Source organism: Schistocerca americana, chromosome 3 (genome assembly GCF_021461395.2).
Source record: "Schistocerca americana isolate TAMUIC-IGC-003095 chromosome 3, iqSchAmer2.1, whole genome shotgun sequence".
NCBI lineage: Eukaryota > Metazoa > Arthropoda > Insecta > Orthoptera > Acrididae > Schistocerca > Schistocerca americana.
In genome coordinates this window covers 307,183,684-307,327,862 of record NC_060121.1, presented here as the reverse complement: position 1 = coordinate 307,327,862, position 144,179 = coordinate 307,183,684, and the positions used below count along the sequence as shown (strand labels likewise).

Genomic DNA, 144,179 nt, shown 5'->3' with positions numbered 1-144,179 from the left:
GACAGAATATTTTAAGATTTCTTATAAATTACCTTCCACTGTATTGTTAAATGCTTATATTTTATGTATTTATGGTTTCGGAATTATTTACTTTACCTCACAAATGATTACATTCTGGGAATTAATATGACTAAAACAAAACACTCATAAATAAATTAAACATGATACTTGAAAATGAAATGTACTTGGGGCCTGACATGTATAGAGATTGATACAAACATAAGTCTGTAACTAAAACTTAATATTCTAGTTTTAGTGAATAATTTCAAAATATCTGATAAGTAATGAAAATAAAAAGTTTACATCAAAAAGTTGTAAAACAGTGAATAAGAAAAGTTTGACATTCTGAAGATCCTAAATCCTCTCTAGTCCTCTCTGAGACATTTTCTAATAAGCATCATTGCCAATTAGGGTAAGTGCTTACATTATCTGCAGTGCATTAAAAGAATGTAGATGTCTGTAAAAAAAATGGTCATAATTCACAGTCTAGTTATGACAGCAGTGAATAGAAAGTTTTGAAGCACCTTTGTCTCAAAGGTCACCCTTCAATCAGATATTAAAGTTTCTGCTGTCTATCCATATTTTCATACAATAGTGTGATGATTTGTTTTGATGATTTAGAATAATAACATTTTGTACAACATTATCTCTTTGTTTGTATGTGCATGCATTTGGGCTGGGGAGATTACAAATGCATGTCAGGCCACTGAATATGGTGTGGAAAGATACTGTGTGAAATACTATGGAATGGGTGAAGATAACACCTCATCATTGGCAGTGAGTTGTAGATAAGGATGTAAATAAAAACTGTAACATGGTTGTTCAACTTATGAACTTTCATTCTTATTTGCTGCTCCCCACTCGAGCCTGATGAAGCTGATGAACGCGCAAAAGGATAGAGAAAGGTGCGCCAATGAATAAGAGAGAAATAGACAAAAATTAATGGTGTACTTAGGGACGTGCAGCCAAGTAGTGTCTTCATTTTTATGCATAATATTCCACAGTCAATTCAGTCATTTTTCTTAAGTCCTGCAGGCCATGTTGTTGCTGCCAGGATTCCAACAAGACCCTAAAGTGTGTTTGTTGTTGCAACACTGTTTATAGCCAAGTTAAATCCATGTACCTGCTATGCCCTTTGGAGCCCTGTTATTCCAGGAAATGCACATTCTTTCAGATTTTTCCAGCTGCAGTGGATCAGATGATCAATGAGACATTAATAAATTTTGTACTGGTTCTCTAGTCTTGCTTAAATTGAAATCTCCATTCCAGTCTATTAATTTTTCTGGCATATTTATGTTGAGGGACTCTTTAGTTATGTTATCCTAGAAACTTGGTGTTTGCACCACAATACTGTTCTGATCATATATCATTTCATGATTATGTTTGAGGCTGTACGCAACAACCACTGATTTGCTTGGTTGTTTTAGTCTGCTGATGTTCCTTTCACCACTCTGATAGTCTAACCCATGTAATAGATGCCACATTCACATGGAATGAAGTACACTCCCAGTTTTTGGAGATCTATATTAACTTTAACATTAGAAAAAAAACTTTTTATCTATATCAACTTTAAGTTTAGAAAAAAAACTTTTTATATTTGTTAAAGGGAGTGAAAATATATGGATGCCATGTTTCTGTAAGAAACTACTGATCTTTCCACAATTTGGAGTAGCATAAGCCAGATAAGAAATTCTTGGCTTTTCTTTCTCTTTCTCTAAAAATTTTTTCATTCATGCAAACAGATCAGAAATGTGTCATGCATGTGTCAGTATGAGTATGACATGTTCATAGTGTGGCTATGTAGAATGAATAAAACCTTGAAGAGTTCCTAGGACATTTAAATTACCCACCCTAATACAAAACCTGATAGATTACTTCATGATGGAGCATTTCATTTACATGATAGTTAAAATAAAAGCAGATTGATCTTTGGGTCACAGTGAATGCAGAAACCCATGCACATTGACTTCCATCTATGTACCTCAAGCCAACACCATCCCTCACAAAGAAATTCCATTCTAAAGACTATTATCAGTAGAACTACAGTGCTGGCAGACAAAGAGAACTGCAACAAAGAATTACAACATCTGCAGATAGTGTTCTGAAGGAATGAGTAATCAGATCAACAAACTGAGTGTGTGTTTCAGCCAAAAGCTAGAGCACATGAGGAAGATGTCGAGACTGAAAAACAAAAGGAAAACCAAGAATCAAATATCTGCCTTACATTGGCCTAATTTGCAGATAGGTAGGCTCCTACACAATCATGGCATCCAAAGTATTGCACTCCTGTCAACAAAGATAAAAAATTTTCTTTGTAATGCTGAAGATGATCTAGGTTTCCAAACACTGGATGTGTATCTCATTCCATGCAAATGTGACATGTTTAACATGGGACAGACTTTTAGAATACCAATAAGACAAATTTTAGCAACAGATCAGACTACAACAACCTAGCAAAACAGCTGTTGCTGAGCACTGCCTTGAGTATAATCATTAAATGAAATTAGAAAGACCGGTATCATGGCGCGGATATCAGGTTAGTGGGACAGTGGAAATAAAGAGTTTATTGAAATAAATAAATCAGAAAATCTAATAAACTGAGACAAAGGTTTTAATTTAAGCAAAGCTTGGGATCCAGCACTCACTTTACTACAATGTCACAGGGCATTCATCCAGCAGATCTGGAAAAGGGAGGGAAAATGTGCCTTTCATGGAATGAGTGTGTGTGTGCTATGGGAAAAAAGCTTCAAAGGGCATAGCAGGTGCTGGTAATCAACTTGGCTACAAATAATGGCATGACATCTATAATACTTCACAGTCTGGTTGGAGTTTAGGCAGTAAGTACACACAGTAACATAGCTCATAGCACCTTAAAGAGGTGAATGGGCTGGTCATTCAAGTATCATGCATAAAAAACTCTTAGTTTGCCTTGGTTACTTGTGCTCTGAATAGCAACAGCAGCATCTTGAGTGAAGTAGCGTGTGGTTGGTATAGTAATAATAAAGAAATGATAATGAAATGAAACCCTCAGCTGCCAACAGGTGTTGTTGATATACCTCAATGGGAACAGCTGAAAATGTGTGCCTCGACTGGGACTTGAAACCGGGACCTCCTGCTTACATGGCAGACACTCTATCCATCTGAGCCACCGAGGGCATAGAGGATAGCGCGACTGTGGGGACTTATGCCTTGCATACTTCCCGTGAAACCCACATTCTCAACTGTCACAACCTACATTTGTAATGTTCCTAAAGAATATTTGCCCATTCACTCATTACTCGTGCCAACTCAGGTGACGATTCCCTTAAGAGTTTGGGCAAAGTGTGCGCATTCACATGGAAGAAGGTCAATGGCCGGGTAGCCTTTAACTATATGAAGATAGTACCTGTTCTGAAAGAGCAGATACCAATGATGACCATGCGGCTTCTCTAGAAAGAAATGATAATGGGCAAATATCCTTTAGGAACATTATGAATGTAGGTTGTGGACAGTTGGGAATGTGGGTCTCACAGGAAGCATGCAAGGGATAAGTCCCTGCAGTCGCACTATCCCCTGTGCCCTCGGTAGCTTCAATGGATAGAGCGTCTGCCATGTAAGCAGGAGATCCCGGTTTTGAGTCCCGGTCGGGGCACACATTTTCAGCTGTCCCCATTGAGGTATATCAACAACACCTGTTGGCAGCTGAGGGTGTCGTTTCATTATCATTTCTTTCTAGAGAAGCTGCATGGTCATCATTGGTATCTGTTCTTTTGGAACAGTTACTATCTTCATATAGTAATAATAATTTATTCAGCACTGGGTGAAATCATACAATCCATAATATGTTACACTTTTAATGGCTCATAAATATTATTCTGAATCCATCAAGTAATAATATTATATAATAGAAACATAATTTACAAACATACTTTGGCATATACAGTATAGAATTGATGTTAGAATATATTATACATTTGTTGTATTGATAAAATAGATGTTGGAGAAAACTTATTTAAAACTAGAAATAGGTATCCTTGTAGTATTTATAAGCTACAGGGTGTCCAGTGAAGGAGTCCCTAATTTCAAATTTAAATATCTCAAAGACTAAGATTGATAAGTGAGTGCAACAAAAGATATACTTATTGTGAAAGCAGTAAGAATTTTATACAGAAGTTATATAGAATTTTCGACTTAGTTCGAAAAGCTGCTAGTGGATAGCACTGTACTCTGTGTAGCCCGTACAGTATCAATGCACATAATTAAACACATCCTGTGTAAGCAGTCTTTCCAGTCTCATTACAGTCTTTTTGAAATGTCCTCCACTCACAATATGGAGGCTGCACAAGCAAACAAATTTTCCATCACATGGAAACGGACTCATATGTGACACAGATTGTGCCAGTTCAAGCTTGTCTAGCCTCCTGGGATTGCTCCAGTACTCAGTGTCTTTGTCCCACAAAAAGTAGCCATAAGGAGCCAGATCAGATGAATATGGAGACCAGTCCCTCTTTGCACCAGTAAATTTGCAGTAGTCCAGTGCAAACACTCGATTTCCAAATTATTCATCAAGAATACTTCCGTCACTTCCATGTTGTGCTTTTGAGGCGGGCATCATAGCTCCTGGTCCTTCCCACGTATTTCTTTGACATGGGTGTGAGCCCCATTGACTGACTGGCTCTACCACCACAAATTTATGTTTCCATTATTATTTGATGGCCTTAGACTTCAAAATCAGTCATGCAATAAATATGAAATTACTGGGAACCGAAGCAGATTTTTTATTCTGTTTCTATTAATTCACCAAGAAAGCAAAGCACCAGTTTGGTGCCCTGTACTCTGGCCCAGTCTTCTGTGAATGACTCAGTGCCTGGTCAGCCCCTTCACTAGCTGTGTAGCAACAAATTCTTTCAAAATTACGGTGTAACATTCACTAGTGACTGCTTCTCACATAAGAAAAGGGCCAATAACGTCTCTGCTGCATACTGCAGCCCAAACAGTTACTTTGGGAGAACACAGTGGTGTTGCTTCACACAAAAATGGGGGATTTTTGAAACCTCGAGATACCAGATTTTTTTATATTTATGACTCTGTTCAGGTGGAAGTGTGCTTCATCTGTGAACCAGATGCAGCCATCATCAAATCCTTTATTATCAATCGTTGTGATAATCTGCTTCTTAAAGTCAGCCCTCTGTCACACAACTCATACAGGTATAGCCTCATGGCTTGGTACTTGAATGGAAATGTGTAGGCTTTGTCTCACATTTTTCTACATACTGGAATGCCTCAAACCAATCTCTGCTGCAATCCTTCAGATGGGTTTCCTTGGATTTTTCTGAAAAACTGCTGTCTGTTGGACCTTGGTGAAGGGCTTGTGAATAGTTTTCACATCAGTACCTTTTGGAATATTAAATCATATTTGAAAACTGTGACTTGTTGCTGTAGGACAGTGTCCTAAGTTTTGGTATTCCAGAACCAGAAAAACATATTGTTCAGTGGAATACACGATTTCAGCCTCTGCCTTTGGCACTCTAACCTCCTTTCATGTTTCAATGCTCGAAGTGATAGTTCTGAGTTACAGCACATTGTTTATAGACACTACATATTGCAATTACAGCACCATCTGTTAGGAGCTTTTTGCACTGTTTTGAATTTTCTCTATAACTTTCATGATAAATTTACTGTTTGTTGCATCTGTCTTTTGATCTTAGTTTTTGAGATATTTAATTTTGAAATCAGGGACTTCTTCACTGGACACCGTGCATATCGAGCAGGTATGTCTTTAGACAGCTCAGAAGCTAAGGAATTCATATGTATGTATTACATATAGTCCTGGACTGTCATTGCCAAGAATTGTATTCATTTTATATTATTAAAATAAATAAATGAAAAAAAAACAACTGAGGTTATAATATAGAGTCTTGACTTGGTCAATATTTATCATCAGTATTTTGGTTTTTTTGACCCTGTGATAGTTTTAAGATATTAACTATTTTCTGCTGTTCAGATACAATTTTGTTTAAATGTTTCAGGAATTTGTTTGATTTTAAAAGATTTTGAATATAGTAATGGAAAATCCTAGAATACAAAAAATGATCTGCTTGCATTATGAATTGCCCACACTTTTATTTATTGTGTCCCTGCCTCCTACTTAATACTTGGACTTACTCACATTTCAACTTTATTCAGTACACCAATGTATAACTTCATTACAATGTTGATCTGATACATTTAGTTACTTGAAATAACTTGCAAGATGTACCATAGCGCTTTAAAAAATTTTGGAATATGCTCAAATTCTCAAATTATGCATTATATTTTTTGCTTATTACCTTGTAATTCACTGTGACAACCCTGTGATCTTTTTCTTGTTTATTTTTCGCAAAGACAGATTAGATAAACCAGTGGATCCCATTAGCACCGGTGATACAATTACACTATATTATGTTGTCTTTTTTTTTGTTTTGTTGTAGCAATACAATTGGGTACACTGTGTTTCAATGATTAATTCCATGTTAATTATGTGTTTCCTGTTATTGAGATACTGTCTTTCGGGACACACTCTTGAAAATATTGACTGGGTGTGTTTTGAACTAATACTTGACTGTAATGAGTAAGAGGAAACTGAGTTACTCAGAAAGGACTAAATATTGTGACTCTTCAGTTCCTTGTGCTGAAATTGATGTGAAAATAGTTCACAAGTGTAAAATTTCACACACACACACACACACACACACACACACACACACACACACACACACATGCAAATGCAACTCATACACACAACTGCAGCCGTGTGTGTGTGTGTGTGTGTGTGTGTGCGTCTATTGTTGACAAAGGTCTTAATGGCCGAAAGCTTTAAATGAGAGAGTCTTTTTGTTGTGGCTATCTGTGACCCAGCATCTCCACTATACAGTGAGTAGCAACTTTCCTTCTCATAGTACTGTCACAAGTGTACGGTTGGATCTTGGTGTTCAACAGGCAGCATACTTTGACAACCAATCACATTGCCATCATCTGGCACTGAAGAATTTGCTGCTGATGGTTGAGTGCATGAGTTTCCTCTCTTTCTCCCTGTTCTTTCTGCTTGCCATTCCATCAAAGATTTGTGCCCAGAAATAAAAGCCATGTGGTTTCCCACAGACAGCTAGTTCATCAGGCACCTGATGATAGCAATGTGGTCAGTTACCGAAATAGTGTGCACATTGGGCACCAAGAGCTAGCTGGCCATACACTTGTACACTTTTTGTCACTGAATGTGTTGTTTTGTCAGCAGGACTACATGTGCTACAATTAATGATGGTAATTTTCTGAATTAATTAGCAATGTATAACTATAGTAATCTGATAAACTTTGTAGGCAGAATTGCTTTATTTGATCTTTCAGTGCCTTCAACATATTCATCCACATTTACTTTTAGTATCTTAGATACTGTGGGTAAATATACTTGTTTAATATTTCTGCATCATATTTTAGGTGGAAAGTGCAATGATTATTACCTAAAAGGCTGTTGCCGGAAGGACTGTGCACTTTGTGACATCATTACAGTGGAGTATAATTTCTGTAAGTATTTGTTCAAATTTTTGTTTACAGATAGTCAAATTCAAATTTCCTGTTCATCATTCTAGACCCTTGAAAAATCCATTCTTTCATTCACATGTCATGTTCTGCGAGTCTAGTCATGAAGGAGAGCCTTCAGTCTCACTGAAAGAATCTAATTGTACATTGAAAGGCAGAAGCACACATTACAAACTGGTCCTGGGAACTATACTAACAACATTTTAACAACTAATGATAGTCTCCTCACATTGTAATTACAGATTACTTTTTAATGTACTGTAAACTAGTACATAAAAAGAAAAGCAGCTGCTCTGAAATAAAAAAAGGCTGGCCGCTATTCTTCCTTTTACATTCCTGGGTCCAAAATATTCATAGAAAAGTAAAAAAAAGGAGTTGTTAATAAAGTATTCTTTTACTTTATTTATGAATATCTGGGGATTTACAGTTATCTGTTTGATGTCTGCTAGAAACCTGTCAGACTTTTGCACCAGAATATAACATTCCATTCTGAGTTCTAAACAGTAGATGCTAATACATTTTTGTCACCTTGTCCATAGCTGATTGTTTTCGCCAAAGCTAAGCCAGTGCTACATTCTTCATCATACTGATGAGGGCTTAAACCCTCAGGAAATGGAGGTGACACTTAGGGGAAAGCCATATTCAGTGAGAAGAAGAGATTGTAACAATAAAATGATGGAAAAAAGAAATTGCAACACCAAAAAGTAATTAACATAGAATAAATTTGCAAAGGTAACATATTTAGTTATTAATATTGCAAGATCACCAGTTAATGTAAATGCGAGACAAGCCACAGAAAATGTCAAATTCTGGTAGATTAATGTGATGTGCATACTGTAAGACCTTCAGTACACACACCATCAGATTATTTGACTTGTCGCTCTAACGAAGTAGGTGAGTGTCAGCAGTATGTCTCGTGGTCTTATTGTGGCATGTTTATCTTCTGCTGTTAGGTCAGATGATAGAAATGCCACTTGCACACTTAGAGTTGCAGATTGACGGTGACCAACTTTAAACAGAACTTGATTAATTTTCACACACATTTATTAAAATAATAAAAAGAGTAGACATTACATAACTTGACAATTGACAATCTGAAGTTCCTTTGGTCTTGGTATGTGAATCTTATTCTCACATATCTCTGATGCTTTACAAAGTGTCTATTCATTTATCGTCATGGCTCTGTACAGGAATATGGTAATCTTATTAGGCGCAGACTGAAACTTGACTATAGACTAATGCAGACTGACTAATCGGAGGTCTGCACACTCGTTATAATACCTCGCACGTTCAGGTATCACTGTACGAGTGTGATCCGCGAAGAGAAAAGGTCCTACATTAGCAGCAATCTCATTGGCTGCGTTACATATTAATATGCGGATCGGCAGAAGCAGAATTTGGTCCGTCTCTAAGACAGCGCCACCTCGTAGTGTGGAGACAGACGAGCGATGCGCCTGCGCTGTTGTGCTTAGCGGGGCGCGCTCTAGTGGGAAAGTTGTGTACGCGCTGACTATGCGGAACTATGTACACAACAATGAATAAATACTGTAACTGCTGGAATGTTGAATGCAAGCACGCAAAAATGCATGGATTTTGTTGTACAAGAGCTGGATGTCATTTTGTGGGATGGAGTTCTATGACTGTTGCACTTGGTCAGTCAGTGCAGGGGCATTTATGCTGTTTGTGGATTAACCTGGAGTTGTCATTCAATAATGTGCCATATGTGCTTGATTGGAGACAGATCTAATGATCAAGCTGGCCAAGGCAACATGTCACACCCTGTAGAGCGTATTGTGTTACAACAGCAGTATGGGGGCAAGTGTCATCCTGTTGGAAAACACTTCTGGAATGCTGTTCATGAATGGCAGCACAGCTGGTCAAATTACCAGATTGACATATAAATTTGCAGCCATGGTGCGTGGGATAACCATGAGAGTACTCCTCTTGTCATATGAAACCGCACCCCTTAACTCCAAGTATAGACCCAATGTGTCTAGCATGCAGACAGGTTGGCTGCAGGCCTTCAGCTGGCCTCCTCGTAACACAACACATGGGCATCACTGACACTGAGGCAGAATGAGCTTTAATAAGAAAACACAACAGACCTCCACCCTCCTCTCCAACGAGCTCTCACTTGACACCACTGAAGTCACAATTGGTGGTGGTTTGGGTTCAGTGCAATAAACACTACAGGGTGTCTGGCTCAGTGCTGTCCCTGTGTCCAAATAGTCACAGAAAAGTATAAAAAGAGTGGTCAGTAAAGCATACTTTTACTTTATTTATGAATATCTGGAGATATTCAATCAATTTGATATCTGCAAATAATCTTCAAAGACTTTTGCACAATAATATAAAACTCCGTTCAGAGCTCTAGACAGTAGATGCTAACATGATCTCCCACCTTGTCAAAAGCTGATAGTTTTCATCAAAGCTAAGCCAGTGCTACATTCTTCATCATACTGATGGAGGATTAAACTCTCAGGAAATGAAGATGACACTGAGGGGAAGTCCATATTCAATGAGAAGAAGGGATGGAAATAATATACTGCCCATTGCTTCCACAAGACTAACAAAAAGCATTTGTAAGGAATGGGAAATGTCTGGATGCCTGGATGACTTTTCTCTATCATCAGTCTTTTGACGGATTTGGTGGTGCCTGCCATGCCTTCTTCTCCTATGCCAACCTCTTCATCTCACAGTAGCACTTGCACCCAATGTATTCAATTATTTGTTGTATATATTCCAATCTCCATCTTCCCCTATAGTTTATAATCTCTACAGCATAGATATTCTCAGATGTCTTTACACACTTCCTTTTATTTTATTTATTTATTTAGTATCCATGTCATCTTACAAACAATATTGGACTTGTCATACACAGAAATTAGCAATATAGAATATACAAAATGAAATTGTTAGTAATTGGATTTGTCATAAACAGAAATTAAAATATAGAATGTACAAAATGAAATTGTCTATAATAAATGACAGCAAACTTACAGTTTCTTTCCATATAAATGGTTTATAGTAATTTGTTTCTCAGTAACAATATATAACTAGTAGTGTAGATGGTAAAGTATAATAAAAGCTGGTTGTTGTTTTACACATGTTCCATTCCTCTCTGATTCTGCAGAGAACATCCTCATTTTTCATCCTCAGACCACTTGATTTTCAACATCCATCTTTAATAACACATCTCAGACTCTTTGATTATCTTCTTTTTCAGTTTCCCCACATTTCATGATTAAATACCTGCCAATGCTGTGCTCAAGGCATATATTCTTACGCTTCTCTTCCTCAAGTGAAGGCTTGTGTTGTATCAGAATTTTTTTAGCAAATAATACTCTATATGTGGTAGTCTACCTCTTTCATATACCAGATATAATATTGGTTAATATAGAGTGATCATGGAAGACCTCAAGCTCTTAACCACTTTTGGTTTGATCACTAAAAGGCAAAATCAATGTCCAACTGTGCCTAAAGATTTAAAAAAAGAGATGGAATTTTGCATTACCTACTTAATAGTGGTAATTCATGTCACAAATACAAATCACTATGAGTAATAATAAACATTCACCATATTGCAGTATAATGGACTGAATAGTATATAGGAACTTAAAAAAGAATTGAAAGAAGGCATCTCAGCTATGAATGTGAATTATTTATCAGTTGACACATTAAGAGGTTGTCAGGAACATAGATACAATTGAAATTGTTACTAAACTTTCGGAAAATGTCCTTCCTCTGAACTGACTGACTGTCGAATAGACGCACACGCACACGCACACGCACACACACACACACACACACACACACACACCACACACACACACACACACACACACACACAGAGCTACAGTACCATTTTCAGCTACACTCTCCTGATAGTACTGTGTACGGTGGCATGGGGTGTAAGGAACAAGGAGAGGGGAAATGTGGAGGAAAACCAAGGTGATGGCTAGAAATGTGTGGCAGCAAGAGTATGGAATAGGAACTAATGAGCCCTCCATGGCGCAGTAGTTAGGGAAGTTATCTGTGGATTGCAGTGTAGGGGAAGAGTGGGTTGGGAAGGGGGAGAGTAGGAAACAGGACAGAAGAAGAGAAATACCATAAAGAAAACAGGACTGCAGGGTTAAAGGATGTGTTGTAATGATAATTCTCATTTAAGTATTTCAGAGAAGTAACTTTCAAGGGGGAGAATCCAGATGGTATGGGCTGTGAAGCATGTATTACAGCAGACCATGTTTTTTACTCAGAGCCATGTACTACCACTAGATGGCCAACCCCTTCTCTGGTTCATGTTTGTCTTGTAATCTTCATGATCTGTGCTCAGGAACAAGGCACACTATACTCTTTCCACTGCAGTCTCAATATCTTCTCTCATAGCCATTTCAATTGCCTTCTTCACCTAAATATGCCCCATTACTGAACATTGACCTCCACCTTTTTGCTAGCTGAACGAAACTTCCTTCCAAATAAATCACCATCTGCCAAAAATATTACCTCTCCTCTTCAGTTGCTGTCTTCCCTTCTGTACTGTAAGACCTCTGCCATATAGACTATACTTTGTTCATCATAAGTTAAACCCTTAGTGTAAACGAATGTACACTCAGCGATTAGTTCTTAGCCATGGTGCGCATCCACTGGGTTTCATAATGTCACTGGAAATAAATCTTACTTATGTGGTAGACGTTTTGTTGTTATTATAGCATGAATGATACATTCAGGCATATTAAAGCATTGAGATTCTTCAGTGTTTTTGCTATTCACCATGCTACCTGTAGACAACACATATGCAGTGACAAGAGTTCCCTTGTCCAGTATGCTGAAGTTCTTTCTAAGGCCTATACAGACAGGCACTATCCTTCAGATCTTGTCCACAAACAGATCTCCAGTGTCATATTCACACATGCACCTAATTCTTTAACTACTCACATTAACCAGCTGGAAAGGAACACCTCTTCATTAATAAATATAACCCTGGACTGGAATGACTGTACTACATCCTTTACCACGGCTTTGACTAACTATTATTGCTCCTGGAAATGAGAAACATCCTATCTATAATCCTCCCCACCTCTCACAAAATGATATTCCACCACTTATCCAATCTCCAAACTATCCTCATCCATTTTATGCCATAATTCCTCCCACTCCCAAGACATGTGGTTTATAGCCCTGTGGAAAATCTAAGTACAAGAGTTATCTTATGCATCCATGCAGCAAATCCCATTCCAGCCCCATGACAGTCACAACCTATTCTGTCAGAGACAGGGGCACTTGTGAAAGCAATCATGTAGTATACCAATTGGAACTTCAACACCTACATATACTGTGTTAGAACATAATGAAATATCGTAAAGAAAATAGCCTATTGACACATAACAGCATGGAATCAGAAAATATCATTCTTGTGCAATATAACTGGCTCTTTATTTACACAAAGTAACAAGCTCTATTGACAGGGGTCTCAAGTTGATTCCATGTTTATAAATTTCCAGAAGGCTTTTGATACTGTTCCTCACAAGCAGCTTCTAATCAAATTGCATTCCTATAGAGTATCATCACAGTTGTGTGACTGGATTCATAATTTCCTGTCAAAGAGGTCATAGCTCATAGTAATTATTAGGAACTCATCCAGTGAAACAGAAGTGATATCTGGAATTCCCCAAGTGAGTTCTATAGGTCCTTTGCTGTTCTTAATCCATATAAATAATTTAGGAAACAATCTGAGCAGCTCTCATACATTGTTTACAGAAGTTGTTGTCATTACTGTCTAGATGTGTTGGGGCTTATGGGCGCTCAACATCGAGGTCATCAGCGCCTTACTGTCTAGAAAAGTTATCAGAAGATCAAAATGAGTTGCAAAATGATTTATACTAGATATCTGTATAGTGCAAAAGTGACAATTGGTCCAAGTAATAAAAAGTGAGAAGTCCTCCATATGAGCACTAACAAAAGATCCATTAAATTTCAGTTAACAATAAACCACATTAATTTAAAGGTTGTCAATTCAACAAAATAGGTAGGGATTACAATTATGAGCAATGTAAATTGGAAACCTTATGTAGAATGCAGTGGAGAAGATGAACCAAAAACTGTGTTTTGTTGGCAGAATACTTATAAGACACAAGAAACCTACTAAGACAATGTCTACACTATACTTGTCCATCCTCTTCAAGAGTATTTATGTTTGGTGCTTACCAGAGAGGATTAACAGAGGACATCGAAAAAGTTGACATCTTTTGTTTTATTGCGAAACAGGGGAGAGAGTGTCACAGATATGATATGTGAGTTGGGTTGGCAATTATTAAAACAAAGGTACTTTTTTGCTGTGAGATTTTTTTACGTTGTTTCAATCATCAATTTTCTCTTTCAAATGCACAAATATTTGGTTGACTCATACCAAAATATAGAGAAATGACCATCGTAATAAAATAAGAGAAATCAGAGCTCAAACAGAATGATTTACATGTTCATTTTTCCCACATCCTATTTGACAACAGAGTCGTTAAGAAATAGTGTGAAATTGTCTCTATGAACATCTTCCCAGTACTTAAGTGTGAACTCCAGAGTAGTCCTATAAATGTAGATGCAGATACTGTAGCAAAGAACAAAGCTGACCACCTGGTGGTGGCAGAAAAACATACTCTGAATACAATAGGTTGACTTAAGTTGCTGCTTCACAAACCTTTCCATCTGGATCCTTCCACCCATTCCCCCCCTCCCCCTCCCAAAACTTCCCTACACGCCCTCCTCCACACCCAACATCTGCTTCCCTGAATTACATAGATGGTGCCGGACAGTGTTTGAAAAGAAAGCTCAACAAAAATTTAAATTTGTTCAATATCTCAGTTATAAGATAGTGGTTACCTTTGTCTTCCGTTATTTGTAATCTACCTAAGACTTTTAAATATCAAATTAGTTCTTTTTATGGGCTTACCTATAGCTTAGCATATCCACCATGCAGTAGTTGTAAAGTTACACTGTATACCACACAGGATTTTCCAATATATTTAATTCACACCATACAGCTCAATGTGTAATATTGTGGCTCATGATTTTCAGCCAAGCAAACAAGATGCTGATGCTGATCTTGGTCAAAAATACTGTGGATTAACTGAAGTGTTTGATTCTGCTTTGCTATCTGACATTGCAACTATCACCTTCCTACCTAATCTAGACATCAGGCATGCTACAGATCAGTATTTCACCACATCTAAGATTTTGTATTCACAACCAAACTGTTGCCTTCCAATGTAATTCAGACCTTGGGCTGAGCTACATATCAGTCATGTCACCGTGATCTGTATTCCAGAAAATAATACAGACATAAAAAAATTGCTGGCAAATTAGTAAATTTTTAGCATAGGTATCATATACATTATAAATACTACCTTGTTAACCTGTAGTTTCGTGTAACTGCTAACATAAGAATTCAGTGTTACACACACAAACAAAGATCAATGTTATTTAAAAATTAATTTTGAAGACACATGGATTTGTGAACATGTTTAATTAATACAAAAGGCTTTGGAGAATGGAGTCACTTTGCATAAATTATTTTCAGTTCTGAATTTCCATTCTCCTGTCATGCTCTAATCAAAGTTATGCATTACTGGGAGTGTAGGTAATAAAGGGTTATTTATAGATGTAATTAGCTGAACAGGTATTGCTGAAACAGTGTGAGCAGTGTTCTTGAAATTGTGTAATAAAGCTGCCTCTTTTCATGATCTTGATTACAGCTTGCCTATGATCCATCATCCTATACTAATTTCTCAAGTGAACCAGTTTACTAGTTAAGTCTTAGTATCTGTTCTGTGAATAATATTCTAAATTTCACTTTGGCCACAGCCCAATGGTTTTTATCTCGTCTGTTGTCTTGTCAGTACCATGTCTTTTTCCCTTTTTGCATATGTTAAATGGCAATACCTATTTCCTATGACTCTTTCAGGAATATATTTATTTTTAGACACCATTACCTTCACTTCCATTACATTTGGTGTATTTGTAGAAATCCTCGTTATTACTTCACTATTCATCTTTATGGTGCCATCCAACTTCTTTACTGATCAGATACCATGCTTTCAATCATCACTGTTTCACTAGTTTAATGATGTTCTCTGTTGCTTCCTATTTTTTTCTTATAGCATACATTTGGAAACATATAACTGGGACAAGGTATGAAGTTAAAATAATGTAGAACTACTTTGTTGATCCATCTTAATTTGTAGAACAGTATAAAACAAGTTGTGTGTAATAGTTACCTCATGCCTTCATTGAATTCTGTGCCTCAGGTGTGCACTCTCAGGAACTTTTTCTTAAACTCCGTATCAATGTTTGACACCAGTAGGTCTATTTTATTAACAAATCCTTTCTTAAGCTGTGGCATATTACTTGTGCTGTCTTCTTTACATCAACAATTTGTTAAAACCTACTGTGGCTGATGCATGCTTTAGTTGATGATGATTGCCAGAGTGAACTTAAGAACACTTTATTCATAGGACAAGTTCATGCTAAATTTGGTTCAACAAACAACTTAAAGATTTCGTTCAGCAAACAACTGAAAGATCATTCATGATCACATAAGAAAACAGAAACAAAGCCCACTGGTTTGATACAAATTCCATAGTGAACCATCATCCCATGTGGCTGTAGGAGCGATGTCTGTAGTGTCACACTGTGTGGCATACTGTGAAGCAGTGCGGAGAAGGTATACTGTAGGACAGGGCATCAGGGTTGGTCTCGGCAGGTTCCATTTGATGGGTCACAAGTTGTGGCCGGCTCTTGATCCGGAACTGAGTGAGCAATTGAATGCTGCTGCTGGAAGTTGTGCTCCACCTTAAGTATCCAGCAGGCAGAAGTATGTTTACATCCACATGATGTGCAGATAGAACTATCAGTTCCACAACATGCGATGTCCTTGTGGTATTTGTAACGAAGGAGACGCCTGCGAGCCAAGGATAGGCAACCCGCAAGGTGAAGACAATGTGATGGAAGTGTGACATAGTTGGTGTACAGCTGATATTCAGTACCAGCCTGTATAATCTTACTCCCTAGCTAGGTGAGTTACTACTGCATCATTTTCCATTTTGATGTTATGCAAGTTGTTCCTCTCCTTTCTTCTATCCCGCATCACATACATATCTTTCGTTTACCTTCAATTCACATTCTGCTAAAAGTATGCTGTTCATTCCATTCAGCAGGGCTCCTAAGTTTTTCTTACTGTTGGACAAAATGGCTATGTCAGTTTCGAATGTTAGTATCAATATCTTTCCTCATTGCACTTTTATTTCTACTTTTTTCCCCAAATCCTACTTTGCTCCTCTAATGTGCAAGTTAGGCAACAGTAATGATAAGTTGCAAGCTTCACTCACCATTCTTAACACATAGATCATCTCTCGTGTACTTTGGTAGTTGATATTTATCTGTCATCAGTGGCATGTTATGCTCTTTGGCTTTCATTCCTGTTAATAAAGCAGCTTCATTTGTTTATTTTGAATATGCATATCCATATGCATAATGTACTTGTTGATTGGATTATTAGAATATCAGAAGAATGGGATTGGTTATCGGTGCCCTTTGTTGTTCTTATAGAATTTATAGTGAGGAACTTGGTCAGCCAGATTCTCCACTTCAATTAATATCAGTGATTCCCAAATTAACAGCAGATAAAATATACATATTTAAAGCCATGGTGTGTGTCCTGTCACAGAGTAACTGAACTGCTGCTCAGCTTTTTACATGGATATAATGAGTACTTATTTTCCTGTTGTGTGGATGATCAGAGCATAGTAATTGTAACTACAGTGTTTCATAGCATATATACTAATGTAATAAAGTTAATGGCAGTCGCTTGCATTTCTGGAGTATTATAGAGCAGACACTTTCTGAAAGAGTGCTATGCGATTTGCAGAACAGTTTGTTAGCATTATATATGGACTTTCAGCCATATATATTCTACAAAGTAGGTGTTTTCTTTTTCTTTGTAGCTCAAACATTATTTGTATTAATTGTTTTATTTCAGACTTCATCATTGATACCTTCCTCCAGGCAGCCCTGTAGTTTCAACCTGGTGAATGTTGTAGAAGATGAGTGAGGTTAAATTTAAAGATCAGATTCTGGAAGCTATTGGAACACTTAGGCGCCGTAAAGCTCGTCCAGACAAGGATAGAATTAGGAGGTACTTGTTTCGTCACTTTGGCATTGCTGGTAGAGAGACAGATGCAGCATTAGAACAACTTGTGGAACAACACCTGGTAATTCCAGTGGAATACAAAGGTGCAACTAGTTATAGAGATCCACAGCGTTGGTCAAAATTTCAGTGGTACAGGAGTGCTGCTGTGCTAAAAGGAGTAGAGGACAGAAACGTTTTTATTACAAAAGTACATCATGCTATTCTAGATGTTTTTGATGAGCTCTTATTAAATCGTCCTGAATATTTTGATTATGGTATTCCGGAGGAGGAGTTTAGGAAATACGTAAATAATTTTAAAGATGTTAGAAAAATGTTTGGGGTAGATACCTTGTTAAGAAATGGTATTGAATCAGGATTATTAATGAAGCTTCAAAGCGGTAACTACTCTTTAGCACTTGATCATGTGTCTGCTATTACAGATCCTCCTGTGGCATCTGAAAAAGAAGATAAGACACCTGAAAAACATAGTGAATCTGTGTCCCAAGATATTTTTAAGCCAAGTTGCAGCAATTACAAAGAAAATGCACCAAGACCTACTACAGTGTTAGAACCAAGAATTATTGTAGAAGAAAAGAACACATCACATGCAAAAACATCTTCAGGAAATAAAGAACAAAAGTTATTTTCTGATCTAGACATAAGTGTAGCATCAAGGCGTGAGCCCAGGAAAAGAAAAATTAAGAAGGTATTTGATCCTTCCGTTATAAGTTCACCAGCCACTAAAAATACTCGTTTGTCCGCAGGTAACATCTCCAGTGCAGGTAATACAGTAGTAAAATTGTTGTGTGTCTTATGTAGTTGTGATACATTGGAAAAACTTATAAAATGCCGTGTCTGTTCAAAGTATTTTCACCGTTCTTGTGTTTTGGCAAAGTATGGTTTGAATGTCATGCTGTCTTATTGGACATGTTTATTCTGCAGAAGTTGTGCAGTTTGTTTTGAGGCAGTTGATAGTGCAAAAATGCTAATCTGTACAAAATGTAATAAAGTGTTCCATAATACTTGTCAGATTCCAAAGCTAACAGAGAAACTATCTAACAAAACTTGGGTATGTTCATGTTGTCGGGATGAAGGAGGACCTCAGCCATTAAGTTCCACAACCCCAAAAAAGAATACAGTAGGTTTTGCATCAGAGGGGACTCTTGTTAACAGTATTAATAATTTTTCAGAACAAAAATCTCCTTTTGTGAATACCTTAAAACAAAATGCACCTTCAGACATGTCCTCCGAACAAAACACACCATCCAAACAGGGTTGTACTCAAAAATCATCTTTTAAAAGGGTGCCAACTCAGAAGATACTTCCCAGAACACCTTCAGGTCAGAAAACCTCTAAATTATCTGTAGATCAAAAAGTAGCACTGGAGAAAAGTCTAGAACAGAAAACAACTGTTATTAAGGCATCTGATCAAAAGAGACCTTTGAAGAAAGTATCTGAGCAGCATACTGCTCCAGATTCTACTGGTGTTTCTGTTTTTCAAAATGAAATGTGTAAAATTATGATTCATGAGAATATACCAGATGTTTCAAGGTGGACAGTAAGACGTATTTACAATTACTTTGTTAAAAAAGGATTTGCAGCTCAGGCTTGTGTTTTTAGGGAGAATGGAATTGATGGCCCTACAGTGTTGATGCTAACACGTACTGATGTCTTATACAATTTACAAATGAAATTAGGCCCAGCCTTGAAAATATATCACCAAGTTCGTATATTACAGGCCAAAGCTGCTGGCAAATCATTCATATATTATGAATAATAAATTTGTATACGTGATGTTACTTGCAGAAAGTAACCACCTCTGTAAAATAAAAGTGGTGTTATTTACATTTGTGCATTAGGATTCTTTTGTAAACCTTGCATCCATATCCTATACTTTTATTTTCCCTAGAAGCACTATTGCAATCGTTTTCCACTTTTTTTAAATTGGGTGACTTTAGTTACAACAACTCAAGTCATTTTATGTGAAAAGTGCTACTGATACATGCAAGCAAAGGCCTATTATGTTTTTGTTTCAGATTATAAAGGGAATTGCTTGGGCAGTTATTACTGTGTCATTTCAGGTGATGTTTACAGTGCTGTAAGGGGAGGTGTATTTTATTTGCTTGTATGTACATCTATGTATTTACTATAATGAATGCCTTGAGATACTGTTGTAAGACAGGCTATGAAGATAAAAGCAACAGCCTCTCCTCACTACATATATAAGATTAATAGAAGACAGTATGAAATACAGTACGATGGCTTACTTATATATAAAATTGACCAAGGAAACTAAGGTATTAATTCGAAAAGCATGTTAAAAATCTTTTGTATATGGCATTAATACTGGTGTCATTTTGAAGGTTAGTGTACAGAGATGTCAGGAGTAATTTAAATAGTGACATCCACATTAACTTGGAAGTGGATTAACTACCAAATGATTTCATCATAATGTTCATTGCTTCAATGTTATTTTTTTTATGTCATCTATGAACCAGTCGTAGCAGAAGTCAAGAAAGCCTCAACTTCATCAGATGTAAAAAGTGGGGTTCATATTAATACAGTTGTTAAGTAATTAAACTGAGATGATGATTTCAAAGCATTTGTGTGCCATTAAAATAAACTTCAGTCATGATGTATATAAACTAATAACAGTGCCATGATGCTGTGCACTGAATCTACAAGATTAGAAAATATTTTAAGGGGTTTGTACATGATATTTCAACTCAAGGTTATGATACTGTGTAGAAAATTAAACTTACTGTGGATGTGGGAGGGAGTGGTAGCAGATGCATGGATTAGGGATGTGGTACATGATGAAAGTGACATAGAGGCATTGATTAGGAGAAAGTGAACAAGACTGAGGAAGGAGAAACTGTTGGGTAGATGGTGCGGGTACAGTGGGTTAATGGAGGTTGAAGTCAGGAGGAAGGTTACAGGGGTGAAGGATGTGTTGTAAGAATAACTCCCATCAGTGTAGTTCAGAACAGCTGGTGGTGGAGGGAAGGATCTAGATTGTCTGAGTTGTGAAGTAGCCTTTGGATTCAAGGATATTGTGCTCAGGTGCATATTGTGCCACTGGATGGTCAATTTTGTTCTTTGCCAAAGCTTGGTGGTGGACATCCATTGTAGTGGACAGCTGATTGGTTGTCATATTTACATGAAAAGCTGTGCAGTGATCACAACAGGGTTGGTGTATAAATGGAATGGGATGAGCTAAGCCTTTGACAGGACTGTAATAGGAAGTGCTGGGTGAGAGGATGCGGCAAGTCTTCCTCCTGGATCTTCGATGGCAGTATGGCCCCTGTGGCAAGGGCTTGGGAGTGGGAGTGGCATAGAGGTGGATCAGAATGTTATGTAGGTTTGGTAGATGATTGAATGCCACTTTAGGAGGAATGGGATCATGGGTAGTCATCTCTCATTTCTGGGCATGATCTTAGATAAGCAAAGCCCTGGCGAAGAATATGATTCGGTTGTTCCAGTCCATAGTGACACTGGGTGGTGGGGGTGCACTCATTTTTACCTGATTGTTGGGGATGGTGGGAGGGTTGGGGGTGTGTGTGAGGATGTGGCAGGGGAAATATGTTTGTGGACTACATTTAGGGGTAATGCCTGTCTGTGAAATTCTTGTCACAGCAGACAACCCATCCACGGGTGACTAGGATGTATGGGAGCAAGCTTTTGGTGTGGAAGGGATGACAGATGTCAAAAAGGAGGTACTGTTGGTTTTTAGAGGGTTTAGTTTGGTCAGAGGTGTGGACGGAGCCATCAGAGGTCAATGTCCAGGAAAGTGGTACTTTGGGTTCAGTGGGACCTGGTAAAGTGGCTTGGAGGGAAGGCGTTGGGGTTGTGGAGGAATGAGGTTAGGGTGTCTAGGCCCTGAGTCCATATCATCATGACTGAACCTGAACCAGACAAGAGATTTGGGGTTTGGAAGGCTAGTAGGAAGGTTTCCTCTAGATGCATCATAAAAAGGTTGACATAGGAGGGTGCCATGCAGGTGTTCATGGCTGTGCTGCAGATTTGTTTAAATATCTTCCCACAAAGGAGAAATAATTGCATATGAGGATATATTCGATAAGGTGTATGAGGAATAAGTTAGTGCATTTGGAATCTGAAGGCTGTTGGTAGAGGTAGTGTTCGATTGTGTCAAGGCCATGAGCATGAGGGATGTTGGTGTAAAGGAGGTGCCATCAACATTGATGAGTAGGGATCCAGGAGGCAAGGGGATATGCTCGGTGAAGGAAGTGATTAGTATCTTTGATGTGAGAGGCCAGGCTCTGGGCAGTTTGTTTGAGGTGTTGATCAATTAGAGCATAAATTCTTTCAGTAGGAGCACAATAAGCAGCTATGCTGGGGTGTCCAGATTTTTTGGATTGAGTAGGGAGATGTGCTCAGCGAAGAGGTTTTGGAATGGGCTATGGAATTGATGTTATTTTGGACTTCTGGCATGTGATGACTATGGCAGAGTTTGTAGGTGCACGAGTCAGACATGTGGCAGAAGCCTTCAGCCAGGATCTATTTTGCGATTGTGAATGACTGTCCTTTCTTTCTTTGAGAGGTTAATGTTCTTAGGAAGGACTCAGGATCTATTGGTGAGGCCAAGTTGGAGATGAGGAATTCCTGGAGGTAGTTAGGTGGGAGGGGGAAGCATCACAGTTGGATGGGGTGGTATGGGCTGGTAGAGGCAAAGTTCATTGTTGGGATTAGGTTGGTGGGATTGGGAGGAAAGATGTGTTTCCACTGCAGGGATCTGAAGATGAAGGGTAGGTCTTTGATGAGTTCAGCATACCTGGGAGGCGAGATAGAACTGAAATTCCTATAGGATTGATGGTTCTGGTCAGAAGGATAACAACTGTATTTTGGGCTGGTTTGAATTCTGGATTTCATTGAATGTTGGAAGGGCATTTTGGAGGATGTGGAAAATTTAAAAACGTGAGCTATACAGGCTTTGATGAGGGGTTGATGAGGATATTCACTATCGATAGGACAGGTGTTCAGGGGTGGTGATGTTTCAAGGTGGCAGTAGGATGTCAACAGGTTGGACAATTTATGGATGCTCTTCCAGGTGTTGGAGGGCATTCTGGAGCTATGGTGTATACAGTCAGAACTGTACAGTAAGCAGAGGGCCTTCACAGACAGGAACTACTCCCCAAACCTAGTCCGCAAACAGATTTCCCTTGTCATATCATCGCACAATCCTCCAACCACCCCGAGAATCAGCTGCAATGGAGAATCCTTCTTCATCACTCAGTATGACCCTTGACTGGAACAACTGAACCATATTCTTTTCCAGGGCTTTGATTATCTATTACCATGCCTGTAAATGAGGGACATTGTACCCAAGATCCTTCCAAGTAATCCTAAAGTGATGGCCCACAGCTCCCCCCCCCCCCCCTCCAACCTATATAAATCCTATTTAATTCCTAGGCCACTCCCATTCGCATGAACTTTCCCCAGAGGTCATATCCCTGTGGAAGATCCAATGTAAGACCTGTCCAGTCCACCCACCCAACACTTCACACTCCAGTTCTCTCACAGGCAGAGGCAGGTGCAGTATCATCAATGACCATGCTATGGCACATTTTGCAGTCAACATTCAGCTCACACCCAATAGGTGGCGGTACCACCACTGCTTAACAGTGCATGACCACCTCTAAGCCGCTTCCATTGTAACCCCAACAACGCTGGCCACTGTACATATGGAAAACAACAACCTACGGACTATGGATGAGTCACATCATGCCACACCACCACGGGATTCCTGGGAACCTGTTTACTCCTACATACCCAGACTAGTTGACAAGTGCATGCCCTGCGACGGGCTTCAGTGCAAAGTCAGGCTGCAGTCTATCGAAGTGCTGGACTCACCGCTTGTAACTATGGACATATACAGACTTGAAGTGACAGTGTTGTATGGTTGTGATTGGTACTCAGTGTACAGTTCTGTCTGACAGTCTTTATATTCAGATCTTTTGTGAAATTGAGTTGAAAGATTAACTTTGTTTTTCCTCTCATGCCTCAGTCTTTGTTGTTCTGCACTTTCTGGATACAGCAGCAGAGCTATCTGTGAAAGCAGCCATTTCACAAACTTAATCCACTGCAGTCACAGCACAGCTTTTTGTCGTTATGACAACCAACTAGTTGTTCGCCAGAACGAGTGACCACTACCAAACTGTGGCGAAGAATAGTGTTGACCACTCAATAGCACAATATGCAGCTGAGCACAACATATTCAAGTTCAATGGCTGCATTGCAACTCAGGCCATCTGGATACTTCCATCCACCACCTGCTTTTATGAACTACACAGATGGGAGTTATCCCTGCAACATATCCTTCACTCCCATGTTTCTCATGGTCTCAGTCTCTGTTAATCCACTGTCCCCACATCCTCTACCCAACAGTTGCCTCTTCCTCTGTCCTGTCATCTTCTCCCTATCCACACCCTCCACATCACCTTCACTGTGCATCCCATCGGCTCGTGTACCCCTGTATCACATGCCTAGCCCATGTATCTACCTCCTCCTAGCCAGCAAATCTGCTGGCTCCCTCCAAGCCACTAGGTACCCTTTCCAAACCCTCTTCCTACCTCAATCTCCCTCTACCCACCATATCCAACACAACCCCCACCCACCACCCACCCTAGTCCACCTGTTGAAATGCAGTCCTGGTCCTGGCACAGAGAGAGAGAGAGAGAGAGAGAGAGAGAGAGAGAGAGAGAGAGAGAGAGTCCTCTAGCTCGACAAAGGATTCCTTCCAAAAGCTAGCAAATTTCCTTTCTCTTTTCTATCTTCTTGACAATGACTCAACACCTCTGTTATTCAGTGAGTGGTCTCCTTTACTCCTAAATGAATCGTATTTACATTTTTCCTGATATTAAAGCTATAACATTCCCTCTTTCTTGGGAATGAAGATGAATGTGGCTAGTGGGATACAGTAGAGTCTTAGGACATTTGGAATATGGTGTGGGGAGGATAGTTGTCCAGTTAAGTTCAGGATACACTCAGAAATTGTACGGTGAGCAATAGTGCTTGTGTTGTCTCTGACCATGCTGATGCAGAAATTTTAGCGGCAGTCATCTATTGCTCCATTGTGGTTCAGAATTAATGGATGTAAATGGTTTCAAATTTAGGAGTTTTCAGTTCATTATTTGCCTCACCCTCTCACTCTACCTCCCCTTATGACCTGTGTCCTATTACTCTGTATTATTTTATTCTGTTTAATCAGTATGCATAGATTAAAAGATTAAAATAATAAAACAATCATTATTTCATGTAAACCATTAATTTGCCAATTTATTATGCAAAATAAATTCTGAACAAGCATCTAAATCCTGCAAAACATCAATAAAATGCATATAGAAGATTTTATCATTGATGCTGACAGCAAATAATGTGTGACTAAATGAAGGTAAGTATTCACATTTAAAATTACTTTTACATTAAATTTCCTCCAACATACTATTATTTTAGTTTAAACAGCCTTCATGTATCCTTTTTGGATAGGTGAAAAACACTCAAAACCTCAATTGGTCTTCAAAAGATGAGATCATGTTAGACTTCCATAGAAAAGTAAATTATTTTGACTAAGAATGGTATGTAATTGAAAACTTTTTGATTTTCTACAAGAGATCATTTACTGTGAAATTAACATGTCCAAGTGCTTTCATGCATTGATCTTTTGGAGTTGCAGTCATACCCATGCCAAAAGACAAAATTACTGTTTAACAATCTTATACACTACAGTGATCAGCCAGAACATCATGACCATCTACCTAATAGCTGGTGTGTCCACCTTTGACATTGATAACAGCAGCAACGCATCACGGCTTGGAAGAAGTGAGGCCTTGGTAGGTTGCTGGAGGGAGTTAGCACCATACCTACACACACAGGTCACCTAATTCCTGTAAATTAAGGGAGGGGGGGGGGGGGGGGGGTTGAGCTCTGATGCCATGTTCAGTCACATTCCAGAAGTGTTCAATCAGGTTCAGATCTGGCGAGTTGGTGGGAGGGGGGGGGGGGGCAGCACATCAATTGGAACTCAACACTGTGTTCCTTGATCCACTCCATCTCATGCATGGCCTTGTGACACGAACATTATCTTGTAGAAAAATGTCACTGCCGTCCAGAAACATGATCATCATGAAGGAGTGTATATGGTTCACAACCAGTGCATGATACTCCTTGGCCATCCTGGTGCCTTCCATGAGCTTCACTGGACCCATGGATGTCTACGTAAATGATCCCCAGAACATAATGGAGACACTGCCAGATTGTCTCCATCTTGCAGCACAGGTGTCAAGGAGCTGTCCCCCTAGAAGGCAATCGATTTGCACCCTCCCATTGGCTTGATGAAGAGGGTATCAGGATTAATCAGACCGTGCAATGCACTGTCACTGCACTAATGTCTAGTGTTGAAGGTCACTTGCCCATTTCAGTCATTGTTGCCAATGTTGCCACACACATGGGTTGTCAGCTGCGGAGGCCCGTCATTAGGAATGTTTGGTGCACTGTGCGTCCAGACATACTTGTACACTGCCCATCATTAAAGTCTGATGTTAGTTCTACCACAGTTCACCACCTGTCCTGTTTTGCCAGTCTGCCCAGCCTATGACATCTGAAATCTGTAAAGAGAGGTGGCCACCCAACCCCAAGATGTATGGACTTGGTTTCGTGATGTGTTGAAGACACTCATCCCGCACTCCTCAAACACCCAACAAGTTGCGCAGTTTCTGAAATGCGTGTGCTGAGCCTCCAGGCCATTACAATCTGCACTCTGTCAAACTCAGATTGATTGTGCACTTTCCCCATTCTACACATGGACAGCAGACTCATTGATACTACTTGCACCATGTGTGTGTGTCTTACTATTTCCTGGATGGGTTTATATCGGTAAGAGGTCAGTAGTCATAATGTTCTGGCTGATCAGCTTAGTTACTTTTGTTAAAAATGTGGTGCTGTGATTTTAAAAATAATTGGAAGAAGTTACAGAATCTCAAACATAGTTGCAAAATCTTCCAAATTATCATCTGCCAGTTACAGTCTCCACCAGAAACCTCTACCTTGTGAAGTTATCGAAGAGAAATTGCAACTAATGCTACATCAATGCAAGGGATGCTCAGAAAATTTATCTGTGTAAATTTTGTACTTTATGCTGCAGTCTGGAGTGAATGAACCTGTATCACCATTATGCAAAAAGTTTCAAGAGTGGTTCATTTTATTGCCTTATGCTAGTGCTTTAGGTAGCAGGAAATACTGAAAAAACTGCACTACTTTTTTCTCTTTGTATGGACAGGCTCCAGTTTATGAAGGGCAACATTAGTATCTTTTATTGTTCTGCTAAATTTTTGCTTGCTGTTATATATATTGTGCTTAAAAAAAGTGCCTCATATTCTTACAGAAAACCAGGAAAAAGTCCTAACAACAATATTTTCAGAAACAAAATACTTTTTGAGGTGTGGACCATTCTGTCCTGTGAAAACCATCTGTCTTTCAACACAATTGGAGGGGCTCAATGAAGCTACAACTCATTCAGCTCTTCTCCTTAAAGAATGACAGACTCGTGCAAACATACCTTGATAGCTTTGGATTTGTTCACATGCATAATACAGATGCTCCTGTAACATGAGCACATTGTCAATGGGCAAGGAACACACCAGTGCCTTTAAATGGCCCTATAATCAGAGAAACCCTAATCCCCTTCCCATAGACACATTTTCAGGTGCATGTTGTCAGCATATAAAACAGTTCTGGCATTGTACAGCTTGGAGCATGGAATCTTATTAGCTATGTATGTTAGAAAACTTGAAAAGGAAAACAGATAGTTTGAATTTGACTATAATGTGAATTAGTGAAGTGCGGTGGCAGCAAAAAGAGGATTTATGGTCAGATGAGCACCTAGTTATCAATATAAAATTGAATTGTGGTAGTGCAAAAATATATCTAATAAGAAAACAAAATAGGAATGTGGGTAAACTGCTATGAAAAGAATCATCATAACAAGATAGGTACAAAGCCTCGTCCTATCGCTGTAGTACAGTTATATGTGCCTAGATCACAAACATATTGGAAAAAATGTATCACAAAATAAAATAAATTAGCTAGTAAATTAAAAGACTAACAGAGCTTTTGACCAAGCAGGCCTTCATCAGAATTAAACAACACATGCACACTCACGCAAAGGCAACCTGTCCTTGGCAGCCAGTGACTGTGGTCATGTGTGTGTGAGTTGCGTGTGTGTGTGTGTGTGGGGGGGGGGGGGGGGGGTTCCTGCTGAAGGCCCGTTTGGCTGAAAGTTTTGTTTGACAGTGTGTTTTTTGTGCCTTATCTGTGACTCGGTATCTCTGCTATATGGTGAGTAGCTACTATTCTTTTCATAATATTTCATTATTCCATCTTGGAGTTTCCATTGTTTGCTCCAGTAAATTAAGGGAGATGAAAATTTATTTGTGATGTGAGACTGGAATTTGATAGTATTAAAAGGAAAAACAGTAGAACACAGATTGTGGAAAGAAATCAAAAGCATAGCCACCTGGTAGAATTTTGCACATAGAACAATTTAACCATCACAACACTTGGTTTGCAGTTGTTGTGGCTCACAGTCTGAAGACTGGTTTAATCCAGCTCTCCATGGTAGTCTGCCCTGCACAATTCTCTTCATCTTTACATAACTACTGCAGCTTGTGTCCATTTGAACCTGTTTACAGTAGTCAAGCCTTTGCCTCGCTCTAAAATTTTTAACACCCCACATTTATTTGCATTACCAAATTATGGAGAGTTTCAAAGGGGTATTAGGCAGCAACTGACTGAAATAGGAAACAAATTTAGTGGGGGCAATATAAAAATGAAGCAGGCAAATGGGAACACAGGTGTGAGAGCAGCAGAAAGTACAAAGTGACAAACTGGGAATGGATAGAGGACAAATGAAAAGTTATTGAAGCATGTGTGAATATAGGGAAGGTAGATGCTACATAAGAAAAAATTCCAGAGAGCTTTGGAGGGAAGAGCAGCTGCCACAAGGACATCAAGAGCTCAAATGGCAATCAAGTGCTAAGAAAGGAAAGCAAGTATGAAAGTTGTAAGGAATATATGGAAGGGTTATATAATGTGAAAAAACTTGAAGATGATATTATGGAAGGGGAAGAGGAAGTGGATGGAGATGAAATGGGGACGCAATTCTATAAGAAGAATTAGACAAAGAATCGTTAAGAGGTAAGTCAAATTAAAGCATCTGGAGTAGATGACACTCCCTTAGAAACATTAAGGGCCTTGTGAGAATCAACAATGATGAAATGGTTCCAAATGATTTGCAAGATGTATGATACAATCAAAATACTTTCAGACTTTAAGAAACAATCAATCTCAATACTGGAGAAGGTAGATGTGGGCAATACCTAAACCTCATAAACCATGGTTACAAAATCCTTACATAAGGTTTCTACGGAAGGACAGCATCTGTTAATCAGTCTGGAATAGTGTATGACCTTACGAGTGTGTCACCCTCAATGTCTGCTCATACATTGATCCTAAAGTGTATCTGATGCTTTGCTTTCATTACCAACAGAAGATTTACAGTTGCCCAAACGTGATTATTATGGTGACCTGTTATTCCACCTTACATCTACAACTACACCTACAACAACATCTATACTCCACATGCCACCATATGATGTGTGGCGGAGAGTACTTTATGTACCAGTGTCAATTCACCATTTTCCTGTTTCAGTCACATATAGTTTGCAGGAAGAACACTTGCTGGTAACCCTCTGTGTGGACTAGAACCCCTCTAATTTTACCCTGATGGCGTTTTTGTGAGATATATGTAGGAGGAAGTAATATATTGGTTGACTCTTCTAGGAACTTACTGTCTTGGAACTTTAACAGTAGACCATACCGTGATGCAGAACACTTCTTCTGCATTGTCTGCCACTGGACTTGGCTAAGCATCTCCATGATGCTTTTGTGCTTACTAAATGAAACTGTAATGAAACATGCTGCTCTTGTTTGGATCTTCTCAATTTCCTCTATCAGTTACAGATCCTATAGTGATGAGCAACTTTTGAGTATTGGACGAATGAGTGTTTTGTGAGCTACCTCATTTGCTGATGGATTACATTTGTTGAGGATTCTTCTGTGAATCTCAGTCTGGCATTTGCCTTATTCACAATTAATTTTATGTGGTCATTCCATATCAAATAGCTCTGTAGGCATACTTCTTTATATCTTATGGAAGTAACTGCTTCCAGTGATTGTTATGCAATTTTGTAATCATACAGTTAAGGAACTATCTGTCAACATATTTGCAATATATTACATTTTGTTATGTTGTGGGTCAATTTCCACTCCCTGCACCAAGTGTAAATCTCTGTATGTCTCCCTGCATTTTACTACAATTATCTAGTGTCATTACATCTCCGTAGACAACAGCATCATCCGTGAAAGCTTCATTGAACTTTCAGTGTTATCTACTATGGCATTTTTATATTTATTGTGAAAAGTAATGGTCCTAAAACACTTCCTGGGGCACACCCAAAGTTACTTTTTCCTCTCAAGACTTCTCTTCATTGAAAGTGGCATGCTGTATTTTGTTTGCCAGAAACTCTTCAATCTAATCACACTTTGTTCATTAGGTGGCAGTGCCTAACAGTATCAAATGCCTTCCAGAAGTCAAGGTATGTGGCAAACTACTTGGGCACCTGTATTTAGTGCTTTCTGGGTCTTGTGTATAAACTGAGTGAATTGGATTTCACACAATCATTTTTTTAGGAACCCATGTCCATTCCTACAGAGGAGAGTTTCAGTCTCCAGAAACATCATAATATACGGGCATAAAATATGCTCCAGAAGTCAACAACAGATCGACATTAGAGATATAGACCTTTAGTTTTATGTGTCTTTTTGATGCCCCTTATTGAAAATGAGAATGACCTGCACTTTTTACCAATCATTAGGAACACTTCACTCCTTTAGAGATCTATGGCGCACTTTTGCTAGAAGATGGACTTGTGTTTAGAATCGAAATGGTACCCCGTTAGGTCTGCTGTAATTTTCTCTATTGAGGAGTTTGAGTTACTTTTCTATCCATCGGTCATTTATTTCAATATCTGTCATTTTGTCATTCATGTGATGATTTAAATGAGAAACAAAAGTGTGACCTTCCTCTGTGAAACAGATTTGGAAAAAGATGTTCAGTATTTTGGCCTTTTCCGTGTCATTCTCTGTTTCAATGCCATTATGGTCATAGAGTGCCTGGTCAGGTGGCTTTGATCTTCTTGTTGATTTAAAATAAGACCAGAACTTCTCCAGACTTTTCTGACAAGTTGATACCTATAGTTTTACTTTCATATTCATTGTACACTTCATGCATAACCATTCTTATGCTAATTTTGGCTTTGTAACACTTTTGTTTGTCTGCAAGACTTTGGCTATGTTTAAATTTGCAGTGAAACTTCCTAACACTTTGTTTGAATCCTGACTCATTCATAAATAAAATATAAGCTGTGAACTGTGATCTTCAAGTCCCTCTCTCTAGAATCCATTGGCAGAACTGTAAAGTTGCACGGTGGTCTGGTGTTTGAGAGTTTCGTCACATTATAAAACATATGAATAAAGTAGCTGCTTATGCAGAACTGACTATGCAAGAAGGTGGTTTATGCCTTCAGCTGCTTCAGTTCTTCAACACTTGTTTCAAGATCATCTTTTATTTGTTCCAACTCTAAAAATGTTACCAACTTGCAGTTTCTTAAAGCTCTTTGCTGAAAATATCTCCACCTGTAAGAAAGTCATAGGCTATCCATAATGTCAGGATAGACACATCTTGGTTAGTCAGTTCTACTAAATGATGTGGCTGAAACGAAAATGTGCTTACTAATGTGTTCATTCACACTACAGAGATGACATAACATTGACTCTGTGGAAGCTGAGACAATACTGGCCATGCAAAGTCTATTGCCACTGGTCCTTATATATGTTTTAATCCAAATATACACATTGTTTAGAAACAGTAATTTTGAAGTTTACAATTAAAAGTCGAATAGTTTTCCAAAACAAGTTACAGAAATTATTTTTATAATTTGTTGCAAACATTCCAGAATATTAAATATACTGAAATATTACATTCATCATTACCAAGATATGTGAAACACCTTGATTTATAAATGTTAACAACTTTTTAGATACAGGTTTGATTTTTATACTAATACGAATTCTGGATCCAGCCCTCATCTTTGGGTAGTATGGGCATGATTAGCAGGAATGCAACATGCAGAATTGAAGCTCCTTCGCAGCCAGATGGCTGCGGACTTGTAGCAGTAGACTTCAAGCTGGTGGCAGCTGGTAGCTCTACGTCATATTCAATGGACCATCCTGCAACTAGTAGAGCTGGCCTTCCAGTGGTATCAGTGACACAGATGGAGTGACCTGACTCAGTCAGTGAGTGGAAGGAAGGCAAGGGTTTTATAATAGATGACGTGACGTCCCTGTACTAGTGACCAAATGTGCTCCCATTTTCTGAGCTTGTCAACATTCTTGGCTGACCTAATATTTAGTTTCGGAACGTTCTTTTATGCAAAGTTTGCAGCCTGAAAAATGTTCTTGTGTTGTCCCTAGGTGTAGTTACTACACATAGCCCTGTTGACAGATTAGTGTTGTGTCTGCCATGCACTGTTGCCAAGGTGCTGAATCTGGTGTTCCTAATGCTCTCTCTCTCCTACAGTCTAAGGCAATGAGCTACCTGCTTGTTTGTGCTTTGGGTATTCCAGGGGTTGATGTTGGTTACCCCACTGCTGCATACACAATGGGTGTGCTCTGCTCAGCATCATTACAATCAGTTTCAACAAAATTTTGTTCCTCACTTAATTCCTTTTCTGCTGTGCAACATCCTTTATAAAATGTATCCCAATTTTTTGCACTTTATTAACTAGTATACATGTTCTATTAATTCACCTTTCATGGGTTATTTCTGTTTTTAAATTGCACGTAGTGTCAGAAGTCGTAATCCTCTTAAACTATTGCACTAATTTCTAATTAGCTCTTTGTTCTTACTTCCTAGTGCTTAGATTTATGATTTGATTCTATTACTCTGCAGTACTTCCTGTCATACCACTAAACCAGGTAACTGATGCATAGGTCATTCTGGGAGTTGTACAGTTCTTTGCTTGCAATAAATGTAAATTACACAAATGACAACCAGAATCATTACAGTACTGGTAGCTGAAATGCTTATGTTCATAACCTGCTTACACTGCTTCTTCTAGTACTGTTGAATGTGTTGCAACATCTATTTTGTAGAAATCCACCCCTTCTGTGACACTTATTTTGTCTATTGGAAGAAGGATATCCAGGTTTAAGGTATGGTTTAGAAATGATGAGTTTTGGACTGGCAGTATCTCTAACAGCTTCTCTGGCAAAAACAGTGTCAGTGTTGTACCTGTAATTATGCCTGTTTGGTGAATTGTTGCCCCAGCTGTGTCACAAATCATATCATTTATTAGGATTCTACCGCTTCTTAGCTCTATTTTGGCCACACCTTTTGGTTACCTGGTAAGTGAGGCCACACTCAGTTTCTGGATGTCATGAATTCTTACCTCAAGTGGCTTCTTCAAAGGCTTGACTGCAACTCACAGCATGGGTGGTATAGAAGATGGATTCCTGTAACATTGTTTCCAATGTTGCATTACTGATACTTTCTGTTGAAATTCATAACAGTATATCTACAGCTATTGCTCATCTATTGTATTCAGTTGGTTTTGTGCCCTTTCAAGATCATTATTTATGGTTCACTTAGTGCTTTGTGTATATTGCATTAATTCCATTGCCAATTTCTGTACCATCCAAGTGCTATGCATTATAGCCTCCAAGTTATCAGTTGAGCAATATGCTGCTCTACCTTGGTCTTAGTAGCACCTGATACTGCTTTTACCAGGTCTAGTGTGTTGTTTAAATTCTGAATATCTTCATTGTCTGCTGTCCCAAACACTGTCTTCAACAGTTTCGCACCTGCCCTGTTTCAGAGGATGATTCTCAGCCTTCAAGGCCCGGGCAATCGCAGAGGCTGGGCTTATTGGTAGTTAGGGGCTCCAAGGTTAGACACGTAATGGGGCCCCTTAGGGATATGGCGGCTAAGGAAGGGAAGAAATCCAGTGTGCACTCTGTGTGCATTCCGGGTGGAGTCATTCCTGATGTGGAAAGGGTCCTTCTGGATGCCATGAAGAGCACACGGTGCAGCCAGCTGCAGATGGTGGCACATGTCGGCACTAATGACATGTGTCACTTTGGATCTGAGGAAATTCCCTCTGGATTCCAGCGGCTATCTGATTTGGTGAGGGCTGCTGGTCTTGCTTACGAGATGAAGGCAGAGCTCACCATCTGCAGCATCGTTGACAGAACCGACTGTGGACCTTTGGTGCAGAGTCGGGTGGAGGGTCTGAATCAGAGGCTCAGACGGTTTTGCAACCGTGTTGGCTGCAGATTTCTTGACTTGCACTGTCGGGTTGTGGGGTTTCGGGTTCCACTGAATAGATCAGGAGTTCACTACACTCAGTTGGCGGTTACACGGGTAGCAGAGGCTGTGTGGCGTGGACTGGGCGGTTTTTTAGGTTAGAAGGCCTCGGGAAAGTATGGGGTGGGCTGCAATCTCAAAGGGTGCATGGCAAATACAGGAGGTGCTTGGATCAAGGAACAGTCAGAATTGTAGTTGTAAATTGTTGTAGTTGTGCTGGGAAAGACCCTGAGCTTCAAGCGCTAATAGAAATCACAGAAGCTGAAATCGTTATAGGTACAGAAAGCTGGCTAAAGCCTGAAATAAGTTCTGCAGAAATTCTTATGAAGTCTCAGACGGTGTTCAGGAAAGATAGATTAGGCAGAATTGGTGGTGGAGTGTTTGTGTCTGTCAGTAGTGGTTTATCTTGTAGTGAAGTCGAAGTAGATACTCCGTGCGAATTGGTATGGGTGGAGGTTATACTTAACAGCCGAACTAAGTTAATAATTGGCTCCTTCTACCGACCCCCAGACTCCGATGATATAGTTGCTGAACAGGTTTATCTTGTAGTGAAGTTGAAGTATATACTCCGTGCGAATTGGTATGGGTGGAGGTTATACTTAACAGCCAAACTAAGTTAATAATTGGCTCCTTCTACCGACCCCCAGACTCCGATGATATAGTTGCTGAACAGTTCAGAGAAAATTTGAGTCTCGTAACAAATAAATACCCCACTCATATGGTTATAGTTGGTGGGGACTTCAACCTTCCCTCGATATGTTGGCAAAAATACTTGTTCAAAACCGGTGGTAGGCAGAAAACATCTTCCGAGATTGTCCTAAATGCTTTCTCCAAAAATTTTTTTGAGCAGTTAGTCCACGAACCCACGCGAATTGTAAATGGTTGCGAAAACACACTTGACCTCTTAGCCACAAACAATCCGGAGCTAATAGAGAGCATCATGACTGATACAGGGATTAGTGATCACAAGGTCATTGTAGCTAGGCTCAATACCGTTTCTTCCAAATCCACCAGAAAGAAACGCAAAATAATTTTATTTAAAAAAGCGGATAAAGTGTCACTAGAAGCCTTCCTAAGAGACAATCTTCATTCCTTCCGAACTGACTATGCAAATGTAGACGAGATGTGGCTTAAATTCATAGATATAATAGCAACATCAATTGAGAGATTCATACCTCATAAATTCGTAAGAGATGGAACTGATCCCCCATGGTACACAAAACAGGTCCGAACGCTGTTGCAGAGGCAACGGAAAAAGCATGCGAAGTTCAGAAGAATGCGAAATCCCGAAGATTGGCTAAAATTTACAGACGCACGAAATTTGGCATGGACTTCAATGCGAGATGCCTTTAATAGGTTCCACAACGAAACACTGTCTCGAAATTTGGCAGAAAATCCAAAGAAATTCTGGTCGTATGTAAAGTACACAAGCGGCAAGACACAGTCAATACCTTCGCTGCGCAGTGCCGATGGTACTGTTACCGACGACTGTGCTGCTAAAGCGGAGTTATTGAACGCAGTTTTCCGAAATTCATTCACCAGGGAAGACGAATGGAATATTCCAGAATTTGAAACACGAACAGCTGCTAGCATGAGTTTCTTAGAAGTAGATACCTTAGGGGTTGCGAAGCAACTCAAATCGCTTGATACGGGCAAGTCTTCAGGTCCAGATTGTATACCGATTAGGTTCCTTTCAGATTATGCTGATACAATAGCTCCCTATTTAGCAATCATATACAACCACTTGCTCACCGATAAATCTGTACCTACAGATTGGAAAATTGCGCAGGTCGCACCAGTGTTTAAGAAGGGTAGTAGGAGTAATCCATCGAACTACACACCTATACCATTGACGTTGATTTGCAATAGGGTTTTGGAGCATATATTGTATTCAAACATTATGAATCACCTCGAAGGGAATGATCTATTGATACGTAATCAGCATGGTTTCAGAAAACATCGTTCTTGTGCAACACAGCTAGCTCTTTATTTGCACGAAGTAATGGCCGCTATCGACAGGGGATCTCAAGTTGATTCCGCATTTCTAGATTTCCGGAAAGCTTTTGACATCATTCCTCACAAGCAACTTCTAATTAAGCTGAGGGCCTATGGGGGTTCGTCTCAGTTGTGCGACTGGATTCGTGATTTCCTGTCAGGAAGGTCGCAATTCGTAGTAATAGACGGCAAATCATCGAGTAAAACTGAAATGATATCAGGTGTTTCCCAGGGAAGCGTCCTGGGACCTCTGCTGTTCCTGATCTATATAAATGACCTGGGTGACAATCTGAGCAGTTCTCTTAGGTTGTTCGCAGATGAAGCTGTAATTTACCATCTAGTAAGGTCATCCGAAGACCAGTATCAGTTGCAAAGTGATTTAGAAAAGTTTGCTGCATGGTGTGGCAGGTGGCAGTTGACGCTAAATAATGAAAAGTGTGAGGTGATCCACATGAGTTCCAAAAGAAATCCATTGGAATTCGATTACTCGATAAATAGTACAATTCTCAAGGCTGTCAATTCAACTAAGTACCTGGGTGTTAAAATTACAAACAACTTCAGTTGGAAGGACCACATAGATAATATTGTGGGGAAGGCAAGCCAAAGGTTGCGTTTCATTGGCAGGACACTTAGAAGATGCAACAAGTCCACTAAAGAGACAGCTTACACTACACTCGTTCCTCCTCTGTTAGAATATTGCTGTGCGGTGTGGGATCCTTACCATTGCTGTGCGGTGTGGGATCCTTACCAGGTGGGATTGACGGAGGACATCGAAAGGATGCAAAAAAGGGCAGCTCGTTTTGTATTATCACATAATAGGGGAGAGAGTGTGGCAGATATGATACGCGAGTTGGGATGGAAGTCATTAAACAAAGACATTTTCGTCATGGCGAGATCTATTTACGAAATTTCAGTCACCAACTTTCTCTTCCGAATGCAAAAATATTTTGTTGAGCCCAACCTACATAGGTAGGAATGATCATCAAAATAAAATAAGATAAATCAGAGCTCGAACAGAAAGGTTTAGGTGTTCATTTTTCCTGCCCGCTGTTCGGGAGTGGAATGGTAGAGAGACAGTATGATTGTGGTTCGATGAACCCTCTGCCAAGCACTTAAATGTGAATTGCAGAGTAATCATGTAGATGTAGATGTAGATCCTCTCTTTCTCTGAATCAGTGTTCGTGGCTCTATATTGATCATCTGTTTCAACAGCTCCCTCAGTGTCCTACAGGAGCAGTGGTGGCTTGTAGGTATACATTCTGGGTGTTCACAAATTTTTAAATTCAGATAAATATGAGAGTGCAAAATTAATAGCATCTGCTGTATAACAGTGACACTTATCAACATATTTATACAACTTCAGCCACTGTCAATAATAATAATAATAATAATAATGATAATAATAACAGTAATAATAATGATGATAATAATAATATAACTTGTCTGAAAAAGGAAGAATTGTTTTTGTGGAATTTTGTTGTTTTGTACATAATTAAGTACAGTTTATGGCATGAGTGAAATAATGTTTAAGCTTTCGCTACTCTCCGTAAGAGAGTGTAAGTGGGAGTTTTCATGCTTTTTTATTTTTTTGGAAAAATTGTACAAGATACCTAATTCATGTACTAGTTAATGAATTAACTTCTGGGCTGAAAATCAGTCATTCTTGCAGCCACACGGCAACTTACACTTGCCATACTCCTCTTTGTTAAACTTTTGCTTGTAATCATGCTTATTTGATTTCCTCACTGTCTCAAATGGATCTGGTCTGGGAGGACCTATTCCCTTTGCACTTTTCCTAGTAATTTTCTTTTCTGTCAGCACTTAAAACAAGTTCAGAAAAGTGTTTCCTATAAGGGCCAAAAGCACGCCATCTTCAACCCCCACCCCTCCATGGTTATGTGAATATCAGAGAAACTGGTGAGACAGGTGTCTGTGAATGTTCAGATATATGTAGAGTGAGGACATACAGTGCAGATAAACCTGATCCTCCATAAGATCAACAGATGTCAGAAGCAAGAATAAATGCTACAGTCTCACAATCGTCGATGATGTGCTTTATGGTTCTCTGTGATCCAAATGGATTACAGTGTGATAAAATCCAAAACTTAATGTACTGTACCACATTCAGAATATCATAAAATAGGTTTGTCTATCACTATAACTATATCATATACCTATGTCTGATCTAATTTTACTATATAGTGAAGTATCCTACTTCCTAGGGGGATCTATGCTTAGCTAGCAGTGCATGCAGTTAACCATGCACATTGTTTATCATATCTTTATGTATTTGACCCATAAGGCAATTATCTCACACCAGTTGCACATGCGCAGAAGCTCCTTTAAACGTGCTCAAGTGAAGGTGTGCTCTCGGCCCTGATGCCAAAGTTTCACCGAGTCCAGAGGAGCAATGTAGCACAGTGCGTAGATTTAGTGTGATGAATTTCAGATTACCGTATCTACATTATGTTTAACAGCATTAAAAAAAAACCACAAGTGCCATAACTCAGGGTGTTCATGTGCTCCTACACAACAGCTGCCACTGTATAGGAGAGTTGTAATCTGTGGTAATTCTCTTGAACTACCACCAGAATTTCTTCTCTCTCTGCTTCCTCTTGCAATTGCCTAAATGTGTCTTCTAAAATATGCATCTCATTTTTTGCCCTCGACACGGCCAGAGTCAATCCAAGCATCCACCGACGATTTGTTAACAGGACATGAGACTGCCTTAAGAACACCACTCTAGATTCAAGAGACTGTTTCTGAAATTCATCCCCTACTCTCTTTTGGCCAACATGTGGGAATAGGAATATTATCATATACTTCCTAGCTACCTGTGCTGGCACACCACCTGAGAGAAAGGAATTTCTCGTCATTTCCGGTCCCTCCTTCAACATGCATTGGTGCATATCAAAATATTACTATAACATGAACAGCTTAACCTACCTTGTTAAAACAAGAAACAAATTCTCAAAACAAAACAACACGAACCCCAGTGATTCAGAAATAACAAGCCAAAAATGTACACAGTGAACAAAAGAAAATTAAACACATGGTCGTTATGTACACAGTATGCTGTGCGAATGCTGATCATTTTGAACTACCGTATTTGTTTCTTTGCCTTATTCAGTGTTTTATACCATACCACTGAATAGTCTGACTCAGCTTATATGAATAACAGCTGTATTCACTGTAAGCTGCATCTTCACTTTTTCTGGTGATGTCATCTCTGTCACTTGATATAGACACATATACTTGTTAAAAACATTTTACTCTTCCTTTCAGTGTATAAAGGTTTGTTATACTTTGTTCATCATGAGTATAAATCTGATGTAAACATTACACCATCTATTCCTCCACATTTGATAGAATCTCATTGGGTTTCGTTTCATGTGAAGTGGAAGCCAAGCTGTGACCAGTAGAGTCAAGTACGATCATAAGGTTACATTTTTTGCTGTATTACATGCACATAGGTTGAGAGATAATGGGGGAAAACTTTATCGGTGCATTTAGCTTGGGCAGCACTGGCCAGCCAGCTGCAGTCATGTGAGCAATTGCAGTTCAGACGTAAAAAGAGATGACCTGAGAAACCACATAGCTTGAATGTCATTTAATTTTTAGAGAGAATGAAATAATATTCAGCAAAGCTCCAGCACTGCCACACACTTCTTAGATAATCAGACAGAAAGCATAAAATGCTCTGTTTCTCACCTAAATAGTATTCTAATTACAAACAAGAGTGATGAAAATTCTTAACTAAACACAGGATAATTTTTCGGAGCAAGCTATGTGTGATGCAAAAGCATACTGCAGGGATTTTACTGTATTGTTGAATGCTGAAACCACTGAAAGTATTAATTACAGTCAGTTGTCAGGAAATCTCTTAGCTCGTTTCTTATCCAAACCCAAGAAATACATTTCAGTTCTGGAACTGTCATTTGCTACGTTGATAACAAGTCGATCAACAACAGAATCCACAAAGCCACCCAAGTACCACATTTTCTTCTCTTTATGTATGACGTGTAGCTCTATATCCCTCCAGTGTTTGGCAGTGACATAAACAGTCTTATTTCTCATGGCAAATCCGTTAACTTGGTTCCAGATCAGTTCTGTTGGGCACATATTGTAATGGTACTGTGGCAAATGTAAAAATTCAGTATTTGTATGGTGTACTCAGTGCTGTGAAAATTATTATTCTTCATGTTTCTATGACACTTATATTTGGTTTTTCATTGGTGTCCTAAAAAATAAATTGTTATGTTTTCTTAATTTGTACAACCTTTAGCAACAGTCTTCCATAAAATAAAGACAATTAAGACTTTATATTTGAAATAAAAACAGAGATTTCGTGTGCAAGATGTAATTAGAGACAAGAAATTGTGCATTATTCATATAAAAAAATGATGATGAATCTTACAATTAAGAGATATACATATTTCAAATTGAATTTAAGAAAAGAGGATGACCATATCGAGACTTGAAGCGGCAATACAGGAACTGCACCAGATTATCAGTCTACTACGCTATCAATTCCACTGTACATCTGCTGTGTACTTATATCTCAACTATATCAAATACAGCCCCTCAGAAAACTTCAAAGCTAATTTGTTCTGTAAATTTATGAAAAACTAAGAACAACCTATTTGTCAGCACTTTTTAACCATGTTCCACAAGCGTGTTTCACTACGGAGCAGGAAGCAGGCTCAGCAACTTTCATACTGCATATTAACAGCATTATAATCAGAACACAACAGTACAGAGACTGTGCCTGTACATGATTTTTCAAATAAAAACTACACAGCTAAATTGCAATTAGGAAAAACATTGCTGGCTATTAATACATTAGAAGATCTTATAGTGTCATTTAATGTAACATAGTAGTAAGACAACTAACATATAAGTAGGACCTACTTCCACAGCACTAGTGTACATGTGCTACGACTTTTGACGAAAGGCTTTCGCAACAAATGGTTGCTTCATCGGGAAAGATGGAAGGAGAGGGAAAGATGAAAGGATGTGGGTTTTAAGGGAGAGGGTAAGGAGTCATTCCAATCCCGGAAACGGAAAGACTTACCTTAGGGGGAAAAAGGACAGTTATACACTCGCACACACACACACATATATCCATCCACATATTTTTCCCATGTGGAATGTTTCCCAATGAAAAAAACTGATTTTGAATTGGGAACCATATTTTTTTATCAAATTTAATACAGGGTGGCCCAAAAAGGATGGTCACATTTTAAATAACTATAACTCCATCAGTTTTACAAATTAATTTTATTCAATTACGTAACTAAATGCTCCCAGGCACCCAATTACAAGAACTAACCACAAAAAATCATGTACAGAAAATGACTTCCGGAAGATGGTGTCCTTCCTCGGTGATGCATTCCACAAGTCTTTCCTTGAAATTTTCCATCACTTTCACTACTGTTTCTTCTTGAATTGCCATAATTTCCGCACTGATTGCCTCCTTCAGATCAATTAAGTTTCGGGGCTTCTTTACGTAGACTTTTGACTTTAGGTATCCCCAAAGAAAAAAATCACAGGCTGAGAGGTCAGGTGATCTCGCGGGCCAGTGGACATCTCCAAAACGCGAGATGATGTGGTGGGGGAACATCCGCCTTAAAACACACATGGAGTCATTGGCTGTGTGGGCCGTGGCCCCGTCCTGTTGAAACCAAATTTGATCTCGATTTACATGTAACTCTCGCAGTTTCGGCACCAAAAAGCTACGTAGCATGTTAACGTAACGTTTCGAGTTCACTGTGACTGTAGCGTTGTTCTCCTCAAAAAAATAAGGACCAACAATCCCCAATCTTGAAATTCCACACCAGACTGTTACCTTAGCACTATGAAGAGGCTTTTGGTGCAATTCTCTGGGATTATCTGCTGCCCAATACCTGCAGTTTTGTTTATTGACATAGCCGTCTAAATGGAAATGGGCTTCATCTGACATAAGAAGCACAACATCATTATTAGAGTACAAAATGTCAAGCATTGATTCACAAAATCGTCTTCGCTGCTCAAAATCATGATCATACAGCTTTTGCGTGATCATAATTTTGTATGGGTGAAACTGTAACTCACGGCTTAAAATACGCTGCAACGAACTACGGCTGAGGCCTAAAGTTTGAGCACGACGCCTAGTGGAACAACGCGGGCTTTGCAGCACTGACGCTCTAACATCATCAATGTTCTGTGGAGTAACTGCCGTACGTGTACGCCCTGTAGATTTACCACTTTTGACAGACCCTGTTGTCCGGAATGCAGTCACCCAACGTGATATGGATCTGCGATCTGGAATGGGTCCATCATGCGCTACACCAAAACGTTGTCGAAACAATCGTTGCACAGTAATAAACGATTCATCATTTCTGAAAAACTGTTCCACAGCAAAAACACGATGCTCGACCGTCCACTGCGCCATCTCGTGGCAAACTGGGTGTAATGGCCGACTTGCAGACGGCCGGCAGTGGTCCCCCCTCCTCACCTTTCAATGGTACTACGCAGTTCAAATCCGACCATCCTTTTTGGGCCACCCAGTATAAATCTAAGCAAGGAGCCTACATTTAGCAAACTCTTTGATGAGATTAGCAAAATCTAGGTTTTCTGCAGTTTCATTTTCAGTGGACAGTGAGACCAAACTGATCGTGTTACTTGAGACATTGTAGACCACAGGTGCTTTTTTCTCAATTTTAGTTTGGAAAAACTGCATTCGCCACTTGCACAATCACTGGTTTTGTTAACAGAATACACAACGTTATTCAGTTGCTGGGATATAACTCTTGAAGATGATGCTTTTTTTATATAAAGTTTAAGGCTTCAGTAGGTGTTGCCTTACTGTCTTCAAGATAATGTTCAGGCCTATACTTTTGTCATACAACAGATTGTCATTAATATCCAGTTTCTAGTTGACAGTTAACTTTTCTTGTAAATTATAACAATGTTGTATTAGTTCTTCTTTATTCCGATTTTTTATGTTAAACAAGCCTTCATGCTGCAGAAAAATCTTGCATCTGTTCACATCTTTCTTTCATAGATACAGTGTATGAGCATGGTGTCCAAAAGAGCATTAAAAAACTCTACTTCAAATTCCTATTTTGGGTCAATTATTTGATCATCAACAGCTTCTTCATCTGGTCTGTGTTTAACATGTCTTAGTCACATTTGTGGCTGTGTATCAAGATCCGACAATAATTCAGTTGCTGATACAATAGCTTGTTCGAAATCTGTTTGCCTATAGGTTTGCAGATAAGATCAACATTTAGCAAGGATTTCAATAAACTTGGCAAAGTTCACTGTAGGGACTTACTTGCTTTGCTCACAATGTTAATTTGAAACAGAACATCATACCATGTCACAAGACAAACAATGAAGCTGAAGTCTTTTAATTGTCCTTCGAGTAATGTCGCTTCCTGTGAAGTTGCAGCATTGCATTGTTCACTAACATTGACCAAGGAAAGCAAAGCATCGTGCATTTCACATAATTGATAACGAACTGCTTTGATGCTTTCAATTCGCACTACCCAGTGTTTTCCCTTAAATTTTTCACCGTGTATATTTTCAAATGGTTGGTCAAATTTTCCATCTATTTACCGATCCTGCAAATAAATTAAACATTTTTTGTAACATTCTGAACATGGTCACACATTTTTACTGACAATTTGGCCACATCACATAATACCAGATTATTACTAAGGCATCTGTTCTGAATTCCTTTATTTTCCCCTTCATGTTCACGCCATTATTGTGACCATGACCACTGCAGTCATGTTAAGGCCTAGACCATTCAGTGTTTTAAAATGCTTTCTGTGAAACCTGCACTGGTTATATCATCTATTTCCAGAAATGAAGTAAAATATTCTTTTACACTTATACCATCCTCTGTTATGTTGGTGCATCTTAAAAAGTTATTGAAATTTGCTCTTTATGGCTTATATTGGGAGTACAGTCAGCTATGCCTGTGTAATACATTCAACCCTTTATTCGGAATACTATTGTAAACATAACTTTTTATGCCAATAGTTCTATTAATTCATTTTGCATATTTCTGCCACAATAATGGTCAGCAAAATCACCATTCACTGCCAATCTGACATGCTCTTCCATGATGGGATCAGATTCCGCAAATAATTGTACAAGTCTAAGAATTTTCCATAATTTGGAATAAATAATTTACCTGATAACCCTCTGAATGCCGTATCACTTTCGGTGAAATACAAAGTTATTTTCCATCATAAACTTTCTTTAGAAATTAACTTTAATTCTTCCTTGTCAATAGTTAATCCAGCTTTAAATCTGATTTCATATTCAGACCATTGAGAGTAAATGCCTTTTTATGGTAAGGACTATTTTAATGTATGTTCAAAACTTCACATAAATGTTTCCAGTTTTTGAAACCCTCAGTGGTAGTCAAATTAGCAGCTGACTTTGTGGCAACAGCAGAGATTGTGTGTTCTATCAGTTGATTGCCAAGTTACATCAAAGAAGTTTGCGTACTTGCCACCTGGAGCACTGACATGCACGTTTCTTCCAAGCCTAAGAAGAGACACTATTGAACTCTGTGGATTTAGTTTTAAAATATTAGTATTCCATTGTTATCTGTCATAGCAATGAGTTTACTTATCCTTTCCGTTTCTGATAAATGTTCCTGTTCTCAACTTATATGACTTTCCTATATGTAGTTGAGAATGGGGAGTTTTTTAAACACAGAAGAAAGAATAACGCTTGCATTTGCAACATGCTGTACACCCATGTACAACACACAATTTAGAGGCTGTCTTATAGCCCCATAAGATAAGCTTCAGTGGTGACCCCGATGTGATAGTGGCTCCGTGATGCTGTTCATTTTTGGAACACAACCTACTACCAGCTTAGAGACAGAAGTGATGACACTTTCTGCATGACCTGACCACCATTTCGCAGGACAATGCTCAAGCACGAACAGTGCAAGCTGTTACTGATTTGTGTGATTGATAGGGCTGTTAAGTGCTACACCACCTATTGCGCTCCCGACTTAAGCCCTTGTGAGTACAACTCGATTTCTAAACTGAAGGAAACACTTCACGGCATTCACTTCAGAACTGCTACAAATTCGTTGGGCAGTGGTTGTGCTGCTCGAACTGTCAACACAACTGGCACTGCTAAGAGTATCCTACGACTTCCATATAGCTGACAATGGGTTATACACAATGCTGGTGACTGCTTTGAAGGTCAGTAAAACTTTGAAACATGTATCTATTTCGTATGAGCTGTAAATAAATACTTGCCACTATTGAAGTTCCAACCCTCATATGCCCACCTTATATGGCCAGCCACTGTCTTCCCTGCCTTCTATGATCAAACCACTGTCTGGTGAACCGCTGGTGCCCCAGCTTCCACCCCAAACGTGGTTGGGCTGGCACATCCATTTTCCATCAAGATTTCTCAACAGCATCATGGCTGATGGAAGGAAATGACACTCCGCTTCTCCTTGGGTGGCTGATGTGGCGATGGCAGAGATTGCGCGTTCCACAGTATGATCAGCTGATCACCAAGTTACAACAAATAAGTTTGCATGTTCACTGCCTGGGGCACTAATATGCACGTTTCTTCCACACCTAAAGAGAGACACTACTGAACTCTGTGTTTTAGTTTTTAATGTTATTAATCCGCTATTGTCTGTGATAGTGACAACTTTACTTATCCTTTTAATTTCCAATAAATGTTCCTTTACGTAGTAGTGTGTGGAGAGTTTTTTAAAAATGGAACAAAGAATAATGTTCACATTTGTTGCATGCTGTATGCCCATGAATCACATGCAGTTTAGTGGTGGTCTTGCAGCCTTATAAGATAAGCTTCAGCTTTAAGTCCCAGCCATAGCACAAATTTTAATTCATTTCTTCAGCTTCCATCATCAAGTCAAACAGTCAACAACAAAAGCAAAAGACATTGTAATTTGATAGTGAATAAACTAACCACCACTGTCTGATGTTTATTCATTTTATAGTTTTCTTGTGTAATGTGTTGAAGAGAAATAATGCCTATGTTCATCTTTTGGAAAATAATTTGGATATACTCATGAGGGTCCACACAGTGAAATGTGACCTATATCTCTTGCATTAAGTACTTTTGGCCATGTACCTACATCAAAAACATTTAGTTCATTTATTCCATGCAGGTTGATACTTTTATCAGCCACAGAAGTCATCTGTTGACTCTGACTTGGAGAAATCTCAGTGGGTTCATGCAAGGATTTACTGGGCTTGTCAATTTGATCACCTTCGATAGATGATTGTTTCTTTTTTTTTTTTTTTTTTAATGTGCAATTGTTCAGAATCTAAAGAAATATTGACTGATACATGGACTTATGACTCAATATCTGAAGTACTTGCCTTAGAATTTCCTTTAAGGTAAAACCAAACAATGGAAAATCCAGGATGGAATGTAACAATATTATGAGAAGGAAAGTTGCTATTCACCATATAGCGGAGATGCTGAGTCGCAGATAGGCACAACAAAAAGACATTCACACTTAAAGCTTTTGACCAATGGCCTTTGTCAACAATAGACACACATACGTGCACACACACACTCATGCAAACGCAACTCCCATACACGACTGCAGTCTCAGACAGCTGAAAACACACTTTAAGGTATTTAAGGCATTTATGAATATTCATATTTTTTTAGTTTCTTCAGAAACTTCTTTTTTTTTCAGTTTTTCTTTACCAATTTTCTGAATGAGAAAGCTTTTTTTAATTATTTCCCCTCTTCTGACATGATTTAATACTCTGGCAAATTATTGTGTAGGCAGTGCTATATTTTGTGATTGCAATATTACATCTATAATAAATAAATCTATCAGTAGACATAACTAGAAAAAAATGAACTAAAAGTAAAAAATGTTGTTTGGGTTTACTAAAAATTAAAATATTGTCACAGTCACAGTAAGAGTTTGTCATTGTTACTCAGCCACGATAACAAGACCCCTGCCTCTGACACTTACGGACAATTACTGAGTGTAAATTGTAGCACTGACATCATACGCACTCCAACAATGTGTGGTGCTTTATTATTCCAGTACGTATTCTTTCATTTGACTTATGGTACGTGAGTGAACATGAGCAAAATTCTTGGTAACTTCTCAAATGCCATGTAGTAGCCCCATGATATACAGTGAGGCACAAAAAATAATTCTGCAAAGAAGAAAAAAAATTATACTGTCCTTTGGAGCAATCTGTGAAGCGTAATGCAACACACACACAGAATTTGGCAATTTGGGTGAAATAATCCTGGAGGGCTCCCCAGTACTCCTGGGATGTAAAGATGGCAATTTATTTAGTGTATTCATTTGACAGCCCACTGTGACTCATAGCCTCCTCCATAGTACAAATTACATATTAAAGTTCATTATATTGAGACCAAACTAGGCAGGCAATGTGTTATCATAGCTGCACTTCTGAATTATTTAACTTAATGAAAAGAGTATTGTAAAACTACCATTGTTGTAATCATTAGCATGAGTAATATTTGCTTTCTCTTTGAAAATGAGTTGCTATTACTGACAATAGCCAGCCTCACCACACCTCTGTGCTCGCATGGTTGCTCAAGCTCTGACTTGACTGTTCCATGCATGCTTCGTGCCAAGGGGTCAGGTTTGCAGGGCTGAGTAGTACATGTTATCATTTTCTGAAAAGTAACAAAATACCCTATTTAGTTTAGTGTTGAACCGTTCCAGCCAATGATAAGAAACAAGTATAATGAAATTTACTATTATTTTGTTTTAGCCATTCATTAATAACTTCAGAACTACTTACTTCAAAAAATACTTGTTGGGACTTCCCTGCAAATCATTCCGTAGTTAGACAGGGCTATGTAGTGCTGTGTATAGCTGCACTTCCAAGGAGCTCCACCAGATAACCGTGGCATCATTTTTACAGTTTGTTGGGATTTAATCCATCATTAATATATAAACAGAGAGAGAAATACCACATACCATCCCCACCCCCTCCCTCCACACTTTGCCCCCCCCCCCTCGCAAAAAAACTATTGTATGGACGCCCTTGGTTACAAGATGGAGAATTGTTTCATTCATTCTTTTTCAGTACCCATTCCTTTCATGACTGATTGCACCTGCTTATTTTTACTGATTTTATCTGTGGCCAATGCCAAATAAGTTCTGTAAATGTCATCGCACTACTGGCATCTACTAATTCAGAGATTTTTCAATAACACTTTTAGGCATCTTCAAGAATCCAAAAGTTGTATAAATATAATGTTGATGTTTGTTTAAGTACTACAAACACTTAAGTATTGTGGTTAATTTTAGACCCAACATCGGTCATCACCTTATGTTTTTTAGAAATGCTTTGATGTGTGTGACAGCCCTGGGCACCAGCCCCCTCTGCCCCCCAAAGCTGGCACTGGACCCACTCCATATTGCAGCAACTTCCCTGTATGTTACCCTGTCTGTTCATGATATTTGAGTGCACTGGTATTTGCTTGTTTGAGCTTCTGCCAAACTTGTCTTTTCGTTTCGTGAATTTTTCACTCACTCCTTATTAGCACCCGATTGATGTTTTAGAGTCTTGAAAGGAGACGGCATCTTTCTACTGTATACCACTCATATAGTGAAAGACCTGTACTTGTGCATACTTCAGAATTATACACCGAGAAGACATATTGAAGATACATGCTCCAACTGTCTTGCTGACTGTTTACATAATAGCTCAACATTTTCAAAACTTTGTGATGAACCCTCTTGTTATGTCCATTCATTTTTGGGTGGAAACATTTAATGCAAAGATTTTGGATACAAAGTAGCCAGCACAACTGCTTTAAAAGGTCTGAAATAAAATTTGTACCCTTATCCATAATTATGCACTGCTGGAAAAAAATTGCAACACCAAAAAGGAATTGTGTGAGATGAAAAAGTTGGTAGGCGTGTTTACACATCTGAAAGACGATTTCTATTCATATTTCATGCCAGTTGCATAAGAGTGGTGCTAGCACACTAATGTGAGGATGCAAATCAGGTTTGCTTTAAATACATGCTGTAATAGTTGTGAATGTTAGTTACCTTTAAGAGTGGATGGGTGGGTTGATGTTAGTCAAGAAGGCCTTTAAGGCAACAGTGATGCCTTTATCAACACCTCACTGAGTTTGAATGAGGACATGTAATGGGGCTATGAGAAGCTGAATCTTGCTTCTGCTATATTGTAGAAACACTTGGCTGGAATATAGTCCCTATACATGACTGCTGGAAGCAGTGGTGAGAAGAATGTACAGTTGTGAGAAGACCAGGCTCCAGATGACCATGTGAGCCAGTGGAGAGGAAAGACCATCATGTTTGGCGCACGGCTTTGTTGCATTGTACTGCATCTGCAGTGGCAACTTCAGCAGCAGTTGGCATCACAGTGACAAAACAAACTGGTACAATCCAGTTACTTAAAGGATGGTTCCGATATAGACGTCCCGTAGAGAGCATTCCATTGACCCCAAACAACCACCATTTGCAACTTCATTGGAGGGCAGGGTGCACCTCTGTTGTGTTTTCTGATGAAAGCTCATTCCATCTTGGTTGCAATGATGGCCACATGTTGGTTAGAAGGAGGGCAGTTGAGGCCCTGCACCCAACTTGTCTGCGTGCTAGACACATACTGGATCTGCACCTGACGTTATGGTCATATGATATCAGGAGAACTCTTGTGGTTATGCCATGCAGCCTGACTGCAAATTTTTAAGTCAGTCTGGTGATTCGACGCTGTTGTGCTGCATTTCATGCACAGCATTCCAGAGGGTATTTTCCAACAGGATAATGCTCACCCACATACTGCTCTTATAACACAGGATATTCTACAGAGTGTTGAAATGTTGCCTTGGCCTTCTTGATCACCAAATGTCTCTCCAATGAAACACTTATGGGGCATCATTGGACAACAGCTCCAGCATCATCCACAAAGAGCATTAACCATCCGTTTATTTACTGACCAAAAGCAACAGGCATGGAACACCTTTCCATAAACTGACATCTGACACCTATACAGCACAATGCATGTATGTTTACATGCTTGCATTCAACATTCTGGTGGTTACATCAGATATTAATGTACCACCATTTCACACTTGCAGTGGCTTATCTTGCACTTACTTTTACATCTGAACTTGCAATGTTAACCACTTAAATGTGTTACCTAGACAAATGTATTCCAGACATTTTATTGCTCTACATTGTTTATTTTTGGTATAACAATTTTTTTTCATCAGTGTAGTATCAGGGATGCCAAATGTTAGTATCCAATATTATTAACCATTCTGCTTGCAACTGGGCTCACTTGCTGGCCCAGTATCGCTCTCATAGCTACAAACTGGGAAAAAGTGGTGTATTATTGTCAGAATATGCTTATTTCCAGCTGCTATCCTATCAAATGGTCCAAGAATATCCAGGCTGAGCATTTCAAAGCATTTTGTCATTTCTTTTGATCTTTGTAATGTCATACCAGTGTCTGAGATCTGCTCTTTGTACGCATGGCACACAGCCTTTCACATAATTTTCAACATCGTGCTATCTGGTTCTCCACTAAACCATTTTGGCTATGCATCTACATCCCCAATGACCCACTAACAGGTGGTTAAGTGCCTGTCACAATACTTCGTATCCCAACAATGTGGGAACCACCACGCGTGGTCCACAGTTCGTACTTTTACACAGCAGGCCACCATGTGTCATAGACTATAGGCTGTGGAGCTCCAATTTTCTTGCTTTTCTGTGTTAATGTAAATTTGCCCAGATTCATGCACCACTTCACAATTAAACTTGCTTAGCTTCAATGCTCACTGTGTTAATCTACTGGAAGGGTCTTGCAATCCCAATAGTCACTTATGGTTAGCATGATCAGTAGCTGCCTTAAATGTTTGCCCATACAAATAACAGCAAAAGTAGGTAATATCATAAATAACAGCTACCATTTCTTTTTCTGTTGTTGAATAGCTGAATTCTGTCTTATTCCATTGTCTTGATGCATAAGCCACTCGATGTTCCCTATTATCCACAGCTTGGCTCGAAACACAACCAATTGTCATATTGTTCACATCACACATCACTTGACAGGAGGAACTCTTGTTTGAAGTTAGGAAATACTAACACAGGACTTGGTACCAAAGCATGTTTTAATTTCTTGAATGTGGCTTGACACACTGCTGACCATTTTAGTTTCACTCCTTTTCTTAATAGACGATTCAAGAGCTCATCAATTTGCAAAAAATCCCTCCCAAACATTCTGTAATAACTATAGAGGCCTAAAAATGACTTGTACTACTTTGTAGTCTGCAGCAGTACAAAATCAAGAACCATTGAGATCAGCCATGGATCAGTTTTTACTCTTTCCTGGCTAATTACATGCCCTAGATAGTTTATGTCTGTTTTAGTGAAATGGCATGTACCAACACTGAGTGTTATGCATGCTGCTTGTAGTCATTTAAAAACTTTCTCCATCCTCTCACATGTTTGTCCATATCCTTTGAAGGTAAACCATCATTCTTTTGGTTTCAGTCCCCGAAGCATTCCATCCAAAGTCTCTGAAATGTAGCTAGTGTATTTTTCAGTCCAAATGGCATCATACAGTACTGGTAATATTGTCATGGTGTGGTAAACGTGGTCTTAGGCCAGTCTTTGGGAACTACTTCGTGATCAAGAAGTATTTATATTGACCCGGCATGTCGAGTGTTTTTTAATTTTCAGGATGGAATACGCTCAGCGATAGTCCTAGTGTTCAGGTAGTGATAACTGCAACAGAACCTGTATTTATTGGTACCTCCTGATGATCTTGTGGGCATGATGACAACGCTTGCATTCCAGGGGTAACACTATTACTAATGATTCCATCAGCCAGCTGCTGGTCAATGATTTCCACCATCAAAGGTTGTAAATGCTTTGGGATCCTGTATGGCTTCCTATACACTGGAGCATTGCCTTCTATTGGGACCCTACAGTGTTATAACCATTGCCGGTAACAAACCCACTGAACTGAACTAACCTGAGAATATAAACAATAAATCTTCTTCTCTCCCCTACATTTTCCTTGCTGGTGTTAGACTTTATCATTTATTGTGGAATTGCTAACAGTATGCTTGTGGCTATGATCATTACCTAAGACACTCAAACTGGCAGTCATTAGGCACTTTGGTAGACTAACCTTGTCCATGCCAAAGTTATCCAAACTCATGGGAACCATAAATTCTCCATCTGTAATGTGTACTGTGCTCCTGTGTACCATCCACTGCAGCTTACCTAATTCTTCGTTAAATGTCAATGGTTCTACCATGTACAACAATTCCATTGCTAAGTCCATACCCACACTAACCCTAATCAGTTTTCCTGTACCTGCCAGTACATTATTGCACATATTAACTTAAAGTGTATGTGTACACAGTTTAGCTGGTAACAACAACATGATAGGTGCACCTTGTGACATTGTTTCAGTAGCAGCTCTTTCCTCTAGTGGAAAAAAAGTTCCACCCAGTTTGATCATACATTGTGAAAGTTCAATTATGGCATGATCTTCATCTAAAGAATCAAGACCAAGAATTGCACCGTACCCCTCACCAGCATGTGGCAACACTTCCATATTCTCCTTAAACCTTTTCAGCCCAATGCTGAAAGTGAGCAGTGCTGTCCCCAATGATTCCACCTCACTGTTACCCATTCCATGTAGCCTATACCATGGAGACTGAAGTCACTCCCTGCCCACGAGATCCAGACCAGCAACTGATACATGCATCTGTGTCTAACAATTTGTGTTTTTTATTATATACTGCACCAGTTGAGCAACAGTTGCAGTCTACTGGTTTATTGGGAATGACCTTGAATGATCAAGGCCCCTCCATTAGTGTTTAATGAATGTCTCTGTTGATTGCACTTATCCTGCTTTCTGTTTTTGCTGTCATGCATCTTATGCCCAATCTCATTACATTCAAAGCACTGTAGTTGGTGACATTGCTTCTTCACATGGCCCCCTCAGCCATATCTGTAGTGTTTGATGTCAGAAGAGAAGAAACCAAGGTCACTCCATTCCGGAATCACAATATCTATCTCTTCCAGCTGCAAGGCAATCCTCATAGCTGAGGACAAGTTACTCAGATTTTCCAACCTCACCTGTTATGACATATTCACTGAAAAATGTCCAAGACCCTATTCTCTGCTTCCCTCAAGGGGATATTATTCATCTCTGCACTGTACGTCAATTTCTAAGTCTGTGAGTTCACCTTATGAATTCTGTCAGAGAATGCCTCTACCTATTCATTGTACTTCTGTGTTAATCCCATGAGCTTTTCCCTGAAAAATCTGGCACTATTTTGCTTATGATGGCATTGGGCAATCCCTTAGATCAGCTGGTCAAATGTATGTGTTTTATGAAGGGTTTTGTGGCATTTGACAAAGGTTATAACATCAACCATTAACTGTGATTTAGCCATAGACAGACATGGCACCTCAGACCAATTCTCTAACCCAAAAAAAGGCATAATGAGACTACCTGCTGCAGGATCAGTGGATGAGACAGGTCTTGGTATTCCCTCCCTGGGACTGCATCAGCCCAGTTGCAGCACATATTACTTCTTGTTCCTTTTGTGTCCCTTCATTAATCTGGCTTTGTTCTGTTTTTCCTGGAGTATTGCAGCTATGTGACCTTTCAAAAATTCAGTAGCCTCACTTAAAGTTGCTGCACACATTTCTAGTCGCTGTATAACCTCCATTTTGAGTTATACTACAGAACAAGTAGAACCTAGTGTACCAACACAATATCGGTAAGCACAAACAACTACATTAATCATTCCTAAGTACCATTGCAGTGCTGTGCTTCATGACCAAACTTTCTACAAGTTTCACACATTACTGACACAGCCTTAGTATACTGTAATTCATACCCTGATAAATTACAGTACTTGCGTTGTGTACAATTTTGTACACAGTCATAAGGAGGGGTGTGCTAGAGAGTGGTGTGGTAACTGTCATCATAGGAAGGCTGGAAAGGAGCAGAAATGATTAGCAAATTAGTTAATATGGGGCAATCATTTAACTTGTATTTTTCCTTGTATATGGAGACTCATTTCAAATAATGCAACAACAATCAGATTCCAGCTCATACAAAAGCAGCTAGGATGAGGCTCGCTGTATTAAGCATGAATGATGGTGTTGTAGTGACGAGGCTCCAAGTGCAAGTGGACTGAGTGGCTGCCACAGGCCATCCTATGTTGCACCAACAGAGGGCACTCGTGGTATGGAGTTGCTGGAGGTGTGGTTCAGCAGGTGTGCACCATTTGGTTTGCCAGATCCCACATGACAGCTATTAATGTCAGGCAGAAACTTGCAATTCCCTTGTCAACTGCCATGCCTGTGTGGCGGTATCAATATGTGATACGTTATCTGCCAGCTAATCAGGCACAAACACTTTTCCGTACTGTCACCCAGGAACTGTGATATGTCTGCAGGTTCTTGTGGTCTAAGCAAAATCACTTTCAAGTTCCTATGCAGATCTATCTGACTCAGTATAGTCTCAAAATAAAAAAATAAAAAGAAAACAGCCCTACAAAAATGGTTACTCACTGCACTGCATAATGACAGATGTCAGTGACTGCTGATATGCAGGTGTGGCCCCTAAATGCCAGTGACAGCTGATGTCAGCATTTCTGATGCCAAATTTGTTGCAGCCACTAGGTGCGGCCTCCTACATGGCAGTGGGATAGTCAAGCTGAGGGGTGGAGGTGAGGTCCTGTAGTGTGCCAAGGCACCAAAAGTTCTACAATCACTCTGTCTTCTTCCCAGTGCGCCATAACTGTGCCAGCATTGCACTGAGTGCAGGGTAGTGCATCAGCACCCAAAGAGGAATCTGCTGTTGCAACCCCTGGCATAGTCTGAGGTTTGCTCCCAGAAATCTGCATGCCCCTGTTGCTGGTTGTCACGATGATGCGTAGGCAGAAGACCCAACAGCGACATGGAGGACAGCCCGAGGGGCTGTCCCAGCATATGCTGATAGTACTTGTACTGCCCAGAAGTGGTGGCACTTGTGTCCTGTTTTCAAAGTGAACAGCTTGCAGCCTGGTCCTCTTCTTTGGGTAGTCACGGGCGTCACCAGCAGAAAAACAGCTCATGGAGTTAAAGTTCTGTCTGGCTGTGGACACATAGCTGTAGACTCCAAGCTGTTGGCTGGTAATACTTCATTGTATTCACCAGGTCATCCTGCAAGTAATAGAGCTGGCCTTCCACCATCATCAGTGATGGAGATGGAATGGCCAGACTTGGAGAATGAGTGGAAGGAAGGTGAAGGTTCTATAGCAATCAATGACATGATGCCTCACCGTACTGGTGACAAAATGTGCTCTCGTTTCCCTAATCTGTTAGCATTCTTGGCTGGTCTAATGTTTAGTTTCAGAGCTTTAGAGCGTTCTTTTAAGCAAAGTTTGCAGCCTGAAAGGCATTCTTGCGTCATCCTTAGATGTAGTTACTACACGTAGCCCTAGTGACAGGAAAGTGTCCTTTTGAAAGGTGCTGCACCACAATACTACTGTCACATGAGATGTGACACACTAGGATTCAGGATATCTGTGACATGCCATTGTGCTATCAAAGTTCTCGCAACTGCTACCAGTCATGACTTGAAGTCATACCCAACAGTTCCCCACACTGTGACACCAGGAGTAACAATGCTGTCTCTCTCCAAAACATTGGGAAGTGGGACATCTCCACAGGTCGCTACCATTTTGCCAACAGTACAGTGCAGAACTACAGTTTGTCACTAAACTCAGTGTGACACCATTTCATCAGCTATTTGTGTTGTGGTGTAATGGCAGCCTACAGTGCAGAACTACAGTTTGTCACTGAACTGAGTGTGACACCATTTCATCAGCTATTTGTGTTGCAGTGTAATGGCAGCCTACATGCGGAACATTAATTCCAAAGTCTGGCTGGTGCTAGTCTGTGACCAGTAATGCAGGATGACACAGAATGTTGCAGGGAGTCCATTACTTGTTGACAGATGGCATGTGTAGACGTGAAGTGATTGCAATGTGCTCGATGCACAATTTGATGATACTCCATCGTGCTGGTCAGGCATGTTTGACCAGTATCTTGACGATGACTATGCCTGCTCTCACACTTTCGTGCAGTCCAGCATTGGGCCACTACGACATCCAAATGCACCACACATCTGGATATTGAACAATTTGACCAGTTCACCAAAAGGGGACTCCTTCAGGTACTGATAACAGTCTCACACCAGTATGTGGCACCTCCATTGCCCATCGCAGTCATCACTCATCTGACACTGTTCATGCCTCTCATATTCCCTACCAGACCTGGTAACAACACTATACTTAAACAACACTACTGCACTCTGTTGGCCATTCTGCTTGTCACAGAGAATTGTAACTCTAATCATTTACAGACCCTCTGACATAACTGCCAAAGACGTGTACATAGAAGGGAAAGGAAAAGAAGAGGAATGAAGAAGGAAAAGTGGAGAGAGAATGGATGGGGAATGAAGGAAAAGGATTGATGTTGTTTAGGAAATGGGAAGAGTTACAGAAAGTTGTTCAGAAATTATTGGATGGGATGAGAAGGGAAGACTGATAGTTGATACTAGCACTGGACAAAATTTAAAAAGCAGAGAACTTAAATGTGGAAGATAGGGTAAAAGGTGAGACAGAGAATTCTGGAGAAAAAAAAGAGTCATAGGAGCAGATAGCTAAATCCATTATACGTGATAGAGGGGAGCAAATAAAAGCAATATTTACTGTGAAGAAATACTGAGACCACTGAAATTACTGTAAGTTTAGACTAGTTGGGTGCTGTGAACCAAGCACATGTTGTAAAGTTAGTTCCCACCTGTGACGTTCTGAGAAACTGAAGTTAAGAGGGAGAATCCAGATGGCATGTGTGGTGAAACAGGCAGAGAGGTGACAGCTCATGTTGTAGATCATTTTTTGCAACAGGATATTGTATGTTGCCAGTGCACACACTGTCTATGCCCATTCATTCTTACTGATAGCATTGTGGCAGTCATACCAATGTAGAAGGCTGAACATTGTTTACTTAACTGCTGGTACACGGTGTGTGTTGCTTCACACATGATTCTCCCTTTGATAGTATATACATTGTATTATGCCAGATATAGGTGTGGTGTCAGTTGCTGTTGGAGGGTGGGTCAGGTACGTCTTATTGCAGTGGAGACAGTCACAGTGGTAGGAGCCATACGGTATGGCAACGGGCACAGAAGGAGCATAGGGTCTGACCAGGATATTGCAGAGATTGAGGGAAAGGTGGGAGGGCTAACAAAAAGCTATTGTAGGTAGTATTGGCAAAACATCAGACAGAATTGACCTCATTTCAGGGCATGATTTGAAGAAGTGATTAATACATCCAAGATCAAGGCCAGGATAGTAATAGTAGCAAGAGGTATAATCCTAAGTTGTTTTTTGGAGGGATCAGCAGTGTGATGGCCTGAGGAAGTCTGCTTTTGAACTAGGCACATGGGATAATTTTGTACAGTAAAGGCTGTGGTAATGTCTTGCTGTAGCCTGCGTTTAAATGAATATGATTGTCTCAAATGCCAAAGCTGTGCTGGGGTGAACATTTGAAACAAACAAACAAACACACACACACACACACACACAATTAATGAATGTTTTCATTTTTGAGGACATATTGTTGTATATTCTTAATAAGTTGGCTTGATTTAGATAATTCTGAAATCTACATGCTAATACCACCACTAGGTAGATTAAACGAAAATATAATTGGTGTTTTCCACTATGCACAAAACTTAAGAAGAAATCATTTTCTCATGTGCCTACTTGATATAAATGTGGATGCTAGTGAGGAGTCAGTTTTGGTAGTTCAGTGACACCAAGGACAGCATTGTATGCACTGTGGTTTAACATTGCTATGCCCACCCTTGACACTGAAATTTACTCAAATGACCTTAGATACAGGTTCAGTTTCTGTCTTGGTGAATTTGAGATTTTTACCTTTTGGAACAAATGCACCTCCTCCATTTCCCTTTACCTTATCCTTTTGACAGACATATAGAATTACCCAAAAACTCTCTGTTCATCAGTTTCAGATTCTAACCAGCTTCCTGTGCATAGTGTTATGAGAGCTCCAGTGCTTTTTAGGATTGATTCAAGTTCAGGGACTTCATTGCAAATTCTTTGGTGACTGATCACTAGTAATATAATAATTTCATCTGTGAAGGTACTTCCTTTGGTCTTAAACTTATAGTTTGGGGCCTTGTACAGCTTTTATTATCTGGAGTACATAGAGTGTAGGAGTCCTGTAATCTAACGTTATGTGTACCCACACACAGTCAGCTACATGGCTAGCATCTTCTAATGTATCATGCACACCTGATGCATTTAGTGGGCCCCACAGTTCTCAATCCTAGGGGATTAGGCTAAGAAGTCACTGTCTAGTTTATCACAGAACCTTTTAAGTACTTGCTCCAAACCTTCCAGTCAACAAAGAACCATGAGGCCATGCTCAGTTCTGGGTGCAACACTGCAGACTGCAAGCTTTGTTGAAGTTATGTGAGAAAGACTTGTCATCTTCACCTTCTTATACAGTTGCTGGATTGGTCTAGGAATAATCTTGGAGCTCAGACAACACACAGTGTTACTTCCAATGTGCATCAAAATCTGCAGTTGATTGCATTCCATTCTGCTAATGGCTGCCAGAATAGTCTCTTCAGCTAGTTATAAGAAGCCACCAAAGCTTTCACACTGGCACAGGACAAACAGGCTTCCCAAAAAAGTGTGTTGCATTGGTTCAGTTTCAGTGGGAAACAGCACCTCCAACCATTTAGTAATAAGTATATTGCAGTTCGCTAAGCTCATCCTGCCCATGCCTTTCCTTTATGGGGTCCCAAGATAAACCACTGAGTTGCTGATGTACACCTCTTTGTGTTGTAGAAAGTGCCAATGGTAATTTTAAACCTTTTAACTTGTCACCATCAATGTAATGAATATCTGAAACTGCTCATGCCTGATGAGCAAAAACAGTAATAAATGAAATAATATGCAACTGTGGCAGTTTATCATTACATTAATTCTAATAATTGCTGTGTCCCATGCAGGTGATACCCTCATCTGCTAAACTCATGGCCAAGTTGACAACTATTAATAGCTTATTTGTTACCAGATGACACATAAGCTATTACTAGTTGTCAAGTTGAGTAATACAAGAGGGGGAGTCGTATTGTAGGTATCTTTGGTATGTGATTGTTAGTAATTCAGCCAACACACCAATTCCAGCAGCTTCCATTAACAGCAGTCAGGGGGATTTCCTGCTGGTTACAAACAGCAACTAAACCATCCTATACCTGTAAACACTATGTCTGTGTCAGGATTGCAATTTCCCTTAAAGAACTGAAGCTAAAATACATAAGAAAGTGGTCTGTAATACCTAAGAAAGTGATTTGTACTATAACAAGAGAAAAATCCTAGGATAATTTTTACTGGTTCCCTGAAGGCAACTATGTATCTATGTTTTGTCAAGGCTATGCTCACTAAGAGATTCACACAACAAACTTGAAAATAGCAGTAATTTGTGACAAACAAAGACAATATAGATTGCTGTTGAAGGGGGAAAATAATGGAACATGATATAAGCGTTATAACATTCCCAAAACCCAACATCGTGCCACAACAGCTGACTTCATAAGAGCTGCGTTTACATCATAATTTAAACTTTCCAGCAGTGACTTAGAGCAAACAGGTTAATGAGTGGCAAAAAATGGAAATATTGCACCAATCTTGTAAATTATTACACTGCAATTAAGGGGAAATGATTTTACAAACTAGATACTGTATTTATTGCCGCCAAAATTTGTAGAAGACACAGCTTAAGCTCACAACCATTGATTTATTATCAGATATATAATGCAATACACTGGTAAACTCCTGAAAAATTCTCAAAAATATACCTTAAGTCACATACACTTACAAAAACATTAGAGGGAAATGATGGCCTGAATTAGGACACAAGTGCCAAAATTTTCGGGAAGCACAAATGTGATCTGCAACTAAAAAAAATAATACAGATCTTGCATAACACTCACAGGCATTCAAAAATACACAATATCTCATGAGAAACAACATGTTTGTATGTAAAATATTACTGTCTAGGATTAAAAAATGTATCCATCTGAAATAGGCAGTCTCAGACAAAAGAAAAAACCTTAAGTTGGGTTACATTTGTAAATAAATATGTAAAATCACCTAACGTAAGCATATTTAGTAGTTGTAATGTGTTTCAGAGACAGAATGTGTGCAAAATTTACTTCCTAACTTATTTGAAGCAGCTGAGAACAGGAAAGATAAAAACAAACTCCTCAATTTAATTGACATTGATTGTTTTTATGTCTCATTGGATTTATGCTTTCATAATCATTTTGATTTATTTATTTATTCATTTGTAGAACAATATACATTGCATGGATGTTATCAAATGTTTGTACAATATTTCTTATAAAATAAACATGTCTCTTTACAGTATATACAGCTCCTATGCTTAGTTCTACTTTTCTAATCATGTCAAGTTAGATTTGTTACGCAGTACAATGCTCTTGAACATTAGTTTATAGTTATTTTAAATATTCATCTGCAGTGTAATAGCTATTATCTAGTAAATTTTTTTTAGCCTTTGACTAAAGGTGTGGGGATCATTTACATCTTTTATTTCTAGTGGTAATCTGTACAATTTAATACCATGATATAATACACTATTTTGAGTTTTTGACTTGTTTCTTCTGTTTAGATGTAAACAGTGTCTGGATTTGGTTCCATGGTCATGAATTGTGCTGTTTGTTGTGTACAGATTAATGTTTTTCCTTATATGCATTATGTTTTGATAAATATATTCACACAAAACTGTCAGAATTTCGAACGTTTTGAACAGCATTTTACAGTGTGCCCTGTTACTGACATTTGTTACTATTCGAACAGCTCTTTTCTGTATCTTGAAAATAGTTTGTATGTTTCCAGCACTTACCCCCCAAAACATTATCCCATAACTGAAGACTGAATGCATATCCCCAAAGTAGGCTACTTTGAGGGCTGTAACGTGCTGAAGATAGCGTCTTTGCTAAAATTCTCACATGCCCTGTCCATTTTAGCTGACAGTCTACATTCATCCCCAATAACTTGCTGTAAGTAAGGTAAGGGGTTGGGTTGGGTTGTTTGGGAAGAACTTGCTGCCTCTTACACAATCAAGTACCTCATTGTTCGCTTTCAGTGTAATGTCAGTGGGTTTTTTATTTACTCGGAAGTTTATACAGTTTGTCTTTTTGACATTTAGAGTTACTTTACTCTTTAATGGCCAGTTGTGGATATCTCTGAGAGCTTCATTGGATTTTCCTATTAACAGTGTTGAGCTTTTGTCTGTAAACACTACAGTGCTGTCATCAGTAAACCATATTTTTCCCCATGCCTGACACTCTGTGGGAAATCATTTATATATGTGAGGAAGAGGATTGGGCCCAGTACACTTCCCTGGTGGACATCTATATTAATATATATTGGATCAGATAAGTGTTTTACTACCAATCTTTTGCAAATATGTGAGATTTCAACTCTTTGGACCCTGTTTTCGCGGTACGATTTAAACCATTGCTTTGCTGTACCCTTTATTCCTAACAGTTCTGTTTTGTGTAAAAAAACTTCTGTAGTCAACTGTGTCAAAAGCCTTTGATAAATCCAACAAAATGCCTGTTGCATTCTCGCCCTTGTCTAATGTTTCTAGTACGACGACTTTGGTAAACTGTGCTACAGCTATCTGTGTACTTTTTGTGGGCCTGAAACCAAACTGTTCATTGCACAAAAGGTTAAATTTTTCTAGGTAGTTCATTAGTCTATTTTTCATTATGGTTTCTATTATTTTGGAAATACAAGATAACAAGGAAATTGGTCTGTGGTTTTCCACATTTTTTGCATCACTATTTTTTAGTACTGGTATTACTTTTGCTTGTTTCAGGTATTCAGGAAAGCAGCCAGATCTGAAAGATTCATTAATTATTATTGTTAATGGAGCTTTTATGTTGTGTATACATATCTTTAGCACGCTGACTGGTATCTCCTCTAACCCTGTGGATTTTTTATTCTTTAGATGGTGTATCATCTGTGCCACCTCTTGCTATGCTGTTGGAAAGAGCACCATTGAGTGTGGTGGCTGGTCCTGTTGGTGTAGAACATATGTGTCTGGAAATTTCTCTTGTAATTTCTTAGAAATCCCATCAAAGTATTTATTCACAAAGGTTGCTAGATCCTTTGGGTTGCTAGTTTCAACATCTTTGCTTTTAATCTGTGTTTCCAGATTTTTTGTGCATCATTTGCTGTCTGCTGTTTAATTATTTTCCAGATTGCTTTACTTTTCTTATCTGCCTTCAGCAATGTTTTGCCATTTGTAAGTTTTTTTGCAGCTAGCAATACTTTTCTATAAGTTCGCCTGTAATTTTTGTAGAAATCTAAAAAAAAGCTGGGTCAGTCTGGCTATTTTTGATGAATGCGAGATACCTTAGGGTTTAAGAGGATTTTTTGATACCTCTGGTCACCCATTTATTTTTGTTTGTTGCTCCAATTGAATGCAGTGTTTTGGGGAATGCTTCCTCAAATCTTAGTTTTAATATAGTCATGAAATTATTAAAACATTTGTTTACATTTGTTTCTGTATACACTTCCTCCCACCCTTCATGTTGTAATTGAGATGAGAAATGACATAGGTTTGAATCTGAGAAGACCCTCTTGCATGCATTCAATTTAGCACACTTTTCTATACAAATATTTGCTTTTCCTATCTGACAGAGATGATCTGATAGGCCTAGATTTTGAACAAGTAAGTGGCAATGCTCTCTTTCTACATCTGTTGCTACGTGGTCTATTACTGAGGAAGATTGTTTGGTCACTCTAGTTGGACAGTTAACAAATGATGTTATGCCATAGCTGCAGAGAATGTTCAAGTAGGTACTACTAAGGTCATCTGAATTCATTGTGTTGATGTTTAAATCCCCACATATGAGAATGTTCCTTTTTGGACAAGTTACCTTTTCTGAGCTCTGAGTTTTAAGAAAAAAATGTCCATATTACCGCTGGCGGATCTATATCTACAAAATACAATTAATTTTTTTGGCAAGCTGTTTTCTGTTATTTCAACTGCTGACAGTTCAAAATGTTTATCTTCACTTAATGCTATAAGATATTTTCTAATTTTAAATATTATGCCTTTTTTCACATAAATACATGAACCCCCACCTTTTATGGAAATTCTGTTATAGGAACAGGCCAGGTCATAAGATGTCAATGAAAAATATATAATTTCATTTTTCTTTCACCAATGTTCAGTAATACACAAAGGTACTGTCTAGTTTTTGCAATTCTAATTCTGGTTGTTGAACTTTATTCTTTATGGACTGTATATTTTTCTGAAATACAGTTAAAAATTTGGTTCTACTTATTGTGGTGGTTTCCTCATCTTTGTGCCTGATGTTAAAAAATCTTTTAGGTGGGATGGAGGCACTATTTTTCACCTGATTGTTTCACTACACATTTCACCTGCAGCTGCTTCCTCTTCTTCTATTGGTGGTGTTTCTGTCTTCTACTGCTGCTGCTGTTGTTTGTGAGTACAGGTGGGCATGTAGTTGTTTCCTCTTCTTCTGTTGTTGGTGTTTCTATTTCTACTACTGTTGTTATGGTTCTGTGGGTGCAGGTGGGCATGTAGTGACAGCTTCCATGTCTTCTGGATTATCTGGCACATAAGAATTTTGCAGTCCTACAATTGTCTTAGCTATGGAAGGTTCTTAGCATGCTTTTTCTTCTGATGGCAGTGCAGTAGTGTTACAGCTCTCATCTATATGATTAACACTTTCTAGAAACAATTTAATTCCCTGGCTGAGTAATGTTTTGCCCTTTTAACTCAGATGCATGCCATGTGCTGTGAAATGCTTTCTTTCCAGATCATTTATGCTGAGGAAAGAAGGATTTGGATTGGACTGGCAGATCTGCCTGTAAACCATGTTGGCCTTTTGGATCTCTTTGTTTACAATAGAGGATGCCTCTGTGGTAGGCCTGCCACAATCACCTTTTGATCATCTATTTTAGTTTAGTTTAGTTTAGTTTCTCTTAGAACAGTGGTTGCAGTTTTGAGTTCATTCTTGTACACATCATTGGCACCACCTAGTATCACAAGACACTGATTTCTTAACACACTATTTTTCTTTTTGCAGTCCTTCAAAATTTCCTGTAAACCAGCACCAGGTTTCACAATGCTGGTGATATTTACGTCTTGCTGGTAGCTAAGCATTCCTGCAATCCCTCTACCTATAGCAAGAAAAACTGGGTTAATGTTATTTTTTGTCTTTTTAGTGTCATTGTTAAATGGTTTGTTTACATTTCTTATAACACATTCAGATTCTACTAATGTACTGTGACCTAGCTGTTGCTTTGAGCACTTTGTTATTAGCAATCTATATTGGTGTACCTTATCTGGTTTGCAAGCCTCAACAGTTTTAGGTTCGTTGACTACATCTAAATTAATTCTGGTCTCTGTCTCTTGAAGGAAGCTTGAGTGCTTCTGGAGCAGGTTTATATTTCATATGTTTTGGTTTACTGTATGTCTGGTTATGTCTTCGATCTTGAGGTAGTGATTTGCGTAAGTATTTTACCATGTTTTCAAGCAACAGGTCGTGTTCTTTTGATGCTTTCAAGTCTTCTTGAGTTCTTCTATCACTTGCTTAGAACCACTGTGTAGTTAGTGAAGAATGAGACAATATGCCAACATGCTGTTTCAGGGAGAAACATATTGCTTTTCAGTAATGCCATATTGCCATTATTTGAGTACTGGAATACAATACCACCATACTGGAACTACAAAAGCTATGTTCTCTGTGGCAGTCAGAAAATAGTTCCGTGACCCCCACAGTCAACTGCAAATAGTACCCTGGCAAATGTTTTATTGCATCAGGAACAATTGTGAACTAGAAGTGGTTTCACCAGGAGCTGCAAGGTATATCTAACATTAGTATTTGTGGTTGTCAGGCCCTCAAAGAAGTATGGCAATAGATGTTGGCTTCATTGCCTCAGAGATTGAAGGACATGTGGCATTGAGCAGGGTGTCTGAAATAAAATTTGTCAGAAATTTTTATGCTGCAGGTAATGGAGTGGACAGAGTGATGCAATGCAGTGTATACTGGGCAGCAAGGACTGTAAGTACTGAGTAGGGGAAACTATAGACAGATGACAAGTCTTGTCTGTATTATGTAAAAAAGTGATAGTTGAATGTGGTATGGCAAGTTCTGGCAGAATGTAAATAATTTGGAGTGAAGGTAACAGTTCACCAAACAGTACAAGTGTTGAATTGTCCACAGAAAAGGATGAAATCTTCTCTAGCATTCAGATGAATCCTTGTTTGAGCTCTCTCTCTCTATCTCTCACTCACACACACACACACACACACACACACACACACACACACACACACACACCAGTAGAGTTGGCAGAAGGTGACATAGGAATGCAAGTCGGCATCAGACCTGCAAGCTCATGCAGCACACAGTGATGATGCTGGGGAGTACCACACCCATATTCAAACACCTACTCTCTTTTTCTCCCAATCCACAGAGTGGAAATACGTCTTTGCTACCAGTTCCTTCAACCAAAGCCCACCTAATCCCAAAACTAAATCTTCTCTCTCCCAGTTCATACCATCATCCTACCATGACCCTCTCCCACCATAACACCCCTGTTATCTTCCAGAAATTCCTTACCTCCAGCTTAGCCTTATCATCTTCCCCTAGTTGCCTTTCCAAGAATGCAAATATCTCGCCATAGGAAAGAACAGCCATCCAACTTCAAACAGACCTTTTTAAACATCCTCCATGTAGGCAAAAGCTCCACCAGTATTATGATGAATCAAATCAGTAGGCATCTGACAACTTTTGGACTCCTCCATCTAGAAGCCCTGCTATAGTCACCCCATCTCTGCTCAGATTCTTAGCATACGTCTGTAAGTCTTTCAGATTGAAGATATAAACCACTTCCTTCCTTGAATCTCAACCATCCCCAGATCATTATGACCTGGATCCCTACTTGTCACTGTTGATGCCACCTCCCTGTTCACCACCAGCTCCCATACCTATGACCTTACTGCTATCAAACACTAACACTGTCAGCACCCCTCTCACTCAATATTCACTACCTTATTCCCCATGTAACTTATCAACTACATCCTAACTCACAACTGCCTCTCTTTTGAGTGGTGCAATATCAAAAGTCAGTGCTGGAATCAGTCAACTCATACAAATGCCTGGGTGTAACGACAACAGTTGTGAAACGAAATGATCACCTAGGCTCAGTCAAAGGTAAGGCATGTGGTAGTGCTTCATTGGTGGAATACTGGGAAAATTCAGTTACTCTACAAAAAAGATCACTTACAAAAGACTTGTGCAACCCATCATAGAATATTGCTGCAAGCTGGGAAGCAAGCAGTGTGTCACAGCAGTTAGCGTCATTGGCTGGTGTGCAGTTGGTTGCCAGTGAAACCTGACTACCCTCAATTATTTATTATTTAGTATTTATCATTTTTAGAAGATTCTTGAAATTTCTTATGTTTGTATATTCTGGAATATTCAATGTATGTACAAACAGCAGCACTCTCTACTCACAAGTTGAGTTCTGCTCTGGCTGTATGTTGGTGTCCATAATAAACATACTTTCAGTTCTAAGTGTTGTATATCACTGACGACCCTGCTTTTGCATTTGGACCCAAGTGTGGTTACGATGTGTGACTCTTTGCTGGAGACAATACGTATTTCAAAACATCTGCATCACAGCGGCTCCAATTAGGTGGTGTAAAAGCCATCACTTATACTGACAGGAGCTGCAATATAAGCATATGTCATTCCAAAGGTACACATATTCAGAGTAACAATGGATTCTAAAACAGCAACAAATCAGCTGCACATAAGGATATGCCGGGCAGGATCTGGAGAAATGGATGAAAGGATTCAACCAAATCACCAAATACAACAGGTGGCATTACAGAATGTGTTTGGCAAATGTGTACTTTTTCTTTCCTGACACAGCCCAGGGATGGTTCGAGAATAATGAAGAGAGGCTCAATATTTGGGACAAATTCCAGACCAAACCAAAGAAAACAGTTCACTACAGTCAATAGCAAGTGAACTTAATGAAACAACAGTCACAGAACAGGGTCCAATATCATGGAGAAATGACACAGTGCTACATATATGTCTTGGCCATATGTCTTAGTGTGAATCCAAATACGACACACATTTGATGAAAAAATGGCAGAAAATACTTGCAAAGCTCTTTTGATAAAGGATGTCACAACAATAAAGAGATTTGTCATATAGTGCCAACACATTGAGGAAACATAACAGAAAAGAGTTGGATAAAAGAATTATGACTGAATCTTGAATCTGGTCTCTATGGCAGTTGTGGAATGCCACCATGATCTTGCCTCTCTCATGCACCAATTATTGAGAGAGGAGATACAGCTGTTTATGAGAACTGCAACTGTCAGATTGCATAAGCAAGAGATAACAGCCATGATGTTAACCCCATACATCAGGTGGCAACAGAAAATGTCAAAGAAGAGGTATATCGATCCTTATTCCAATCTCCATGACCAGTTGAACATGCCAGGAAGAATGAGCCAATGTGGACCTTATGCTCCACCCATAAAAAAAATAACACAGCTCCTGACTAACACAGGTACAACAAAATCCTCCACCAACTATGATGGCAAGCATAAGAACAGACATTGGGATTAAAGAGGAGAACAAGTGGATGTGTTTTCACTGTGCATGCCATGAATGCATTGTATGTTTCTGCAGAAAAAGAAGGCGAGCTTTTGATGACTACTACACCCCAGACCTCAACCATCACAACAGTTCTATTCACACCAGCCAGCTGCAGATGAGTGTAATCAACCTGTGTGGTGAAGCTCTTTGCTGTGCCATGGACATAGTCACTTCCCAATACACTGTAGCTGTTCCCCATTACCGTACAGGGTTATACCAGCCACTTGCTTAGCCACTGAATTCAGGAAAACTAATAAAGGCAAAAATCTGTGGAGGTGATGCCACCACAGATGAAAATCTTCCATGGATGACAGTCACCAAGATGTCAGGAAATCTCACTGACGACATCATTTATGGCCAACCTGTCTGGGCATTAGCTGACTCAGAAGCTTCCTTTTCTGTAATGTTGAATGCTTATTGTCATCAGCTAAAAAAGACTATGTTTCTGATATTAAAGTGATTGTGCTGAAAGAGCCAAATAGGAAATACATTCAGCCAACAGGAATATATGTTGCAAGAATTACTATGAATGACAGAATGCAGACCTTTGAATTTGTCATTTTAGCAGAATGTAATCATAATGTTACTCTCGTATGTGACTTCTTGCAGGCATTGCAAGCAGTCATCTTGTGTGGAAGATCAGGGCTTGAAACTGATGAAGCTATTCCAACAACCACACTTATAAAGATTGGTCTAGGCAGTTATTTGTCACTGAAGACATTGTCATCCCATCTTAACTAACAACACGAGTTCCAGTCATTATTTGAGATACTCTGTTAAACTGTGAAACTTTTTTCAGTTTCAAAAAGCTTCTCAGGCTCACAAAAGAAATCTGCATGCCATGATAATCATAAGCATTGTAGGTGGTCAAGGAGAACAGTCACAAGCAGCCACAGAACTTAATTGTCCCTAAAGATATTTGCATAAGGGTAGCTTAACCAGTCAAGGATGGACAGCTTACTGGTACTGACCAAGTACCAAGCTCCACTACCACTACAGACAATGCAAGGGAGGAATTTGATATCATACTGCCATAGACTCTGGTCTGACAGAGGAATAACATCAGCGAGTATTGGCTATTGTGTGCCAATTTTTGGATGCTTTCAAAGTCTGGAACAGAGAAATGACAGGCCATGTGCCCCGTAGTAAATCATCATCTCAATACTGGGCATCACTAGCTGAATGACAGATCACTGCGGAGGAAGTATAGATGATGTAGGAAGGTGGTATCATTGAAACTTGGAGAGTTCTTGATGCTCTCCTGTGGTCCTTTAGAAGAATTAGGATGGTATGTAGGGTTTCTGTGTCAATTACCAGTGACTGAAAAAATCATGGGAAAAGATGTGTACCTGCTGCCATGCATTGATGACACCCTAGATTGTTTGAAAGAAGCAGAGTATTTCTAAAACATGGACATGTAGACTGGCAATTGGCAAACTGAGGTTGATGAGGCTAACAACTCTATGCTGGCTGACTGGCCTGTAGGATCTGTCACACTGACTGCGGACATGGTCACTGAGGCTTCAGGAGAACGGCATCACAGTGTTGAACAAAAGCACCTGCAAACATAAGGAATGCTGACAACCTTTCAAGGAATTCCTTGGGAGAACACAGCAGCATGGATGAAATCTCAGTCTTTGCTGCACTAAATGACATTGCCGCTGAGCAGAGGAAACATCAAGCACTGTTGAGAACCACAGAAACCTTGATGAAGAAGTAACCAACCATAGGAGGAATCCAATTAATAAACAGAACACCGTACACGAGGAACTATGATCTAATGGTGCAGAAATGATTGCCCATCATACCAACTCATCTATGGCCAGCTGTGTGAGCCGCTGTAAGGTATACCATTGATAGAAGCACATAGCACAGTTACCTCCTGGGCATCTGGTGCCAATTTCACCTGCAGCAGTGCCATTCCATCGAACTGGAATCGACCTCTTGCAAAAGTTCCTAAAGTCAACAAATGGGAATTGATGGGTAACAATCTAGACTGACTGTCTTACCTGCTATGATATCATCAAAGCTGTGTCAACTTCCAAACCATTGGAAATTGCAAAGTTCCTAGTGGAACACACAGTTTGAAGCATGAATCACCCTCTGTGATGATCTCTGATTGTGGAAAAGTTTTCCAATTGAGACTAGTATCAAGAGGTAATTTCATCTCCAGTATGAAAACTGAATGGTCTGACAGAATGCTTTAATAAGACATTGACAGACAGGCTCTTCATGTATTTTGATGTCAAACCAACATGGTAGAATACAATACTGCTCATCATGACATTCACATACAACACAGTGAAGCAAAACACTACTGGCTTCACACCGTTCTTTCTGCTTCATGGTCAAGAGGCTGAATCAACATTGTTTACACTGTTCCTGTCCCAACCAGATCATACTTAGGAGGGCCACATGAAACACCTCAACGCGGAACTGAAGAAGCAAGATAGGTGGCTCACATGTGGATTCTGGACGCCCAGGAGAAAGATCAAGAATACTATAACGCCAAGTACTGACCGGTCCTTGGAGACTGGGGATGGGTTTTGGCACTTATGTAGTAAGTAGGATGGTCAGAAAAGTTACTGAAGTGCTACTTCGGGCAGTATCATATACTTCACCAGCTGTCAAATGTCACATATGAAGTCAAGGATTATGACCCTTCATCAGGAAGGACAAAAGCATAGAGACATTGTCTAGGCCCTCTGTACGAAGCTCTACTGCAGTCCTGAGCTGCATATTGACAATGATGGCTTCTCGTTCAAGGAAACTTTTGACCTACTATATCAAAAATTTTCAATATGAGTTACCTCCAGTGTTCACCGTAGAGTAGAGGGCACGACAACACAACCAGTACACAAGGATCAACCAGTGTTACTGAACAGACAACCATCGACAAGATCTAGTTCCAGAGTGCTGCAGTCAACTCCGATGAGAGCTTTGAAACAGGTATTCATGTGGTGGTAGACTCTTTTAGCAAGTGCCCATTTGCGGTGCCTATGGCTTCTACCACATCACATAGCACCATTAAAGCATTGTCCTCCATATTTTGCATAGAAGGTTTGCCAGAAGTACTTGTGTTGGACAAAGGACCACAGTTTGCTTCGTGTGATTCTGAACAGTTTTGTGAATGAAAAGACATTCATCATCTAACAAGTGCTCTGTTTCACCCCTAATTCACTGGAGAAGTAGAACACTTCATAAGCACTTTTAAACAACAGATGGCCTAGCTTTGCACCACCCACACACGAGAACAGGCATTGTAATGCTTTCTCACCTCCTATCGCTCCCACCCACAAGATGGACCATCATCCGTGGATCATCTGCATGGCTGGAGCCATCAGACAGACACTTCTACACCTGCTACACCCACTGCGTCTTCTGGTGCAACCGATGGTCCACAAGTATTGGTCTGCACTGAGCGATCTTGTTCTTTTCAGGGTTTATGGCAACTGTGGGCACTGGGAAAGAGGCGTGATCCAGGAACACATTGGCTATTTTAAGCACTTTATTGCAGGTCCCGATGGTTTGCAGTGCCACCATCAAACCAAATTCATGAGTGTAATATGCCGTGTGATTCTCCTGCTTTTCTTCCCTCTCAGATTCAAGGCCTCATGCGGCCTTTGAAGCCGCTTGCTAGTGCCACCAGGGCATCCCAGGAGGAGCAGGTGGATGATGCGTCCTCACCCCCACCATCCCCACTCACCAACCTGATGGATGATGACCCATCATCGCTGTTGTCATCGCCATCATTGCCCCAGGGCAACCCCTCAGGCCTGGACGTGTGCCCTGGCAACAGTACGTAGCAACCAGATTAGTGGCTATAGTGAGACTAAAGTTTGTATTAGCAAGATTACCAACATTGTCTGCATGAGGACTATTACTGATGAGCTTGTGCCACAACACATAGACTCTATTCCAGTTAAGTAAATGTTCATGTAAATAAAGAACCATATTAATCCATGCGTGCATTTGTGTTGTAGAAAGAGGATGTCGGCCACCCATAACAACATCCTCTCCCTTGCGATACAAAATTCTACATTGACGATGAGGATAACACTATGGCGACGAGCATACTATAGTACCACACATCTTGCTGGTACTGGTTTTTAACCTTGGCTGAAAAAACGCACAGTGTCACCAACAGCTCCACTTTTGATCTTGTATCTAAATGATCTGCCATCATATGTCCAAGAAGCTGAAATAGTTCTCTTTACTGTTGATGAGAGGATTATAATTAAGCCTTATGGAGAAACTTCAATACTAAAAAGTGTAAATAACGTTTTCTTGAAAATTAATAATTGGATCTCTGCAAGTGGGTTAAGACATGGTAAAACTGATATTGAGTAGATAATAATATGGTGCAATATGTGACAAGACCCACTGTTTAGGTAAAGGACAGCGATGGCTCTTGATAATAAATTTTGGTGTCATACCCCACCTGGAAACAGCATCTGCATTTGCTATTGGATGAGCACATCATGACCATATAAGGTAGCATGGACTTCATGACCTGCTATTGGCTAAAACAATCAAGACAGCAGCTCTCTTTTAGCAGCAATCAGAGTCTGGTGGCATCCACAGCCGAAGGGAAACTAATATGGCCTGATGGGGGTGAAAAACCAATTGCTGCAGTTGAAAAAGCAAAATATAAGCACCACACAAAAAAGGAGGGACTACAGAATATGCTCTCAGAATGCAGGCCACAACATAAAAGGTAACAAAAGAAAAGTTATATAAAAGTACTGCATCAGAATATTCAATACATTGGTAAAGAGAAACTAGAAGCAGACATAGTCCTTAATGAAATACAACCAGACATATTATGTATCAGTCAACATAGCTTGAAAAACTCAGTGAAGAAAAAAGGAAAAAGATAGTAATTGCTGCTGACTTCAACATTAATGTCATAGTTGAAAGCAATGACGTGCCCAAATTCACTGACTTAATAAAAAACTATGGCTTCAAAATAAACTTCATGCAAACCACTAGAGTAGATGCACAATCAGCTGCCTGTATTGATAATATTCTAAAAAATTGTGTATTTGAAAATGTTTATAAATTTTACATAGATTTAGGTATCTCTGACCACTCTGCATTATTAATTGAACTACCAAAAATTAACAAACAAATTTCATGTAACAAAAGCCATACGGAAAGGAACTTCAATGGGGGAAAAAAAAAGTTACATTTAGAAATAAATTAAGAGCTGTTGAATGGCCCTACAACAGCTGTATTTTGAGTAATAATAACTTTTATGATTTTTTTAAGTAGCTTTGTTGAAATATTTAATGAAACTTTTCCACTCAGAAGCAAATGCAACAAAATGACTAATAAACTTAAATGGATAACTCAGAGTATAAAAACTTCTATTGCCAGGAAGAGGGAACTCCACAATGGACTGAAATATAATAAAAACAAACATTTTACTGAGTATGTTCATCATTATAAAACTATATTTTAAAAAGTTGTGAAGGCAGCCAAACAAATAGCACACAATAAGTTCACTGTGCAACATAAAAGTAAAACAAATGCAGTGTGGTCTGTTGTCAAATGAGAGTTAGGTGTTAGAAATAGTAGTAATGAAATATCTAGGATTAAAGTAGATGATAGCTTTGCTGTAAGCCCAGTTCAAATATCAAGAATGTTTAAATGAATTCTTCATAAATGTGGCAAACTCAGATGTTGATGTGTCAGAGTAAAGTAAATCCTGTTGGAATCCACCAAGAAGCTGAGTACTTTACAGATTTTAAAAAAGTCACAATAAAGGATTTGGAAAATGTTATATTATCATTCAAAAATAAAAACTCTGCTGGGTGGGGTGGGATACTCACTAAAGCGATTAAAACAGTGTGTGGCACAACAGCACCTCCCCTAACTAAAATATTCAACCAATCTTTTGAAGAATGCCGAAGTCAGACCTCTGTTCAAGAAAGGGTTGAGGGAAGACATGGGTAACTATTGACATATTTCTTTTCTTCCAGTCCTGTCAAAAGCGTTAGAGAAAGTAGCTGCAAACCAGATCAAAAACTTTATTGTAAAAAATGATGTTATGATAAGCAACCAGTTTGGATTTCAGTCAGGAAAAAACACTCTGGATGCAGTGAATAACTTTACTGACAAAAATAGGCAAATCAGAGGAGTAAAGTTGCAGGTATCTTCTGTAATCTCACAAAAGCATTTGACTCCGTGAATCATGACTTGCTTATCTACAAATCATACAAATATGGGATTAAGGACGATGTGCTATAAATTGGCTAATATCATATTTGTATTTCTTTACTTACACAACAGAAAACGAAGGGTAACTACCACATCAGATGCAGTGAATTATTATGCTAAATGGATTACAGTATCACAAGGTGTACCTCAAGGCTCCATTTTGCGGCCAATCCTGTTCCTATTCTACGTAAATGACTCACCCATAAATATAAGTTCCCCATCAGTTCTGTTTACAGATGATACTTCTGTTTTAATTGAAGATGATGATGCAGAAAAAATTCCAAGCTCCATCATAAGCACGCTGGATACCTTAGAAAACTGGTTTGGTTCCTGATAAATGGGTTGAAAGTGGACATTGCAAAAACCCATATGGTACATTTCAAAACCAAACATTCAAAATGTGTGGAGCTTAAAATACAACATAACAATCAACTTCTGAAAGGAATTGACACGGTCAAATTCCTGGGACTAAATGTGGATAAGAACTTTAGCTGGAATACTCATATTGACTTCCTATCAAATAAACTAAGCAGTTTTACAGTTGCAATGCAAATACTCGGAAATTCCACTGACTTGAGTACACAAACAATTGCTTATCATGCTTATTTTAAATATGTCATTAGATATGGGAAATCTTCCGTGGAAGTTCAAGCAGTGTATCTGCAATACTGGTACTGCAAAAGAAAATTGTGTGGCACATGTGTACTGCACAGCAAACAAAGTCTTGTCACCCATTATTTCGGAAACTACAAACCCTAACTGTTCCTTCCATATACACTTATGAAATTATAATTGTCTTACACCACAGACAAAAGTTATTTGAGGAGAATCATTTGAAACACACATGTAACACAAGAAATAAAAATAATTTTATGCTACCCACACACCAGTTGAAATTATATACATGGACTCCACAGTATATGGGAATGCAATATATACCAAGTTAATAGGCAAAAACATATTTACTGCGAAGCCAGAAATTTTAAAAATGAGACCGCAGCAGATTCTGTGGGATGAATGCTATTTTTCAATAGAAGAATTCATAGAGGATGAAGTGATAATTTGAGCAAGGGGTAATTAAGTGTCAGATTTTATTGTATGTATATATAACAAAATAGTATTGTTATTATGATGCTGATTGTTAACATCAGCTGTTTTTGTTTAAGACGAAATTTTTCCACAATTTTGACGTGTCTCCCGTACCTAAATCAGATGTATTGTATTGTATATTTATTGGTCCTGTGAATCATACATTGTACAGGGGTACATAATGATATAGGACAAGTCAAATAATTGCAATAAAGTTTAACAGAAAACTGTTGTATGGTTTCCAGTATATAGCAATATAAGTCTAACATATGGGAATAACATTTCACAAACACACAAATAAATTTTACACATACACATTTCTTACTTTCGGACTTGATTATCAGATACACGTATATATGTAATAGACCACATATAATACATAGATAAATCTACATGTACACATTTGTTATTTTGGCCTTAATTGTATAAACAATTTAAATTTTTCACTTATTTACATTGTAGATAAAAATTCATCAACACTAGAGTAGCAATTCTGTAGCAAGTAGTCACTCACTGCAGTTTTGAATGTACGCATGCCAGTTATTGCCTTAATTTTTTTAGGTAGTTTGTTATACAGTTTTTTTCCTGCTTGCAAGGGTCCTTTTTGTTTTAGTGTTGTATGTGAAAACTACATATGTAAATCTTGATTATTCCCTGTGTTGTATAAACAGATATTTTGTTTTTTTGGAGCAATCTTTCTATTTTCATCTACAATTTTCCGTATAAACATGATTGTTTTAGGATATATGGCATGGTAATGGAAGAATATGAAGCTTTCCATTAACACGCCTATATACCCTTGAAATAATAATGTTTATAAGGAAAATTGTAGATGACAATAGCAAGAGTGCTCCAAAAAACCAAAACATCCACAATTTAGATTATACACATTATGAGACAATTAAAGCACAATTCACATGGTCTAATTGAAACCCAGATAGCTAACTTGAGAATAAATGACTATATCTTATCCAGTTACTTCTGTAGGTCTAATTAAAGGTGGTGGAGTTGCCATATGTATTAAAACAGGAAAGCCCCTAAAGACTGAAGACGGTAAAGATGTGAGATTACATATAGCTAGAGTAAAGCACTTTGAAATTACTGGTGTAGTGACTGGTGACTTAAGTTTTTTCATGTGTACAGATCACCAAGTGGCAAGATTAGCATCTTTCTGAAATAAATGGCTAACTTACTAAGAATGAATATACAGAAAAACTTCATAATACGTGGAGATCTCAATATTGACATGGGAACAGAATCAAAACCAAGACAAGATTTTGAAGAATTGTTAATATAATACAATATGAAGGCAACAATATCTGCACCAACAAGGGTAACTTCTCAAAGTCAGACAGTTATTGACAACATCATTACTAATATTAGTAGGTCTTAACTATGAGCTGCATGTAGTCCAAACAGAAATATCTGATCATTATCAACAGCTGATCATCTGGTTCTGCAGAAACAAGGATATAATATATGAACCAAAACAAACAACATATCTGCAAACACCATAGCTCAATGGCTGCTGGAAAATGGACTTGTTATAAATCTAAAAATACTATGTATGAAGTTTTCAGAAATAAAGGGAAGGCTGTGCATATGGGTTTAGAGGCAAATGAAACAAGACTAGAAGAAGTAAAATCCACTAGATTCTTAGGTAGCACTGTGGGTAAAAAGCTGAAATGAAAACAACATGTTAATTCTGTCTGTAAGAATAAGAAACTCAGCTCTGTCATATTTATAATGAGGCAGCTAGCACAATGTGGAAACAGCTTCTGTGCACAGTATACCATGGACCTTCGAACCACACCTGCAGTATGGAGTGGTAATGTGACGAAACTCAAAGTTCAAGGAATAAGAAGGGTTTTCACATTAAAAAAAAAAAAAAAAAAACAGTCAGAATCATATTAAGAAGAGAGACTTCTGAAACATGCAGAAACTATTTCAAAAGAGTAGGCATCTTAATTTTTTCCTCCTTGTACATATATAAAATTATATTATGTCACAAAAGATAGTGCAGAGTGGACTATAAATGCTAGTGTACACACCCACAACACACGGAGAAAGAATGACATATGAAGCATGTGCCACCAACTGACAGTGCTTGAAAAAGAACTCCAGTACTCAGGTATCAAATAACTAATAAGTCTGCCTAAAAACAAAGAACCTAAAAGACTATTTGGCAGAAAAGGAATTTTACAGTGTTGATGAGTACTGCTCATATTAAATTTGTAAATATTGTTAATTATAATCAATGGTGTTAGAATAGTTAAGAACTATGTGATAATGAAGGTTTTTGTGCTTTTGACATGTCCTATATTGCATGTATATTAACTGTACACCATATAATCCTGCAGGATCAAATTAAATTAAATTCAAAGCTGATAGCCTGACAGAAATTTGTTCAGTGCTCGGAAAATGTATTATTAACAGTCATTGCTGAGAAAGTGATTCATTACATTAAACAGAATTGTGTGGCATCTGGAGCTAAATGTTGTCACGAACGTTGAGTCACTACATAATCATATTGTGAAACTGTGTTACTCTTTGAGATTATATATTAAAAATAACCTTAAATATTGGTATTGAGTGCCTGATTATAAACTGTATTTGACCTCATTATTATTTAGAAGTGCCCAGTACTAATTTACATGGGTGACATGTTGCATAATACCTCATGTGTAGAAGTGTGTTGAGTCAAGAAGTACAGCACGCAATAAAAAGGCAATCCCCGGAGCAAAATCTGTGTGTTCTTTACTGAAAGGTAGTTCCATATATTCATGCAGCCATGACAGCTGCAACACCAAATCACAAACAAAGCTATGGCCAGGGGGTTATCTGCTGCGGTAAGAGGGACATCTTTAGAAGACGGGAGATGAGATCTACAGAAAAACTGTGAGCTGTACTTTGTGCAGTATATCCCAACCACAGCCCCACGTGTATGGTAAGGCTGTTTCAACCAGATGCCGGGAATGGTTCGTGCAGAGTGGAAGTGTTGCAACCTGACCACATAATTAGAAATAATACATGATGATAACTTAATAAATGTCACAAAATATCCTAAATGTTAAGCGTTTCTATTGATAAAAAGCTAAACTGGAAGTCACATGTTACACATCATCCTAAATGTCTAAGCTTTTCAGCTTTTGCGCTGTGGATAATACCAGATTTTGGAGATGAAAATTTTAAAAAAATTTCTTTCTTATATAGTTTTCATTCACCAATTCTTATGGCTTCACATACTGTGACATCTCATCACTGAGGATAAAATGGTTTGTCACACAGAAGTTTGTAATAAGGACAGAGTGTGGTGCCCACTAAAACTTCTTGTAGACAGTGCTCTAAACTTGCATTTCCTTATTTGAGGGTTAGAAAAATCATACTGGGTGCACCTTATATAGGACACTAAACTCATATACTTAATGTTTTTTGTTTATTTATCTGTGTATCTCATTTATCAAACTTACATCAATGTTAGGCCCAAGCATCACTTATTTGTCATTAGACAATGCCTTTAAGTAGGTTTTAATTTCCTTTACTTAAACTATAATCAAATGTCAAAGTGAATTAAATAATATATATTATTCAATAACATTGTGAAGTTTAAAAAAATAGTGATAATGATGAATAATGTATTTTTTAAACGAGCAACCAATAATTACTCCGGCTCCAAGTCAATTGCAATTACCCATAGACAATAGATGTCAAATGTCAAAATTCAACACTAGGTGTTTGTTGTATGACTGTGATTAACACTGAAGTAATATTATCTAATAGACATGTATTTATGGACAAAGATGGGAAAAGAAATATCCATGGGTAGCACACAGCTCATTCAAGGCAATAAGTGTAAGCTGTTACTTACGTTTATAATTGTCAGGGTTTTAATTTTTTGAGATAGTCAAGGCTGACAAGTAATTGTTTACTAAAGCGAAAGAAGTAAGTAAACATTATTTTGTGGGATATTAGCCTCTTGATGAAATTGTATTGAAATTCAGAGTTACACTAAACTGGTCAGTGTAACTTTTCTGGTTAATATATTGTGCCCATCTTTCCAAAGTAACAGCTAATCAGCCCACCCAGTTAGCCGTGCGGTCCAACACACCTTTCCAGGTGGGAAGGCGTGCAGTTCCCTGGCCAGCGTATTAGTGTTGAGGTACGGTGTGCTGGCCAGTTTGTCGATGGTTTTTAAGGCAATTTTCCATCTGCCTCAGTGAATGTGGCTCGTTCCCATATTCCGCCTCAGTCACACCATGTCCGCGATTGCTGCGCAAACACTTTCTCCATGTACGTGTACACCATAATTACTCTACCACGCAAACATTGTGGTTACACTTGTCTGGCGTGAGATGTTCCTGAGGGGGAGTCCACTAGGGGACGAACCGCACAATAACCCTGGGTTCAGTGTGTTGCGGCAGTTGGGTGAGTGGACTGCTGTAGCCTGTTGGTGGCGCTATGGCAGGGACTAAGCTTCTCCATCATTTCTAGGTCCCCAGTTCAATACAATACAATACACAGGCTGTATACACGGACAAGGAAAAAAAAATCCCGGGTTTCCTGGTTAAAAATACACTGTCTCCTGGGTGAAAACACATTTTTTCCGTGTTAAGTGACAGTAAATTTTCCCTCAGAACTGCAAAACTTATCAGTCCTTTGAATGGTTATGGTTTTATACATGGGTGTAGAATTTCCTGGCACTTTAGAAAACGAAACTCAGGAGAAAAAACACATTTTGGAAATATCTTTGATGTACAGAAATATGTTTTGCAGTTCCGAGGGAAAATTTACTGTCACTTAACACGGAAAAAATGTGTTTTCTCCCAGGAGAAAGTGTATTTTTAACCAGGAAACCCAGGAATTTTTTTTTCCTTGTCCGTGTACAGCGAAGAGACCATGAGGATAAAATCAGAGAGATTAGAGCCCACACAGAAGCGTACCGACAATCCTTCTTTCCACAAACAATATGAGACTGGAATAGAAGGGAGAACCAATAGAGGTACTCAGGGTACCCTCCGCCACACACCGTCAGGTGGCTTGCGGAGTATGGATGTAGATGTAGATATCTTTGATGTATAGCAACATGTACGCTGCGTATTTTCGTATTATGAAAGTATACATCAGAATTCCACCAAACACCACATGTTACTTTCCGTATCATTGAAATCAAGATTGCGATGCACTTTTGTAAACCAGTCATAGCTCATGTCACATGATCTCGCCAGCCGATGACAGCGGATATTCAGAGCATAGGACATGTGATGTAGTCAACCAACAACATCACTGTTAAGTAGCACGAACACACAAACAGGGAAAGTTAATAGTTTAAATTAATATATATAGTATTGCTACAAGAAAAGAGAAGCGTTCACATATAATATTGGTCTCGAAGGTTAATAAGCTGTAAGAGAAGCTAAGCTTTCGCATATAATGTTGATATTTTTTCCGCGTGTTACACTTTGAGATGTATCACACAAATGTGCCAGTAAAATTTTTAATAATGATATAAATGTCTGATCTTCAGGGTTCGAAATTCTTCTAAATGGTTCGTCATCAAAGAGTTGATTTTTAAATGAGAGTCAAATGCTCTGTTATTTAAGAAATTCATGGTACATTCTCGCACATAGTTCAACTTACGTAAAAGAATATTTACTTTGAAAGTAATGATTTTCAAACCACCAATCGCAATAGTTTCCCGCGACCTGTTAGAAATAGGTTCGTTTCAGCAGTTGCCAAAGAACGCAGATAACAAGCGACACGGAAGCGCAGCTACCTGACGTATGAAGCGCGTATGTACGTACGTGTAAAACATTGAAAGATCATACATTATGTCATAAAAGAAGCAAGACATCAGAGGATACTCCTAGAGCATCGGAATTTCGTGAACCATACTAAAATGTGCAAATTTAAACTGCATACTTAAAGTGCACATTCGTGTGTCCAGATTCACAATGAAGTAGACCTCGACCTGATATTATGGTTTTCAGTGTGGTTTTCGGGATGTTAATTTTCTTGGAGCACCAGTAATGTATCATCACGTTAGCTTCTTTATTATGGCATAATGCCATACGTGCTAGAAGATGAACACTTGAAATGCAGCAAACAGTTGAAACTAGCCAGTACTGTGGAGTTAAAAATTTCGTTTCAAATACATTGACTGCCTCTGCGGAAAAGGTTAATAAAAGTTAAATTTCTTTAGCAAACAGACAAAAATAACTTCATTGTTCTGCAAGGCGATTAATGGTTGACTGTCAGAAAGGTGGAAATAAAATAAAATCTGAAACTAATAACATATTTTAGCCTTCCTTAATTATGTGAATGTATTTTAATTCACTTGATAGCTCCTGGCCACAGATATCCGTTTTGTTTTAATTTGACGTGAGAATAAACGAAGGGGAAACAGCAAAATCACTAAATGTAAACACGGGTCACGTGGAGACTACCCCCTATAACTCAGACTGCTCTGCGCATCAGCCCAGGATCTACGATATTTGCTCACCGGATCAATCCCCAATCTCCGGTCACACATTATTACGTGTTCATACAACACGTTTTCTGCATTACTTCCAGAATAGAACTTAAGCAACTGCTAGCCGGGGACTGTATAACTGGTCCTTACTAGTGTAGCGATCTGGCCAAACATTTTCTGTCAAAATTTCATTTTCTTGGGTACGCCGAGAAGATAATACGTAGTCTTTCCTGTTAGCCGCTTATTTTCATTCTGGTAGTATGAATACATAGATTTCGCTAGTAATTATAACAGCGCTGATCATTCGCAAATCCAATCAACCACATAATCTGACAGCGATTGGCATTCATCCATTCGGCTTTACTCCGCTCAGCTCGTATAGCCACGTCCCCTTCTGTCTGCGGAAAGTTTATTTCTAGACGCGACGAGTATTCTCCTGACAGAGACATCACATACTCTGTGCAAGCATTCAAAAATCAACTTATAATTCATTCCAAAATCAACTTAAATTGTGATCAAAAACCAACAGGGATGCGTTTCAAAATTATATGAATAATCGATAGACCAACGTGCGCTGGATGCTAGGCGCTTTGTGAAACAAGTTTTTTTTTCCTCAAGAATATGAATTTGGCACCCCTTTTCCCAGTAGCATCTAGTTGGTTGCTGTGACTGCTTGCACAGCCAACAGCCACATTCCTGTAGGCCCAAGTGGGAGAATCTTCTACTCAAACGCGACTCAACTGCGTATGCGTATGAGCCCGCGCGTAACTGCTAAAACGAATCTGATGTAAACAGTTGTGGTTTCTCACTCACCTGAGGAAATTTGTTGTTATGAAGCATTGCATAGTCTTCCTAAAAACCTTTGACACATTTTGCTGACGGCAGACGCTTGCATGAGCACTGTGTATCATTGCTGTATATGGCGCATTTCCTTTGCAATTTATTTTCATTTTTTCTGTTGTTTGTTTTATTGTTGAAGTATTATTTTGCAGTAGCGGGATATAGTAATATCCTTTGTTAGAGTATCGGTTCTTACCAGTCAAAATCACAAAAATTTATCAGAAAACTAAAACAATAAAAAAATCTCGAAATTCTAAAAAATTCCCGGTATTCTCCCGAATGACAAAATTCCCGGGTTTTTCCCGGATCTCCCAGGTCGTATACACCCTGAATACAATACAACAGCTAATCAGGGTAGAAATTTGGAGTTATTTTTGATGTCCCTTATTGGGATTGTAATGTAACATACCAAGAAACAATATAATGGAGTAATCGATGTCAAGACCGATGCACAATCCAGTACACAAGTCACATGTAAAACACATATTTAGTAAATTACTTCTAACTTTTCTGTACTTGATTTTACATAAGTATGAGTTCTTATTTGTCTTTATGCTTAAGTGGGCTTGTTTCCAGTTTTCAAATTATATTTATTTTACATATTTTGAGACAATTTGAGGAAATTGGTTTGACATCAACTCCTGGAATAATATTACAAAATCATTAATTTTTGAGACAACTGCCACATAGTGCCAGTCACTAGACTAAGGTTCAGTGTAAATGTTAGCACCAACATTTATTTTGTCATTAAAAAGTAAATTAATGCCTCCTGAAACTAATAATTGTTTATGTATCACTTTTGTTAAAATTTCATACATAAAGAGACATTTGTTCGCCTAAAACATATTGCTATTTTGGAAGAGCATATTTCTGTACCTGGACCTACGTAAAAGCATAATTTTAATAATAAGTTTTATCATGCACATGTTATAACAATGCCATGTAATATCTGAATTGTTAAACTTTATTTATAGTCAGGTGGCAGCCGCCCAGTTTACTCTTGTTGAGTCCAGTACAGTCTGTTTTTTAGAGTCTGAGTCAGTTTGCAATACATCTGTATGCAAAATTTTGTCAAGGTCAATTTACTTTAATGATATTTTATAACATGGTGAAGTTGAAACCACAGCCAAGTGTACATCATTTCTTTAATTACTGCACTATGTTTATGCTCCTTCATTTGTGATGAACCTACTCAGCATAAAATGCAACATCATCAATAACCACCCCCTACAATGACAGAAAAGGTCTAAGTTACATGCTGCTGTAAACAGTACTAATATTTTGTGTAATGCTTTGAAAACCATTTAGAATCCAAACTTAGAATTGGTAATTTTTTGTCTTTATATTAAAATATATTGTACAAAAACTTTAAAATATGATGTTAGAAGTTGGGATCACTGAGAATGTAGGAACCAGTACTCAAATTACATTGTTTTAAATTTCTGATTTGCAACCCCTTGCAATCTTGGGGCATCTTCAAAGGAAGAATTAAAAGAAAAAGTAGGGGATGACTCAGATTATGAACAAGGCTTTCGAAGCTCATCAACAGGGGAAACATAATGTATGAACAGTTTTTGAAAGTATTAGACATTAAAATGAATTAACATGAACACTCACAAGCTGAACACATGAGTGAACTGAGCAATAGACTATGTATTAAAGAATGAACTAAGTAGTGAGCTCACCATATAGCAGAGATGCTGAGTTGCAGATAGGCACAACAAAAAGTCTCTCACAATTAAAGCTTTCGGTCATTGGCCTTTGTCAACAATAGACACACATATGCACACAAGCACACTCGTGCAAATGCAACTCACACACACGACTGCAGTCACAGGCAACTGTTACCACACTGCGAGCAGCAGCATCAGTGCATGTTTGGATTGGTGACTAGGTGGGGTAAGGAGGAGGCTGGTGCAAGAAGGGGGAGGGATAGTATGATGGGGGTGGCAGACAGTGAAGTGCTTCAGGTTAGACAGAGGACAGGGGACAGGGGAGAGGTGGGGAAGGGGGGGAGGAGTAGGGGAGAAATAATAAGATTGGGTGTGGCGGTGGAATGATGGCTGTGTAGTGCTGGCAAGGGAACAGGGAAGGGGCTGGATGGGCGAGGACAGTGCCTAACAAAGGTTGAGGCCAGGAGGGTTACAGGAATGTAGGATGTATTACAGGAAAAGTTCCCACTTGCACAATTCAGAAAAGCTGGTGTTGGTGGGAAGGATCCATATGGCACAGGCTGTGAAGCATTCATTGAAATGAAGGATATCCTGTTTGGACAGCAACAGGGCGGTCCACTTGTTTCTTGACCACAGGTTTTGGGTGGCCATTCATGCAGACAGACAGCTTGTTGGTTGTCATAGCTACAGAATGTAGCACAGCGTTTGCGTGAAAAGGTGTGGACGAAAAGGCCTGCATTGCGGAAAGACAGGAGTTGGGTGCTACACCATGACAATGCTCCATATCCTTTTGCCTTCTCCATCATTGAATTTTTGAGCAAATACAAAATTCCTGTGCTTCCACAACTGCCATATTCCCCTGATTTGGCCCCACTGGACTTCTACCTGTTTCCTAAACCGAAATTTTCACTGAAAGGGAAATACGGAGTGTGTCCTTAACACACTTCAGGAAAAAAAAATCCAGGAATGTTTCCAAAAGTGGAAACAGCATTGGAGTTGGTGTGTTCAGTCAGAAGGAGACTGTTTTGAAGGAGATGCATCACAGTAGCATGTAAGTACCACCATTGTACAATGACAAGCCCATTCTTAAAATTTTACAATCATGCCTCGTATGAGGATTTATAATGTCCGTTAATGTTGAACTCAGATGGGAGGAAGCAGCAGCACTGAATGTTTAACTCAGCCATGAGGCAGTATAAAAGCTAATATAAGAAGAGGTTTGTCAATCATTGGCAACATTTTCTACAAGGCAGACCAAAACTGAGAAATCAAGTCTGAAACTTTAGATATATGCTGTAACTGTCAGACAACATCTAAAGTTCTCCATTGCAGATACAACTGGCTCCCTCACCAATTTGATTGCCATGGAGAAAAACTGACTTTTGGAGAACAAAGGAAAACAGGTTTACAAGTTTCCATTGTGGACACACTGGACATGTTGTACACTACTTCGAAGACAGAAGAATGTTTACAGAATATTTGAAAAATATTACACCACAAGATATCAAACCATACGACAGTTCCATGCATGCCACAACAACAGGTGACCCCTCCCTCCCTGTAGGATGAAGCCCGTAAATGTACCCACATTGAGGTTGGTCTCCAATGTTCCACTCAGAGGTTCCAGCTGCCAAAATCAGGAAAACCAATCTAGGTGACTACCTATGAAGGTGTGGCAGCCACTGGTGAAAATCCAAGTTGTTGAGATGTCAGGAAATCATATCAATATCATCATTGACGCTGAATCCGTTCAGGCAGTGTCAATTCTGGGGTATAATTTTCAGAGATATCAGATGTTAGTGTCACCAATTCATGGAGATTATACTTTGAGATTCAATGGGGAAGCACTGTACACAAATGATCTGCTTAATTGTGAAGTGAACACATGATAATTTATTATGTTTTATTATAAATTAGACAGGATGGAGCAAATTATGATGTATATGTTGTGTTACTCAACTCGCCTAGAAATAATATTCAATGAATATATGCAGGGTGGTCCACTGATCGTGACCGAGCCAAATATCTCACGAAATAAGCGTCAAACGAAAAAACTACAAAGAACGAAACTTGTCTATCTTGAAGAAGGAAACCAGATGGTGCTATGGTTGGCCCGCTACATGGCACTGGCATAGGACAAACTGATATCAACTGTGTGGTTTTTATATATATATATATATATATATATATATATATATATATATATATATATATATATATAAGGAACCCCCATTTTTTATTACATATTTGTGTAGTACATAAAGAAATATGAATGTTTCAGTTGGACCACTTTTTTCGCTTTGTGATAGATGGCGCTGTAATAGTCACAAACATATGGCTCGCAATTTTAGACAAACAGTTGGCAACAGGTAGTTTTTTTTAAATTAAAATACAGAACGTAGGTACGTTTGAACATTTTATTTCGGTTGTTCCAATGTGATACATGTACCTTTATGAACTTATCATTTCTGAGAACGCATGCTGTTACATCATGATTACCTGTAAATACCACATTAATGCAATAAATGCTCAAAATGATGTCAGTCAACCTCAATGCATTTGGCAATTCGTGTAATGACATGCCTCTCAACAGCGAGTAGTTCGCCTTCCGTAATGTTCACACATACATTGACAATGCACTGACGCATGTTGTCAGGTGTTGTTGGTGGATCATGATAGCAAATATCCTTCAACTTTCTCCACAGAAAGATATCCGGTGATGTCAGAACCAGTGAACGAGCGGGCCATGGTATGGTGCTTCGACGACCAATCCACCTGTCATGAAATATGCTATTCAATACCACTTCAACCGCACACGAGCTATGTACCGGACAACCATCATGTTGGAAGTACATCGCCATTCTGTCATGCAGTGAAACATCTTGTAGTAACATTGGTAGACCATTATGTAGGAAATCAGCATACATTGCACCATTTAGATTGCCATACATTGCACCATTTAGATTGCCATCGATAAAATGGGGGGCCAATTATCCTTCCTCCCATAATGCCGCACCATACATTAAGCCGCCCAGGTCGCTGATGTTCCACTTGTTGCACCCATTGTGTTCATTGCCCAATAGTGCATATTATGCCGGTTTATGTTACCGCTGTTGGTAATGACGCTTTGTCACTAAATAGAATGCGTGCAAAAAATCTGTCATCGTCCCGTAATTTCTCTTGTGCCCAGTGGCAGAACTGTACACGACGTTCAAAGTCGTCGCCATGCAATTCCTGGTGCATAGATATATGGTATGGGTGCAATCGATGTTGATGTAGCTTTCTCAACACCGACATTTTTGAGATTCCCTATTCTCGCGCAATTTGTCTGCTGCTGATGTGCGGATTAGCCGCGACAGCAGCTAAAACACCTACTTGGGCATCATCATTTGTTGCAGGTCATGGTTGATGTTTCACATGTGGCTGAACACTTCCTGTTTCCTTAAATAACGTAACTATCTGGTGAACAGTCCGGACACGTGGATGATGTCGTCCAGGATACCGAGCAGCATACATAGCACACGCCCGTTGGGCATTTTGATCACAACAGCCTTACATCAACACGATATCGACCTTTTCCGCAATTGATAAACAGTCCATTTTAACACGGGTAATGTATCATGAAGCAAATACCATCCGCACTGGCGGAATGTCACGTGATACCACGTACTTATACGACTACAGATTACTTGGTTTTTGTTGATCGAAAGGGAAAAAGTTACTTTTAGCACACAGACTCTAATACATTCTGTTGACAAGTTTTAAATATCGCAGTGCTTCTAACTTGTTATTCTACCAGAAATTAATAAAAAATTAACCAAAATTCCAACCAATTTTTATTTACTATCTAATAATAGTTATTTTGTTGAAATATTGCCAGCGTTAGGGTTTTCTCATTCATTTCTTGCTTATAACATCCACGAGATGTCTGCAGGGTTCACTAGAACTTTCTTCTTTCTCACTGCTGCCGAACTTAAAAAAGAAATTGTGAGGCCATAAATGATGAACAAGGAAATGATAATGAACTCTATTGGCAAGGCAATATTTTTTGCATGGGCAAAAGCAGGGACCATGGGCAAACGCAGGCAGAAAGGAGCAAGCAGTGGGACTGGTTTTCCACTCCTTTGCCTGTTGCAGGCATTCTTCTGAGATGAGTACAAGAAGATGGTATGGCTGCTAATCAGTGACTACTGTCTAGGTTGAACTGGTAAGTGGTAATACTGTGACTTGTGTGCCCACTGTTACAATCCATAACAGTCAATTGCTATCCCTGTCATCAGTATATTGCTGCCCACAACAGCTGACTCTCAGTGTGGCAATTACTCATGGTAAGCATTTAACATGACCTCTGTACAGTGATAAAATGCTCTGATATTTCACTCAACTGTCACTCTAATAGCCAATCTAGAACCGACATTGCAGACATATCAAATTCCAAACTAATCAATTCATCATGCTGACAGGAGGGCTTTCTATAGAACAGAACTTATTTGTAGCATGAAATGGGGTGAAGTTGGCCGATTTGGGAATTTAAACTTAAATATTTCTGAAACCAATAAAATTAATATATTTGTTTTCTTTCAAACAACTGGTATTGAGCTGTAGTAATAAAATTTTTGGTCTTATTACCTTTCGCTCTAACAGATCATGAAATTAAATAACGATAATAATAGTAATAATAACAACAATAACAATAAAGCCTTGGGGTGAAGTTGATTGATTATCTATTATGTGATAACTGTGGATTGTGTATGGCTCTAGCATTGCTTTATCAAGAACTGAAAAATAAATCTGCCATAATAATTAAATTTTAATACTAATTTCAGAGTAACACACAAAAAGTTTAAGGAAAAAAGATCACAAATTTGCTTTATGAAATTCTGAAGAGATGCACACTCTTCCACTTCAGCACTAAAAACTGGCTAACACCTTGGGTTCTACCGTGATGATGACGAATCCTGTTTATCAGAGTTCCTTTGGGAATTTTATACACTTTTCTAGCCTTGGTAATGATTATTTTTCAATTTAAAATATCTGTGAGAGATAGAACTAAGACATCCAGACTTATTTTCTCCAAATCACCTGATTTATGTGGCATATTCACAGTGAAGTTCTCACAATTGTAACTACATGATGTAATAAACAAAACTGCAACCTATGTGTTGAATTCATAAATAAAATACAGATGTTGTTATTGTTGTTGTCTTCAGTCCTGAGACTGGTTTGATGCAGCCCTCCATGCTACTCTATCCTGTGCAAGCTGCTTCCTCTCCCAGTACTTACTGCAACCTACATCCTTCTGAATTGCTTAGTGTATTCATCTCTTGGTCTCCCTCTACGATTTTTACCCTCCACGCTGCCCTCCAATACTAAATTTGTGATCCCTTGATGCCTCAGAACATGTCCTACCAACCGGTCCCTTCTTCTTGTCAAGTTGTGCCACAAACTCCTCTTCTCCCCTATTCTATTCAATACCTCATTAGTTATGTGATCTACCCATCTAATCTTCAGCATTCTTCTGTAGCACCACATTTCGAAAGCCTCTATTCTCCCCTGTCCAAACTATTTATCGTCCATGTTTCACTTCCATACAGGGCTACACTCCATACAAATACTTTCAGAAACGACTTCCTGACACTTAAATCTATACTCGATGTTAACAAACTTCTCTTCTTCAGAAACGCTTTCCTTGCCATTGCCAGCCAACATTTTATATCCTCTCTACTTCGACCATCATCAGTTATTTTGCTCCCCAAATAGCGAAACTCCTTTACTACTTTAAGTGTCTCATTTCCTAATCTAATTGACTCAGCATCACTCGACTTAATTCGACTACATTCCATTATCCTCGTTTAGCTTTTGTTGATGTTCATCTTATACCCTCCTTTCAAGACACTGTCCATTCCGTTCAACTGCTCTTCCAAGTCCTTTGCTGTCTCTGACAGAATTACAATGTCATCGGCGAACCTTATAGTTTTTATTTCTTCTCCATGGACTTTAATACCTACTCCAAACTTTTCTTTTGTTTCCTTTACTGCTTGCTCAATACACAGATTGAATAACATCGGGGACAGGCTACAACCCTGTCGCACTCCCTTCCCAAACGCTGCTTCCCTTTCATGCCCCTCGACTCATATAACTGCCATCTGGTTTCTGTACAAATTGTAAATATCCTTTCGCTCCCTGTATTTTACCCCTGCCACCTTTAGAATTTGAAAGAGAGTATTCCAGTCGACATTGTCAAAAGCTTTCTCTAAGTCTACAAATGCTAGAAATGTAGGTTTTCCTTTCCTTAGTCTATTTTCTAAGATAAGTTGTAAGGTCAGTATTGCCTCACGTGTTCCAACATTTCTGCGGAATCCAAACTGATCTTCGCCGAGATCGGCTTCTACCAGTTTTTCCATTCGTCTGTAAAGAATTCGTGTTAGTATTTTGCAGCTGTGACTAATAAACTCATCGTTCGGTAATTTTCACATCTGTCAACACCTGCTTACTTTGGGATTGGAATTATTATATTCTTCTTGAAGTCTGAGGGTATTTCGCCTGTCTCATACATCTTGCTCACCAGATGGTAAGAGTTTTGTCAGGACTGGCTCTCCCAAGGCTGTCAGTAGTTCCAATGGAATGTTGTCTACTCCAGGGGCCTTGTTTCGACACAGGTCTTTCAGTGCTCTGTCAAACTCTTCACGCACTATCGTATCTCCCATTTCATTTTCATCTACATCCTCTTCCATTTCCATAATATTGTCCTCAAGTACATTGCCCTTGCATAGACCCTCTATATACTCCTTCCAACTTTCTACTTTCCCTTCGTTGCTTAGAACTGGGTTTCCATCTGAGCTCTTGATATTCATACAAGTGGCTCTCTTTTCTCCAAAGGTCTCTTTAACTTTCCTGTAGGCAGTATCTATCTTATCCCTAGTGAGATAAGCCTCTACATCATTACATTTGTCCTCTAGCCATCCCTGCTTAGCCATTTTGCACTTCCTGTCAATCTCATTTTTGAGGCGTTTGTATTCCTTTTAGCCTGCTTCATTTACTGCGGTTTTATATTTTCTCCTTTTATCAATTAAATTCAATATTTCTTCTGCTACCCAAGGATTTCTACTAGCCCTCGTCATTTTACCTACTTGATCCTCTGCTGCCTTCACTACTTCATCCCTCAGAGCTACCCATTCTTCTTCTACTGTATTTCTTTCCCCCATTCCTGTCAATTGTTCCCTTATGCTCTCCCTGAAACTCTGTACAACCTCTGGTTTAGTCAGTTTATCCAGGTCCCATCTCCTTAAATTCCCACCTTTTTGCAGTTTCTCCAGTTTTAATCTACAGTAGTCAGATAGTTTCAGCAATTACTCACTCCATCACTAGACTGTTAAAGACAATTGTTGCTGCATCTACTATGTCACATTGTTCCTGCATTCATTATGTTATGCTCTAGACCCATTCATGAACGTTTGTTCCTAAAAGAATCACTGAAGAAAAGACGATCAATTTCACCCCAGTTCTACCACGAATTTGCAATTTTTTTTTTTTTTTTTTTTTTTTAAATAAAGTTTTCATTCTGCATATGTGAAAGTTTTATAGTGTGTAGATACATCTTTCCCGCTTGTTTTCAAACTTAGTTCAACCTGTTCCCGTGAGTGGCTCCGTCACAGCATGTCTTCAAGATGGCTGCTACACTTGACGTTCGTCAGAAGCAATGTGCTGTCATAGAATTCCTGTGCTGTGAAAACGAGACAGTGGGAAACATCCAAAAGAGGCTGAAAAAGGTGTATGCAGATGCTGCTGTCGATCGCAGTACAGTTAGTTGGTGGGCAAGCAGGTTACGTGATGAAAGCGGGCACCGCAATATTGAGGATTGTCCTCGCAGTGGCAGGCCTCGTACCACACACTCTAAACAATGTGCAGAGAGTTAACGAATTGGTGACTGCTGACAGACGCATCATAGTGAATGAATTGTCATGCTACGCTGGGATAGGGGAAGGAAGTGTTTGCAGAATACTGAAAGTGTTGGAATTAAAAAAGGTTTGTGCCAGGTGGGTTCCCAGGATGTTGACAGTGGCTCACAAAGAAACAAGAAAAACGGTATGCAGCGAACTTTTGGAACAGTACGAGAACGGTGGAGATGAATTACTTGGAAGAACTGTGGCAGGTAATGAAACATGGCTCCATCATTTTTCGCCAGAGACAAAGAGGCAATCAATCGAATGACATCATGCAAATTCACCCAAGAAAAAAAAAATTCAAAACTGCACCTTCTGCTGGAAAAGTTATGGCTACGTGTTATTCGATTCCGAAGGACTCTTGCTTGTGGACATCATGCCAAGTGGAACCACCATAAATTCTGATGCATATGTGGTGACACTGAAGAAACTTCAAGCTCAACTGAGTCGCGTTCAACCACATCGGCAAAAGCAGGATGTTTTGCTGTTGCACGACAATGCACGGCCACATGTCAGTCGAAAGACCATGGAAGTGATCACAACACTCGGATGGACAACACTGAAACACCTGCCTTACAGTCCTGACCTGGTTCCATGTGACTCATCTATTTGGGAAACTGAAAGACTCTCTTCGTGGAACAAGGTTTGAAGATGATGACTCCCTTGTGCACGCTGCCAAACAGTGGACCCAACAGGTTGGTCCAGAATTTTACTGTGCGGGTATATAGGCACTGGTTCCAAGATGGCGTAAGGGAGTTGAGAGGGATGGAAATTATGTGGAGAAATGAAAATATTGTTCCTAAAGGATGTATCTACACACTGTAAAACGTTCATACATGTAGAATAAAAGATGGATTTTAAAAAAAATAGTGTGCATTTCTTTTGAAGTGACCCTCGTAATAGGTAAACTTATTCTATAAGTTTTGTTACCACTCTAGTTATTGTGAAGGGTCAATGCATGATATACATAAGACCTAGACACATGAGTTGTTTTATGCCAGTCACATGGATAAAAGTTTTAGCTCATTAAAAAAAAGTTTAAAAAAGCAATAGACACAGCGAGTAGGACGCCATAGTTGAGCCAGACACGGTACATAGAGGTTGATACAAAATTTCTTGTGTTTGGAGTTTTTGCGACATCGGTGTTGAGATTCAGCTTGAAGGTGACTGGATATTACTGCACTCTTTTATTGTTGTTATTTGTAATGGTATTACCTATAATTATTGACAATTAGGTTCATTTTCCAACGAACGTTGATAGCAAGTGCGTGATTCTTTGTGTAAGATGGCGAAATTCTTAATATGCGATAGTATGGGGCTCCAAATACGCGACAGTGTCTCATATTACGATACCTATCTCATATTGGGGGAACTCGTTCTCTCTCGATTTTTAATATGTAATTTACACAATACTGTCATGAGATAACAATATTTCATCATTTATTGTAGAAAAAATTTTGGCAACTGCTTTTATTTTAATTCGATTAAATTATCATAAATAGGGATTACTTTGACTAGTCTTATGATCAGAAACTGGAATGTTTTCTGGAACTTGATGGACGGTGCACCTGCAGGATCAATATCAGCTTGTCATCCAAGTGGCTGGATACAAACTCACATTTTTACTCAGTAGTTTGATCATTTTGTGAGTCATGTAAAGCCATCTTAAAATGACCCTGTCATTTTGATTCTTGATGGGCATTATTCCCACACAAAGAATCTGAAAGTGTTAGATAAAGCACGTGAAAATAATGTTCAGATTGTATGTTGGCCACCTCATTCAACGCATAAAATGCAGCCACTTTTGTCGGATTTATGGGGCCTTTGAAAACCTACTATGTCCAAGAGATAGAAATGTGGTTGGCAAGTAACCCAGGTCGTGTTATCACCCCATTATTAATAGCCAAGTTATTTGGGGCAGCTTACAACCGGAGCAGCAACAATGGAAGCATCTGTGAATGCCTTCAGAAAAACAGGTCTCATCCCATGCAACAGAAATAAAATAATTAACGCAAAATATTATTACTGTCTCATATTAGGAAACCTTGATCTCATTTCTATGAAATGCCTTGTTTGTGAAGATTTAATAACTACTCTGAAAGATTGTTTATTATTGCAAATACGATAATTGTATGATAAAATTAAATAATGTGAGATCTTATTACCATCATAAAAAATACAACTGCACTTACTTTTAGGTCTTTCAAATGGGTTTACAAAAGTGTGTCTCATATTAGGCACCTTTCCTATACTTCCGAAAATGATTAGGATTCAGAAAAAGATTTGAAGTATTGTACATTTAGCTATTTCCATGGATTAAGAACTCTCAAACACTAAATATAATAACTAAACTAAAGAGTTTTCATCACCATTGTCAAGCATTTAACATAATATGTTTTTGAACTTTTCTGTCAGTAATTCAATTGTTGATGGGTGCATCCAACGATAGTGAAAACACTGCACTTATTAAAGGATAAGAAATAAATTGAGCTATCTTCAAATGAATCCCAGCTTGTGAACAGTTCTGGATATTAAAAAAAGTCTAAAATCTTAATTATGTCTTGACAAGTACTAAATAGGTGAAACAGTTTTGGCTACTGACATCACATCACATCACAACATCACATAGGGGCTGTCTTATCATGTAATGGGCATAATGGAACCGCACATCTATTACTGACAGCCTCAAATACATTCTGACTGGTGCAGAAAAACTGTGCACAAATTAGAAAATGAAATGGTAACAATAACACGGCACAGTGGATAAATTTTGCATTCTCAAGTACAGCACAAACTGTAATTTATTCACAAATAACAAACCTTACCAGTTCTTTAAAGCTCATCAACCCACAAGGAAGACTACAATGCTGAGATATTTTTCTTAGTAAATGCTATTATGAAATTCCTTACAAGTCAGCATCTTAACACATGAATGCTGATGCATGGTCACGATTCCTGATGGACACCAGATCCACAAATTGATATACTTTTGAATGGACACCAAAGTCATTAACACCATTCGAGACTTCTCCGCAACAGCCATGCAGATAGTACAAGTTGCTGCTAATCCTGTTATAAGACAGGTCATAAAATATTTAAAACGCATATCACTGGACCACATACTGTACTATTCCAATTCAGTAATTAAAAACTAATTCTCACTGTGAATTTCCCTATGAGCAAAGAAATTGTTACTATCATGTAGCAATTCCACCACAATTGGGGAAATAGGTATTAACATTTCCACATCAGATGCCAAGCATACGGCCAAAAGCCTGTTGCAAAATTGAGAATGTAGTGAAAGCAGTAGAAGAAGAATGGGTAGCTTTGAGGGATGAAGTAGTGAAGGCAGCAGAGGATCAAATAGGTAAAAAGACGAGGGCTAGTAGAAATACTTCGGTAACAGAAGAAATATTGAATTTAATTGATGAAAGGAGAAAATATAAAAATGCAGTAAATGAAGCAGGTAAAAAGGAATACAAACGTCTCAAAAATGAGATTGACAGGAAGTGCAAAATGGCTAAGCAGGGATGGCTAGAGGTCAAATGTAAGGATGTAGAGGCTTATCTCACTAGGGGTAAGATAGATACTGCCTACAGGAAAATTAAAGAGACCTTTGGAGAAAAGAGAACCACTTGTATGAATATCCAGAGCTCAGATGGAAACCCAGTTCTAAGCAAATAAGGGAAAGCAGAAAGCTGGAGTATATAGAGGGTCTATACAAGAGCGATGTACTTGAGGGCAATATTATGGAAATGGGAGAGGATGTAGATGAAGATGAAATAGGAGATATGATACTGTGTGAAGAGTTTGACAGAGCACTGACAGACCTAAGTCGAAACAAGGCCCCGGGAGTAGACAACATTCCATTAGAACTATTGACAGCCTTTGGAGAGCCAGTCCTGACAAAACTCTACCATCTGGTGAAATACCCTCAGACTTCAAGAAGAATATAATAATTCTAATACCAAAGAAAGCAGGTGTTGACAGATGTGAAAATTACCGAACTATCAGTTTATTAGTCACAGCTGCAAAATACTAACACGAATTCTTTACAGACGATTGGAAAAACTGGTAGAAGCCGACCTCGGGGAAGATCAGTTTGGATTCTGTAGAAATATTGGAACACATGAGGAAATACTGACCTTACGCCTTATCTTAGAAGCTAGATTAAGGAAAGGCAAACCTACGTTTCTAGCATTTGTAGACTCAGAGAAAGCTTTTGACAATGTTGACTGGAATACCCTCTTTCAAATTTCAAACGTGGCAGGGGTAAAATACAGGGAGCGAAAGGCTATTTACAATTTGTACAGAAACCAGATGGCAGTTATAAGAGTCGAGGGAAATGAAAGGGAAGCAGTGGTTGGGAAGGGAGTGAGACAGGGTTGTAGCCTCTCCCCAATGTTATTCAATCTGTATATTGAGCAAGCAGTAAAGGAAACAAAAGAAAAGTTCAGAGTAGGTATTAAAATCCATGGAGAAGAAATAAAAACTATAAGGTTCGCCGATGACATTGTAATTCTGTCAGAGACAGCAAAGGACTTGGAAGAGCAGTTGAACGGAATAGACAGTGTCTTGATAGGGGGATATAAGATGAACATTAACAAAAGCAAAATGAGGATAATGGAATGTAGTCGAATTAAGTCGGGTGATGCTGAGGGAATTAGATTAAGAAATGAGACACTTAAAGTAGTAAAGGCGTTTTGCTATTTGAGGAGCAAAATAACTGATGATGGTCGAAGTAGAGAGGATATAAAATGTAGACTGGCAATAGCAAGGAAAGCGTTTCTGAAAAGGAGAAATTTGTTAACATCGAGTATAGATTTAAGTGTCAGCCGTTTCTGAAAGTATTTGTATGGAGTGTAGCCCTGTATGGAAGTGAAACATGGACGATAAATAGTTTGGACAAGAAGAGAATAGAAGCTTTCGTAATGTGGTGCTACAGAAAAATGCTGAAGATTAGATGGGTAGATCACATAACTAATGAGGAGGTATTGAATAGAATTGGGGAGAAGAGGAGTTTGTGGCACATCTTGACTAGAAGAAGGGATCGGTTGTTAGGACATGTTCTGAGGCATCAAGGGATCACCAATTTAGTACTAGAGGGCAGCGTGGAGGGTAAAATCATAGAGGGACCCAAGAGATGAATATACTAAGCAGATTCAGAAGGATGTAGGCTGCAGTACGTACTGGGAGATGAAGCAGCTTGCACAGGATAGAGTAGCATGGACAGCTGCATCAAACCAGTCTCAGGACTGAAGACCACAACAACAGCAGAGTGAAAGCATGTCCAGATTCTCCAAAGTACTGCCCATCTTTTGCCTCATGACATGCACCCCACCAAATCTCGGGAGAATTTACATGTAGAGTTAGTCATTTCCTTTTTGAATACCATCTGGCTTATTGTAGTAGATTCTCTCTCAAACTTCCTTCTACATTGTAAATGGAGTTAGTCACTACAGAAATAATTCATGCACCCACGAAAGTGCACTTCCAACAAAAGTGTCAGACAATAGCTCACAGTCATAGCTCTATCCTATCCACATACAGAGGCCAGGAGAGTGGTTTATACCTTTTAAACTCCAAAGTTATCTACAGTTCAACATTCATTCACAGAATTCATGCTTATAAGGTGTCGGTCGCAAACTGGAGATTTCATGTGTAGAGCTATGCTAAATAAATAAACCAACTGGAGACAAGGTATTAGAGTAAGCTGGTAAGTCCAACTGCATTACCTTCGGGACAGCAGGTCTATGCACAGTACATCTTTGGTGCACTGGTCCACGCATCTTCTATAGACACTTTGGCGAGTGCCAAACCCTGCAATACTTGCAACAGACAATGATTACTTGAGGTGTCACCTCAGCTGGATGTGACTACAAGTTCTGGTCCAACAGTTGTTTCACCCGGTCTGTCCCCTGTAGGTAATGGGAGTTGGCTTCCACTGCAGTTTATATAACACCATAGCATGCTGTTGATGCCACCTCCATCTCAATATGATTTTAGAATTGCGTCCCACCCAGGGACACTGCCCCAACACCGCCATCACTCACCATCACAAATGCTGCTCATCTATCTTCTCCAGTAACATTAAAGGGCAATGTCAAGAATCACAGACCGTACCAGTTCCAGAGGGGTCAACACGTGTCCAACCAGGAATCCACAACTAATTCTCCACCCCTGTGTATGCAGGCACAAGCCTGGGTGTTTGTTACCAAATATGCAGCCCTTAAGAGGGAGGAGGGATTATGCACCCCACGCAGACTTTGAGAGAGATAATTTGATCAGACCTCCATGGAAGCTGCTGCACAGCACGGCACTGATACAAAAATCAACAGAATCCACAAATCACTACCACAGAACTGAAATTATATGCTATGAGCTGAATTGACAAAGTACAGCTGCCCACACTGCATGCTTAATTGCACTTGTGTACTATTCACTTTCATGAATATTCCTGTCCTCCAGTACTACACTGTGATAATCCCACTTTGTTTTCCGGTTATAACTCACGGACTGCTCTATAGACATTTCCACCAGTATTTGTGGTATGTGTGTGTTTGTTCACTCAGTGTATTCTTACGCCTTGATTAGGAACATTCCATACTCCCTGTTCTACTTAATAAATTACTTAATAAATGGTTAGAGATACTGCCTTCAATAAATAGTTTGGCATTCATAATACTTTACTAATAGAGTTACAAAGATATTAAGTTGTACCATAGCTTTTTGCAAACACAGTAAAAAGATTATTGATTGGCGACTTCATAGTGTCCTGTGCACTACGACCAGATAATGGGTATACTTGGAAGGAGAGACAGCATTGGTCGTATATTTTTGTTTATTATCGCAAAATCGATTTTCGGTCACTTAGTGACCATCTTCAGTGCTAGAAGTTAAAAATTTTTTCACATTACGATCAGAGAGTATAAAACAGAAAATCACAATTACATCTGCATATGAACATAACACTTGTTAGGAACATACCTGTAATATATAACTTAAATTAGTAAGCACTGGTGTCAATAAGCTTACGGAGATCACATAGACTGAGGTCGCTGTTTACATGCACTTGTTCAGCAGACCTCGGTGTGACGGGGCTTGACACGCCCTCTATGTGACAAGTGTCACGTGAAGACATAGTATTACTGGTTTTGCGAGATATTAACACTAAATAACTCTTGTGCATTTGTGAATCGTGCAGTAATTCAAATTTAAAATGTACGTACAACACATAGCAGACGACGGGGGAAGGAAATATCTAAAATACACTCCTGGAAATTGAAATAAGAACACCGTGAATTCATTGTCCCAGGAAGGGGAAACTTTATTGACACATTCCTGGGGTCAGATACATCACATGATCACACTGACAGAACCACAGGCACATAGACACAGGCAACAGAGCATGCACAATGTCTGCACTAGTACAGTGTATATCCACCTTTCGCAGCAATGCAGGCTGCTATTCTCCCATGGAGACGATCGTAGAGATGCTGGATGTAGTCCTGTGGAACGGCTTGCCATGCCATTTCCACCTGGCGCCTCAGTTGGACCAGCGTTCGTGCTGGACGTGCAGACCGCATGAGACGACGCTTCATCCAGTCCCAAACATGCTCAATGGGGGACAGATCCGGAGATCTTGCTGGCCAGGGTAGTTGACTTACACCTTCTAGAGCACGTTGGGTGGCACGGGATACATGCGAACGTGCATTGTCCTGTTGGAACAGCAAGTTCCCTTGCCGGTCTAGGAATGCTAGAACGATGGGTTCGATGACGGTTTGGATGTACCGTGCACTATTCAGTGTCCCCTCGACGATCACCAGTGGTGTACGGCCAGTGTAGGAGATCGCTCCCCACACCATGATGCCGGGTGTTGGCCCTGTGTGCCTCGGTCGTATGCAGTCCTGATTGTGGTGCTCACCTGCACGGCACCAAACACGCATACGACCATCATTGGCACCAAGGCAGAAGCAACTCTCATCGCTGAAGACGACACGTCTCCATTCGTCCCTCCATTCACGCCTGTCGCGACACCACTGGAGGCGGGCTGCACGATGTTGGGGCGAGAGCGGAAGACGCCCTAACGGTGTGCGGGACCGTAGCCCAGCTTCATGGAGACGGTTGCGAATGGTCCTCGCCGATACCCCAGGAGCAACAGTGTCCCTAATTTGCTGGGAAGTGGCGGTGCGGTCCCCTACGGCACTGCGTAGGATCCTACGGTCTTGGCGTGCATCCGTGCGTCGCTGCGGTCCGGTCCCAGGTCGACGGGCACGTGCACCTTCCGCCGACCACTGGCGACAACATCGATGTACTGTGGAGACCTCACGCCCCACGTGTTGAGCAATTCGGCAGTACGTCCACCCGGCCTCCCGCATGCCCACTATACGCCCTCGCTCAAAGTCCGTCAACTGCACATACGGTTCACGTCCACGCTGTCGCGGCATGCTACCAGTGTTAAAGACTGCGATGGAGCTCCGTATGCCACAGCAAACTGGCCGACACTGACGGCGGCGGTGCACAAATGCTGAGCAGCTAGCGCCATTCGACGGCCAACACCGCGGTTCCTGGTGTGTCCGCTGTGCCGTGCGTGTGATCATTGCTTGTACAGCCCTCTCACAGTGTCCGGAGCAAATATGGTGGGTCTGACACACCGGTGTCAATGTGTTCTTTTTTCCATTTCCAGGAGTGTACATTGGCGTATTGTTGTTTTAAAAAAAAAAAAAAAACTTATAAAACATAAAACAGATCGATGATAAGTTGTCAGAGTACAGGATATATAAAAGAGCAAAAGATAATGAAAAAGAATAATAAATGAATAACATGAAATGAGGTGTAACACAGGTTTTTTTTTAAAAAAAAACATAATACCCACCATCTGGCGTGGGAAGTTAGAAGTACAACGTTTGTGATTTACGTAAAATGTTACGTTAAGACTAAGGAGTCAAATATATAAAAAATAATAACGTACGAAACTGCCATTACTTAATAATTAAAATGCCGTGAAACACAATGTTCATTACAAAAATGTTTGTAGGTGTGGATAAACAATTTTGTTATCATATTTAACCGACATGCTGATGTACGTCTCGTTTGTCCCTTTGGGCAAGCTGTTATAACACTGCTAGCTTGCCCAAAGGGACAAACGAGACGTACAGATAAGTGCCAATGTGGTGGCACTCCATCCTGCTGAAATATGAATTGTTGTGCTTCTTGTTCGAGCTGAGGGAACAGCCAATTCTCTAACATCTCCAGATACTGTAGTCCAGTTACAGTAGCACCTTCGAAGAAAAAGGGACCAAAAACTTTATTGGCTGAAATGGCGAACAAATGTACAACTAAATGAAACTTTATAGCTCCCTTAATTCGCCGACAGATAGTGCTAAGCTCTGCCTTTTGTTGTTGCAGAGTTTTAAATTCCTAAAGTTGTGGTATTCTTTTTGAATCACCCTGTATTTGACTCCTTAGTCTTAACGTAACATTTTACGTAAATCACGAACGTTGTACTTCTAACTTCCCACGCCAGATGGTGGGTATTATGTTTTTTAAAAAAAAAAAAAAAAAAAAAAAAAAAAAAAAAAAAAAAAAAAAAAAAAAAAAAAAAAAAAAAAAAGAACCTGTGTTACACCTCATTTCATGTTATTCATTTATTATTCTTTTTCATTATCTTTTGCTCTTTTATATGTCCTGCACTCTGACAACTTATCATTGATCTGTTTTATGTTTTATAAGTTTTTAAAAAAAAAAAAAAAAACAATACGCCAATGTATTTTAGATATTTCCTTCCCCCGTCGTCTGCTATGTGTTGTACGTACATTTTAAATTTGAATTACTGCACGATTCACAAATGCACAAGAGTTATTTAGTGTTAATATCTCGCAAAACCAGTAATACTATGTCTTCACGTGACACATGTCACATAGAGGGCGTGTCAAGCCCCGTCACACGAGGTCTGCTGAACAAGTGCATGTAAACAGCGACCTCAGTCTATGTGATCGCCGTAAGCTTATTGACACCAGTGCTTACTAATTTAAGTTATATTTTACAGGTACGTTCCTAACAAGTGTTATGTTCATATGCAGATGTAATTGTGATTTTCTGTTTTATACTCTCTGATCGTAATGTGAAAAAATTTTTGACTTCTAGCACTGAAGATGGTCACTAAGTGACCGAAAATCGATTTTACGATAATAAACAAATATATACGACCAATGCTGACTCTCCTTCCAAGTATACAGTAAAAAGAGTTTGATTACTTACCAGAATTAATAAAATTGTTCAACTATGCAGTGGCCAATAAACATTACAGATAGGTTTTGTGTAACATGTAAATTTTTTTCTACAATTAACAAAATTCCTCCCTGTTCTGTTTGTCTGTAGTAAAACAGAGGGTCAACTCAATGTCTCACTATACATCACTTAATCGTAATATACCCCATTTGATCTTAACTCTGCCTCCACTAACCTAAGGTTCTGCGATTTACTCCCACTGTCCACATTATTGTTAATTTATTCAGACACTGTGTAGCAAGTTAGAGGGCAGAAGTAGGTGGGCATGCCTCCACAATCAGTTGTTAATTCTCTGTAAGTGTAGTTTTGCATAATGATGAATGATGATAAAAAGCTTGTGTGACTATGTTTACCACCAGGCAGTTCCAATGGTCTCTTTTTCATTTTCTTTGGCCATTTGAGCTTCATTTTCTGAGCATCAGGACAGTATATACTTCATTTTACAAGTAAATTTTGTATAACAAAATGTCAGGATTGATCGGCTATAGCAGGAAATAAATAACATGGTCCACTCCCTCAAAGACTAAAGATGGTATGAATAGTGAGGACGTAACCAGTCACTGTTTGTTCATTGATACTGTCTACTCTCTCCAATGGATCCTTTCATTGGTGTAGTGGTGTATTCATGGGACTGTTTAGTGGCTCAGCCCAGTTGAATAGCTGCTGCATCCTACACTCATTTGAACCTGCTCGCTGCATTCATCCCTTGGTCTCCCTCTACAGTATCTTTCTCCTAAATTCGCAAACTGATGACTATTGATGCCTCAGGGCATGTCCTGGTTATCTTCTACAAATACTTTACAGAAAAATCATTTATAATTAGATTCAAATTCTACCACTGAGTTGTTAAGACTGCAATACATACGTATTTAATTTTATTATCTTTTCTATGGTAACTGGAATACAGCTGCACTTGTAATATAATTTGGCTGATTATTTGAAACCTTTAACCACAGGATAAGGGATGGAACAAAGCAATGTTCTTTTTTCCAAATATAAATGAATTTATTCTTCCAGTTATTCTACTGTTCAGTCTTATGCCATAAATCGTGCTGTCATCTTAGTATGTGGCCAAAAAAATTTCCACATATTTACACACTCATTGCTTTTAGTACCTATGTGTTCCTTCACACTCATATATATACAGAAGGAAATGAAAATTCTCTCAAGAGTGATGTCACAGATCATAACACTCATTTACCTTTACATATGAATTGAATTAAACTAACTGAAATGAATGAACGAATGAATGAATGAACAGAAGCCATGATGGAAACATCATTTACAAATTGGTGTCAGATGTGGAGGGATGCTCCAACTTTTCATGAATAGTTAGTCTAGTTGATGAACTTATTACTCATAAAACAACAAAATTAAAGTTCGAATCACGGTATGTCACAAAGTTTCAACTGTCACAATATATAATATTTACATTTTATTTCTTACTTTATCCAGTTGATAGTGTTGTTATGTTTCAGTGATAATGGTATACTCTTATGGTACTGGTATACACAACTCACAAGTAAATCAAATCACTAAGATGTCATTGTGCCTTTGAGTTACGGATTGGGAATTAAATTCCACAATAAAAAATTATTTGCTTGGAAAACATGGCAATACCAACAACATCTGAATATTCACATAATATTCTGATCTTCAGTTCGCACAAAACAGAGTCTCTTCAATGCTGTTTCAGTTATAAAAGAAGAAACCGATGGCTTGTTGGACACCTGAGGAATTATTTAAGTTCTAAAGGAACCATTTTCTTGCAAGAATTACAGAATCCTCACTTATCCTAAATACAAAGTAAAAATGTCAGACACTAGCAGAAGAAATGTTTAAACATACATTGTAAAAAACTTCATAGGCAATATCTCTTCCTCTCTGTTCTGCATTTTGCTCTGGCTATTCTTGCATGGTTAACAAGTTAAATTGGTGCCAAATACAAAATTAATTTTTATATTCAGTTCCTCTCCTCATTTGATGTCACTCGAGCATCCTGAATGTTGGCTTCAGAATGCTGAATGTTGGAGAGATTTGTCTGAAGATAATCATATGCTTCATTTAATCCCAAATACATTAAAGCAATTACTGAAGCTGTAACTGCCAGTGTAGTCAGTGCACTGAATATGAATGCGCAGAATAGTGCTGATCCTATTGCAAGAATTGTTCCTGTAAAACAGAAGTTGTTATTTACGAAACGGAGGAACAAATATAAATGGGAAAAGTGCTGCAAAAAAAGATAATAAAACAATATTATATTTGTACTCTACTTTCCCTATGAATGATCACAAAACAGCAAGACAAATTTTTCTGTTCCCCTGTTAGGAAAGGAGCCGGAAAATTCTAGATACTCGTACAATTCAGTTTGAGACTTTGAGATTATATATATATATATGATATTAAGCACTAAGTACTGATGTTTCCTTCCTTCTATAGCATCATCCAACATAATGTCCTCCCATCCAATGACCTGCACGGGATTGCATAGCTACCAGCCATATATCTTCTAACACCATAATTTCCACATTATGTTGTTCTGCAATTTCAAAATGGGTTTAAGTGTGAATCAGTACTTTGATCAATTGCACATTGTTATTGGTGGGATTTATTTCTTCCTGCTGCCACAAATTCACACACAAAAGAAATGCTCTCAAAAGTGAAAAAAATTAATAGCACACAGCAACAACTGCTACTTAAGAAAATGCATATTGTGTTCAGAGAATGATTGAATAGGTCACCTAATGCATCTACCGTAACCTAATCTCCCTTCCTTTAAACACAAAGTGCACATACCATGTTGCACCAGCATTAATTCCCAAGATCTTATAAGAGCATCTCCATATCAAGAAGGTCTTTTCGTTTAAAGATGAGTCAACAGATTTTAATTATGCGGGTCTAATCACGTATTCATTCAGTTGGTGGTGAAATGTGGATTTCACCGAGAGAGATTGTGCAAAAATGCATGTAAATCTCTTCTGTAGTTGCTGGCACAACAAAATGGAGATAAAGAGTGTAAGCAAAAGAGTGGAATGCACTTTTTTAACTACAAGTGAATACTCATCAACATGTTGGGGGAAAAATATCTGAGGAACCTAACAAAGGAAATACAACAGCAAAATAGTAACATAATTTCAGAACCAAAACAATAGTCCTAACTCCATTATCAACCCCAACAGGATCAACAACAATAATTCTAAATGAGCTAGAAATGGTAGAACTATCATCAGCGCTAGCAAAACTTGTAAAAAAAAAAAAGGTGAAGAGTCAACAGAAACAACAGTAGATAGCAAAGTGATCAACAAGAAAACTATACATCATCCAAATGCTAGAAAAATGAGAAGTATCCACAGTAAGCAGTGCTCTGTGTTTCTCAATTCTCTACCAAAACCTACAGCGGATAAGAAGTAAAGTGCAACAGTTAGTTTGCCCAACAGAACATTGGTGTAGGCAATCTGAAGTAACACATTTAGCTCTAGACACTTATTATCTAGAATGACATTACAGTAGAACCTCTGTGAGATGTGATGAAGCATGCATTTATATGAAGGGATCATGTATGAAGTTAGAAAAGACATCATTTTATTAAGTGAAGAAAAAAATTTGGCGATATCAGTAGTGGCGGCTGGTGATCATAAACTGTTGTAAATATTACATTTAAATTATGCCATTTCTCTTCAAATTTGAGTCAGAAATTGTATTAGACATATGCTGTTTCTCTTCAAATGCCTGTAGGTATACAAATAAAACGGACAAAGACATGTTTTGTAGTGCTCTCCCTGTAATAACTAGAAACTAGTGTCTAGTGCTGAATGGTCAGCTGCACAACGATCAATTAGGGGAAGAGACATAGCTTGTGTTTTCAACTGCGCATGCTGTGGTGTGATGTCATCCCTTCTAGCACTATAGGTGCTCCACTGATCGCAGCACCAGGTCATTATTTTTGTTTGAAAATGTGTTTAAAGCTAACAAGGGTAAGGTGTGAGACGGGGCTCACCAATCTGGCTCTAACTTTGTGAGTAAAAGCAGGCAGGTGCCCCATTCAGGTTCCTAGAATATTTCACCTGATTAGGCCATAAGAAAAGGTAAAATGCTCTCTAACAGATTTCAGTGTATAGTAAGAGGGATTTTTGAGCAGTACACAGTGACAGTTCTAGAATCATTCAAAGGGAGTCTACACTCTGCATCACAGAAGCACCCGGATCGTGCTATATTAGTCGGAGGCGACTTCAACCTACCTAGTATAGACTGGGATGTCTATGGATTCATTACAGGTGGTACAGACAAGCCGTCGTGTGAATTACTTTTGAACACATTATCTGAAAACTGTATTGAGCAGCTAAATCGACAGCCAACGCGTGATCGAAATATTTTAGATCTGGTAGCCACGAACAGATCAGACCTCATCGATGTTGCCATTACAACTATGATTACAAAAGTTAAAAAGTCGGTCAAGAAGGCTAGGAGAGTATTCTTACTAGAAACAGCAGATAAGCAGTTGTTGGCATCCCACTTAATAAATGAATCGACTTCATTTACTTCCAGTACGGGACGTGGAAGAATTATGGGCAAATTTTAAACACATTGTAAATCACACATTGGAGAAGTATGTGCCGAAAAAGTGGGTTACAGACGGAAAAGACCCACCATGGTTTAACAGCGTAATTCGGAGAATGCTCAGGAAGCAAAGACATTTGCACTTGCGGTACAAGAAAGATCGGGAGAATGAGGACAGGCAAAAGTTACTAGAGATTCGTGCTGCTGTAAAAAGAGCGATGCGTGAAGCATACAACCACTACCACCGTCATACCTTAGCAAAAGATGTTGCTGAAAACCCAAAGAAATTCTGGTCTTACGTAAAATCAGTAAGCGGGTCGATGGCTTCCATCCAGTCACTCACTGATCAGTCTGGCCTGGCAATGGAAGACAGAAGTTGAAATTTTAAATTTAGCATTTGAGAAATCTTTCCCATAGAAGGATCGTACAAACATACCACCGTTTGAGTCTCGTACAGATTCCCGTATGGAGTCTCGTACAGATTCCCGTATGGAGGACATAATGATAGACATCCCTGGGGTTGTGAAGCAGCTGAATGGGTTGAAAATAAATAAATCGCCAGGTCCTGATGGTATTCCAATTCAGTTTTACAGAGAGTACTCTAGTGAATTGGCTCCTTACTTAGCTTGCATTTATCGCAAATCTCTTGCCCAACGTAAAGTCCCGAGCGACTGGAAAAAAGCGCAGGTGACGCCTGTATATAAGAAGGGTAGAAGGATGAATCCTCAAAATTACAGACCAATATCCTTAACATCGGTTTGTTGCAGGATTCTCGAACACCTTCTCAGTTCAAATATAATGAATTTCCTTGAGACAGAGAAGTTGCTGTCCATGCATCAGCACGGCTTTAGAAAGCATCACTCCTGCGAAACGCAACTCACCATTTTTTCACGATATCTTGCGAACCATGGATGAAGGGTATCAGACGGATGCCATATTCCTTGACTTCCAGAAAGCGTTTGACTCTGTGCCCCACTGCAGACTCCTAACTAAGGTACGAGGATATGGGATTGGTTTCCAAGTATGTGAGTGGCTCGAAGACTTCTTAAGTAATAGAATGCAGTACGTTGTCCTCGATGGTGAGTGTTCATCGGAGGTGAGGGTATCATCTGGAGCGCCCCAGGGAAGTGTCGTAGGTTAGTGGAAAAGGCGAGAAATAATAAGACTTGATGCGATGGTGGAATGATGGCTGTGTAGTGTTGGAATGGGAACAGGGAAGGAGCTGGATGGGTGAGGACAATGACAACGAAGATTGAGGCCAGAAGGGTTACGGGAATGTAGGATATATTGCACAGAAAGTTCCCACCTGGGTAATTCAGAAAAACTGGTGTTGGTGGGAAGGATCCATATGGCACAGGCTGTGAAGCAGTCATTGAAATGAAGGATGTCGCGTTTGACAGTGTGCTCAGCAACAGGGTGGTCCACTTGTTTCTTGGCCACAGTTTGTTGGTGGCCATTCATGCGAACAGACAGCTTGTTGGTTGTCATGCCCACACAGAGTGGAGCACAGTGGTTGCAGCTTAGTTTGTTGACCACATGACTGGTTTCACAGGTAACCCTGCCTTTGATGGGATTGGTGATGTTTTTGACTGGACTGGAGTAGGTGGTGGTGGGAGGATGTATGGGACAGGTCTTGCACCTGTCTGTTACAGGGGTATGAGTCATGAGGTAAGGGGTTCGGAGCAGGGTTTATGTAGGGATGGACAATTATATTGTGTAGGTTCGGTAGACAGCGGAACACCATTGTGGGAGAGGTGGAAAGCATAGTGGGCAGGACATTTTTCATTTCAGTGCATGATGAGAGGTAGTCGAAACCATGGCAGATAATGTAATTCAATTGTTCCAGTCATGGGAGGTACTGAGTTACGAGGGGAACACTCCTCTGTGGCTGGATGGTGGTGGGAGACTAAAGCATGGGAGATTTGTTTTTGTATAAGGTTGGGAGGATAATTACAGTCTGTGAAGGCTTCAGTGAGACCTTCGGTATATATTGAGAGGGACCGCTCGTCACTGCAGATGTGACGACCACAGGTAGCTAGGCTGTGTGGAAGGGACTTTTTGGTATGCAAGGGGTGGCAGCTGTCAAAGTGGAGGTATTGCTGGTGGTCAATAAGTTTGATATGGATGGAGGTACTGATGGAGCCATCTTTGAGGTGGAGGTCAACATCTAGGAAGGTGGCTCGCTGCGTTGAGTAGGACCAGGTGAAGCAAATGGGGGAGAAGTTGTTGAGGTTCTGGAGGAATGTGGATAGGCCGTCTTCACCCTCGATACAGATCACAAAGATTTCAACAATGAATCTGAACCAGGTGAGGGGTTTAGGATTCTGGATGTTTAGGAAGGATTCCTCTACATGGGCCCTGAATAGGCTGGCATAGGATGGTGCCATGCAGGTGCCCATAACTGTACCTGGATTTGTTTGTAGGTAATGCCTTCAAAGGAGAAGTAATTGTGGATGAGGATATAGTTGGTCACCGCGACTAGGAAGGAGGTTGTTGGTTTGGAATCCATCGGGCATGGGAAAGGTATTGTTCAATAGCAGTAAGGCAATGGGAATTGGGGACATTAGTGTAAAAGGAGGTGGCATCAACAGTGACATACAGGAGGGTAGGTTCTGGGTAATAGGTTGAAGGTGTTTGCCTATGAGAGCAGATATTCTCTCAGTGGGGGGCACAGTAACTGGCCTCAATGGAGTGTCCTGGGAGGTTGGCTTTATGGACTTAGGAAGCATGTAGAAGGAAGGAGTGAGGGGAGTGGTAGGGGTGAGCAGAGAGATGGACCCAGGGAGAGGTACTGGGATGGGCCTAAGGATTTGAGAAGCGACTGGAAATCCTGCTGGAATTCTGGAATGGGGTCACTGTGACAAGATCTGTAGGTGGCTGAATCTGACAGCCAGAGGAGTCCTTCTGCCAAGTAATCCTAGTGGTTCAAAAACAACATTGGTGGAGTCTTTGTCTGCAGGTAAGATTATAAGGTCAGGATCAGTTTTTAGATTGGTTGGTTGGTTTAGGGAAGGAGACCAGACAGCGTGGTCATCGGTCTCATGGGATTAGGGAAGGATTGGGAAGGAAGTCGGCCGTGCCCTTTCAGAGGAACCATCCCGGCATTTGCCTGGAGTGATTTAGGGAAATCACGGAAAACCTAAATCAGGATGGCCGGACGCGGGATTGAACCGTCGTCCTCCCGAATGCGAGTCTCAGTTTTTAGATGCTGGACTGCAGTTCTTTCTGCGGATGTAAGGTTAGTTTTCACGTTGTGGGATTTGGGAAACGATAATGAGGCAAAGTTTGAGGTTAATAAATTCTGGAAGGTTAACAGGGGGTGATTTGGGCGCAAGGGGGAGGGGGGATCACGGTTGGATGGAGGAGTGAACTGAGTTAGTCAGGGTTCAACATTGGTCTTTGGTTGAGTCTGATTGGTAGAGTTGATGGTGAAAAAGTGTTTCCACTGTAGGGACCAGGAGAAGGAAAGAAGGTCATTAACAAGTCCTGCATGACTGAATTTGGGAGTGGGGCAAAAGGTGAGGCCTTTGGAAAGAACTGATATTTCTGTGGGGCTAAGGCTTCTGGAGGAAAGGTTCATGACTGTGTTTTCGGTCTGTTTAGGTTCTGGATTCTGTGTGGTGGTGGGAGGGAGTTTTGGAGGGTGGGGTAAATGTAGTAGGTCTGCGAGACAAGGTTCGTCAGCTATAAGGGACGTGGGGGAGGTTTGGAGGTGGTTGTAGAGGTGGTGGACAGTGGTACTCAGAAGGCAGGAGTAGAAAGTGAGCAAGGAGGAGAGCTTTTCGAGGTGGCATTGCACATGTTGCCCTAATTCCTGGAGGGCACAAGTTTCAGTGTGAGCTATGGGTTCTGGGAATTTAGGATTGCATAGCAGGAAAATTTTGTGGATGGAGAGAAAGTACTACAAGGAGGTTTAGGGTTGGTTGATATGGCTTTGCAGAACAATGTTGGTGAGGGCTAAGGACAGGCAGAATCTGAAAAGGTGTAGGTCATTGTGGAAGGAGGGTTGTCAGCCAGAGATGAGTAATTTGATGGTACGGGTGTTGGGGGGGATTCCACGAGCCAAGCAACAACACAAGAACATTAGAACATTATGTGGGACTGGTTGTTTGGTTAGGGATAAAGAACAAGTGGCACAAGATGCTTACTCCTGCTGCATGATAATGGCCAGACACACATGGCTTTACAGACAACAGAGTTCCTGCAAATGTTCAGCTGAGAGGTGTTTGATCATCCACCCTACAGTCTAGACCTCACACCCAATAATTTCCATCTGCTCTGGAACCTCAAGAAATTCCCGTCTGATCAGAGTCAGCATTAAAATACTGACAGAGGGGCAGAGATGAATGTCACATGGGCAAAAAAGAATAGAAACTATTTGAATGTGGTGCTACACAAGAGCAGGGGGGTAGACTGAGCAACTAATGAAAAAGTAGAAAATGCGTTGCAACGATATTCCTCCAGCAGTGGTGGCTGCTACTGTGTAAGAGCACAAGAGCATGTGAACACCTTAACTTTTGACACCTTATGGGTTTATTGTTTTTCTTTGAATGTTGTTAACTGTAATGTAGATGCGGTAATCTGAAATACACGGCACTAAATCTACCGCGCTGTGCTACATATTGCTCCTCTACATAGACACTGAAACTAGGCATCAGAGTCGCAAGCACATCTTCACTTGTGCACATTTCAAGGAGACGCTGTGCATGCACAACTGGGGTGATGTAATTGCCTTATGGGCGAAGCACATAAAAATGTGATAAATAACATGCACAGTTCACAGTGACCACAGCTAGCCCTTACCACTCAACTACAAGTTTATGTCAATGCCACCAGGTGGCAGCTCACAGCAGCAGACTTTTGTCGATATTTGCTTCGCATAAATCCCGCTAGATGGCAGCACACTCCACAGATATATGAATTCACTCATTATATAGTACAATTAGATCAGACGTCAGTGTCATAGTTATACTGACAGAAAAACATTTTTTAGGATTCTCAATGAGATTTAGTATATTAAGTTTTGGATTTTGTCAGAGTAATCCATTTGATGCGCTGAGAACCATAAAGCACATCATTGATGATTATGAGACTGTAGCATTTATTCATGCTTTGACATCCCACTGATCTTACTGTGGGGTCAGCTTTACCTGTACTGTAGGCCCACATTGTACGTATATCTGAACATTCACAAATAGCTTTCCCACTGGTTTCTTTGATATTTATTTAAATATGGGGGTTCAAAGATGGTGTGCTTTAGGCCCTTAGGGCTCTCAGCACCTCATTTGTTTTCTCAAGTGACCTTATTGGTGGATAGCACTACTTGAATTTAATATTTCCGCAAACGGCAGTTTGTGTTTGGAGTTGGCTGTTGTCAGCTGTGCAGGAATAGGCTTTCCCGTGGAGTGTGAACATGAACTCTGTTCAACCTATATTAAGCATTGACAGGAAATAAAATTACTGATTGCAAAGAAACTAGGGAATTTTACACCAGGTCCATTGTCTGAGAAAGAGACAAAAATCAAATAAGCATGACTACAATCGAACATTTAATAAAAAGGTTGTTGTGTGGATGCAAAATAACAAGGCCTAATTTTCAGTCCAGAAGTTAATTTGTTAACTAATAAATGATTAGGAATCTAGTACATTTGTCCAAAAAAATAAAAATGGACATAAAACTCCCACTTACACAAAAATGCAAAACAGCGAATAGGGGAAGCTTAAACATTATTTTGTTCTTGCCATAAACTGTACTTAGTTATGTACAAAACAATAAAATTCTACAAAAACAAGCCTTACTTTTTCAGACATATTATTATTATTCCCCCCATGAACCATGGACCTTGCCGTTGGTGGGGAGCCTTGCGTGCCTCAACGATACAGATAGCCGTACCGTAGGTGCAACCACAACGGAGGAGTGTCAGTTGAGAGGCCAGAGAAACGTGTGGTTCCTGAAGAGGGGAAGCAGCCTTTTCAGTAGTTGCAGGGGCAACAGTCTGGATGATTGACTGATCTGGCCTTATAACACCAACCAAAATGGCCTTGCTGTGCAGGTCCTGCGAACGGCTGAATACAAGGAGAAACTACAGCCGTAATTTTTCCCGAGGACATGCAGCTTTACTGTATGATTAAATGATAATGGCATCGTCTTGGGTAAAATATTCCGGAGGTAAAATAGTCCCACCATTCAGACCTCCGGGCGGGGACTACTCAGGAGGACGTCATTATCAGGTGAAAGAAAACTGGCGTCCTACGGATTGGAGTGTGAAATGTCAGATCCCTTAATCAGACAGGTAGGTTAGAAAATTTAAAAATGGAAATGGATAGGTTAAAGTTAGATATAGTGGGAATTAGTGAAGTTCGGTGGCAGGAGGAGCAAGACCTTTGGTTAGGAGAATACAGGGTTATAAATACAAAATCAAATAGGGGTAATGCAGGAGTAGGTTTAATAATGAATAAAAAAAATAGGACTGCGGGTAAGCTACTACAAACAGCATTATTGTGGCCAAGATAGACACGAAGTCCACACCTGCTACAGTAGTACAAGTTTATATGCCAACTAGCTCTGCAGATGATGAAGAGACTGATGAAATGTATGATGAGATAAAAGAAATTATTCAGATAGTGAAGGGAGACAAAAACTTAATATTCACGGATGACTGGAATTCGAGAGTAGGAAAAGGAAGAGAAGGAAAAGTAGTAGGGGAATATGGAATTAGGGTAATGAATGAAAGAGGAAGCTGCCTGGTAGAATTTTGCACAGGGCTAATCATGGCTAACACTTGGTTCAAGAATCAGGAAAGAAGGTTGTATACATGAAAGAGGCCTGGAGATACTGGAAGGTTTCAGACAGATTATATAATGGTAAGACAGAGATTTGGGAACCAGGTTTTAAATTGTAAGACATTTCAGGGGCAGATGTGGACTCTGACCACAATCTATTGGTTAAAAACTGTAGATTAAAACTGAAGAAACTGCAAAAAGGCGGGAATTTAAGGAAATGGGGCCTGGATAAACTGAAAGAACCAGAGGTTGTACAGAGTTTCAGGGAGAGCATAAGGGAACAATTGACAGGAATGTGGGAAAGAAATACAGTAGAAGAAGAATGGGTAGCTTTGAGGGATGAAATGGTGAAGGCAGCAGAGGGTCAAGTAGGTAAAAAGACGAGGGCTAGTAGAAATACTTGGGTAATAGAAGAAATATTGAATTTAATTGATGAAAGGAGAAAATGCAAAAATGCAGTAAATGAAGCAGGCAAAAAGGAATACAAAAGTCTCAAAAATGAAGTGCAAAATTGCTAAGCAGGGATGGCTAGAGGACAAATGTAGGGATGTAGAGGCATATCTCACTAGGGGTAAGATAGATACTGCCTACAGGAAAATTAAAGAGACCTTTGGAGAAAAGAGAACCACTTGCATGAATATCAAGAGCTCAGATGGAAACCCAGTTCTAAGCAAAGAAGGGAAAGCATAAAGGTGGAAGGAGTATATAGAGGGTCTATACACGGGCGATGTACTTGAGGACAATATTATGGAAATGGAAGACGATGTAGAAGAAGACGAAATGGGAGATATGATACTGCGTGAAGAGTTTGACAGACCTGAGTCGAAACACAGCCCCGGGACTAGACAACATTCCATTAGAACTACTGACAGCCGAGCCAGTCCTGACAAAACTCTACCATCTGGTGAGCAAGATGTATGAGACAGACAAAATACCCCCAGACTTCAAGAAGAATATAATAATTCCAATCCCAAAGAAAGCAGGTGTTGAAAGTTGTGAAAATTACCGAACTATCAGTTTAATAAGTCACAGCTGCAAATTACTAACGCGAATTCTTTACAGACGAATGGAAAAACTGTTAGATGCCAACCTCAGGGAAGATCAATTTGGATTCTGTATAGGAGTCAAGGGGCATGAAAGGGGAGCAGTGGTTGGGAAGGGAGTGAGACAGGGTTGTAGTTTCTCCCCTATGTTATTCAATCTGTAAATTGAGCAAGCAGTAAAGGAAACAAAAGAAAAGTTCGGAGTAGGTATTAAAATCCATGGAGAAGAAATAAAAACTTTGAGGTTCGCCAATGACATTGTAATTCTGTCAGAGACAGCAAAGGACTTGGAAGAGCAGTTGAACAGAATGGACAGTGTCTTGAAAGGAGGGTACAAGATGAACATCAACAAAAGCTAAACGAGGATAATGGAATGTAGTCGAATTAAGTCGGGTGATGCTGAGGGAATTAGATTAGGAAATGAGACACTTAAAGTTGTAAAAGAATTTTGCTATTTGGGGAGCAAAATAACTGATGATGGTCGAAGTAGAGCGGACATAAAATGTAGGCTGGCAATGGGAAGGAAAGTGTTTCTGAAGAAGAAAACTTTGTTAACATCGAGTATAGATTTAAATGTCAGGAAGCCATTTCTGAAAGTATTTGTATGGAGTGTAGCCATGTATGGAAGTGAAACATGGACGATAAATAGTTTGGACAAGAAGAGAATAGAAGCTTTCGAAATGTGGTGCTACAGAAGAATGCTGATGATTAGATAGGTAGATCACGTAACGAGGTATTGAATAGAATTGGGGAGATGAGGAGTTTGTGGCACAAGTTGACTAGAAGAAGGGATCAGTTGGTAGGACATGTTCTGAAGCATCAAGGGATCACCAATTTAGTATTGGTGGGCAGCGTGGAGGGTAAAAATGTAATCAAGCTATTTATACACATAAGTGTGTAATATTTAGTTGTAATATAATTTTTCACTTATGCTATACCACCTCCTCCACCACCACCACCACCACCACCACCACTAGTAGTAAGGTTTCGCACTGTCTTCAGTGTCCTATGTACTTAAAAGGGTAGTAGTAATGCTACAAACTGGTGCAGGTTCTCAAGTTACTTTTTGTGAAAATACAATGTTTTATCGCAAAGTGAATTTGATGAAAATGAGGTATAATTACTGACAAGAACTGTCAAAGCATGTACTCCGTATGTTGAGACTGCTGGTACAAATCGGCACAGAACAATTTACTTCAGAGCAGTAACTTAATATCTCTAGTTAAAACTTCCGGGCTGAAGGGCTGTGGTCAGTGTATATAACTCCCCCCTGTAGTTTTGTCTCCACTACGGGAGACATCCTCTGAGGTAAAGTGGCGAACTGCAAGCAGAACTCACCGAAGCGCTGACTTTTAAGCCAGTGAGGAGGGTGCCACTGTGCATCACGTGGCGTCAGCTATGAGGCTGTTTGTGGTAATACCAACATTCTCGATTGAAAGTAATCGATCATCATGCTTCCGATAAAATGTCGACATCCAAATTTAATGCAGTTTTACACCTTATTCTCTCCTGTTAAAATTGTTACGGTGTTTATCAATTTCAATAGCGTCTCTATATATGCGTGCATAATAATGCGAGGTTTAAGATATAATGCTCGTCTCGCTGAATTTTATTTCATGATTACCTTCCTGGTAAACATGTTCTGCTACAGCCGATTTATCCCTGTGACCCAGGCAGCAATTCCTCTTATGTTCAACAAGACGGGTTGAACACTCCTCTTTGTGGTACCGATATAAACACGTCCGCATCTACAAGGAATTTTATATACCCCCAGTGTAGCCAAAGAATGTCATGCATCTTTTGCCGATCTTAAACACTCTTATTTTCCTGGAGGGAAATGTGATCTGTGTCCTTAAAAATGGACAGAAGAAAAACCTTACCATAGGGTGGCTGTTGTTCATTGTTGCTCCTGATTCTCTGCCTAGAGCGAAGTGCCCAGTCAATCTCCTTGCTAGAATTGCCATTCTTTATGAAAATTGACCATAGATGTTAAATCTCATCTTCTAAATAAACAGTGCACAAATTTCTCATCTTTTAAATAAAAGGTTCACAAATTTTGTACGCCCTGTCTACCAAGGTTTTTATTACACCGCTTTTTTGTGTATGGTGGTGGTTTGAATCTTTATGCAGATAACAATCAGAATGTGTGGCCTTTCTATATACCTTATGGCCCAACGTTCCATCCCGTCATTTAATCACAGACACATCCAGAAAATTTAATTGCCCATTACTCTCCGTCTCCACAGTAAATTATATTTTTGGATTAATGCTGTTTAGATGTATCAGAAAGGTACCCAACTCCTCTGCTCCATGTGTCCATACTACGAAAGTGACATCGACGTAGCAATACCATCTGGCTGGTCTCTTACTGGCAGTCTGCAACACCCATTATTCAAAAGTCTCGATAAATAAGTTAGCCACAGCAGGACTAAGAGAACTACCCATAGCCACCCCGTCAATCTGTTCGTAAAAGTCACTATTCTATTGAAAGTAGGTTATGGTGAGGCAGTGTCTGAATAATGCCACAGTATTGTAGGAAAAATATCCGCTACGCACGAGATAGCTTTGTTTACCAGAATCATGGTAAATAGCGACACAATATCAAAACTAACGAGGATATCATCTGGGCCCACACTCATTTCCTTTAACTTGTTAACGAAATGAGTTGAATTTTTAATATGACTCAAACCTACCAACATAAGGTTGCAGGAATAAGGCAAGATGTCTATCTAACTTCAGGTTTATGCACTTTGGGTAATCCACAGAGTCTAGAAGGGTACTCTACTGTTTTAGAAAGCAGCTTCTTATCGTCGGAGGAGAATGAAGACTCTTTCATCAGTTGATTGGTTATTTCTAAAATCTTCATAGTCGGATCCTTCTGAAGATTTTTGTAATTGGAGGAAACCAAAATATCATTGACCTTTCCATGATAGTCATCACTCTTCAATATGACGGTGGCACTACCATTATCTGCAGTAAGGACAATAATGTTTTTATTTGCGTTAACATGCCTTAGCACCTTCCTTTGTGCCTGCGACAAATTACTGTTCGGTGATTTAGATGTATGTAAAATCCTAGCCGTTTCCATCCTAATTATATCAGTGGACTGCTGTGGAAGCTGACAGATACTTGCCTCAATATTTGCCACAGTATCCTCAGTGGGTGCATTTTTGTGCATCACAGCAAAATTTCCTCCTTTAGCTAGTACAGAAATTTCAACTTCTGACACATCTTTATCAGACAGGTTAATAACAGTACTAGAATTGTCCTCCCGAAATGTTCTTCTGTAAGTTATCGAACTACTACTTCTGTCTGTTTACTGTTATTTCTGCTCTAACTTCCATAGTTTTGATCATTAGACCACCAATCTTACTCCAATCACCACACTGCATAGCATTACTAATAACCAAGTGGAGATGAAAAAGTACATAAACCTTAAGTTCCTTTGACGCCAATTGTCAGCGCTGTAGGTGGTCCAACCCATGAGTTAGGTAGACATCTTGCCTTATTGCTGCAACTTCATGTCATATTAAAAATTCAGCTCATTTCAGTGGCAAGTTAAAGGAAATGAGCATGGGCCCGGATGATATCCTCGTTAGTTTTGATACTGGGTCGCTGTTCATCATGATTCTGGTAAATGAGGCTACCTCATGCATAGCGGATATTTTTCCAACTGACATTGTGGCATTATTCTGACACTGCCTAACCACAATCTACTTTAAATGCAATAGTGACTTATGAACATACTGCCAGTAAGAGACCAGCCAAATGGTATTACTAAGTCGATGACACTTTCGTAGTATGGACACATGGAGCAAGGGAGTTGGATACCTTTCTGATACATCTAAACAGCATTAATCCGAAAATCCAATTACTATGGACACAACTGAATTTTCAGGATGTGTGTGTGATTAAACGAGGGGATGGAATGTTGGGCCATAAGGTGAATACAAAGGCTACACATACTGATCGTTATTTGCATAAAGATTCAAGCCACCAGCCTAGACGAAAAAGAGGTGTAATAAAAACCTTGGTAGACAGGTTGTACAAAATTTGTGAACCTGTTTATTTAAAATATGAGAAATTGCAGAAACTGAGTATGTAAAAGACAAGACTGAACATCTATGGTTGATTTTCATGAAGAATGGCTATTCTAGCAAGGAGATAGATGTGAAGATTTTCAGACCCACCAGGAAAATAAAAGAATATTAAGATCGGCAAAAGATGCACATCATCATTTGACTACACCGGGGGTATATAAAATTCCTTTTAGTTATGGACAGGTTTATATCAGTTCCACAAAGAGAAGTATTAATCCCGTCTTGTTGAACATAGGAGGAATTACCGCCTGCGTCACATGGATAAGTCAGCTGTAGCAGAACAGATTCACCAGGAAGTTAATCATGAAATAAAATTCAGCGAGAGGAGCGTTATGTCTTAAACCTCGCATTATTATGCGTGTATGTGTAGATATGCTGTCGAGATTGATAAACACCATAATAATTTTAACAGAAAAGAGGAAGGTGTTAAACTGCATAAAATTTGGAAATCAGCGTGACGATCGATTACTTTCAACTGAGAATGTTTGTATTACCAGAGACAGTCCCATAGCTGATGCTGCTTGATGGACTGTGGTGCCCTCTGCACTGCCTATAATCAGTACTTCCTGAAGTTCTCCTTGCAGTGAACCACTTTGCGTCTGAGGACATCTCCCGCAGTCGGGGACACAATGTCAGAGGAGAGTTTTATACATCGACCACGGCCTATCAGCGAACAAGTTTTAAGTGAAGACAATACTGGCCATAGAAGCCTACATTGTGTGAGTAACTTAATATATTTACAATTTATAAATGTTTAGAGTACTGACTATCGAAACTATCCATAAATATTTGCGAACGAAAGAAAGGAGTACTATGAACCAAAGAAATGTGTAGAAACAGTAACTGAACCTATTCAGGTTATTGGTTAACAACTGGTTTAAAGACAACTGAACAAAAATCGCATAGACAAACAAATTAAATAGATTAGAATTGAGTTTAAATACTAAATCACTGGCCCTACATAAATGTTTACATCACAGAACATGAATTCAGTAATGTAAAAGTTTGGTTTGATTAACAGAAAAATCAAAGCCTCATGAACACATGCAACAGAGTACGTACATCATCTGATCACAGCTATTCAGACACATATAAAGTGGGCATAAGTCAGTTGTTAAAAATATGTTTGGTGCAATAATACTAAACAAATGAAAATAACCAATTTATTATCAACACAGAAATACATATGTAGAGTTCAATGACCCTACAAAATACGTGGTTCCCATGCTGTTCTAAGTACATATTACATGTTTCCAACACTGATTTGCCCCCCCCCCCCTTTTTTTGCATAGCTTCTGAGACTGTAGGTTTTCAAATCCTGGTAGGATTTGTTGCTTCAAATGCCCAACATAATGAGTCTTGATTGAATAATCCTCATATTTTAGTATACTCCAGACCGAAAAATCCATGTGTGTGATACGTGGGTATCATGGATGTCATTCAATAGCTCTTGTCTGCCAATCCATTCATCAACATTTTCATTTGGAAAGTCTCTCACAATACCGATAATGTGGGAATGCTCCATCTTGTTGCCATATGAACTTTTCCTTAACTGGTTGCAAATGTTCAAAAAGTGAACTATCTCCCAGTTCTAGCAACACTTTTTAAAGAATATTCAGGTAATTTACAGAACGGACACACTGATGAAAATCCATGGCTATACACTCAAATCATTAAACTTTAACTGACTCCATAGCCACATGGTAATTCATAGAATTCCAGTAGTCACTAGTTATGTCTGTTCACTATGCCATTCACATTAACAATCACTTTGTCACTCCAAAGAATGCTTTAGTAAAACTTGGGATCAGCTTCTTGGTCTCAATTTCAGCTTTTTCTGAACCTTTATTAGGCTTTTTCTTGTTATTCCATAATCCTTGGATGCTTTTCTGATATTTGGTCAGTGATTGTAGAAAACACTGTGCAACAACATTTAGATTCTCTTCTACAGTAACAGACTTTTGTCTACTTGAACAAGGAAGCTCTGTTACCAACCCATTCCTTCAAATCTTAAATTTGATCTGAAATACCTTGTTCAGATGGAGGTTGGATATTCAGAAAATGTTCCACAAACACATAATAAACATTGTAATTTTGGTCATGTTTGCAAAACAAATACAGACTGTTCTGTAATTAACTTTCTATTCATTCCAGAATGAGATTTTCACTCTGCAGCAGAGTGTGCGCCAATATGAAACTTCCTGGCAGATTAAAACTGTGTGCCGGACCGAGACTCGAACTCAGGACCTTTGCCTTTCGCGGGCAAGTGCTCCACCAACTGAGCTACACAAGCACGACTCACGCCCTGTCCTCACAGCTTTACTTCTGCCAGTACCTCGTCTCCTACCTTCCAAACTTTACAGAAGCTCTCCTGCGAACCTTGCAGAACTAGCACTCCTGAAAGAAAGGATATTGCGGAGACATGGCTTAGCCACAGCCTGGGGGATGTTTCCAGAATGAGATTTTCACTCTGCAGTGGAGTTTGTGCCGATATGAAACTTCCTGGCAGATTAAAACTGTCTTTCTTTCAGGAGTGCTAGTTCTGCAAGATTCGCAGGAGAGCTTCTGTAAAGTTTGGAAGGTAGGAGATGAGGTACTGGCAGAAGTAAAGCTGTGAGGACGGGGCATGAGTCGTGCTTGGGTAGTTCGGTGATACAGCACTTGCCCGTGAAAGGCAAAGGTCTCGAGTTTGAGTATTGGTACGGCACACAGTTTTAATCTGCCAGGAAGTTTCTATTCATTGTTCCTCACATAACAAAAAACAATGTAACCTCAAACTGCTGGTGTCTACTGACTTAAGGGGACTACATACCACTAAAATTTACAACTGACTACCACAACTGAAACTATTTTTGCCAGGCAAAACAAAGTCTAAAGATTCCTAGTAACAACCCTGCAAGAGTGGGCATTAATATGGGATGTGTCCACTCTTCACCTTTGTGATAGTTTGAATGCTGCTGGGGGCACTTTCAATGAGATGTCTGAAGGAATGGCAGCCCATGCCTTAAGAGCTGAATGTTGGGTATTTGGATCTGGAGCGACAACGTCCTTCTAACTCCTCCCGAAGATGTTCCGTTGAGTTCAAGTTGGGACTCTGGCAGGTCGTTCTATTTCAGAAATGTTATTGTCCATAAACCACGGCCTTACAGATGCTATTTTATGACAGGGTGCATTGTCCTGTTGATAAAATCATCACATCTACAAACTGTTGCTCTAATGTAACCAGTACACAGTGCTGTCAAATGTGTTCATATCCTTCTATATTTAGCATTTTTTTTAAGTGCAACACAACCTCAACTGTACTTCACTGTTGGCACAACACAGATACCAAATAGTATTCTCCAGTTATTCACCAAGCCCACACCCTCCCATTGGACTGCCACAGGGTAAAGCACGATTCATCACCCCAAATCACTCATTTCCAGTTATCCACTGTTCAGTGGCATTGCTAGTTACACCACCTTAAGTGTCACTTAGCACTGACTAGAGAAGTATGTGGCTTGTCAGGAGCTGCTCAACCAGTGTACCCCATTCTTCTTAAATCCCTATGCAGTGTCACTATACTATCTGGACAGCTGGTAGCACTTTAAAACTCACGAGTGACTCCTCTTGCCGATTTAATGTGATTTTTTATATCCATTCCACACTATGTTTAACAGTGGCTGTCTGTCAGTATGTGAGGTTTGCCTGGACTTGGTTTAGTCATGATTGTTCCTTTCCATTTCCATTTTACAGTCACATCACCAACAATTGACTTGGGCAGCTTCAGAATGGTTGAAATGTACTCAGTGGATATTTTACTCAGGTGACACCCAATAGCTAAAACATGTTCAAAGTCACTGAGCTGTCCTGACCAACAAATTTTGCTGTTAGTGCTTCCCTAATGACAATACAATACACTCTGTCTCCTTTTATATAGATGCATCTGCTTCCGGTGACATCAAGTGGTCAATTTCACATAACATAGGAATGTCCAGATACTTTTGATCAGGCAGTGTAACTATGACACACACACACACACACACACACACACACACACACACACATTTTTATTCTTACCTTCAATGAAAACAAATCCCGTGAATGTAATAAGGAACGAAATAATTACAAACAACAAGAATATCAAAACTGGTAGTCCACATGATGCTATTACAGCAATAATGAAAAGTGCTATAAGCGGATTTTGTGCTGCACATGCCACGAGATCATCTAATGCCTCAGCAATATGGTATTGAGTAGCAATTCTTTCTATTTTTTGTGCCATGCGCAGACCTGAAAGAGAGAATAATTTTATTATTGGAAGATAACTCAAAATTGTCATCAAATTCATGGACACACAATGACAAATTAGACTTCCAGTTCTACACAGTGATAATTGAGCCCCATGCCCCCCCCCCCCCACACACACACACAAACAAAACAAACAAAACAAACAAACATGAACACAAATAGCTACATCATACTGCAATGCATACCCAACTGCACTGAGGGACTGTGTTTGCTGGAGTGTGTGAAAGAAACTAGTGCTTGTGGACAATTAATATAACTTCCCTCCATTTGCAAGTGAGTAACTGTTTCAGTCACTGAAAGGTGACAAATGAGCTGTATGCGTTAGGCACCATCAGGAGCTGCTGCCTAATGAAAGATGGAGTCTCTCAAACCCCATGAAGGTATGCTGTCACTGTCACCATCAGCCATTTGTGAGAAAGATGCCTTTTCCAGAATTTTGCATGCATTACAGTGTTGAGTGATATACATTCATGCTGCACCATATTTTCTAATGTCGTCTATACACTTTTCATTACGTCATCTCCTCAATCTCTACCTATATCTTTTAATCCGACAAAGAACATCCTTGGTTTACATGCCACTCATTTGCCTGGTTACAGTCATCATCTACCACAGTTTCATATATTCATTACAGTCACAAAACTTATATCCCAACTGGTTTCCCTTTCCCCCTTTGTAAGCCCCCAATATGTGATATCTCTGTTGATAGATAAACCTTCACCTCTGAACAATTTTCAAATTGAAAGTCAATGTCTCACTGCCACGTAGTCATCGTAGCGACTATGGTTACTGAAGTTAATACATCAGTGAAGAAGGCTAGGAGAGTATTTATGCTACAAAGAGCAGATAAGCAATTGTTTGTGTCTCACTTACACAGCGAAATGACATCATTTCAGTTCAGTATGAGGGTCAGAGAGGAATTATGAGCAAAGTTTAAATGGAGTGAAAACTGTGCTCACAAGGGGTATGAGTATGCGCCTAGTAACTGGATTAGGAATGGAAAAGACCCACCACAGTTTAACAACAAAATCTGGAAAATGCTGAGTTAGCATGAGCTGTTGCACTCTCGGTTCAAAGAACATGCAAATGACAACAGAAAAAAGGTCAGTAGAGATCGACGTGTCTGTAAACAGGTCTATGCAAAAAGCGTATAACAACTATCACCTTCATACCTTGGCAAAAGATCTGTCCGAGAACCCAAGAAAATACTGGTCCTATGTAAAATTGCTAAGCGGGTCTTAAGACTTCTGTGCAGTCATTTGTACATCAGTCTGGTGTGCCAGCAGAAGACAACAAAAAGAAAGCCAAAGTTTTAAATTTCACATTTAAGAAATCATTCTTGCAGGAGAATTGCACAAATATACTATCATTTGACCATAACTGAGACTCCCATACAGTGGACATAGTAATAGGCATCCCTGACATAGAGAAACAACTGAAAGAGTTGAAAATAAATACACTCCTGGAAATTGAAATAAGAACACCGTGAATTCATTGTCCCAGGAAGGGGAAACTTTATTGACACATTCATGGGGTCAGATACATCACATGATCACACTGACAGAACCACAGGCACATAGACACAGGCAACAGAGCATGCACAATGTCGGCACTAGTACAGTGTATATCCACCTTTCGCAACAATGCAGGCTGCTATTCTCCCATGGAGACGATCGTAGAGATGCTGGATGTAGTCCTGTGGAACGGCTTGCCATGCCATTTCCACCTGGCGCCTCAGTTGGACCAGCGTTCGTGCTGGACGTGCAGACCGCGTGAGACGACGCTTCATCCAGTCCCAAACATGCTCAATGGGGGACAGATCCGGAGATCTTGCTGGCCAGGGTAGTTGACTTACACCTTCTAGAGCACGTTGGGTGGCACGGGATACATGCGGACGTGCATTGTCCTGTTGGAAAAGCAAGTTCCCTTGCCAGTCTAGGAATGCTAGAACGATGGGTTCGATGACGGTTTGGATGTACCGTGCACTATTCAGTGTCCCCTCGACGATCACCAGTGGTGTACGGCCAGTGTAGGAGATCGCTCCCCACACCATGATGCCGGGTGTTGGCCCTGTGTGCCTCGGTCGTATGCAGTCCTGATTGTGGCACTCACCTGCACGGCGCCAAACACGCATACGACCATCATTGGCACCAAGGCAGAAGCGACTCATCGCTGAAGACGACACGTCTCCATTCGTCCCTCCATTCACGCCTGTCGCGACACCACTGCACGATGTTGGGGCGTGAGCGGAAGACGGCCTAACGGTGTGCGGGACCGTAGCCCAGCTTCATGGAGACGGTTGCGAATGGTCCTCGCCGATACCCCAGGAGCAACAATGTCCCTAATTTGCTGGGAAGTGGCGGTGCGGTCCCCTACGGCACTGCGTAGGATCCTACGGTCTTGGCGTGCATCCGTGCGCCGCTGCGGTCCGGTCCCAGGTCGACGGGCACGTGCACCTCCCGCCGACCACTGGCAACAACGATGTAATATGGAGACCTCACGCCCCACGTGTTGAGCAATTCGGCGGTATGTCCACCCGGCCTCCCGCATGCCCACTATACGCCCTCGCTCAAAGTCCGTCAACTGCACATACGGTTCACGTCCACGCTGTCGCGGCATGCTACCAGTGTTAAAGACTGCGATGGAGCTCCGTATGCCACGGCAAACTGGCTGACACTGACGGCGGCGGTGCACAAATGCTGCGCAGCTAGCGCCATTCGACGGCCAACACCGCGGTTCCTGGTGTGTCCGCTGTGGCGTGCGTGTGATCATTGCTTGTACAGCCCTCTCACAGTGTCCGGAGCAAATATGGTGGGTCTGACACACCGGTGTCAATGTGTTCTTTTTTCCATTTCCAGGAGTGTAAGTCGACAGGTCTGAAAGGATTCCCAATTCAGTTTCACAAATAATACTCTGTGGTGTTGGCCCTTATTTAGCTTGCATTTATCTAGAATCTCTTGCCTATTGCAAAGTCCCAAGCAAGTGGAAAAAAGAGCAGGTGATTCCTCTATATAAGAAGGATAAAAGAATGAACCTGCAAAATTACAGGCTAATACTTTTAACATCAGTTTGCTGCAAAATTTTTGAACTTTTCTCGGTCTGAATATAACAACTTTCCTTGAGACAGAAAAGCTTCTGTCCACAGATCAGCACAGTTTTAGAAAGCTTCACGTGTGTGAAACTCAGCTTGCCCTTTTCTCACACGATATGACGAATTGTGGATGAAGGGCAACAGGCATACTCCATATTTCTAGATTTCCGAAAAATATTTGATATTGTGTCCCACTGCAAACTGTTAAGAAACATATAAGCATAATGAATAGGTACCCAGATATATGAGTACCTTGGAGATTTAAGTAGCAGAACCCAGTACACAGTCCTCGATGGCGTGTGTTCATCAGAGACATGGGTATCGTCAGGAGTACCTCAGGGAAGTGTAATAGACAGCATATGTAGCGTGCTGCTTGACACTGTCATGTCATTTAAATATGTAGGCGTAATGTTGCAAAGCGATATAAAATGGAATGAGCATGTAAGGATTGTAGTAGGGCAACTTCAGCTTATTGGGAGAATTTTAGAAAAGTGTGGCTCATCAACATATAGGACACCAGTGCGACCTATTCTTAAGTACTATTCGAGTGTTTGGGAGCCGGACGAGGTTGGATTAAAGGAAGACATTGAAGCAATTCAGAGGTGGGCTGCTAGATTTGTTATCAGTAGGTTCAAACAATGCACAAGTATTATGGAAATCCTTCGGGAACTCAAATGAGAATCCCTGGTGGGAAGGTGACGTTATTTTCAAGGAACAATACTGATAAAATTTAGAAAACCGGCATTTTGTTAAAGTTTCGAGAACATGCTGAAGATTAGATGGATAGATCACATAACTAATGAGGAAGTATTGAATAGGATTGGGGAGAAGAGAAGTTTGTACTGAAGACCACAACAACAACAACAACAACAACAACACCTTCACCGAAGAGTCAAGCAGTATATTGCTCCCTCCTACGTATATCTCGCGAAGAGACCATGAGGATAAAATCAGAGAGATTAGAGCCCACACAGAAGCATACCGACAATCCATCTTTCCACGAACAATACGAGACTGGAATAGAAGGGAGAACCGATAGAGGTACTCAAGGTACCCTCCGCCACACACAGTCAGGTGGCTTGCGGAGTATGGATGTAGATGTAGATTTGAGCTGACAGCAGAACAACTGTACTGCAACCAATGTAATTTAATACAAGGACCATGAAGATAAGAGAAATTAGGGTTCATATGGAGGCATGTAGACTCAGTTTTCCCTTGCTCTATTTGCCAATGGAACACAAAAGAAAATGACCCTAGTACAGGGTACGTAGGTGTAGATGACAAACATTCATTTCCACATACATCAGAAAATAATAGTTTTCAAAATCAGAGCTCTTTTTGCTCAATCAATCATTACCTACAACTGCCCTAGATACAAAAACTAATTTTATAGTTTAAAACCTCATTGTTAATTAGTACTATGTAGTACAGTTTAGTATCTTTGATCTGGGAGGCTACCGGTAGATTACGGGCAATTGGTTGGAGGTGTTGGTCAGTGAAGGCTGAAATACTTTCAATGCAGGCAAAATCACCTGCCACAATGGGGCATCTAGGATTGTGGGTTTCTGGTTTTTGGGCAGCATGTAGAAAGTGGGTGTGCAGGTTGTCATAGGGGTGAGGAGGGAAATGAATTAAGGGTAGAGGTTCTGGGAAGAGCCTAATGTTTTAAGCAGGGATTGAAGGTTATGTTGGACTTCTGGGATGGGATCATTCTGGCAGAGATAATAGACGGAGGAATCAGATAATTGGCGGAGGCCCTCCACCAGGTAGTTATTGCAATTCACAATAACAGTGGTGAAACCTTTGTCTGCAGGAAGAATGATTACATCAGGGTTTGTTTTGAGGTTGTGTAGAGCTGTCTTTCTTCTGCTGAAAGGTTGGTGTACTGAAGAAGGAGGGTGAAGCCAATTTGGAGGTAATGATTTCCTGGAAGGTGACCAAGAGGAGGTTAGATTGGAGGGGGTGGAGGGTCATGGTTGGATGGTAGAATGACCTGCGAGAGGGGTGGGGGGTTCAACATTGGGATCAGGTTGGCTTAAGTTGGAGGGACTGGTGGCAGAGAATTGTTTCCACTGTGGGGATCAGAAGAAGAGTAGGTCTTTGACAGGTCCAACATGGTTAAATTTGGGTGCAGCACTAAAGGTGAGGCTGTTGGATAGCACTGAAACTTCTGTGGGGCTGAGGGTTTCGGTGGAAAGGTTAACAACTGTATTACAGGAACCTTTCAGCTCTAGATTGGTGGAGTGTTGGTACGGAGTTTTGGGAGGGGGGGGGGGGGGGGGGGTGGCAAGTTGGGAAGGTCAGCAAGGTAGGATCTGGGTGTTATGGGGGGGTTGATGACTAGAAGCACTGTGAGAAGGGCAGGTGTTGAATAGTGGAGCCCTGAGGCAACAGGAGGATGTCAGCAGATTATTATGGAGATCGTTTCTGGAACGCTCTATAACTAACTCTCAACTACTTCTCCTTTGAAGGGAAGTGATGTAGATGTGTGTACGCAAACAAATCAGCAGCACAGCTATGGGCACTTGCATAGCACCCCCCCCCTCCCCCCATGCCAACCTGTCTCCTGTCTATAGGCCACCCAGAGGAGATCTTTCAGCCTCCCAAAATGTCAAACCCCTGGTCTGGTTCATATCCATTGATAATATCTTGATGATCTGGACTCAGGTCCAAGAAATCCAATCGTCATTCCTTCACAACCTGAACACATTCTCTCTCATCCGCTTCACCTGGTCCATATCAAACTGGCATGCCATCTTCATGGACATTGACCTGCTCCTCTCTGATGGCTCTATCCACATCTCTGTCCACATTAAACCCACCAACCACCAACAATACCTCCATTTGACAGCTGTCATCCCTTCCACACCAAAAAATCCCTCCATGCAGTCTGGCCACCTGGGGTAGCATACCTGCTGTGACAAGAACTCCCTTGCTCAGAATGCTTAGGGTCTCACCAACGCCTTCAAAGACAGGCACTAACCCCCAGAACTAGTACACAAACAGGTCTCCCTTGCCATTTTTCCTCACACCCCCAATTCCCCCAACACCCCCAAGAAACAGCTACAGAAGAGTGCCCCCTCTGGTGCCCAATACCATCCTGGACTGAAACAACTGAACCACAGATCTTCACCAGTGCTCTGATTACCTAACATCATGCCCTGAAATGAGGGACATCCTATCTACGACTCTTCCTACAGTCCATCCCTATGCCACTCCCAGTCTCAAACCCCTGCCACACAGATCATATCCCTGTGGAAAGACCCAGGTGCAAGACTTACCCAATTTACCCGATCAGAACTTCCTATTCCAGTCCTGTCACAGGCTTATCTTACCCCCTCAGAGACTGGATCACCTGTGAAAGCACCCATGTCATATACCAGCTTTGCTGCAATCATTGCACAGCATTTTATGAGGGTTGGAACTTTAATAGTGGCAACTATTTTTTTTACAGCTTGTACAAAATAGATAAATGTTTCAAAATGTGTTGACAGTTTGAGCGGCATGTACTATTGCCCGACGAATTTGTAGCAATTCTGAAGTGAATGCCGTGAAGTGTTTCCTTCAGTTTAGAAATCTAGTTGTACACATGAGGGCTTAAGTCAGGGAAGTGCAGTAGATGGTGTAGCACTTAGCAGCCCCATCAGTCAAATAAATCAGTAACAGCTTGCACTGTACGTGCTTGAGCATTGTCCTGCAAAATTATGGTCAGGTCCTGCAGAAAGTGCCATCACTTCTGTCTCTATGCTGTTCATTTTTGGAACACAACCTACGACCACCTTAGGGACAGAAGTGATGACACTTTCTGCAGGACCTGACCATCATTTTGCAGGACAATGCTGAAGCATGTACAGTGCAAGCTGTTACTGCTTTGTTTGACTGATGGGGCTGCTAAGTGTTATACCACCTACTGCACTCCCCCGACTTAAGCCCTTGTGAGTTCAACTCTATTTCTAAACTGAAGGAAACACTTCATGGCATTCACTTCAGAACTGTTACAAATTCATCGAGCAATAGACCGCGCCGCTCAAACTGCCACTATTAAAGTTGCCACTACTAAAGTTCCAACCCTCGTATATTGGTGTGACTAACAACTAGCTGTCCGCCAGGATAAATGGCCACTGCCAAACTGTGGGCAGCAAGAGCAAAGCAGACCACCCTGTGACACAACATGCTGCTGAACATAACAGGCTTTATTTCAATGGCTGCCTCACTACCCTGGTCATCTGAATCCTTCCTTCCTTCCTTCCTTCACCAAATCTTCTGAACTGTGTAGTTGGGAGTTACTCTTACAACACATTCTCTGCTTCCATAGTTATCCCAGCCTCAACCCATGATAACCTACTGTCCCCACACTCTCCACCCAATGGGTTTCATCCCCTCCGTCCTATCACCTCTTCCCTATTCTTGTCTTCCATCCTCTCTGTGTGCTGCCCTCTACCAACACACCAACCCATTTTTCCCCTTCTCCACCCCTCTTCTTTTTCATTACCCATTCCCCTCACCCCCCCCCTTTCACCCCTTATAATCTCCTACACTGTGCCTGATAGCTGTCCAGTCTTTGCAAGCTCCACCATACAGCTCCCCCCCCCCTCCCCCCCCCAGCCACACTCTGTTATCCCTTCCCCTTCCCATACCCTCCAGAAAACTGCTTCCACTGTACATGACAGTTGCATTCCAGACCAAGGTGCCAGAAATGGCAATCATGAGCATATGAGGTGTGTGTGCTTGTGTGTGTGTGTGTGTGGATGGATATGTGCGTGTGTGCGAGTGTATACCTGTCCTTTTTTCCCCCTAAGGTAAGTCTTTCCGCTCCCGGGATTGGAATGACTCCTTACCCTCTCCCTTAAAACCCACTTCCTTTCGTCTTCCCCTCTCCTTCCCTCTTTCCTGATGAGGCAACAGTCTGTTGCGAAAGCTGAATTTTGTGTGTATGTTTGTGTTTGTTTGTTTGTTTGTTTGTGTGTCTATCGACCTGCCAGCGCTTTTGTTTGGTAAGTCACCTCATCTTTGTTTTTATATATAATTTTTCCCACATGGAATGTTTCCTTTCTGCATAGTTCAGAGAAGGTGATGGCAGAGGAAAGGATTCAGACAGCCTCAGTTGTGAAGCAAACATTGAAAGTGAGCGTGTTATGCTCAAGAATCAAGAATTTTTATTCACCATTTATCATTTTACACTGAAATAGGCTTCAGCATTGTTGTATAATACAGGATGTAATAACTGATATGGGTATATGGTAATAAAGTAAACTGATGTCAATTAACTGTACTATACATATTACACACCACAATAATAATATACACTACAGGAAGATTTCTAAGAGCTAGTGTCCATAAGTTATAGAGTATACAGTTCATAATTATACAAAATATAGAAGTATAATTATACAAAGCATGAATATACCACATAATGATACAGTAGGCTATAGGAAAATTTGTTACATGCTAATATCCTCTCGAGGTATCTCAAAGAATTCTGTAATACAGTAGAATGGGTGATGTGATAGCTGTCTGTACTATTTAATTTTAAGATTTTTTTAAATCCATTGACCAAACACAGACTGGTAATTTGTTGAAAATTTTGAGTGGATTCATTTTGTGAGAATTTCCAGTTCTTGCTAACCTATGCCTTGGTATATCTAAATTAGCCTTAGCTCTGATGTATTCATGAATTTTTCTCCTAACAGCAAATTCTGAAATATTATTTAAACATAGAGCACAGGCACAAAAGTATAAAGTTATAATTGTGAGTATTCTTAGTCTGGAAAAAAGAGGATGACAGTGCTCTGTGTGTACTGTTTTATACATCATACACTGAACTTTTTTGTATTTTTATAATATTCTTGATGTGAGGGGAGTGTCCCCATACAATCAAACCATACGATACATGTGACTGGAATAGTCCAAAATATGTCACCCTAAGATAATCCAAGCTCATTAAATCCTTTAGCTTCAAAATCAGGTATGATACCCTAGATATTTTTTCACATTTGTGATTGATATGATCCTTCCAGTGGAGTCTGGAGTCAATGTAAATGCACGAAAGTTTCACTGACTTATTTTCTATTTCATTAGACATTCCCATTATGCGTTGTTGGGTTTTATTGCGATTACAAAGGAGTTTAGTAGCTGCAAACCAGTCCAAGGCTGTATCAAGAGTTTCTTTTGTTATCCTATTCAGTTGTGAGATTTTCTGGTGTGTGGTAAGTAGTGTTGTATCATCTACATAACATGACAGAATGCTCTATGTTATTAGGTAAACTGTTGAGTGCTGCAATGAAGAAGAAGCGTCCACGAGTAGATCCTTGTGGAACACCTTTGCTGATTTCCATTAAGGAGGAATTTATGTTTCTGACTGAGACAAACTGTTTTCTGTTGCTTAAATAAGAATGCATCACAGTTAATGTGCTCCCACACTCCCCATAACACTCCAGATTCCTTATTAGTTCGTCAACAGGAATGCAATCAGGCGCTTTGCTTAGGTCACATAGTAGTAATGATACATTTTTCCTCTTCGATGTGCTCAGCTGCATGTTCTGCCACTGAGTGGTCAAATTTGTTCCTAGCAACTGTTTTTTGGTGGCCATTCATCCTGGTGGACAGCTGGTTGGTAGTCACATTGAGCTGTGCAGTGTCTGCAGCGGAGATGGTATACGACACAGCTGTTTTCTGATTGGGTTGGATAGCACTGTAACAGGACTGGAGTAGGAAGTGCTGGGTGGGGGGATTCTGAAGGTCTTGCATCTACATCTTACCCAGGCATATGATCCCTGTGAAATGCAGTTAGGAGTGGGAATGGCATAGTGATGGACTAGGATTATGTGTGAGTTGGGTGGTTGATAAAACACCACTTTAGGAGGGGTGGGAAGGGCCTTGGGTAGGGTGTCCCTCATTTTAGGGCATGATGATATAGAAAGCTCTGACAGGGGAATGGTTTGGTTATACCCTGTGTGTTGGTGCAGTATACTGGGCAAGTGAGTTCTCGTCATTGTAGATATGTCGGCCACAGGTGGCCAGGCTGTATGGGATTATGGGACAATTTTTTTGTTATTGAAGGGAAGGCAGCTGTTGAAATGGAAGTACTGTTGTTGGTTATTGTATTTAATGAGAGAGAAGTGAGGGTGAAACCATCAAAGACATGGAGGTCAATGTCCAGAAAGTTGGCACGTAGGATGGAGGAGGACCAGGCAAAGCAGATGGGAGAGAAGGTTTTGAAGAACCTGGATAAGGGTGTCTTGGCCTTGAGTCCAGATCATGAAGATATCATCAATGAATCTGAGACAGACTAGGGGCTGGGAGCTTTGGGAGTCCAGGAAGGTTTTCTCTAGACGGTCCATAAATGAGTTGGCATAAGGGGGTGCCATGCATGTGCCAACAGCTGGGCTGTGCATTTGTTTGTATAACTTCCCTTCAAAGGAAAAGTAGTTGGGTGTCAGGATATTGTTGGTAAGGCATATAAGGAATGAGGTAGTGAGTTTGGAATCTGGACATTGGGAAAGATAGTTTCGATAGTGACAAGGCCATACACATGTGGAATGGCATTGTGTAGGGAGATGGCATCAAGAGTGACAAATAGGGAGCCAGGAGAGGTGGGGATGAGGGACAGTTGGTGAAGGAAGTGTTTAGTATTTTTGATGTGGGAAGGCTAGGTTTTGGGCAATTGGTTGGAGATGTTGATCAACAAGAGTGAAAATTCTTTTGGTAGGAGCACAATAGAAAGCTACAATGGGGCATCCAGGATTGCCGAGTTTATGGATTTTGGGGAGCCACTGGAGTGAGGAGGGAGATGGACTTGGGATAGAGGTTGAGGGAAGGGCCTGTGGATTTCAGTAGGGATTGTAGGAGATGTTTGTACTTCTGGGATGGGGTCACTATGGCAGATATCTTCAGTCTAGTTTAGGTTCACTGACGATAACTTCATGATATGGACTCAGGTCGAAGACACCCTATCCTCATTCCTTCACAACCTCAATGTTAAAACCTTCTCTCTCATCCGGTTTATCTCACTCTCTTCCAATGAAAGTGCCAGCACCTTCAATTTGATCTCCACCTGTGATGGCTCCATCCACATCTCTGTCCACATTAAAACCACTAACCATCAACAGTAACTACATTTTGACAGCTGCCAGTCCTTCCACATCAAAAACTCCCTCCCACACAGCCTGGCCACCTGCGGCTGGTGTACCTACAGTGGCAAGAACTCCTCGCCCAGTACACTGAAGGTCACATGAGGACCTTCACAGGCAGGGACTACCCCTCAAATCTACTACACATACAGATTTTTTGTGTCATAGCCCAACACACCCCCAATCTTCCCCCCACCCCTATGTATCAGCTGTAATGGGGCACCTCCCTCATCACCCAATATCACTCCAGACGGGAACAACTGAACCATATTCTCCACCAGCACTTTGATTATTTCTCATCATGTCCTGAAGTGAGAGATCCTATCCAAGATTCTTCTCACCCTCCTTACAGTGGTGTTTCATCACCCACCAACCCCACACAATGTCCTAGGTCATCCCTTTTCCTGTAGAAGACCAAGGTGCAAGACTTACCCATTCCACCCACCCAACATCACCTAGTCCAGTCCTATCACAGCTTATCCAACCCCATAAGAGTCTGGACCACTTGTGAGAACAGCCATGTCACATACCAACTCTTCTGGAAACACTGCACAGATTATTACGTAAGTATGACTACCGGAAAACTGTCCATCAGGATGGCTACTGTCAAACTACTGCCAACAACAAAGCTGACCACCCTGTAGCTCAATATGCAGCTGACCATAACATGCTCAATTTCAATGCCTGCTTCACAACCCGAGCCATCTGGACCCTTCCCTCCACCACTGGCTTCTCTAAACTACACAGATAAGAATTATTCTTGGAACACATCCTTCGCTCCCATAATTGTTCTGGCCTCAATCTCCAGTAACCAACTATCATAATAACCCCACTTAGCCATTTCCCCTCCCTCTGTCCTATCATGCTCTTCCAATTCATGCACCCACATCACCTTCAGTGTGTGCCACTTCCCATCACTTACAACAACAGTGCATCATTATGCTTAGCCCATGTACTTGCCACCCCTCCCTCCTGCATTCCTAACCAGCAGACTGGCTGCCTTCCTCTTGAGCTGCTAGCCACCCGGTGGCACTGCATCTCCAGTCGGGGACATGTAGGGGCTTTTGTGTGTGTGTGTGTGGGGAGGGGGGGGTGGGGGTTGGTTGGTGGGGGGGGGATAGGGGCACATGTGACCAATAGAATGTATGTATTTTCTTTGTGTATTTCTACTTTAGATCAAGAAAGTATTACTCCAATAGCTAGTAAGGTTTTCTTTTTGGTGTGTGTGTGTGTGTGTGTGTGTGTGTGTGTGTGTGTGCCTGTCAACCACTGTTCCTGCTATTCGGTGAGTACTCTATTTTACTCCTAACGTATCTGTATTTAAAACAGTATTACAGATAATGAAGGAACCCCAGAAGAGCAAGAATTTTTTTAAAAATCAACAAAAACTATTTCAAAGGAATATTCCGAGTGTATATACCAATAGGGTCACATTCTGGTGGTGAGTCAATACCTCCATAAAGATTTACAGTAACTGATAAATGACAGAAAACCCCCACACCAACACAATAATGGAACATTTCAGTGCATAAGTGTCTACACAACTAAAGCACAATTTTTCTGTAGAAAAGACTGGTGATGATTGCAGAGGTGACAGAGGCTATGCAACTGTAGATTTTTCTAAGAAGGAGGGCATGGGGAAGACTAGTATGTGGTTGTCCTGAGCATTGTATTAATATGCTATGTTTTATTAAGTGTAAGAGTTTTATTCCAAATACAGTAAATCATGTCCAAATGTAGACCATCCTAATTTAATCATTTTGAGGAAAGACATGATGGACAAGAAATCTACAACTAATGTAAGTCACAACTTACTTTTCAAGTAAATCTCACTCTGGTGACTACTTCAATAAAATGTTGGTGACTGTCGAATGTATGAAGATTTACACACTATAATTTTAAAAATATCTGTATTGCAATTTAAAATATCATATTAGCAATTGCAAGACAAATCATTTTACTCACAAAAACAACTGCAATCAAAAATTTCTATGCCATCATATCAAGATAAAATGTATTCTTAAATAAATTGTTTTCATTAGAAAAATACATAAAAATGTCATTTACTGCCTAGGCTGTACCTTAATTATTTTTTATTCTCATTTAGTTTTATTTTCATGGCTACAACATTTTCTGTGTATAAGTGAACTTGTAAATTAATGACAATGTATTTGGAGAGTATGACTTCTAAGTAGCTGATGCTATAAGAAGTTTATTGCTACTGGGAATTTCATTGCTTCGCATTCTGCAAAAATCTACTTTAATATTTACTTACATGCAGTTGAACTCTGTTTCTTAGCCCACCGGATTATTTCTGGCCATGAAATGGCGATATCTCGACCCATTCTTGTTTGATTTGGCTGTAACAATAAAAAACAGTGGCTAATCTGTATTAGAAATTAATATTTTAAGGAAAAAATTGTAAACATAGAAGAAATCAATAAACATCACCTAGATCAAGAGAAGTTCACAATTAATGAAACACCAGGTGAGGCTTCACATAGCTCAAGCAAAGATAGCAGTTGCTGCATATTTCTGAACTTCTATAAGTGTTGATCTTTCTTACATCTTCTAGTACTCATGAGCGAAATAATTAAGGAACACATTCCACAGAACACAGGTTACCACACAGAAAGTATACGTCAAGCATAAATTGCAAATTACCTTTATCACTGGTGTGCAAGTCCGTGTTTTAAGTCCAGTTTTTCCAAGGAATCAACTGCACAAGGGACGTGTATATTATACCTAACAACTGGATTTCCATGTTTAAGAAGTAAACCAAGTGTAGCATTTGTCCCTTCGTCCTGCATATACATCTAAATCTATACTCTACAAACTACTATGAAGCCAAGAAGGGCATGGCAGATGGTATATCCCATTGTAACACTTAGGATTTCTTCCCGTTCCAGTCACGTATGAAGTGTGAGAACAATGTTTGTTTGAATGTCTCCATGCTTTCTGTAATTATTCTAATCTTGTACTCAAGAACCCTATGTGAGTGATATGGAGGGGGTTGTTGTACATTCCTAGAGTCATCATTTAAAGCTGGTTCTTGAAACTTTGTTAAGAGGCTTCCATGTGATAGTTTATGTCTCTCTTCATGTCTGACAGTTTAGCGTCTTCAGCATCTCTGTGATACTCCCCCATGGGTTGAACAAAGCTATGATCACTCATGCTGCCCTTCATATATTGGTATCAAGCAAACAAAATTCCTTAAAAGGTATGAGATGAGAGGCCAAAACTAGTCCTTCATGTGTTATCTGGGATGGAAAAAAAGTAGAAAAAGGGAAGGATAAGGCCAAGCATTAAAAAAAAAATTTCCAGTGTGTGTGTGTGTGTGTGTGTGTGTGTGTGTGTGTGTGTAGGGGAGAGATGCTAGCTGAAAACAGCTGCTGGCTACTCCTCACAGCTAGTTGTGTGGCTAGAGGCACACCTTTTGTGTCTGGCCTGCAATCCCCTTCCCATCATTGTATAAGTCTAGTATAATAGTCAATCCAATAAAATGAAATGATAGAAGGAAGCAACATAACACTCATGGACTAAAATGACAAGGAATGTAGAAACAACATAAATGAATTACAAGTTAAAAGGTCAGGCCAACAGGCAGGGTTCGTCTGTGACGAACTGCAATGGGACGTGACTAGCTACTCCGGCCAAAAGGCAGCCTAGTTATAATGGGTGACATTCAGACAAACTTATACAAGCTTGGTGCTTGGCAGTCACTGGCTAAAACTGAGTGTACTAAGTTGGTTAACTTCAGGGTTCACCTTAATGTGGTAAAAGTGGGGTATACTATGAAAATGTGCACCACAACTGCAATTTGTCTACGAATGTATTCATGGCTCATTCCAGTGTGACTAATGCAAACTTGGCAAAGAATTATAGACTCTCAGCAGGACATTAACACAAAGACAACTATGCAGTTTTTGAATCTTTTATTATATGTAGTTTGCTGATGGCAGCCAAGGCATACCGTTCACTCCATGACACTCTGAGAGCTGTTCGAATAATGAAGCCCATAAGTAGTTTAATTTCACAGAATCTTATTTAGGAGCTCTTCGGTTAAATGATCTGCAAGTTTTTCTTATTATTCGAATGTGGGTAGGGTCAAGAGCAGCTCAGAAAGGTCTTGCATGGACAATATCAGTGAGTGTCCAGAATACCTGTCAGTTATAGCTTGTAAACTGCTCAAAGAAACATTGCAAATTAGAAACGGTCCATGTGAGCAAGTGTAGATGTATTGAAGAGATCATGTAATGGCTACTAATTCTGCAGTAAATATTCTACTTTCTTGTGGTAGGGAGTGTTGTTCACCACTGATAGTGTGTGTGAATGACTGGCCTGGTGGCCATCTTTGCATGATACATGTGTGTAGACAGTTTCTGAACTCAAATCTGTTCACCTCCAAATAAAACAGTGATCATAGAGTAGATGGGTCTTTTTACATCGAAGCCCATTTAACTGCTATCAGAAAAAGGGTTACAGTCAGAACAGTTCCTAGTGGGACTGTCTTCCTGCATGTGTGAAAAGACAGTGAGAAGTACCTACTTGAATAACCCAAGATTTAGATAGAAGTCGCTTAAGTACTAATTAGTTGTCAGTTCAGCATTCTCTCAAATCACTTGCATAAAACACTCCTAACGCAAATGGAATGATAGATGTCCACCTCACGTAAGTCTTTATCAGTTTCAAAATTGGGATAACTATGTTTTCACTCTTAACAGAGTGAGTTGCTTTGTAATGCATGAGAATAAGAGGGCAACTATGTTTTCTGCAAGGATGTACCAACCAGTGAATATCAATTTACAAGGGGGAAGGAGGAGGGGGCGATTAGAGTGAAAGCAGTGCAAATTTGTGTCACAATTCAATATGATCTGTTTTGCTAACTTCCTGGTAAGTGACTTAATTTCAGGCAGGGTACAATTGGCAAAATAAATTGTTCTCACCACAGTACGTACTGTTCAGCATATAAAAATGTTTATTTCACACTTTCTTAAATGCTGTTAGTGCAATGAAAGATTTACCCGTAAACTCATTCAAATATTATTTACTGAGTCCTGAACACCCTGCTGAAGTTCAGCGTTGAAGTTCACTAAATATACTGCGAAACATTTTTCTAGGTCAATGGCTTCATGCCAAAAATTTTTTAAGTCCATATATCAGCCACACAACAAAATTTCTGACATTTTTTTGTAGTGACTGATCTGCCACATAGGCCTTATCTCGACGAGCTTTTACAACAAACTGACCATGGGCAATATTGCTGCTGCACTTAAATAACCATCCATCTCTTACTGCAAAACTCAAGAAATGCATTTATGCACACATTACAACTAAAACTATACAGGGTTAGCCCAAATGATTTATTGGATTTGAAAGCACTGTGTTTCTACTAGTATGCTACATACAAAGATGGGAGTTCCTGGCACATTCTACAACTGTTCTGTGTGTGGATCCATGGTTACCCATCACACATCCAAATGGCAATCCAGTACTGCCCAATAAGTTCACGTCATGTTTCTGCCAATATCTGTCACAGAGGCAGTGGTGCGTTCCTCCCATTCCTGCAGCGACATTGGCATTTGGGGTGGTACATAAATAGTGTCCTCAATATAGAGCAGTGTACCCGAACCAGCAATGTGGTAGTTCTTTGTCGAGACAGGCTTGGACTATTACGTTCCAGTAAGGTGGAGCCCTGTCCTGTTGAAAGATTGAAGTCGAGTAGTCAGCAGCAGTCAGTTCTGGCAACAACCACAACTGCAACATATCCAGGGATACGGAACCTGTCACGGTGCAAACATGCCATTGATGTTAATGCCAGGGACACCTGTTGGGATCAGGTACCCAAAAAGACATCTTATCTTCGTCCAAACTTGGGAAGGTGACATATGGCACCCCAATGGTCAACACGTACCTCTCCCAACACTCCTGTTACTGTCGTTTTATTAGCTGGTGAACACGGGCACAGAACCGCTTAAAGGCTGTTACGTGCTCTAGGGAAGGGTGCCGCTTATGTTGCTGTAGAGCTCACCGACGCTCTTTAATTGCCTCAGCGAGTTCTGGCGACCACCAAGGGACTGTCTTTTGCTGGGGGGCACCCTAAAGAATGAGGAATAACCTTTTCCACTGCAGAAACAATCGTTGTAGTGAGCTGCTCAATGACAACATCGACTGCACCATGCGGGAGAGATTCAGCGGTGACAGCAGAGGTGAAGGCTTCCCAGCCTGCCTTGTTTAAAGCCCATCTAGGTAGGTGTCCATGAACATGACACCGGAGGAGTGACAGGAAGATGGGGAAGTGGTCACTACCACACAGGTAGTTATGTGCTCTCCAGTGGATAGATGAGAGAATACCAGGACAGCAAACTGAGAGATCAATGGCTGAATATGTTCCATGTGTCACACTGAAATGTGTGGGAGCAACTGTATTTAAGAGGCAGAGGTCGAGTTGTGACAGTAAATTTTTGACATCCCTACCTCGGCCAATAAGCATGGCACCACCCCACAAGGGGTTATGCATGTTAAAATCTCCCAAAAGTAGGAAAGGTTTAGGGAGTTGATCAATCAGTGCAGCCAATACATTCATTCAGGGGTACTGCACCATCTGGAGGAAGACATTGCAGACAGTTATTTCCTGTGTCATCCTTATCCTGACAGCCACAATTTCAAGAGAGGGTTGGAAGGGAGCACAAGTTCACTACATTCCGAGTTCAGGACATAGACGCGAACTCCACCTGACACACTATTATAGTCACTACGGTTCCTGTAATATCCCTTATAGCTGCAGAGGGCAGGGGTTTGCATTGACGGGAACTAGGTTTCCTGGAGGGCAATGCAGAAAGCAGGTGTAAAGCTTAACAGTTGCCATAGCTCAGCCAGGTGGTGGAAAAAACTGCCACAATTCCACTGGAGCATTACGTGATCGTGAGACTGGGAAGGCAAGAAACACTCAATGAGGCAGTCCATGCCTCAGTGTCACCTGCCACCACAAGATGAGTACCTGTGCAATTGACATCCATTGTGTCTGAGGGCCCAGCGAGATCCAGGTCCTTAGTGAACGTCAGAATCTCCATCTCATCCTCAGACACAGAGCTTGTAGGTAGTGGTGGTGTGGGTGCCACCACAGTGCCTTGGTTCTTAGCGGTCTTTTTCTTTTTAGGTTTCTCTCGCTGCTCCTTAGGTTTGTCTGCCTGGGAGGGCTTCACTATTTCAGTCTCAGGGATGGAGGACCATGAAGCCCTACGACCAGCTACCTGTGGTTGCTTCGGCCACTGGTGGGTGTCAGCTTTGTCACAGGTAGGTACATGGGAAGGGAGTGACCCAAGGAATCCCTTCCTAGCGAGAGGAGCTGAAGACGACTTGTGCTTCTCCAGCTGAGAAGTGGGGAATGATGTCCCTGATGGTTGGGGGGATGTTGCTACTGAAGTAGGTTGTGCAGGAGCAACAGGGAGGGAAGTGCCCCCACCATCATGTGGACAGGTGGAGTCTGACTGCTCTGAGAGCCAACTGTACGCAGCGGAACAGAAGATGGTAGAACCATTGTTGTAGCGGAGGTGTAGGTTGTCATCATATGCACAGGATGTTGCCCCTCATATTTTCTCTTAGCCTCAGTGTAGGTCAGTCGGCCCAGGCTCTTGTATTCCAGTATTTTTCTTTCTTTCTGGGGAATCCTGCAGTCTGGCAAGCAAGGCAAATGGTGCTCTCCGCAGTTGACACAGATGGGAGGTGGGGCACAGGGAGTATTGTGATGTGAGGCACGTCCACAATCCCAAAAGGTGACACTGGAAGTACAGTGGAAAGACATGTGGCCAAACTTCCAGCACTTGAAGCACCGCATCGGGGGAGGTATGTATGGCTTTACGTCACAGCGGTAGACCATCACCTTGATCTTCTTTGGTAATGCGTCACCCTTGAAGGCGAAGATGAAGGCACCAATGGCAACCTGATTATACCTCAGACCCTGATGGATGCGCCGGATGAAATGGACACTTCGCCACTCTAAATTGGCGCGTAGCTCATCGTCAGATTGCAAAAGGAAGTGCCTGTGAAATATGACACCCTGGACCATATTTAAGGTCTTACGGGGCACAATGGAAACAGAAACATCCCCCAGCTTGTCACAGGTGAGTAGTGCCCATGACTCGGCAGAGGATGCTGTTTTGGTCAAGACTGACCCTGACCACATTTTGGACAAGCCCTTCACCTCCAAAAACTTGTCCTCCAAATACTCCACAAAAAATTGAGGTTTAATTGACAAAAAAGATTCCCCATCAACTCTCATACATACAAGGTACCAGGGTGAATAAACTTCGCAGCCTGGCATTCCTCCCATGGTGTGGCCAGGGAGGTGGAGGGGATGGAGAGGGGAGGGGGGAATGATTTGGGTCGTATTTCTTATCATTGAAGTTAGACCTCTATCGCTTAGAGACTGCTGGTATTCGACCACCAGCAAGAGATTGTGTACTACGTTTCAGGGCATGCCATCCACCCTGATGCCACCCACTCCAACCGGGGCCCTCACGACGGGTGTCACACAGCTGTAGCAAAGGCCGCCTGGTAGACGGCCATTGCTGGGAGTCCCGATGCCCCAGGGTGACAGGCATCTACTCCTTGCCATACACGGGGAGTTAACGGTGCAGGCATCAGGCCTGTGTGGTCAGGGAGCTACAACCAACATGGTACATGGCGGCCCCAACACAACAGACTGGCTACCATGCTGGATATCAGGTGCAAAATAGCTAAGAAGTCCATTATTGTCAGAAAGTGATACTGCACAGAGGATAGAGGAAAACGCACCCAGGAGGGTGACCTCACCCAACAGCTGGAGAATGAGCGGAAGTGCAGATCCACGTCGACGAAGGATGTGAGGGGGAGGGGGCTCAGCATATGATGGACACTGTGCACTATGTAAGGCACCCTTCCCCAATTGGCTCGCTCTTCAGGAAAATTTTGAAAAATGGAGGTGAAACACTACAGGGGACAATCACAAAGGCCGACAGGCAGGAATACCTCGGGCCTATTCTAATAACTGGACCCGCACGGGGGCCGCCATTTAGGCCTTCGTCAACAATAAACACACACACACACACACACACACACACACACACACACACACACACACACACAAACGCAACTCATACACATGACTGCAGTCTCAGGCAACTGAAATCACACTGCATATTCCTTTACAAAGGAACACACAGGATAATTGCCCCAATTTAATCCTCATACCATTGAAAATATGAGTGAAATCATTATTAGGGTCAGTGATGTTGAGAAACAGCTGAAATCATTAAAACTAGGACCTGATGAAATCCCTATCGCAATCTATGCTTAATTTGTGGCCGAGTTCACCCCTCCCCTAACTACAATCTATTGTAGATCTCTCAAACAAAACACTGCGCCCAGTTCTTGGAAAAAAAATAACAGGTCACACCCGTCTACAAGAAGGGTAGCAGACGTGAGCTACAAAACTACCATTCAATATCCTTGACATCGATTTGTTGTAAATCTTGGACCATATTCTGAGGTCAAACATAATGTAGTATCTTTAACAGAATGGCCTTCTCAGTGACAACCAGAATAG

General features: G+C 40.0%; 1 protein-coding gene across 1 annotated transcript; it reads right to left on the bottom strand.

The window, feature by feature from the left end:
- Positions 1–103,535: 103,535 nt before the first annotated feature.
- Positions 103,536–137,305, bottom strand: LOC124605494. Its single transcript, XM_047137221.1, has 4 exons — positions 137,258–137,305; positions 136,869–136,953; positions 123,143–123,355; positions 103,536–104,772 (listed from the first exon to the last, which is right to left on the bottom strand). Exons 2-4 carry the CDS (start codon positions 136,936–136,938, stop codon positions 104,564–104,566), a joined length of 492 nt encoding a protein of 163 aa, XP_046993177.1. The 5' UTR covers positions 136,939–136,953; positions 137,258–137,305; the 3' UTR covers positions 103,536–104,563.
- Between the last annotated feature and the right edge of the window lie 6,874 nt (positions 137,306–144,179).

Excerpts from the sequence above, each read along its gene's own strand:
- LOC124605494 (XM_047137221.1), bottom strand. The coding sequence starts at position 136,938 with ATGGGTCGAGATATCGCCATTTCATGGCCAGAAATAATCCGGTGGGCT. Across the intron at positions 123,356-136,868 it reads GAAACAGAGTTCAACTGCAT|GTCTGCGCATGGCACAAAAA; the intron begins GTAAGTAAATAT and ends TCTCTCTTTCAG. Across the intron at positions 104,773-123,142 it reads GGGATTTGTTTTCATTGAAG|GAACAATTCTTGCAATAGGA; the intron begins GTAAGAATAAAA and ends TCTGTTTTACAG.